The following is a 144,179-nucleotide window of genomic DNA, read 5'->3' as shown; positions in this document are numbered from 1 at the left end:
TTTGTTGTCTTGGATATTGAATGCAATGCATCTTGTCCCATTATATTGGGAAGACCTTTTCTACGAACTGTTGGTGCTATCATTGACATGAAGGAAGGTAATATTAAATATCAATTTCCTCTCAAGAAAGGTATGGAACACTTCCCTAGAAAGAGAATGAAGTTAACTTTTGATTCTATCATTAGAACAAATTATGATGTTGATGCTTCGTCTCTTGATAATACCTTATACACACTTTCTGCGCCTAGCTGAAAGGCGTTAAAGAAAAGCGATTATGGGAGACAACCCATGATTTTACTACTGCACTTTTATTTTATATTTGAGTCTTGGAAGTTGTTACTACTGTAGCAACCTCTCCTTATCTTAGTTTTGTTGCATTGTTGTGCCAAGTAAAGTCTTTGATAGTAAGGTTCATACTAGATTTGGATTACTGCACAGAAACAGATTTCTTTGCTGTCACGAATCTGGTCCTAATTCTCTGTAGGTAACTCAGAAAATTATTCCAATTTACGTGAGTGATCCTCAGATATGTATGCAACTTTCATTCAATTTGAGAATTTTCATTTGAGCAAGTATGGTGCCTCTTAGAAATTCATCTTTACGAACTGTTCTGTTTTGACAGATTCTGCCTTTTATTTCGCATTGCCTGTTTTACTATGCTTGATGGATTTTTCTATTCCATTAACTTTCAGTAGCTTTGTGCAATGTCCAGAAGTGTTAAGAATTATTATGTCACCTCTGAACATGTGAATTTTGATTATGCACTAACCCTCTAATGAGTTGTTTTGAGTTTGGTGTGGAGGAAGTTTTCAAGGATCAAGAGAGGAGGATGATACAATATGATCAAGGAGAGTGAAAGCTCTAAGCTTGGGGATGCCCCGATGGTTCACCCCTGCATATTTCAAGAAGACTCAAGCCTCTAAGCTTGGGGATTCCCAAGGCATCCCCTTCTTCATCGACAACATTATCAGGTTCCTCTAGTGAAACAATATTTTTATTCCATCACATCTTATGCACTTTGCTTGGAGCGTCGGTTTGTTTTTGTTTTGTTTGAATAAAGTGGATCCTAGCATTCATTGTGTGGGAGAGAGACACACTCCGCTGTTGCATATGGACAAATATGTCCTTAGGCTTTACTCATAATATTCATGGCGAAGGTTGAATCTTCTTCGTTAAATTGTTATATGGTTGGAAACGGGAAATGCTACATGTAGTAATTGGAATAATAACTTGAATAATTTGATACTTGGCAATTGTTGTGCTCATGTTTAAGCTCTTGCATCATATACTTTGCACCTATTAATGAAGAAATACATAGAGCTTGCTAAAATTTGGTTTGCATAATTGGTCTCTCTAAGGTCTAGATAATTTCTAGTAAGGGTCGAACAACAAGGAAGACGGTGTAGAGTCTTATAATGTTTACAATATGTCTTTTATGTGAGTTTTGCTGTACCGCTTCATACTTGTGTTTGTTTCAAATAACCTTGCTAGCCTAAACCTTGTATCGAGAGGGAATACTTCTCATGCATCCAAAATCCTTGAGCCAACCACTATGCCATTTGTGTCCACCATACCTACCTACTACATGGTATTTCTCCGCCATTCCAAAGTAAATTGCTTGAGTGCTACCTTTAAATTTCTATCCTCTACTTTTGCAATATATAGCTCATGGGACAAATAGACTAAAAACTATTGTGGTATTGAATATGTACTTATGCACTTTATCTCTTATTAAGTTGCTTGTTGTGCGATAACCATGTTCCTGGGGACGCCATCAACTACTCTTTGTTGAATATCATGTGAGTTGCTATGCATGTCCGTCTTGTCTGAAGTAAGGGCGATTTACCATGAGTTGAATGGTTTGAGCATGCATACTGTTAGAGAAGAACATTGGGCCGCTAACTAAAGCCATGATCCATGGTGGAAGTTTCAGTTTTGGACAAATATCCTCAATCTCATATGAGAAAAATTAATTGTTGCTAAATGCTTAAGCATTAAAGAGGAGTCTATTATCTGTTGTCTATGTTGTCCCGGTATGGATGTCTAAGTTGAGAATAATCAAAAGCGAGAAATCCAATGCGAGCTTTCTCCTTAGACCTTTGTACAGGCGGCATAGAGGTACCCCTTTGTGACACTTGGTTAAAACATATGTATTGCGGTGATAATCCAGGTAATCCGAGCTAATTAGGACAAGGTGCGGGCACTATTAGTATACTATGCATGAGGCTTGCAACTTGTAGGATATAATTCACATGATGCATATGCTTTATTACTACCGTTGAGTCAGTTCACCTATCAATGCTTCCCTCTGCGAAGGGCCTTTCTTTTACTTTTATGTTGAGTCAGTTCACCTATCTATCTCCAGCTCAAGAAGCAAACACTTGTGTGAACTGTGCATTGATTCCTACATACTTGCATATTATACTTGTTATATTACTTTACATTGACAATATCCATGAGATATACATATTATAAGTTGAAAGCAACCGCTGAAACTTAATCTTCCTTTGTGTTGCTTCAATGCCTTTACTTTGAATTTATTGCTTTATGAGTTAACTCTTATGCAAGACTTATTGATGCTTGTCTTGAAAGTACTATTCATGAAAAGTCTTTGCTATATGATTCAATTGTTTACTCATATCATTTTCCATTGTTTTGATCGCTGCATTCATTACATGTGCTTACAATAGTATGATCAAGATTATGATGGCATGTCACTCCAGAAATTATCTTTGTTATCGTTTACCTACTCGGGACGAGCAGGAACTAAGCTTCGGGATGCTGATACGTCTCCAACGTATCGATAATTTCTTATGTTCCATGCTACTTTATTGATGATACCTACATGTTTTATACATACTTTATGTCATATTTATGCATTTTCTGGCACTAACCTATTAACGAGATGCCGAAGAGCCATTTGCTGTTTTCTGCTGTTTTTGGTTTCAGAAATCCTAGTAAGGAAATATTCTCGGAATTGGATGAAATCAACGCCCAGGATCTTATTTTCCCATGAAGCTTCCAGAAGTCCGGGGAGGAAACGAAGTGGGGCGACGAGGCGCCGGCCTGCTGTGTGGGGCCCTCGCGTCGCCCCTGACCTATCTCCTCCGCCTACTTAAGCCTTCGTCGATAATAACTTCAGTACCGAGAGCCACGATACGGAAAACCTTCCAGAGACGCCGCCGCCGCCAATCCCATCTCAGGGGATTCAAGAGATCGCCTCCGGCACCCTGCCGGAGAGGGGAATCATCTCCCGGAGGACTCTTCACCGCCATGGTCGCCTCCGGAGTGATGAGTGAGTAGTTCACCCCTGGACTATGGGTCCATAGCAGTAGCTAGATGGCCGTCTTCTCCTAATTGTGCTTCATTGTTGGATCTTGTGAGCTGCCTAACATGATCAAGATCATCTATCTGTAAGGCTATATGTTGTGTTTGTTGGGATCCGATGAATATGGAATACTATGCTATGTTGATTATCAATCTATTATCTATGTGTTGTTTATGATCTTGCATGCTCTCCGTTACTAGTAGAGGCTCTGGCCAAGTTTTTGCTTTTAACTCCAAGAGGGAGTATTTATGCTCGATAGTGGGTTCATGCCTCCATTAAATGCAGGACGATGTGAGAAAGTTCTAAGGTTGTGGATGTGCTGTTGCCACTAGGGATAAAACATCGATGCTATGTCTAAGGATGTAGTTGTTGATTACATTACGCACCATACTTAATGCAATTGTCTGTTGTTTGCAACTTAATACTGGAAGGGGTTTGGATGATAACCTGAAGGTGGACTTTTTAGGCATAGATGCATGTTGGATAGCGGTCTATGTACTTTGTCGTAATGCTCAATTAAATCTCACAATACTCATCATATCATGTATGTGCATGGTCATGCCCTCTTTATTTGTCAATTGCCCAACTGTAATTTGTTCACCCAACATATTTATTCTTATCTGAGAGACACCTCTAGTGAACTGTGGACCCCGGTCCATTCTTGTAATCGAATACAATCTACTGCAATACTTGTTCTACTGTTTTCTGCAAACAATCATCATCCACACTATACATCTAATCCTTTGTTACAGCAAGCCGGTGAGATTGACAACCTCACTGTCACGTTGGGGCAAAGTAATTTGGTTGTGTTGTGCAGGTTCCACGTTGGCGCCGGAATCCCTGGTGTTGCGCCGCACTACACTTCGCCGCCATCAACCTTCAACGTGCTTCTTGACTCCTACTAGTTCGATAAACCTTGGTTTCTTACTGAGGGAAACTTACTGTTGTACGCATCACACCTTCCACTTGGGGTTCCCAACGGTCGCGTGCTGTACGCGTGTCAACGGCCCCTATTAAAAGGGTTCACGGAGGGGAGTTCGGGTCGCCAACCCTACTCCCCTCCGCCGTTCCTCTCCCTCCGCCGCCGCCAACCCTCCAGCGAGCCCTAGGCAGCGGTCCATCGGCCGACGGTCCGCGATGGCGTCCCTTGGCGGCTCCGCAGGCCGTGGCGCCGGATTAAGTGGCAGCGACTCGCCGTCGTGTCCACCCGTCTTCCGCACCGACGCGGAGCGGCGCAAATGGAACCGGTCGGAGGGCGCGCGCAAGCGCAGCGCCCGCCGGTGGACGAACTGGGGGCTCACGCCCCCAGGGAAGCTCGCCAGGTACGGCAACGCCGGTGAGGGCTCCTCGTCCGGCCAGTCAAGTCGCGCACCGCGGCTCCCCGTCGCGGACAGCAGCGACGACGAGGACCTCGTCCCCGCGCGGTCGCCCACCTTCTCCGCCGGGGACTATGTCCATGGCAGCGACGAGGAGGACGCCATCCTCGCGCAGACCAAGGCCATCAGCGCAGCGGAGGCTCTCGCGCGCTTCCGTCAGGAGGAGGCGGAAGCCGTCCGCCTCATCCGTGAATACGAGGCGGCCCGTCGGGAGGCCCGCGTCCACCGCGTCAAGCTCGAAATAGTCGAGCTTGACACCGACGACGCGTGAAGATCATCGACGGCAGCGTCGGCGCCCTCTGCCGCCGAAACGCTGCGCCACCACCGGCATCGCCGCGCGCGTAGGTCACTATCTTGGCCGCGTTTTGCTTTAGCTTACTAGCGCCCACCGGTGTACCAGTAATTTAGCTCTAATGTAACGAATAATGTATGTTTTGATGCTCAATCGGAGCATCAATTTGATGTCGAACTATGATCATCGTCTAATTTACCCGCGCCCTTTTAAATTCCGCTTTTCAGTTTCATTTTTATGATTTGTAATCTGCGCCACTACTAAAATCTGCGCCACTATCGTAGTTTCTGGAAGACTGAAAACCACTTTTTGGGTTTCGGTTTGCACTTTTTCTTTCGGGCTCTGTTAAGATGCTCTTAGAGTATTGATTTTGATTATTGAGATGTTCCGGCCACGCGCGGCACTGAGCGGAGACGATAAGAAACGAGTGGGCCGGAATTGTTGTACCTGCTTTCTTCTTTGTGCAGAAGAAAACCTGGGCCACTCATCGGCAACAGAATCCAGAAGCTTCCATTCATCGCTTACGCTGTTTTCTCCTCTGCACTACACCGGCCCCGGCCCAGGACACCATTACCCGTGCTCTACTTACACATGGCGAGCCCAATCCCAATGGTTGCCACCCCAATCCAGCTCCAGACCGGCCGCCTCAGATTCAGCTCCCCCTCCACAGCCTCCAGAGGGCGATTCGCGGCGGTGAGAGTGATGGCGTCGGCGGAGACGGTGACGACTGAGAAGCTGGGCGTGAGGGTGGAGCGCAACCCGCCCGAGACACGCCTCTCGGAGCTCGGCGTCCGCCAGTGGCCCAAGTAAGCTCCGATCTTGCCCTCCCTTGGCGTCTTTTTCTTGTCGGAACATCGACCGACGGTGATGCGACGGCGGCTGCCTTGCTGCAGGTGGGGATGCGAGCAGAGCAAGTTCCCGTGGACGTACTCGGCCAAGGAGACGTGCTACCTGCTGCAGGGGAAGGTGAAGGTGTACCCGGAGGGCGAGGAGGGGTTCGTGGAGATCGCGGCGGGGGACCTGGTGGTGTTCCCCAAGGGCATGAGCTGCACCTGGGACGTCGCCGAGGCCGTCGACAAGCACTACAAGTTCGAGTAGTAGTTTCCACCTAATTATGCCGGCCGCTATCCCAGCTGCTGCTACTACTAGTACTAGAATCTAGATGGAGATATTCCGGCAGATCAAATCGCTTCGCTCGTGTACCTTGTAGGCCGATTATGCTCCTGTGAATCTCTCTCTTTATTGGAATAAGACATCGGAATAGTTAGTTGTGTTTGCTGAACCTTCTGTGAGGTGCTCCAGCACTGGAAGCAAAGAGTGAGTATCTCCGTCTTACGTTTGCTGGATCCCTCACACCTGTGTTCATTCGATTATGATACGACACGGCATGTTTGTTGGATCCCTCGCACCTGGGACGATGACAAAAGTTTTTAGAGCATTTTCGGTTGCGTCCCTTAAACAGACCGGATCAAGTGTTTGGGAGGGAGAAGTTTTATTTCCGTGTCGTATTTGGGAACGTTGGCGCTTAAAAAAGGTCTCAAATCAATGAAAATTAAAAATGGACAAAAATAAAGGTTTCATTCAAATTTGATTATATTTTACAAGTTTGAATGAAAACATCTAGATTATCTAACATTAGCCTAATGGTCGTTCAGCGGTGCGTTCGACGGTCCTACTCGGTCGTCGCCTCCCCTGCGTCGCGTGCTGCCTCTACCTACGAAGCATGGTGAGAAGACGCCGGTGCTCGTTCGCCGCGTCATTGCCTACACTCCGCAGCTGCTCCTGCTAGAGGTAGAGTTCTACGCCACGGCGAATCCGCGTTGTTGTCCTCCTTGCGGGCATGGGTGACGTCCTGCAGCTTCTTCTACGACTCGAGGAGCGCCCGCTGCTGCATTGCCGCCTCCTCTAGGTCCGGTCTGTCATCGTCAGACCAATCGAAGTCGGCGTCGTCTTCGTCCTCCTCCTCCACTTGCGTCGTCGCCACCAACGCATCCGCCTCCGCCGCTTCCGCTGCTACCGTCTCCTCCCGCAGCTGCTGCTCCAGCGGATGCCGCCGCTGCCGTTGATGGAGCTCCCGCATCCGCATCCGCTCCTACAGCTCCTCAATGCGCCGCTGCTTGTACAGCTCGTCTGCACGCCGTCGCATGTAATATCCCAGGATTTGGGGTTACAAAAAGAGAGGAAACAGATATGTGCATTGCATTCTTGCATAGAAAATCTGGGTAATTTTCGCGCTTTCAAGTAAAACATGTCACAGCAACTGAATTTTCACTTGACTTGGTGGAACTGAATTAGCTCATCAAGTCAAGTGTTATAAACCTCAATGTGACCTTTGCTAAAACCTTGTGTTGGGTAGAGATGATTTGATCTAATTGGTTAGATCAAATGGAACTAAGACCAACACAACAACACATTAATTAAGGATCAACTACTTGATCTTATAAAAGATCATAATATGGTATTCTTTGCCATAACATATGAACATCTATTCAAAACTAAAATCAAGTAACAATAAAATGGAGGAAACTATCCTTAACTTATCTTTTCCATGTCTTAAACAAATAAATATTCCTACCATGAACCTCATGGTATTTCTTGAACTAAACTTTTGAATTTAACACCAACATAAGCTTATCATTAAACCCTAGATATGGGAGAGGTCTATACCCATCAAAGAGATAAGAAACAAACTCTAAATTATTAACACTTAAAAGTTGAGCAACTACCTTGGGGTATAATTGGATTCACTTTAAAACTTATTACCAAATATGGTAAAACACAAGGACATAAGTGCATAAAAGCCACACATTCTGATTTTAAGCATAACTTATTAAATATGTCGAATATCACAAAACTAAATTCGTTTACATTACGAATTATAGTTCAAACTATTTGAATAAAATAAACTATGAGTATTTTGAAACTCATATGATCATGCCTTGGTGAAATCAAACATCACCATTCAAAATTGGGGTATAATCCTTGTCTTTGATATTTTGATTCCAATCACAATATAAATACAATCACATATGATATAGTGACTCACCCACAAGCATAAAATCATTCACAAGATATTTAGTAACAAAAGCTACTTGGCTCTCCAAAAACAAATCACATGAGAGGATAAAACACATGCCACATAGGATGAAAATATCTACATAGCTTGAATCCTAAGCTATGCCACCTCATGCTTAAAGGATTGATATGCATGAGAGCATGACAACCAAGCACCTTACTCATCAACTTAAAACAAGAGTCACCCACCTATGTGTCATGATACTAGAGCATGCCCATGCCTATAAAAGGAACCCTCTACGTCATCCATTTCATCATCTTGTACCATGATACAAGCAAACCAAAGAGTTGGGCCAATCCATGCTTTAGATAGGACCAAGATGAAGCAGCTAGGAGGTGGAGGCATGATAACCCACAAGTATAGGGGATCGCATCAGTCTTCGCGGGTAGTATAACCCAATTTATTGATTCGACACAAGGGGAGGTAAAGAATACTTATAAGCCTTAACAACTGAGTTGTCAATTCAGCTGCACCTGGAAAAGCACTAGTAACAGGGGTGATGTGAAAGTAGCAGTAATATGAGAGCAGTAGTAACAGTAACACAGCAGCAGTAATAGCAATATGAGAGCAATGACACCAGAAAATAGTTGATACTACTTCCAATGACATATAGAACAAGTATATAATGATGAGAGATGGACCGGGGTTCCCAGCGATCTACACTAGTGGTAACTCTCCAATAAGTGACAAGTGTTGGGTGAACAAATTACAGTTGGGCAATTGACAGGATTGATAAAGCATTAAGATAGAACATCAATTCATTAATCATGTAGGCATGTTTTCCATATATAGTCGTACGTGCTCGCAATGAGAAACTTGCACAACATCTTTTGTCCTACCAGCCGGTGGCAGCCGGGCCTCAAGGGAATCTACTGGATATTAAGGTACTCCTTTTAATAGAGCACCGGAGCAAAGCATTAACACTCGGTGAAAACATGTGTCCCTCACATCACCGCCATCCCCTCCGGTTGTCCCGATTTCTGTCACTTCGGGGCCTTTGGTTCCGGACAGTGACATGTGCATACAACTTGTAGATACAATCTAAGCAATAATTATAAAGCTCAAATCTAAGATCATGCCACTCGGGCCCTAGTGACAAGCATTAAGCATAACAAGATTGCAGCAACAATAACTTCACAAACTTTATAGATAGACTAATCATAATGTATCATCCATCGGATCCCAACAAACACAACACCGATTACATCAGATGAATCTCAATCATGTAAGGCAGCTCATGAGATCATTGTATTGAAGTACATAGGATAGAGAGTACCAACTAGCTACTGCTACAACCCGTAGTCCATGGGGGAACTACTCACGGAGCATGATGGAGGCGGTGGCGTCGATGGAGATGGCTTCCGGGAGCACTTCCCCGTCCTGGCAGGGTGCCGGAACAGAGACTTCTGCCCCCCGAATTGGAGTTTCGCGATGGCGGCGGCGCCCCTGGAGTCTTTCTAGAGTTTCGTCAATTGGTACTGCGTTTTTAGGTCGAAAGGGATTATATAGGCGAAGAGGCGGCGCAGGAGGGTCGACAGGGTGGCCTCCCCATAGGGGGGCGCGGCCAGGGTGTGGCCCACGCGGCCCACCCCTCTGGTGGCCCCCTGGCTCTCCTCCGACTCTTCTTTGGTGTTCTGGATGCTTCCGGGAAAAATAGGATGTTTGGCGTTGATTTCGTCCAATTCCGAGAATATTGCCCGAACAGCCTTTCTGGAACCAAAAACAGCAGAAAACAGGAACTGGCACTATGGCATCTTGTTAATAGGTTAGTTCCGGAAAACGCATGAAATCATCATAAAGTGCAAGCAAAACATGTAAGTATTGTCATAAAACAAGCATGGAACTTCAGAAATTATGGATACGTTGGAGACGTATCAGCATCCCCAAGCTTAGTTCCTGCTCGTCCCGAGCAGGTAAACGATAAAAAGAATAATTTATGTAGTGACATGCTACTTACATAACCTTGATCATACTATTACAAAGCATATGAAATGAATGAAGTGACTCAAGGCAATAATCTATAGTTGCTAACAAATAGATAACATATAGCAAAACTTTTCATGAAGAGTACTTTCAAGACAAGCATCAAAAGTCTTGCACAAGAGTTAACTCATAAAGCAATAGATTCAAAGTAAAGGCATCAAAGCAACACAAAGGAAGATATAAGTTTCAGCTGTTGCTTTCAACTTCCAACATGCATATCTCATGGATAATTGTCAACATAAAGTAATATGATGAATGCAAATAAGCAAGTATGTAAGAATCAATGCACAGTTAACACAAGTGTTTGCTTCTAAGATGGAAGGAAGTAGGTAAACCGACTCAACATAAAAGTAAAAGAATGTCCCTTCGCAGAGGGAAGCAGGGATTGCTATATTTGTGCTAGAGCTTTGGTTTTGAAAACATAGAGAGAGCATAAAAAGTAAAATTTTGAGAGGTGTTTGTTGTTGTCAACGAATGGTAGTGGGCACTCTAACACCCTCGCCAGACAAACCTTCAAAGAGCGGCTCCCATGAATTATTTTTATTTTTGTGTGGCACTCCTTCCAACCTTTCTTTCACAAACCATGGCTAACCGAATCCTCGGGTGCCTGCCAACAATCTCATACCATGAAGGAGTGCCTTTTTATTTTAGTTTTATTATGATGACACTCCTCCCCACCTTTGCTTTCTCAAGCCATGGCTAACCGAATCCTCGGGTGCCGTCCAACAATCACATACCATGGAGGAGTGTCTATTTAGGTTAATTAATTTGGGACTGGGAATCCCATTGCCAGCTCTTTTTGCAAAATTATTGGATAAGCGGATGAAGCCACTAGTCCATTGGTGAAAGTTGCCCAACAAGATTGAAAGATAAACACCACATACTTCCTCATGAGCTATAAAACATTGACACAAATCAGAGGTAATAAATTTTGAATTGTTTAAAGGTAGCACTCAAGCAATTTACTTTGGAATGGCGGGAAATACCACATAGTAGGTAGGTATGGTGGACACAAATGGCATAGGTTTTGGCTCAAGGTTTTGGATGCACGAGAAGCATTTCCTCTCAGTACAAGGCTTTGGGCTAGCAAGGTTATTTGAAGCAAACACAAGTATGAACCGGTACAGCAAAACTTACATAAGAACATATTGCAAGCATTATAATACTCTACATTGTCTTCCTTGTTGCTCAAACACTTTTACCAGAAAATATCTAGACCATAAGAGAGACCAATCATGCAAACCAATTTTAACAAGCTCTTCAGTAGTTCTCCACTAATAGGTTAAAACTACATGAAAAAACTTAATCATGATCTACTTGAGAGCTCAAAACAATTGTCAAGTGTCAAATTATCCAAGACATTATGAGGCATTTTCTGTTTCCAACCAAATAATAATAAGTGCTGTAGCTTCCAACTTTTATCATTGAACATTAAAAGTAAAACGGAGAACAAGTGTTCATATAAAAAAGCGGAGCGTGTCTCTCTCCCAAACAAGGATTGCTAGGATCCGATCTTATTCAAACAAAACAAAAATAAAAGCACACAGACGCTCCAAGTAAAGCACATATGATATGACCGAATAAAAATATAGTTTCAGTAGAAGGAACCTGATAAGTTGATGAAGAAGGGGATGCCTTGGGCATCCCCAAGCTTAGATGCTTGAGTCTTCTTGAAATATGCAGGGATGAACCACGGGGGCATCCCCAAGCTTTGACTTTTCACTCTCCTTGATCATATATCATCCTCCTCTCTTGACCCTTGAAAACTTCCTTCACACCAAACTTCTCATAAACTTCATTAGAGGGGTTAGTACTCAAAAAACTTGAATCCACTTTTAGTACTGTAGTGACACATTGCAAATACTCAATAAAACATTAGCTACAGCTCTCCATGTCTAGAAAACCTCGCTTAAAGTTCACAAGAGACAATGCAAAAAACAGAGACAGAATCTGCCAAAACAGAACAGCCAGTAAAGATGAATTTTTAATAAATAATTCCGTTGCTCAAATCAGAAAACTCAAAACTAATGAAAGTTGCGTACATATCTGAGGAACACGCACGTAAATTGGCATATTTTTATGATTTGCCTACAGAGAAAACAGCCCAGATTTGTGACAGATAGAAATCTGTTTCTGCGCAGAAATCCAAATCTAGTATCAACCTTCGATTAGAGGCTTCACTTGGCACAACAAAACACAAAACTAAGATAAGGAGAGGTTGCTACAGTAGTAACAACTTCCAAGACTCAAATATAAAATAAAAGCACTGTAGCAAAATGAACACATGGGTTATCTCCCAAGAAGTTCTTTCTTTATAGCCATTAAGATGGGCTCAGCAGTTTTAATGATGCACTCGCAAGAAATAAGAGTTGAAGCAAAAGAGAGCATCAAAAAGCAAGTTCAAAACACATTTAAGTCTCACCCACTTCCTATGCATAGGAATCTTGTACACAAATAAATTCATGAAGAACAAAGTGACAAGCATAAGAAGATAAAACAAGAGTAACTTCAAAATTTTCAGCGTATAGAGAGGTGTTTTAGTACCATGCAAATTTCTACAACCATATTTTCCTCTCTCATAATAATTTTCAGTAGCTTCATGAATAAACTCAACAATATAACTATCACATGCAGCATACTTTTCATGATTCACAAACACATAATTTTTATCAGGTTCAAGATTAGTGGGATCAAACCCACTTTTATCAATAATATAGCAAGATGGTTGATCAATCTCAAGAGATATGGGAATCATACATGAAGTAAAGAACTCTCCAATCCCATTTTCATTAGTAGTACAATTAATATTATCAAGTAACATAGGACCATCATCTAGAGCTTTATCATAAACATTTGCCATGCAAAATTCTTTAGTACCATGCATTTCGACATCAGGCACAAACAAAGCATTATCATAAGATTTATAAAAGTAGCATGGATTATCATAAATATCAGTAGCATAATTATTCTCACAAGTTTTACTCATAGGAAATATTTCAAGAGAATCCACAGGAACATAACATTCAACCTCTTTCGGTAAGCATGGAGGACAATCAAATAATGTAAGAGATAAAGAGTTACTCTCATTAGAAGGTTGGCATGGGTAGCTAATCCATTCTTCCTCCTTTTGTTCGTCGCTCTCCTCTTCTTTTTCATCCAATGAGCTTTCAGGTTCATCAATTTCCTCCTCTTTTTCATCCAATGAGCTTTCAGGTTCATCAATTTCTTCTTCCACAGGTTCCTGAAAATTGTGAGTGCATTCTTGTACATTAATGAGTCTCTCTTTATAATCAATGATATAAGGATTACCACTGTAGCATTCTCTGCAAGAATTAAGGATACAAGAGACATAATCTTTAAGGTCCTTACAAGCAACACAAGTTTCATAATTCTTAACCATGAAGGATTCTATCTCGGAGGCTCCCATAAATAAGACAAATTGTTCTACCTCTTCGAACCCATAATGAATATAGCAATTCCGATTATAGTTCTTAATTAAAAATTCCTCACTAAAGCCACATTGAAATTTAAGATGTTTAGTATCCTGTTGAGAGCAACAGTTTATATCATGGCGTTTAAGCAAGAGTTTAGCAATTGTATTCAATTTTTCTATCATAGCACTCATTATTTTACCAGTTCTTGATTCTCTATAATTATTATAACATTCTATAAGCTCCAAGTAGGTTGTTGGTTCTCCCATAACAGCAGTTTTTAATTTTTAGGTTTTTCAAATTTTTATGGATTTTTGGGTATATGAGAAAAATAAAACAAGACAAAAAGAAACTAAGCAAAAGTAAACTAAGCAAAATAAAACTAGACAGAAATAAACTAAGCACAAGTAAACTAGGAAAAAGTAAACTAAGCAAAACAAAATAAAAGAAAAATAAAAACAAGAGAGAGGTAGAGTGTACTCCCCAGGTGAACTTATGAGTAGAGCTATGCCTCCCCGGCAACGGCGCCAGAAAACAGTCTTGATAACCCACAAGTATAGGGGATCGCAGCAGTCTTCGCGGGTAGTATAACCCAATTTATTGATTCGACACAAGGGGAGGTAAAGAATACTTATAAGCCTTAACAACTGAGTTGTCAATTCAGCTGCACCTGGAAAAGCACTAGTAACAGGGGTGATGTGAAAGTAGCAGTAATATGAGAGCAGTAGTAACAGTAACACAGCAGCAGTAATAGCAATATGAGAGCAATGGCACCAGAAAATAGTTGATACTACTTCCAATGACATATAGAACGAGTATATAATGATGAGAGATGGACCGGGGTTCCCAGCGATCTACACTAGTGGTAACTCTCCAATAAGTGACAAGTGTTGGGTGAACAAATTACAGTTGGGCAATTGACAGGATTGATAAAGCATTAAGATAGAACATCAATTCATTAATCATGTAGGCATGTTTTCCATATATAGTCGTACGTGCTCGCAATGAGAAACTTGCACAACATCTTTTGTCCTACCAGCCGGTGGCAGCCGGGCCTCAAGGGAATCTACTGGATATTAAGGTACTCCTTTTAATAGAGCACCGGAGCAAAGCATTAACACTCGGTGAAAACATGTGTCCCTCACATCACCGCCATCCCCTCCGGTTGTCCCGATTTCTGTCACTTCGGGGCCTTTGGTTCCGGATAGTGACATGTGCATACAACTTGTAGATACAATCTAAGCAATAATTATAAAGCTCAAATCTAAGATCATGCCACTCGGGCCCTAGTGACAAGCATTAAGCATAACAAGATTGCAGCAACAATAACTTCACAAACTTTATAGATAGACTAATCATAATGTATCATCCATCGGATCCCAACAAACACAACACCGATTACATCAGATGAATCTCAATCATGTAAGGCAGCTCATGAGATCATTGTATTGAAGTACATAGGATAGAGAGTACCAACTAGCTACTGCTAGAACCCGTAGTCCATGGGGGAACTACTCACGGAGCATGATGGAGGCGGTGGCGTCGATGGAGATGGCTTCCGGGGGCACTTCCCCGTCCCGGCAGGGTGCCGGAACAGAGACTTCTGTCCCCCGAATTGGAGTTTCGCGATGGCGGCGGCGCCCCTGGAGTCTTTCTGGAGTTTCGTCAATTGGTACTGCGTTTTTAGGTCGAAAGGGATTATATAGGCGAAGAGGCGCCGCAGGAGGGTCGACAGGGTGGCCTCCCCATAGGGGGGCGCGGCCAGGGTGTGGCCCGCGCAGCCCACCCCTCTGGTGGCCCCCTGGCTCTCCTCCGACTCTTCTTCGGTGTTCTGGATGCTTCCGGGAAAAATAGGATGTTTGGCGTTGATTTCGTCCAATTCCGAGAATATTGCCCGAACAGCCTTTCTGGAACCAAAAACAGCAGAAAACAGGAACTGGCACTATGACATCTTGTTAATAGGTTAGTTCCAGAAAACGCATGAAATCATCATAAAGTGCAAGAAAAACATGTAAGTATTGTCATAAAACAAGCATGGAACATCAGAAATTATGGATACGTTGGAGACGTATCAAGGCATACCACAAGATGCAGGTTTATCAGAATTTCTGAAGAACAAGCTACACAAGATAGCAAGGTAGAATTCTTAGGCAGACCACATATTGCCGAGGTGTTCCCTTGTCAATTGGCGACGTCTGTGGGAAACAGCGACGATTGGATTTCGTCATCCGGGCGAGATCCGCCGAGTTCGTTATCAAGAGCATCTACGAGATAGAAAAGGAGAAAATCTCAAATCGCATCTGGTCAGTTCACGCGCCTTAGAGCGCTCAATCCCATGATCATCGACAAGGAGCGCGACTTCGGGTCGTCGAGCGTCTACAAGAAGAAGGCCACAAGCGAACTAAATTGTTGCCGATTCAATTACGTCCGAGAAGTCTCGTTCCGTCGGGTTCGTTCACAGCGCTGGGCAACTCCGCGTACTGTATCTGCGCGTCTGCTACCCGGACTGTGTCAAGACCCGATAAATTGACAGTACAGATTGATCAGTATTGGTTTCAGCTTCTTGCTGATCCTAGAAAGGCGCCGACCAGTGCATCAAATCTCCCGAGGAGAAGAGATAGGCTTCGCAGGAAAACTTACAGCTCGATTCTTTGTTCCCTTGACATGCACGTCTCCTATCAAAGGTTAAGATATTAGATGAAAGCCAGGAATCTCACTCAACGTCAAGTCGCTAAAAAGGAGAAGAAGCATGTCCAATTTATCGGGCGAATCACTTTGCCCATGAAATTTACTGACAAAAAAAAATCCAAGGAAGTACGAGAAACAAAGCCAAATTTTTACGGGTCAAAAAATACAAGATTCACCAGCCGCGCATCCCTACACTGGAAGACCCGCGTATTGGTGCTGCTCATCCGATACATGGATCAGGTGCTATATTTTTAATTACGCAAAATTTATTTGACCAAATATTTTTCAGATTGTACTATTATTTGCGCACATTTTTTTGCGCCGTAATATAACTGCAGATTGAAACAAAATTTCGACTACTCTACCTGGTCGACCGCACCCGCCGACTGGATTTCGTTATCTGGGAATCACGACGACTCAATCTCGTTGTCTGGGCGGGATCTTCCACGCCGATTCCGCCGCATCCGATAAAAAAGCTAAGTGCTCTTCTTCCGAGAGTTAGTTATTATTTACTTTCGCCACACCCGAATACTCGGGGGCCTACACAATTGCATTATTACAGCAAACTCACCCAACACTGGGGGTTGTGTCATTACTTCGTTATCACACATATACTCGGTTACTTGGTGAATTTCTTTTTTCGACTCTGGATATTTCTTCTCCGGCTCAGTGAAATTATTTTTCTTCGGCTCAGTGAAAGTATTTTCTTCGACTTAGTGGATTTATCTTCTTCGGCTCAGTGGATTTATTTTCTTCGGATTACTGGATTGATTTTCTTTGGATTATTATTGGTTAACTTATACAATATTACCCGATGCGTTTCCGGGTCAATGGATTCATCTTCTAAGGTTATTACTGGAACTATTTTTCTTTGGATCAATGGATTCATCCTCTATGATATCAGAAGATTCATCATTTCTGGTTACTACTGGAATTATTTTCTTCGGATCAATGGATTCATCATCTATGATATCAGCGGATTCATTTTCTATGATTATATCTGGATTCTTCGGGTCAATGGATTCATCTTCTATGATATTGGCGAATTCATCTTCAATATATGATTCATATTGGATGGTGTAATCTTTAATATGAAGTCATCTCAAGTACTTCATCCCGGATTCATCTTCAGTATTTCATCCTTAATGGCCTTATTTCGGCGACACGGATAATACTCGGGGGCTCGACAACGACTTCGCCCCAAGTAACAAACTGTGACACGGTGTTTAAGCAATAATCATGACATCACCCCAGCAGTGCTCGGGGGCTCGGCTATCTCTCCATAAACAATTTCGCGGCATCCACTTTTGCTATTTGGTGGTTTTTACTTTGGCTAGATTTCTTATCTACACTCGAAGACTTCATCATTCATCGACTTCGTCATGTCCAAAAAGCTAAGTGTTCTTTTATTTTGCACAAAGTTGATTATCGTTTACTTTCGTCGCACTCGACACTTGGGGGCTGCGCGGCATATATTCACTTTACATATCATCGAATCTGAGCATCTGCCACTGACATAGGCATCCCAAATGGGCCTGCCGAAGATAGTACCCGGGGTTTACTGAAGGCCCATTACCCGAAGAATAAGAAGATTCGGGAGCCCAAGATATTATTAAGGAAAGCTAGAGTTGTAGTAGGAAGTGTTATTTGTAATCTTGCGGGATGAGTTAGAAACCTTCCCGGACTCTGTAACTTGTATGACATGAATCCCTCGGCTCCGCCTCCTATATAAGGGGGAGTCGAGGGACGCAGAAATCATCGAATCATTGTTTACAAACCCTAGTTTCATAATCGTTGAGTACTTTTCGGCTGAAACCTTCGAGATCTACTTGCCCTCTACTTCCAACTAAACCCTAGTCTACAATCTGTAGGCATTGACAAGTTAATACCTTGTCAATTGGCGCCGTCTGTGGGAACTAGAGGCGTCAAGGATCTGGTCTCGATGGCACGTTCAAGATCATCGACTTCATCAACTGAAAAATCATCGACTTCATCAATCGCAAGCAACGCAATGGATCGAGGTAAACAGATCGCTACTGGTCCTGTTGATTTTGTTCCTCACCCGCCCTCCCGTTTGGATGCATATGCGTATCTGGAGGAGCCTATGGAGATGACGTTCGGAAGGTTTCACTTTCGCGTCGAGAAAGAGGGATCGTATCGTGTCGAAATTCCGATTTCGTCGGGATCGTCGGCGGTCGATTCCGATTTTTCAAGCTATACATCGTCAACCGAATCAGGAGAGGAAGAAACTTCGTCATCACGCTTCATTAGCATCAGGGCGAGAGAAAAACTCGCCAAGATCTTCAGCGACATGTCGTTTGAGTCATCTGCGGACTCATATATAAGCGATGGCTCAAGCAGTGTCGACAGCTACAACTTCATCGACAAATCTACTACAGTGGGCAAGGTCTTCGCCAATCTTAGCGATGGTGTCACCAAACCCAACATAGATCTGAATACAAAGTATCATCAGATTTATGTCATTGGAGAGCCAAGCCATGACCAAGAAGAAACATCTGAGGCTTTCGACGATTTGGGAAATCCATACGTTGATCCCTCTGATTTGCGACGAGGTCTAGGCAATAAATATATCGGGCCACAGCCGCGAGACAGAGTTCGACTCCCGCAAGCAGCATGGGATAGAGCCGCGAGAGCTATGGATGGCTCAGAACCAATGGCCACCACAGCCATGCCAGAAGAATTACAAGCATATCAGTATAGGCTCGCACGAGCTGCAAGGGAATTGGAAAAACAGACAGCTGAGTTAAACAGAAGAAAGGAGGCAGCCTCTGCATCCAGCAGGAGAAGGGCAGAGCTGAGTCGACAATCTAGAACTTCGGGTGATAGCCACAGGGAGGCTCGGAACAGAGCAAGATCAAGGTTACAACACATACCCGAAGGAGAAAGAGAACACTTAGTTCAAAACCTCGACATGTCTTTTATGTCAATAGACACGAGAGGAAACATCATCCCTAAGACACCAGAGGCTGGGTATATGGTGACACAAGCTTTTATCCTCGCATCTAAACCACCTCCAGGAGATCCAAGGGAAACACTGTACAACATGGCGATAGCAGGAGTTGGAGCCATGGGGACGGCGTTTGTATCAACACCTCCCGAAGGAACAGCAAGGCAAAATAGTCCACGACCTGCGGCAGCAGCAGCAGCAGCAGCTCCCGAAGGACCAAGTGGAGCAAGGGATACGGCAGCACAAGCAAGAGTCGACAGAGCGCGACAAAGCAGAAGGGAACATCGGCAGTCCCCAGAATTAAACGACGAGGATATGTGTGGCTTGCCGTGCTTCACGAGGAGAGTTCAAAAAACTCGAGTCCCTTCGGGATTCAAGTTACCCGATAACTTCAAAAAATTCGACGGCCTTCAAGATCCAGAGGATTGACTAGTTGATTATCTCGAGACGGTGAAGCTCACAGGAGGAACCAGAGCAACAGCTATGCAAAGCATCCAGGTGCATTTGAGCGGAGCCGCACGGTCTTGGATAAAGAAACTTCCTCCAGTATCTATCGACGGCTGGGAAAGCTTCGAGGACATATTCGTCAAGAACTTCAGGTCCACGTGCAAGAAACTTGCGTCGTTAGAAGAGTTGAGAGAATGCCGACAAAAACCAGACGAGCCAATGAGAAAATATATCCAAAGGTGGAACATCATCAAAAACTCGGCAGAAAATATATCTGACGAGAGAGCGATAGATGCGTTTGTCGCAGGAATCAGGCGTGGAGATTTTGTCGAGGACTTGGGGAGGACCAACCCAAAGACAGTATCCGCGTTAATGGAAATAGCAAACAGATGGGCAGATGGAGAAGATGTTGTTCACAACAAACAACACAGGTCGCCAGAGGAAGACCGCGGTCGAAATTATCAGCCAAGGCGACGATTCCCTCGGCAGTACCCGAGCTATGACGCTCCAGGTCAAATCTCGGCAGGCTTCCGAGCAAACACAGGAGGAAACAACAGAGATGATTATCAGAGAAGCAATGAGCAGCGAGGCGACAATAGAGATGACTCTCGAAACAACAGGCAAAATAGCAGGCCTAGGTTCCCAAGGGCTTTCGTGTCTCCTGAAGAGATGATGAACGGGCCATGTCAGATGCACTTTTTCCTCGACAGCAACGGGAAAAGACAGTCAGGACATCTGCAAAAAGATTGTCACAATTTCCAAGCAATGTTAAGGTGGGCAGAGCATGCTAATGCTAGGGCAGCACAGAGAAATCCTCGAGAACCCAGGAGTGAGATTCACTTGCCACCTCCTCCCGCGATTACGGAAGACAATCGACATCAGCTCAGAATAGCGGCAGCACCTCCACCACCACCTTACGTTGATCCTAACTCCAACGGAGCGGTGTCGATGATTCAGAAGGGAAGGCCATCCAATAGGGAAAAGAAAGTAATCTCGCGACAGGTGTTCATGGCAGAAAAAATGCCTCCACCAACAGTCGAGTATCTTAATTGGTCAGGGCAAGATATTGGCTTCACCATAGCAGATCATCCGCAGCAAGTTCCTCGACCAGGGCAGTCAGCACTTATCCTACCAGTAGTCATTGCGGGATTTGATGTCTCTCGAGTGTTCATAGATGGCGGCAGCAGCTTAAACCTTATGTATGCAGATACATTGAGGAAGATGAACATATCCCTAGCAAACTTGAAGCCAACAGACACGAGGTTCCATGGTATTACATCGGAGAAACCAAGTTATCCACTGGGGAAGATTAATCTCGACGTTCAGTTTGGAACCCGAGAGAATTATAGAATCGAGAAGCTGGAGTTTGAAGTTGTGGATTTTCCGTCGCAGTATCACGCTTTGTTGGGACGACCAGCATATGCTAGATTTATGGCGGTACCACATTATACGTACCTGTTGTGGAGGATGCCTGGACCTAAGGGACCAATCACAGTTAAAGGAAGCTTCGCCTTAGCCGATAAGTGCGATAAAGATTTTCATCGGATATCAGAAACTTTCGGGATGCAAGCTGAGTATTTGGCGTCAAGGAGTATGACTGACTACGACGTGCTGCCAGACGTTGGAAGGCCAAATAAAGAATCAACTTTCAATACTGAGAAAAATTCTAAGGAGGTGCAGATTCACCCGACAGACCCGAAAAAGACGACGTCCATCGCAAACGACATGGACCTCGCATAGGAAAGCGCGCTCGTCGAGTTCCACCGTGAGAACTGGAAAATCTTCGCATGGTGTCCAGCTGACATGCCAGGAGTACCCAGGTAACTTGCCGAGCACCACCTAAATTTGGATCCACTAGCAAGACCAATCAAACAACCTTTGCGGCGTTTTTCGGAACCAAACCGCAAGGCTATGCTGTCAGAAATCGATCGACTACAAGAAGCTGGTTTTATCAAGGAGCTGCACACAGAGGCCACATGGGTAGCAAATCCTGTGTTGGTGCCGAAGAAAAACACTAAGGTCCTTCGCATGTGCGTCGACTTTACGTGCCTCAATAAACATTGTCCAAAGGATCACTTTCCCCTCCCGAGGATCGATCAAATTATCGACTCCACGGCTGGATGTGAACGTCTTTTCTTCCTGGACGCATATTCTGGTTATAACCAGATCAGATTAAAAGAAGAAGATGAAGTAAAGACAGCGTTCATCACACCTTATGGCGTGTTTTGCTATAGAACAATGCCCTTTGGTCTGAAAAACGCGGGAGCAACATATCATAGGATGATGCAGAAGTGTTTGGCGACACAGATTGGAAAAAACGTGCAAGTATACATCGACGATGTCGTCATAACGTCAAAAAAGGGGGCAACACTGATCGAGGATCTCAAGGAAACCTTTGACAACCTCGACAAATTCTGCCTCAAGCTGAACCCGACGAAGTGTTCTTTCGGCGTCCCAGCAGGAGAACTCCTGGGGTTTCTAGTTTCAGCAAGAGGGATTGAAGCAAATCTCGACAAAATACAAGCTATCGTAACAATGAGGAAGCCGACGAAGTTGAAAGAAATACAGCAACTAACTGGGCGAGTCGCAGCTTTGAGAAGATTCGTCGCCAGGCTGGGAGAAAAAACGTTAACATTTTACGCTCTGATAAAGCAAGGAGAGAAATTCCAGTGGAACGAAGAGACCGACAGAGCTTTCGAGGATCTGAAGCGCACAATCTCGACACCACCAATCTTGGTGGCACCGAAGGACAAGGAACCTCTCCTGCTGTACATTGCAGCCACGCCCCAAGTGGTCAGCACGGTGCTAGTTGTTGAAAGAGAAGAAGAAGGAAAACTCCATGGAGTGCAAAGGCCGGTATATTTCATCAGTGAAGTTTTATCGCCTTCCAAACAGCGGTACCCGCAGTACCAGAAACTAGCATATGGAGTAATTGCAACGGCAAGGAAGTTGCGCCACTATTTTTCGGCACACCCGATAATAGTAGTCAATGAAGCACCTCTCTCAAATATACTGAACAATCCAGAAGCTACAGGGCGTGTCTCCCTTTGGGGAATAGAACTTTCCCCTCGGGACATCACGTATGAAAAAAGAAAGGCAATCAAGTCGCAAGTTCTGCCAGATTTCATTGCAGAGTGGATGGAGTTACAAAACACGGGACCCCCAGATTTGTCGAGAACTTGGACCATGAACTTTGATGGGTCCAAGAGAGTAGAAGGAGCTGGCGCAGAAGTGGTACTTATATCACCTGAAGGCGACAAGTTAAAATACGTCCTCCGGATGACGTTCCCTAACGCATCCAACAATGAAGCATAATATGAAGCCCTCATACACGGGATGAAGATGGCGAAAGCTTGCGGTGCAACTCGATTAAAAATCTTTGGCGATTCACAATTGGTGGCTCAGCAAGTTATGAACCAATGTGATGCAGTCAATGATAGCATGATGGCATACAAGGAGGTGTACAATGAGCTTGAGAAGCTGTTTGATGGGTGCGAGGTAAATCACATCAGTAGATTGAGCAATGATGAAGCCGACGTTCTCGCAAACATCGGGTCGCAGTGCCTCCCAATCCCGCCAGGAGTATTTTGGGAAGAAATAGCGGAGAGATCCACGAAGCCGAAAAAGGTGCAGAAAAAAGCAAAGGAAGAAAAAACTTCGGCTCCCCTCAAAGAAACCACGGAGGACGAAGAGGACCAGGAGCTTGTGATGATGGTAGAAGTTCCTTGGATGCAAGCGTATATATCATATATCCTCAGAAAAGAAATACCCGACCATCCAGTTGAGGCAAGGCGAGTTATTCGACGATCCAAAGCTTAAGTATTTCAGGCGTCTTGCAAAGGTGTGTCACACCTGAAGAAGGAAGAATAATTCTGAAGGATGTACACGAAGGAATATGTGGCCACCACGCAAGTAGTCGAGCCATTGCAGCCAAGGTTTTTCGGGCAGGATTTTATTGGTTGACAGCAATCGAAGATGCCAAGGAAATAGTACGAACCTGCGATGCGTGCCAAAGATTTGCCGCAAAACCTCACTCTCCAGCGGCGGAATTAACACCAATACCATTGTCATGGCCCTTTGCCCAATGGGGACTTGATATGGTGGGCAAATTGCACAAAGCTTCGCTAGGAGGATATGAGTACCTGTTGGTCGCTGTCGACAAATTCACCAAGTGGGTAGAAGCGAAGCCAATAAATTCACCAGATGCAGCGTCGGCAATAAAGTTTGTGAAAGGCCTCGTTTTTCGGTTTGGAGTGCCTCATAGCATTGTTACAGACAACGGTTCAAACTTTACGTCCAAGGAATTCAAGGAGTACTGCGCAGAAGTAGGCATTAAATTGCACTTTGCGTCAGTTGGGCACCCGCAAACCAATGGCCAAGTCGAGAAAGCCAATGGAATCATCTGCAACGGCCTCAAAAAGCGCCTGCTAGGACCGCTTGAAAAAGCTCGGCATACCTGGCCAGAGGAATTGCCAAGTGTTTTGTGGAGCATCCGAACAACACCAAATACGGCGACACAAGAAACTCCGTTTTTTCTCGTCCACGGAGCAGAAGCAGTGTTACCAATTGAAATAGAGCTTGATTCCCCAAGAGTAACAGAGTATGACGAAGAAACATCACGAAAAGCTCGGGAGGATGATGGACGCACTCGATGAAGCTCGAGATGAAGTACTTTCACGAGTCACCAAATACCAGTAGGACCTCAAAAACTACCACAGTCGACGGCTAAGGCCCAGATATTTCCAGGTCGGGGATTTGGTCTTGCGGTTAAATCAAAAAAGTACTGAAAAGCTCGAATCACCATGGATAGGCCCTTACGTCGTCACGGAAGTCATCGACGGAGGAGCATACAGGATCAAGGACAAGAAGACAGGGGCTCCCGAGAAAAACCCCTGGAACGTGGCGCAGCTCAGGCGGTTCTACTCTTAAAGTCGAAATATAGTCCTCCTCTGTAAAAATACAATGTACTGAAACACCCACGAGTTTTCAGACGCACTCTTTTCCTTTTCGGGGCACCGAGTGGGGCCGAAAAGGTTTTTAATGAGGCGGGCTCGCGGTGCTGCAATATAATAAAGATAGTGGAGATATACTTCTTATTCTTCGACACGCTCGGGGGCTCAACGCCCCCAAGTCTCAAAATACGTACAATATAGACAAACTAGACTTACCGAAATATTTCGCTTTGGTACACCAATACCTCGCCAAATATAAACATCGGAAGCTAACAATTATAAATATAGTGTACTCGTCAAAATCTTATTGCTTTGGTCCAAGAACCTCGCAATAAAAAATATATAGAACTTCGACACCACGACACTCGGGGGCTTCTAACCCATCAATGAAAAAACAAAGATATCTTATTACGACAGGAGGGAAAATCTTCGAGATAGCAAAACAGTATAAATTCCAGCCAAAGGCTCGGGGGCTCGGTGATCAAAAATAGAAAAAATACAGAGTTGACAGCTTTACAATATAGGTTGTGTTTACAAATACACAAAGATGTATCAATGATGGAAATACAGCAAGAAGAGGAAAAAATCTTCAAGGGAAACCTAGCACATGGTCTATGGTTATTCGCTCAGTAGAAGGACGAGTACTATGCTCAGCATAGCTTCCCTTCACGAAGAACTCAGAATCCATCCGAAGAAGTTCATCCATCATATCTTCGGCAACAGGAGTCACCAAATCATCAATCTTGCCCATATTTCTCTTTTTCTTTGCCATCTTCGCCAGGCAAGTAGGAACAATTTGATCTATGGGCAATTTTGGATGGCAAATTTTTATCATTATCATGGCAAATCTTGCGCCAGCAGAAAGTTGAGCCCGCACAAAGCCATGGATTCGAGGAGCATCTCGAAATTTTTCCATTAAAGCTGGAAGGGTCTCTGGCATCTTGTTCCGAGGGAACATGGTGCCATAAACTAAGAATAAAGTCTTCGTACAGAAGTCAAGGAAGTCACGGACTTGAGCCGCGCGATCTTGAAATCTGACGATTTGGCGGGTGCGCTCAGGAGTAACCCAAAAGTTAGATCCATGTTGCGCAGCCAGTCTCAGCAAAACAGCGGTTCGAGCTTCAACACGTTGGTCTTTGGCAGCAGTATCCAGAAACGAGCCTGGCACAGTAAACAAAATATCAAGGAACGAATAGCAAAGAACAACATCCAACTCGGTTATGAGCAGGAAACATACCTGTCATGTCCAAACTGGCATCAGTCATTAGCTGAAGCATATAATTCTCGCGAGAAGAAGTTTCAGCAGCCTCAGCAACAGCAGCATCCTTCGCAGCGATGGCTTCTTTTGCCTGTTGAAGAGCAATTTTCTCTCTCTCGGACGCTTGTCGAGATTGTTCCATCATCGCAAGAGTTTGTTTCTTCATGGATTGAAGTTGTTGTCGAAGTTCTTGCAAATCTTCCGACAAATGTTTGCTTGAAGAACCTTCGAGGGGGTTATCATCGACTAGCATTTTCTTCGAGAAGGAAGAAGCAGGTGAAGCATCGGCAGAGCAAGGATTGGTCGAATAGTTATCAAATATTAACTGGAAAAGAGAAGTCCCAAGATCAATGATAGTGCCAGGAGGAATTTCATTGATTTCTAGAAAAATTACATGGACATTACAAAAGAAGTTCTCCAAAAGGACTACCAGGATAATTGTCGCCAAAGCTAAAGTGGCGACAAGGGCAAAAGAAACAGAGAAAGCAGAGAAAAGAAAAAAAGAGGCATGCAACTAGACCTCCGGCCTTGATGAGCTAGGAGTTGCAGATGGCTTGATCCCGAGATAGGCCAGGATTTTCTTCGTGTTGGGCTTGGCTGCCTTGATCAACGACTGCCATTTTGTTTGTTCTATTTGCTCGGTGTCGCCAACCTTCATCCAGTCAACAGTTTGCTGACTGTCAGTGACCAAGGCGACAGTGCTCTCGACAGCAATCTTCATATTCTCCTGGCGCATCTTCAGTCCAAGATCCTCCGGTGGATTGAAGTCCTTGGCAAGGGCAAGGAAAGTCTTGGGCTCCTCTTTCTTCGGGAAGAAGTAGGGGAACAGCTTCGACAATCCTGCGTCAGCATTCACCACGCCTTCACGAACTTCTTGGCCATGAAATTCCAGATAAGAGAGCGCGTCAAGGAGAGGATCATTGGCGGGATTCTCAAGATCAAACTCTTGGTTTGTTTGACCTGCCACACAAAATATATGTTGGTCGACAGCAAAAAAAAAAAGCAAGTCCTGAGATAAATATAAGGGATCGACAAAGTTACCGAGGAAGCGCCGATTTTGCGTGTTCAAGCGCTTGAGGATTCCCTTTTCACGAGTAGCCTGCGCGGCCTTATGCTCGTTTAAAGCAGTTTCGGCATCCTCAAGTCTCTTTTGCAGATTTTCGACACCAACAGCTTTTGCCTTGGCTTCATCAGCCTCTGCTTTGGCTTGGCTAGCGTCAAGTTCAGCCTTCTTGCGAGCCGTTTCACTTTGCTCCAGTTTCTGAGCAAGAGTGTCGACAAGCCTGTTGGCCTCTGCAAGTTTTTCTGCCAAAATAGAAAAGAATCGTCAAAATAGTGACAAAAATAGGAGCAAGAAATTATAACCAAGGAGCAGCAAAAAAGTTATCACCTTCAGTCCTGCTGGCATACTCGCGGTACCCAATGAATTGGGATCCGATGCGAACAAGCTCTTTGATCATGGGCTGTCAAAGAAGAACAGAGAAAGAAAACATCGGTACGAGAAAAATATGAAGGCATAAAGAAGCAAATAGAGGAAATATAGATACTGGCAAGAAAGTTAAAAACTTACATCATCTAAGAGCGGATTAGAAGAGCTACCCAACTGAGGGGCAGGCTCCATGATCGTTTCCACCCTTGTCCTTTTTGGTGAAGGAGCAAGAGGGCTTGAAGGAGGAGTGGTGGTGACGACGTTTTGTTGAGGAGGCGAGGATTCTTCTCCCTCAACTGGCGTCTCCGAAACAATTAAAGTATGTGACGTGCTCGTTCGAGGAGCCACGTCACGAGTTGGTACTTCTTCTTCATCATCACTGTGATTAAAGATCGACAGCATAAAAAGCGAGATAAGACAAAAAAAATTCGAGTACAGAAATTAGGGGAAATGAAAGTGACTTACGAGCTGATGAGGGATTCAAGATAGGGATCATAAGTTGCCTTCTGACGTGAAGGATCAACTTCTTCGGCTTTGGAGGTGCCGGAATCTTCGACATCATTCCTCTTCCTTTTGTTCCTTGGAGAAACAACAGGAGGAGGAGATTGCGCTGATGCAGTACCTTCGGAAGCACCATCTTTCTCAGAAGATCCCGCAGATTTTAGAGAATCCACGGGTTCATTCACAAAAGAGGGGGCCTCTTGGTTGTCATCAGTGACAATGGCCCTTTCTTCGACTTCTCCACCTTCAGGAAGAGGAGGAAGCGAGACAAGGTCTGGATGGTTCTGTACAAAATAAAAATAAAACAGGGGAGGATGTCAGAAAAGGAGTTATAACAAAGATAGCAAAGCAATAACAAGACAATCGACAAAGATTACCTTGGGAAGTGGATTGGCGGCGCTGAATGGTTTTACATGACAAGAAGAAGGGACAGGATCTTTTTTGCTGAGAGACGAGATTTTTCGGACAAGTTTTTCTAAGTCCTTGACCTCCAAATCCACCGACAGCCGATCTGCGTCCTTGTCGCCAGCACATTTCCAGAGAGGATATTTGCGAGCCTGAAGCGGCTGCACCCTAGTCCTAAGAAAATAAGCCGTGATTTGGATACCCGACAGCTCTTTGCCGCGAGTATTTTGCAACTCGTGGATCCGAGCCATCAAGGTTTGTGTCGACGCCTTTTCTTCTTCGGTAGCCTCTGCGTCCCAGGAGCGGCGGCGAAGGATTCTTTCGGCGCCATCAAAAGGAGGGATGTTGTCTTCAGCACATCCGTGGTTCTCCTCCTGAATATACAGCCACTTCTTGCGCCATCCTTGAACTGAGTCAGGGAGTTTGACGTCGAAGTAGTCGACAGTGGGCCGAACAGAAATTACAACGCCGCCTATATTATAGGCGACATTGGGCGAGCCATTACGGCGGCAGAAGAAAATGCGCTTCCATAGCGCCCAGTTAGGCTGGACGCCAAGGAAGGCCTCGCAAAGGGTGATGAAAATGGAGATATGGAGGATTGAATTTGGCGTGAGGTGGTGGAGTTGCAGACCATAGATAAAGAGCAGTCCGCGGAGAAAAGGATGAATGGGGGCGGAAAGACCGCGGATAAGGTGGTCGACAAAACTTACCCGGTACCCCATTGGAGGGGTTGGGTAGCTCTCCTCACTGGGGAAGCACAGCGCTTTGGGCTTCTTGCTGATCCCCAGTTTCTTCAGCATGTTGATGTCCTGAGTGGAAATCTTCGATCTTTCCCACTCCGCCGCCCCCAGATCCACGGCAGCCATGGAGGATTCCGGCGTACTGTGCCTTGTCAACCGCCGCGGTGGCATCAACAATGAAGCAGGGTTTGCAGCTTGGAGGCGAGGAGCTTAGGAAGCTGTGGGTCGCAGGAGGAGAATTCGCAGATGAGAGCAGGAGAACGGCGCGAGCGGAAGTGCTCGAGGAGGAAGAAGGAGTGTTTATATAGAGGTGCGGTGAAGCGGCGGACCGTTGTGATGGGGTACGTAGCATAGAAAACAAAAATTTTCCTACCGCAAAACGAATAAATCCAAGATCTAATCTATGGAACACCCAAGATCTAATCTACAAGATCGAAGCAACGAGATGGAGATGAGACTAACCCTCAAAGATTCCAAAGCCTACGAGATTAATCTCGTTGTTGGTGTAGACGATCGTCCCCGGTGCTGCAATCCGGCAGCACTTCCGTACTCGGTCGCGCGTACGGTGTCGATGAAGCTCCTTCCTCTCCCGTTCCAGCGGGCAGCGGAGGTGTGGTAGATCTCCTCCAAATTCCAGCAGCACGACGGCGTGGTGGTGGTAGTGGAGGAAGAAAAGCTGCAGGGCTTCGCCTAAGCCGGAGCAGCGTATGGTGGAGGGAGAGGCGGCCAGAGGAGGAGGCAATGGATGGGGGGTGTGGCCGGCCACCCTCTCCCCTCTTTATATAGGGGGACAGCCGGCCAAGGTGGCCCCCTTTCCCATCTAGGGTTAGGGGGGCGGCGGCCAAGAGGGGGGAGAGGGCTTTCCCCTCCCCCAAGTTGATCCCCCCCTAGGAAACCCTAGGGGGTTGGCCGGCCTGGGCCTTGGGGCCATGTGCCCCTGGCCCATTAGGCCAGGGAGCATCCCCTCGGCCCATGCTAGGCCTCCTAGGTCGTGGGCCCCATGGAGGACCCCTCCGGAACCTTCTAGAACCTTCCAGTCAACCACCGGAAAAATCCCGAACATTTCCGAAACCCAGAAATCAACTTCCCTTATAAGAATCTTATTCTCCGGACTATTCCGGACCTCCTCGTGACATCCTGGATCACATCCGAGACTCCGAACAAACTTCGTCTCCATACCATATTCAAATCTACTTATGCGACATCGAACCTTAAGCGCGTCACCCTACGGTTCGCGAACTATGCAGACATGGTCGAGACTCCTCTCCGAGCAATAACCAATAGCGGGATCTGGAGATCCATAATGGCTCCCACATATTCAACGATGACTTAGTGATCGATTGAACCATTTACATACGATGTCAATTCCCTTTGTCTCGCGATATTTTACTTGTCCGAGGTTTGATCATCGGTATCTCCATACCTTGTTCAACCTCGTTACCGACAAGTACTCTTTACTCGTACCGTGGTATGTGATCTCTTATGAACTATTCATATGCTTGCAAGCTAATCAGATGACATTCCACCGAGAGGGCCCAGAGTATATCTATCCGTCATTAGGATGGACAAATCCCACTGTTGATCCATATGCCTCAACTCACACTTTCCAAATACTTAATCCCATCTTTATAACCACCCATTTACGCAATGGTGTTTGATGTAATCAAAGTACCCTTCCGGTGTAAGTGATTTACATGATCTCATGGTCAAAGGACTAAGACAACTATGTATCGAAAGCTTATAGCAAATTGAACTTAATGACTTGATCTTATGCTATGCTCATATGGGTGTGTGTCCATTATATCATTCAACTAATGACATAACCTTGTTATTAATAACATCCAATGTTCATGATCACGAAACCATGATCATCCATTAATCAACAAGCTAGTTATACAAGAGGCTTACTAGGGACTCCTTGTTGTTTACATAACACACATGTATCAATGTTTCGGTTAATACAATTATAGCATGGTATGCAAACATTTATCATAAACACAAAGATATTATAATAACCACTTTATTATTGCCTCTTGGGCATATCTCCAACAGTCTCCCACTTGCACTAGAGTCAATAATCTAGATTACATTGTAAGGTACCTAACACCCATAGCATTCTGGTGTTGGTCATGCTTTGCCCTAGGGAGAGCTTTAGTCAACGGATCTGCAACATTCAGATCCGTGTGTACTTTGCAAATCTCTACTTCACCATCTTCGATGTACTCGCGAATCGAATGAAAACGCAGCTTGATATGCTTCAGCTTCTTGTGTGACCTTGGTTCCTTTGCATTGGCGATGGCACCCGTGTTGTCACAATAAATGACTAACGGGTCCAATGCACTAGGAACCACACCAAGCTCAACAATGAACCTCTTCATCCATACCGCTTCCGATGAAGCCTCTGAAGCCGCTATATATTCAGATTCTCGTTGAAGATTTCGCCACCGTGCAATCGCTTTGGAACTGCTCCAGCTTATCGCCGCACCATTCAATATAAACACGTACCTGCATCGAGACTTAGAGTCATCAGGGATCGGTGTTCCAACTTGCATCGGTGTAACTAGTTACAACGAGCTCTTGGTCACCGCCATAACAAAGAAACATATCCTTAGTCCTTTTCAAGTACTTCAGGATATTCTTGACCGCTGTCCAGTGTTCCATTCCTGGATCACTTTGATATCTGCTGGTCAAACTAACAGCATGTGCGATATCCGGTCTAGTACACAGCATGGCATACATGAGAGAGCCTACTGCCGAAGCATAGGGGATCTTGCTCATCCTCTCTCTTTCTTCTGCTGTAGCTGGACCTTGAGTCTTACTCAAGACCTTACCTGGCAACATAGGCAAGAACCCTTTCTTGCTTTCATCCATTCTAAACTTCTTTAGAATCTTGTCCAAGTATGTACTCTATGAAAGGCCTATTAGGCGTCTTGATCTATCTCTATAAATCTTGATGCCTAAAATGTATGCTGCTTCACCAAGGTCTTTCATTGAAAAACATTTATTCAAATAACCCTTAACACTGCTTAATAGTTCTATATCATTCCCAATCAATAATATGTCATCTACATATAATATCAGGAACGCTACAGAGCTCCCACTCACTTTCTTGTAAATACAGGCCTCACCATGAGTCCGTATAAAACCGAAGTCTTTGATCACTCTATCAAAGCGTAAATTCCAACTCCTGGATGCTTGCTTCAGTCCATAAATGGAACGCTGAAGTTTGCATACCTTGTCAGCATTTTCAGGATCGACAAAACCTTTGGGTTGTACCATATACAACTCTTCCTCAATATCACCATTAAGGAACGCCGTTTTGACATCCATCTGCCAGATTTCATAATCGAAAAATGCAGCTATTGCTAACAAAATCCTCACAGACTTTAGCTTCGCTACAGGTGAGAAAGTCTCATCGTAGTCAACTCCTTGAATTTGTCGGAAACCTTTTGCGACAAGTCGAGCTTTATAGACAGTAATATTACCATCAGCATCTGTTTTTCTCTTAAAGATCCATTTATTCTCGACAGCCTTGCGGCTATAAGGTAAGTCTACCAAAGTCCATACTTTGTTATCATACATGGATCCCATTTTGGATTTCATGGCTTCTTGCCATTTGTTGGAATCTGGGCTCATCATTGCTTCTTCATACGTCGCAGGGTCCTCATCATTGTTGTCCACAATCATGACATTCAGACAGGGATCATACCAATCAGGAGTGGTACGTTCCCTCGTCGATCTGCGAGGTTCAGTAGCTTCCTCGTTCGAAGTTTCATGATCATCATCATTCGCTTCCTCTCCTATCGGTGCAGACTGTGCAGGAATTTCTTCCGGCACTGCGCTACTCTGATCTATGAGAGAAGGTTCATTAACCTCGTCGAGTTCTAGTTTCCTTCCAGTCACTTCTTTAGTGAGAAACTCCTTCTCAAGAAAGGATCCGTTCTTGGCAACAAAGATTTTGCCTTCAGATCTGTGATAGAAAGTGTACCCAATTGTTTCTTTAGGGTATCCTATGAAGACGCATTTCTCCGCTTTGGGTTCTAGCTTGTCAGGCTGTAACTTCTTTACATAAGCTTCGCAACCCCAAACTTTAAGGAACGACAGCTTAGGTTTCTTTCCAAACCATAGTTCATACGGTGTCGTTTCAACGGATTTAGATGGTGCCCTATTTAAAGTGAATGCGGCTGTCTCTAATGCATAACCCCAAAACGATAATGGCAAATCGGTAAGAGACATCATAGACCGAACCATATCTAACAGAGTTCGATTACGACATTCGGACACACCATTACGCTGTGGTGTTCCCGGCGGTGTCAACTGTGAAAGTATTCCGCATTTCTTTAAATGCATGCCAAACTCATAACTCAGATATTCGCCTCCGCGATCAGAACGCAGAAACTTAATCTTCTTGTTACGTTGATTTTCTACTTCACTTTGGAATTCCTTGAACTTCTCAAAAGTCTCGGACTTATGTTTCATAAAGTAAATATATCCATATCTACTCAGATCATCCGTGAAGGTTAGAACATAACGATAACCACCGCGCGATGCTACACTCATTGGTCCGCACACATCGGTATGTATGATTTCCAATAAGTCCGTAGCTCGCTCCATTGTACTTAAAAATGGAGTCTTAGTCATTTTTCCCATTAGACATGCTTCGCATCTGTCAAGTGACTCAAAGTCAAGTGACTCAAGAAGTCCATCGGAATGGAGTTTCTTCATGCGCTTCACTCCAATATGACCAAGACGACAGTGCCACATATAAGTAGAATTACCATTCATTTTCATTCGCTTAGCATTAATGTTATGAACATGTGTATCACTACTATCGAGATTTAACAAGAATAAACCATTCATCTCAGGTGCATGGCCATAAAAGACATTACTCATATAAATCGAACAACCATTATTCTCAGACTTAAACGAATAACCGTCTTGCATCAAACAAGATCCAGATATAATGTTCATGCTCAACGCAGGTACCAAATAACAATTATTAAGGTTTAAAACTAATCCCGAAGGTAGATGTAGAGGGAGCGTGCCGACAGCGATCACATCGACTTTGGATCCATTTCCAACGCGCATCGTCACCTCGTCTCTTGCCAGGCTTCGTCTATTCCGCAGTTCCTGTTTCGAGTTACAAATGTGAGCAACCGAACCAGTATCAAATACCCAGGCACTACTACGAGAACCAGTAAGATAGACATCAATAACATGTATATCAAATATACCTTTCTTTTGACGTGGCCGCTCTTCGGATCGGCCAAGTATTTGGGGCAATTGCGCTTCGGTGCCCCTTCCCCTGGCAGTAATAGCACACAGTCTCAGGTTTAGGACCAGCCTTAGGCTTCTCAGGATGCGGTGCAACTTTCTTGCCGCCCTTCTTGAAGTTACCCTTGTTAGGCTTGCCTTGCTTTTTGAAACTGGTGGTCTTGTTGACCATCAACACTTGGTTCTCCTTCTTAATCTCTACTTCAGCAGATTTCAGCATGGAAAAGATTTCAGGTAAATCTTTATTCATGTTCTGCATGTTGTAGTTCATCACGAAGTTCTTGTAACTTGGTGGCAGTGATTGAAGGACACGATGAATACCCAACTGGTTAGGGATCATCATCCCCAAGTCATTGAGCTTCTTCGCATGCCCGGACATGACGAGCATGTGCTCACTAACGGAGCTGCCTTCTTCCATCATGCAGGTAAAGAACTGCTTCGAGGCCTCATAGCTCTCCACGGCCGCATGAGTCTCAAAGATAAGTTTGAGCTCACGCATCATCTCACAGGGGTCGTGGTGCTCAAAACGCTTTTGGAGCTCTGCCTCTAAGCTGCACAAGATGGCACACTGAACTTCGGAGTACCGAGTTGCCCGAGTCTCATAAACATTCTTTATGTCCTCGGACACTGCAGGAGGTGGTGGGGGACCTAGCGGTGCTTCGAGCACAAATTGCAGGTTTCCACCAGTGAGGAAAATCCTCACATGACGGAACCAGTCAGTGAAGTTGGTGCCATTGCCCTTAAGCTTTTCTTTCTCTAGGAACTGGTTAAAATTGATGGAGGGGGGCGCCATGGTCTACAACATATTTGCAAAGAGTTTAGACTAAGTTTATGATAAATTGAGTTCAATTTTAATTCTGAAATTAACTAGGTGAACTCCCACTTAAAACAACATCCCTCGCATTGTCTTAGTGATTACACGAACCAAATCCACTACACCAAGTCCGATCTTCACGAGAAAAGATGTAGCTTCAAAGGCGAACACTCAAAGTGTTCATCATATCATTCATATGACTCATGCTCTACCTTTCGGTATCCCGTGTTCCGAGACCATGTCTGTACATGCTAGGCTCGTCAAGGCAACCTTGGTATCCGCGTGTGCAAATCTGGCTTGCACCCGTTGTATGCACATGTAGAGTCTATCACACCCGATCATCACGAGATGCTTCGAAACGACAAGTCTTAGCAACGGTGCATACTAAGGATGAACACTTTATTATCTTGATATTTAGTGAGAGGGATCATCTTATAATGCTACCGTCGCGATCTAAGCAAAATAAGATGCATAAAAGGATTAACATCACATGCAATTCATAATATGTGATATGATATGGCCTTTCTTCTTTGTGCTTTTGATCTCCATCTCCAAAGCACGGACATGATCTCCATCATCACCAGCATGGCGTGAAGGTCAGTGGCGCCGCTTCATGGTTGTCCATCACTTATAGCTACTATAACAACTACTTGAAATAAAGCTATTACATGATGAATAGACACGCAGGTCTTTAACAAAATTAAAGACAACCATTAGGCTCCTGCCGGTTGCCATAATACAATAATGAACATCTCATACATCAAATATAATCATCATCACATCATGGCCATATCACATCACCAAACCCTGCAAAAACAAGTTAGACGCCTCTAATTTGGTTTGCATATTTTACGTGGTTTAGGGTTTTCGAGTAGATCCAATCTACCTACGAACATGAACCACAACGGTGATACTAGTGTTGACAATAGAAGTGTAAATTACAATCTTTACTATGGTGGGAGAGACAGACACCCGCAAAGCCACTTATGCAATACAAGTTGCATGTCAAGCGTGGAGCAAGTCTCATGAGACGCGGTCATGTAAAGTTAGCCCGGGCCGCTTCATCCCACCATCCCGCAAGAAGCAAAGTACACAAACTAAAGCAACAAGAGCATCACCGCCCACAAAACCATTGTGTTCTACTCGTGCAACAGATCTATGCATAGACATGGCTCTGATACCACTGATGGGGTACGTAGCATAGAAAACAAAAATTTTCCTACCGCAAAACGAATAAATCCAAGATCTAATCTATGGAACACCCAAGATCTAATCTACAAGATCGAAGCAACGAGATGGAGATGAGACTAACCCTCGAAGATTCCAAAGCCTACGAGATTAATCTCGTTGTTGGTGTAGACGATCGTCCCCGGTGCTGCAATCCGGCAGCACTTCCGTACTCGGTCGCGCGTACGGTGTCGATGAAGCTCCTTCCTCTCCCGTTCCAGCGGGCAGCGGAGGTGTGGTAGATCTCCTCCAAATTCCAGCAGCACGACGGCGTGGTGGTGGTAGTGGAGGAAGAAAAGCTGCAGGGCTTCGCCTAAGCCGGAGCAACGTATGGTGGAGGGAGAGGCGGCCAGAGGAGGAGGCAATGGATGGGGGGTGTGGCCGGCCACCCCCTCCCCTCTTTATATAGGGGGACAGCCGGCCAAGGTGGCCCCCTTTCCCATCTAGGGTTAGGGGGCGGCGGCCAAGAGGGGGGAGAGGGCTTTCCCCTCCCCCAAGTTGATCCCCCCCTAGGAAACCCTAGGGGGTTGGCCGGCCTGGGCCTTGGGGCCATGTGCCCCTGGCCCATTAGGCCAGGGAGCATCCCCTCGGCCCATGCTAGGCCTCCTAGGTCGTGGGCCCCATGGAGGTCCCCTCCGGAACCTTCTAGAACCTTCCAGTCAACCACCGGAAAAATCCCGAACATTTCCGAAACCCAGAAATCAACTTCCCTTATATGAATCTTATTCTCTGGACTATTCCGGACCTCCTCGTGACATCCTGGATCACATCCGAGACTCCGAACAAACTTCGTCTCCATACCATATTCAAATCTACTTATGCGACATCGAACCTTAAGCGCGTCACCCTACGGTTCGCGAACTATGCAGACATGGTCGAGACTCCTCTCCGAGCAATAACCAATAGCGGGATCTGGAGATCCATAATGGCTCCCACATATTCAACGATGACTTAGTGATCGATTGAACCATTTACATACGATGTCAATTCCCTTTGTCTCGCGATATTTTACTTGTCCGAGGTTTGATCATCGGTATCTCCATACCTTGTTCAACCTCGTTACCGACAAGTACTCTTTACTCGTACCGTGGTATGTGATCTCTTATGAACTATTCATATGCTTGCAAGCTAATCAGATGACATTCCACCGAGAGGGCCCAGAGTATATCTATCCGTCATCAGGATGGACAAATCCCACTGTTGATCCATATGCCTCAACTCACACTTTCCAAATACTTAATCCCATCTTTATAACCACCCATTTACGCAATGGCATTTGATGTAATCAAAGTACCCTTCCGGTGTAAGTGATTTACATGATCTCATGGTCGAAGGACTAAGACAACTATGTATCGAAAGCTTATAGCAAATTGAACTTAATGACTTGATCTTATGCTATGCTCATATGGGTGTGTGTCCATTATATCATTCAACTAATGACATAACCTTGTTATTAATAACATCCAATGTTCATGATCACGAAACCATGATCATCCATTAATCAACAAGCTAGTTATACAAGAGGCTTACTAGGGACTCCTTGTTGTTTACATAACACACATGTATCAATGTTTCGGTTAATACAATTATAGCATGGTATGCAAACATTTATCATAAACACAAAGATATTATAATAACCACTTTATTATTGCCTCTTGGGCATATCTCCAACACGTTGGATGAGGAAAGTATGCGGCAGATGATAGCCACGTGGAAACAAGGGTAAAAAAGTATTTTCACATTGGAGAAGTTACGGTGCGTGCGCCAGAAAAAGCGGAGGACGTGTGTCCCCCACTCGTACGACGTGTCAAGATAGTGGATCAATTGGGCCCGCAAGGCAGCGGGAGAAGACTTGTCGCAAATTTTTGACTGGCAATCGTGGCTATCGTCAGCAATAACGTCACCTTGGCAGAAGAAAAAATTCGACTCAACAGCTCCATAAAAGATGACATGGAAAAATAGTGCTGAGCCTTTGATCAAATACAAGTTTTTGATCAAATGCTCGGGGGCTACTTTGGAAAAAAGAAAAAGATCCAGAAAGACAAAATAGAAATGGCGTGAGCCTATGATCAAATACAAATATTTGCTCATAGCCTCGGGGGCTACTCCCATCGGGTGCGCTGTTCGCGCACCCGAGGAATTATAAAACTTTGGGAGATAAAAAGAAAATATAGCGGCATAAGGCGTGGAGCCTACAACCAAGTACAAGTCCTTGGCTGTAGCCTCGGGGGCTACTCCCATCGGGAACGCTGTTCGCGTACCCGGTGAAATCATAAAAAAAAAGAGAGAAAAAAGAAAGATAGCAGAGCAAAAAGAGTATATTTCGAGTTATAAATAACTCTGCATATACTCCCATCGGGAGATCGATATAAGTCATCTTTGACTCGATTAAATGTGCCATTTCAACAGCCGAAAAAGCACTCGACAATATATTCTCAGAACGCCAAAGTTGCGATCAATTTCTGAATGCCGCAAATTTGCGAAGGTAAGACCCCAGATCCGTTCTGCTGGGCGTGGCATCGCCAAAGACTGCGCTCTGCTACTTTTATCCGTATCAACAGATACGAAGAAAAATCCTAACGGACGCGTTAGGTACTCGATAAATTTTACTGGGACTCGACAGAATGGTAAGACCTTAAGCGGCACCTGTCGAAGTTTGCACCAGTATCCCGAGATCATGTCCAGGGACGTGATCTTGAAGTAGGTTTTTGCGGATTGCCACTAGAGCAGTTAACTAGTACCTGATCCGTCAGATGAAATAGCCCCAACTACCATTATCCCTGTACAATATAGAAGTTTATGAGAAGAAATATAGAAAAGTTGAAGTTGTCAAATAAAAATAAACAGTGGAGATTTTCCTTAACTCTGCGATTCAAGAAAAATCTCGGGGGCTACTGACATAGGCATCCCAAATGGGCCTGCCGAAGATAGTACCTGGGGTTTACTGAAGGCCCATTACCCGAAGAATAAGAAGATTCGGGAGCCCAAGATATTATTAAGGAAAGCTAGAGTTGTAGTAGGAAGTGTTATTTGTAATCTTGCGGGATGAGTTAGAAACCTTCCCGGACTCTGTAACTTGTATGACACGAATCCCTCGGCTCCGCCTCCTATATAAGGGGGAGTCGAGGGACGCAGAAATCATCGAATCATTGTTTACAAACCCTAGTTTCATAATCGTCGAGTACTTTTCGGCTGAAACCTTCGAGATCTACTTGCCCTCTACTTCCAACTAAACCCTAGTCTACAATCTGTAGGCATTGACAAGTTAATACCTTGTCAGACACCCCATGCGAAAAAGAGAGTCAAGAGAAAGATAGAAAAACTTTGTTTATTTGTGCAGGAGAAAGCAAAATTCAAAGTATATAAGAGAGAACCCGACGAAATTATCTACAGGGAGAACTCGACGAAATTGTCTTCAAGAAAGAACAGGACCCGAAGAATTATTTTCAAGGAGGTCCCGAAGAATTATCCTCAGGGAGGACCCGAAAAATTATCCTCAAGGAGGACCCGAAGAATTATCTTCAAGGAGGACTCGAAGAATTATCTTCAAAGAGGACCCGAAGAATTGTCCTCAGGGAGGACCCGAAGAATTGTCCTCAGGGAGGACCCGGAGAATTGTCCTCAAAGAGGACCCGAAGAAATTTTCCTGAAGGAGGAACTCGACGAAATTTTCATCAAGGAGGAACCAAAAAAAAAAAGAGGTGGACAAATCTTCGGGTCCATTGACTCGTTATATTGTTCCAAGCAAGAGCATCGGTGATGTAAACGACAATATAGAATAACCAATATATTCGGCTGTCTCATCAAGCCCGAGAGAAAAATAGAAGAACCCGCAAAATGGGTCATTGCATCAGCCGAACAAGGCACTTGACAAAATATTCTCAGAGCGCTAAAGTCACGAATAATCTCTGAATGCCGCAAAACTCTGCTAAGGTAAGACCCCGGGATCCGTCCTGTGTGGCGTGGCATCGCCAAAGACTGCGCTCTGCTACTTTTTTCCACATCAACAGATGTGAAGAAATATCCCGGCGGACGCGCTGTGGACCCGATAACATTACTGGAATTCGGATCACGGTAAGTCCTTAAGCAGCACGTGACGAATTACGCCAGGTCCCGAGATCATGTCCAGGGACGTGATCTTGAAGTAGGTTCTTGCGGGATTGCCACAAGAGCAGTTAACTGTTACCTGATCCGTCAGATGAACCAGCCCCATTTACCATTATCCCTGAACAACATAAATAGCAACGGCCTGGAGTCGATAAAAAGAGGGGTTGCGCCCAGAAATATGGTTAAGTTCTTTATCGAGTAGTACAACTTGAGTCTATGCCCAGGTGCAAGCACCTGCCCATAGGCTCGGGGGCTACTCTTATCGAGAGTGTTGTTCACCCTCCCGATAAGATACGAGAAAGAGGAAAAATTGTGGTGTCAATTAAAAGCAAGTTGAGCCTACACCCAAGTGCAAACACTTGGCTGTAGCGTCGGGGGCTACTCCATCGGGAGCGCTGGCCGCGCACCCGATAGAAAAATAACTTCGACATCATCTATGACAATCAAGATTTGTAGACTCAACTCGATTCTACGACTCGGGTGGAGCCTACTCCCATCGGGAGCACATGGATTTCATCAAGTCCTCTAGAAATATAGTTAAGTTCTTCATCGAGTAGTACAACTTGAGTCTATGCCTAAGTGCAAGCACTTACCCATAGACTCGAGGGCTACTCCCATCGGGAGCTGTCGCGCACCCGATAGAAAAATAACTTCGAGAATCATCGACATCATTTATGCTACATATGATCTACGACATGGACCTCGCCTTCGGAGGTGATTATGCTTGGAGTCTCTACGCAAGTCTTCGACTTCCCTAGACACTCGGGGGCTACTGACATGGGTATACCCTTCGGGTACCCATTATTAGTATACCTGGCTCGGCCCAATATGGAGAAGGCTCAACAAGGCAACCCGAAGAAGTAATCGACTAGGACTCTTGTAAAACCCTAGGCTGGTTGCATATATAAAACCAGCTAGGGCACCCGATATAGACAATAGATAGACAACATATCTCCGCCTACGGCGACACCCTGTAAACACATCTATGATCATATACTTGATTGCTAGCAGCACGTAGGGATCCTCCACCGAGGGGACCCGAAGCTGGGTACGTCGTGTGCCTAATCTCGCTCCCGGAATCTCCATCGTCGCTCTCTCCCAAAACCCTAGTCTACAATACGTAGGCATTGCCGAGGTGTTCCCTTGTCACCAAGCCCTTGTGGAGTGAGAGGTAATTAGTATAACCCTAGCCAAATACTTTTAGTGATACTTTGGGAAGTCCATACCATGCATGATCATCACCATTGGGTAATGATCATAAACCCTAAGAACTTTAAGGAAGGAGCTATTAAGAATAAGTTGATCATGATAATGCCATGGTCATGCTTTGGAGAAATAGGAGAATAAGCTATAAGTTAAACTAGTATGTTAGGCATATATTATCCACCACATGAAATCATAGGGATATCAGTAGCAACCCTAAAACATTTCTAATATCATGAGTAGAGGAGTAATGGCATTGTACTAAACCCTTGTCTAGCCAACTACTTGTGACAACCCTAGTAGTATTTAGATACAAGCACCCTATCAATAGTGAGGGGGGACTAAACCTAGCCAATGTAATATGGTGTCATCTCATCTCTATAACCTAGAACTATATCTCAACCCTAGTTCGTGCATCACTTGGGTGATCACAACTAAAACCTAAGCCACAATTAAGTTCCAACTCATGTTTCAATAGGTAAATATGAATAAAACCCTAGAATTGCATCTAATTAAATCATATGTTGAATTATGGAACATAAGAAACACCTAGTACTAAATCCTATAATTAAAACCATGTGTGGTTATCAACCACTTATCCTCATAAACCAAAACCAAACCATGATGAGAATAATGTCCACTCTAGGTATTTCCAAGCTAGAGTTAATATAATAAGAGAGTGGATTTGGTGATCAGGGGGTACGTGAGCACCCCCTAGACACCATTAGATTTGCTTTTAGATTCGCTCTCCGCGAGTAGACGCTCACAACGATCAAACGGCCGTGAAATCTACTTTTCTCCCTGCGTGCCTCTGAGCTGCATGTGCATTCGCTGTGCGGCCATGGCAGACAACGCTCGAAAAATGCCAACGAGAACCAATCAATCAGCGCTCGCAGAGGGGCGGGGTTGAAATCGATTCTGGGCGGCCTCTTGCCCTCCTCTGGCTAATTCGCGCTCATGGAGAACTCAATCCCGTCCCCGCGAAATCTCTGCCCCACGCGTGGACGGAGGCGGATGGGACGGCCGTGACGGTGGGCGGCATGCGCTGCAGGAGCGCATCCCGGAGGAGCGTGGCGGCGTGGAGGAGGGGAGGGTGCCCCGCAGGCGCAGGTGGCGAGGGGAGCCCCGGCGTCGGTGCGGCGCGCCGCCTCGAGGAGCTCGTCCACCGCGGCCACGGCGGTGGGCGGCAGGCCCTGCAGGAGCGCATCCCGCAGGAGCGCGGCGGCGTGGAGGAGGGGAGGGTGCCCCGGAGGCGCAGGTGGCGAGGGGAGTCCCCGGCGTCGGCGCGGCGCGCCGCCTCGAGGAGCTCTTCCGTCGCGGCCGCAAGCTCTAGAGCTCCTTCTCCGGACGAAGACGAACAACGGCGCGTGGTGGAGGGAGCTCCTTCTCTGTTCTGCTTACTGTTTCCCCAAATCAGATGCAGGAGGAGGCCAAAATCAGATGTGTGAGCAGGCCAAATCAGAGGAAGCCAAAATCAGATGCGTCGGGAAAATCCGTCGAGGTGCCGCAGCAAGTCGTCCTCGTGCTCGAGCAACGCCGCCCCCATGGCCCCGCCGCCTCAGGACCTGGCCTCGTTGGTGGTGGTTGCGTGACGCCGGAATCACGCCCGGTGCAGGTATAAGCTTCTACGGTGGACTAACGCGCTGAAATTTTGCTAACTCTATAGCTATCAGGACATTCTGAAGAGGTGACTCGAGCCCTGCTGCTGCTCTTTTGTTTGTTCATTCACCTGCTTCTACAAATGTATAACCTTGCCGTTGATTTATTGGCTTCTTTATGTATAACCTTGTCGGGTGAGACAAGGTTGGAGGCGCGGCCGGACACGACTCACTGCCCTGTTTCTCCAGCGCCGGCGAGGAAGAATTCCACATCGGCGCAACACGGCTTCATCGATCGATTCATCGCAAGAAGCACCAGCATCGGCAGGGATGAGAATAGTATGAATCTTCACATTTATGTGACTCAGGGATAAGAATAGCATGAATCTGTGTATAATCTTGTGCTATGTATTTCTGAATCAAAAAAAACGTGCCACGGGAGGCTCCAGTGTCCCCTCAAGTGTCTTCATTTCGTTTTGGAGAGTGTTAACGGAATATTGGATGCTGTTAGACACGTGTCGAGTAGTCAGGGGATGCTCACGTACCCCCTGATCACCGGGCTTCATACCAATATAATAATAGTAGTAAACTTGAAATAAATTGAACCTAAGTCCCAATTCCTTATCAATTAAATGAGCACATAAAATATTAGGCAAGTGAACATATTCTCAAGTAAGAAATCAAATAATAAGGTCAACTATAAATGGATTCCTCACAAAAGGAATATAATAATGAATTATTAAACAATTAAATAAACTTTGGTAAAATAATCCTAGAGCCCAAAAGAGTGAGAGTTGGAGTTATCAATAAAAGAACACCTATTAACAAAAGACTTAGTCATCATTATAATACAAGTATGTAAACAATATGATTAACATGTTATCATGTTCTGACAAACAAACCATGTTGTCTTTGAAAAGAAATCAGAAAGTTAATTAAGAAAAACATATTTGAGAAAATAAAGAATTAAAAATCATCTCCATAAAGATATATAACCATTTGGAATATTAAGTTGTTATTTTAATAAATAAAAGAAGCAACTATCTCTGAGATATATTAATAAAAAACAATATTCTAGAAACCATAGTAAGGGGGGCATGTATTCAAATACCTGTAAAATAGAAAAGAATTCAAATCTGAATTAAAACCATAATTCAAAACAGAAAAAGGAAAACAGAAAAGGAGAAAAGAAAAGGGCTTACCTGCCGCAGCAACCCAACTGAGGAAGCCCAGAAGCAGCTCAGGACCAGCCCAACAACCGGAGCCCAGCACAGCCCAGCGTACCGCTTCGTTGGGATAAGATCGAAGACGAGGTCTTCGTCTTCGTCTTCTCCATCGCCGCGCACACGGGAGGCCGCCAGCGCGATGGAGAGGGACACGTCCCGACCGCCATTGCTGACCACGAGCTCGATGACGACTATCGGAGACCGCGCACGTGGCCTTGACAGCCTCACCAACCACCTGGACCAGCCATGAATTCACTCGCGGGTTTGTGGGGAGTGGCGCTATGGTGGAGGTTGCGAGATGGCTAGATGCGCGCGCCCCTCTTTATATACGCTGGAGGCAGGCGAGGGGCGCGACACGCGTGGTATTGCCATTACTCGTTGGCTGTTGCGGGCGGCGGCCGCTCGATAGGCGTGGCATCGCCATTAACATGGCGCAGACTGCCGAAACGACGCCTCAACGCCAGTATGCACGCCTGAGAAGACGCATCGAGCCATTGTCGCTGCCAGGTGGGCGCGACGAAACGTTCGCCGGACGCTGGCGAACACTTGACGCGACCGCGTAGCATCCGTGGAGACGCATCTGAGACGCATATTTGGGCGACGTTTGCGTCTCCGCAGGCAGCCCGATCGCTATGCGTCAGGCCGCAGACGGGCCATGGTGACTCTGTGGGAAGCAGGATGCAACTTCTGCCAGTGGACCGTGGAGGTCTTGTACGACGGGGAAGGGAAGATCTACCTCCAGACCGGCTGGAAGAAGTTCGCCCGCAACCACGACGTCAAGGTCGACTGCTTGTTTAACTTCTTCTACGAACACGTTTTCGAGATGGTCGTCAATGTGCATGAAAAAAGAGTCTTTTCGTATCCACTACCACAGCTGCTCATGCAACGACAATGACTACAACAACAACGAAGAAGATTAGGGCCGACCTCTAGTATAGCTTTTTGGTATGCCCTATATTGGTGCCTTCCAAGGTTTCTGAATGTTCTTTCGTCATCCGTTTCAATGTCTTTTTTTTTCATGACGAAGCATCTCCAAACTTTTGAACAAAATGTTAATTTTAAGTAGAAAATTATTTGGAGGCCGGGTTCGGGAAACGTGGCTGGGACACCTCCAAGCGCGACACCAAGGTGCGGCGTCCCTTAAACCACCGCCATCTATCTTAGGTCGAAGCAGAGTAAAATAACTTACCAAAATATAGTTGACTCGGCGTTTTAACCAGACAATGTTTGGGAACGCGACTAGAGATGCTCTTGACCTATTGGGTTAGCCTAACCGGAAAGTTAATTTACGGGATTCTCCATCCCGATGCCGTATTGTTTTTGAAAAAAATCAAAATCTATATTAAAAAGGGGTCGACTAAGAATTAGCTTCGTTCTCAATTAATAATGTCATTAAATTTCAGTTGCAATTTATGTTGTAATTAGTGACTAGCATGAATCACAAAATAAATTAAATGGTGTAAAATTTGAAGAGGTACTAGAAAATCCCTAAAAAAAATCCCTCGTTGCGTTGTTACTGTTTCCTTTTCTCAACGAGTCTAAACTCTACTTATCTCAACGAGTATAAACAAGATACAGTACATTCTGTCACAAGCCAATAAAATACTCTAAAGGGTATTGATGAAGGGAATAGGACACAAGCAAGTGGGAAGAGGCAGTGCCGTAGTGGGAAGAGGCAAGTGGGAAGCGACAGCCCACGAATTGCGACCAACTCCCTTTTGGTTTGCTACATCAGTACATGTACATCACCCATTTATCTGACCATCACCTACACTACGTTGTTTGCCATTGGTACCTCGATCCATGGGGCCTTCCCGCTTTCGCCGCCGCTCCACCACCACAAGAGTACTGCTGTCGTGCATCTCCGTCTGCTTAGCCTTCCATGCCGTCCGCGCCCAGTCCAGCACCTTCAGCAGCACTGTCGACGGCAAGGAGTTTACCAGCTTCTCCTTCCCCACGTTCAGCAGGTCCCTGATGCAGCTCCCCGGCAATCTGACCTTCTCCGGCAACTCCAGCGTCACCCAGAACACGCTGCAGATAACCCCGGACAGCAACACCGCCAGCGGCCCAGACAACTTCCTCGTAAACCAGACCGGCAGCGTGTTCTTGGCGTCCCCGTTCGTCCTGTGGGCCTCCAATTCCAGCTCCGCCGCCGACGGAAGGTACGTCGCCTCCTTCTCCACCGTGTTCAGGATCAACCTCTACCGCGCCAACGCGACGAACAAGGGTGAAGGGCTGGCGTTCGTCATCGCGTCAAGCAACGCCGCCGGCCCGCCCCCGGGAAGCCACGGCGGCTACCTCGGCCTCACCAACGCGTCCACGGACGGCAACTCCACCAACGGGTTTGCGGCGGTGGAGCTGGACACGGTGAAGCAGCCATACGACCCCGACGACAACCACGTCGGACTCGACGTGAATGGCGTCCGGTCAACCGACGCCGCTTCCCTCACCCCCTTCGGCATCCAGCTCGCGCCCGTTGACACCACCGTCAACGACGGCTTCTACATGGTGTGGGTCGACTACAACGGCACCTCAAGGCACGTGTGGGTGTACGTGGCCAAGAACGGGAGCAAGCCCGACACCGCCGTGCTCAACGCGCCGCTGGACCTCTCGACCGTCCTCCTCGGCAAGAAGGCCTACTTCGGCTTCTCGGCTTCCACCGGCGTCAAGTACCAGTTCAACTGCGTGCTCATGTGGAACATGACGGTCGAGAGGCTCCACGACGGCAGCACCGCCAGCAAGTCGATATCCGGCTGGAACTGGAAGCTCGGGGCAGCCGTGGGGGCGCCTTGCGCCGTCGCACTTGCTGTCGGGCTGCTCGTCGTCGGCATGTACATCGTGAGGAGGAACAAGCTGGTTGGCGGCGACCGCTGTACAGCCATTGACCTGAGGAGCATCCCCGGGGTGCCCAAGGAATTCGACTTCAAGGAGCTGAAGAAAGGGACCAACAACTTCGACGAGAAGATGAAGCTGGGTCAGGGGGGCTACGGCGTGGTGTACCGCGGCACCGTGCTCGGGGAGCATGGCCGGAGCATGGAGGTGGCCGTGAAGCAGTTCTCCGGGGCGGACACCAAGGGGCGGGAGGACTTCCTCGCCGAGCTGAGCATCATCAACCGTCTCCGCCACCGAAATCTTGTCAAGCTCATCGGTAAGAACTGCTTCTTTCCTCGCATCTCATGAGATCTGTCCATTTCACCATGTTCATTTCTTCGTTGGAAAAGTTGCCGCTGATCACGTGCGTAGATATCAGCCACGGTTTGACTTCGTCACGACTAATTCTTTCGGTAGGGTCCAGGCCTCCGTAGGCTGTAGCATTTTGTCCTTCTTCATGCACGTGGGCAATTGGGCACTCGCCCCGGCCTGCCCAAATTTTGTTTTTTCTTCTTCGTCTCCAAACTTTAAGGTTGCCCAACGGTGAAAATCTTAAATGATACATCTTCAGCAGTGGATTTATACGGGTTAGATAACACCGTATTTAAGTTGGTCTCTCGTAAGACTCGAACTTGGCTAAGTTGGCTGCGCACTCACAAACCTTGCTACTGAGTTAGCACTTAGTTCTCTTCCTCTCCAAACTTTAACTCGAAACTCTTTCATAGTTTAATTTATCTATTTAGTTTCAATGGCGGGGGATGGAGAGAACATCCAAACACGCCTCACGACATAAGGACAAAATGATGGGAAATCTACAAAGATGAAACAGATGGAAAGTCCATTCCACGGCGTGAGCAGTTTTTGACTAAAGAGAGAGAGATGGACAGTGAGACTTCTTTCAGCATCTGGTCCATAAGATAGGACAAGAGACAATGAAAAGAAGATTTCTATTGGCACCGTGTGTCGCCGTCAGTTCACTTATTGCGATATCAAAATCTCAAATGTAATCCAACGCTGGTTAGCGCGTGTGTAGCTACATACCTAATCACTAAATACTCTCTCATGCCTTATTTAAATTTAACTGTAAAACTGCCATGTCTCTCTCTGTGTTTTGAGTTGATCGATCTGTTAAGGATGAAGCTCGAAGAAATCCCTAGTGTTGCAAGAAAGATTTTTTTTTTCCAAGCGACCACCCCTCAGGGGATCGATTTTCATTACCATGAGATAACAAAAAACTGTTGCAAGAAAGAATATTCTAGACAATGGTAAAATTTGTTACCTACATATTAAATTTATTATTTGGCTGGGTGTGTTTCTAAACAAAGCACTGCATAGGTCATACTACGTACGAAATATGTGAGGTGCATCGATTGCCTACTTCCTATAGTGAATGGTGATTAAAAAAAATAGTGTTACTTGCTTCCACCGTTAAGTACGATTTCACTATATAATATGTTGTTATTATCGGTGTAAATAGGAAATAATTATATTTTTTTAAAATGGGGGATATGACCCAACAAGGCCTCTGTATCAAAATGATACATACGTCATTTATTTCATTATTAAAAGTTTAGTCTCGACCCATACATAGTTCTCAATCCAGAACTAACAGCTCATGCTCGCTTTGCGTCCATACTGAGATTGAGAAGTACAAATTTATGTGAGCACTGCAACATATGTGATGATTTCCATATGATACATGTCCCACACTGCGATCAAGTTGTGCGTGTACCGATGGCTAGAGCATCTCACAATGCAGAGAAAGGATAGGGCATGTAAGTATATATCAATTTGGTATTTCTATTTTGAACATACAAATAATCCATCTAGAAATAATTATTTATTTCTTGACTCTATAATGAATCTTTAGTGGCAGAGTGAAGGGGATTAGTACATCTAGCCAACATCACTGGCACAAACCAAAACTCGTTCGAGCTAGCAGATCCCGTATCCTTTACGGGGTGGGGATACGAGGTCTACTAGTTCGGACGAGTTGCCAACCCCTCAAAACAGGGTTTTAGACAATAATTTCACAACAATTTCAGATCAAACATAGCACATTCAAAATATGTGATGCATAATTTATAGTTTTTAACATCACAACGCGATCATAGCTAAAGTTCAAGCCACGGAAGTTCACAAATGTGATCAACCATCAACGAGTCCATCGCCAGCGGCGCCACCACTAGCCGGAGACTCACCTTGAGGAGTCGACGAACCAAGAGCACTTGCAGCATGAGCTTCACGCGCAACCTTCTTCCTCGCCATGATGTCCGCCTTGGTCTCCTTCCACCACGCCAGCTGATCCTCGTCCATGTCGTCAGTGCGCATCATCATGATTTCCCTCTTCTCGGCCAAGAGCTCCTTCATGGCCTTGGCTTCTTTGAGTGCGATCATCCTCAAGTCCATCTTGGCCTTCACCTTGGCATCTTCCCGCCTTGCTTCCACCTTGGCAAGCTTCACCTCCTTCTTCTTCTCGGTGATGAGGAGCTTGGTCTCCATTGTCTTCATCGTCAATGCCTCCTTGGACTTCATAAGTTGATCCAACTTCTCCCGGAAGCTAGATGCTTCACCTTCTACCTTCACCCTCTCCTTGGCTTTCTTGTTGCCCTTTGGCTTGCCGGCATTTCTCGCACTCATGTCTTCGAATTCATCATCCATGGTGAGCAGTGCTTCCTTCTTGCACTTTGGTTCGTTGTCCCTCAACTTCCACTTAGGAAGATGTTGAAGAATGGAAAAGCAATGTTGGAACTAAAATTCCTTGTTCTTGGAGCCGGCCATGTCTTTGTACCTCTGTTGAGCATACTTGGGCTGCACAACAACAATATTAATGTGATGCTTGCACATTATCAACACATACTATGGATAGCAACAAACTCGGAAAACTTACATAGTCCTCCGGCACGCATCCACTAGGGGGGTTGTCGGCCACTTGGTCAATGGCAGCACTCCAACGAGAACAAGCTGGTTTCATGACGTTCCATCGGGCTTCAAGGGAGCGGTAGGATATATCGTCCATACTCTTGGTGCGAGGTTTTAGCTGGTGGTAGAGATCATCGATGCGCTGCCAATAGCGCTTGCCGCCTTGGTCCACTCCGGTGCACGCATCCATCCCCACCTTACTCCAAGCACGAACCAAGATCGCGTCTTCGATCTCGCTGTAGTTCGCCGTGCGTGGTTTCGGCGTCGCGGAAGAACCGGCGGCAGCCGGCTCAACCTCAACCACCTCCTCGTCATCGACGACTTCGTCACCCTCATCCTCCTCCTCCTCCTCATCATCAATCCCTTCGACATAGTTCTCCCCATCGAACGCATCGATGCCGGCTTGCAAGTCCACCGAGGAATTGTTGACCATGTCCATGTACGATGTTGTGGACTCAACATCGAACAGCTTGTCTACGTCCATGGAGGGTGGCGGCGGTGCGGGCGTCGCCGCGGACAAAATGAGGGGAGGAGGTGTCGCGGCCTTGGATGACGGTGGAGGCGCGAGGCCAATGCGGCTGACTGCCTTAGTCTTTACCTTTGACTGCGGGGCACCCCTCGGCCCGGCCGCCTTCGTCTTCATCCTGCCCCCTTCTTGGCATCTGGCGGAGCTGCGTCCGCCGTATGGGCTTCGAAGAATTGCTCCGGGATACTCTTCCTCTTCGACGGGATGGTGGCGGAGATCATGGCTGACACATCGCCGGCGTTTGGCAGACCTCCGACGGGGACATCAACCACCGCGGCCGAAGGTGGTGCACCGCCGGCGGTCGGCGGGCCTTGCGGAGGATCCATGGCAGCGAGATCCTGCCGCGCCATTGCTGGGAAGGGCGGGGCGGAGGAGATCGGGTGGCGGCGGCGGTTGGGTTTCGCTGAAACCCTTCGCGCGCAGTGGAGGGGAGGATACTGGTTTGGCCCTCTATTCCCGCTCCCACCCTGCACAAGTAGGGGACGAAGAGCGCCCCGTAATCAAAACTGGGAGGGCCTGCTAGATGGCCGGGTAGAGCCCAACCCCGTATTTTGGTGGTTATTATACGAGTTTGGCCCTTTTAAGGAATCTCTTAGATGTGGAATGTTTGTCATCTCTGGCTCGCTAATTGGATTCCGAGCTTTTCTGGTACTAATGTTGCTTGGAATCGCCGAGGTCATTGCTTCCGCGGGTTAGTATCTGAAATACAAATCGAGAAAGAAAGGGGATTTAATTCCATATGAGAAAGTGAGCACGGATAGAGTATTGCAAAGATTTTCGGTTCGTTGGAAGGCAAGAAGAGAGAGCTCACGGAGAGAGATGGACAGTGAGACTTCTTTCAGCATCTGGTCCATAAGATAGGACAAGAGACAATGAAAAGAAGATTTCTATTGGCACGATGTGTCGCTGTCAGTTCACTCATTGCGATAGCAGAATCTTAAAGGTAATCCAACGCTGGTTGGCGCGTGCGTAGGTACATACCTAATCACTAAATCCTCTCGCATGCCTTATTTAAATTTAACTGTAAAACTGCCATGTCTCTCTCTGTATTTTGACTTGATCGATCGATCTGTTAAGGATGAAGCTCGAAGAAATCCCTAGTGTTGGAAGAAAGAATATTCTAGGCAATGGTAAAATTTGTTACCTACATAGTATTAAATTTATTATTTGGCTGTGTGTGTTTCTAAACAAAGCACTACATAGGTCATACTACGTACGAAACATGTGAGGTGCATCGATTGCCTACTTCCTATAGTGAATGGTGATATAAAAAAACTATAGTGTTACGCGCTTCCACCGTTAAGTACGATTTCACTATATAATATATTGTTATTATCGGTGTAAATAGGAAATCATTATAGTATTTTTTTTCAAAATGGGGGATATGACCCATACCTGGCCATGGGCAGCCCGGCCCGAGGCCCGGCCCAAAGCCTGGCTTGAAAAACTCGGGCCTAGGCCTAGAAATGTTGGCCTGACACCCAGGCCAGGCCTGGGTAGCCCGAAAATGCCATTTTACACTACAGCCCAGCCCACGGCCCGACGGGCTTGGTGGGTAATTAGTCGGGCCGGGTCGGGCTTGGGCCTGAATTTCAACCGTCGGGCTTTCCTCGGCCCGGCCCGAGGCCTGGCCCGGCCCGAGACATGGCCAGGTATGATATGACCCAACCCTCTGTATCAAAACGATATATACGCCATTTATTTCATTATTAAAAGTTTAGTCTCGACCCATACATAGTTCTCAATCTAACAGCTCATGCTCCGTTTGTGTCCATACTGACATTAAGAAGTACAAATTTCTGTGAGCACTGCAACATATGCCATGATTTCCATATGATACATGTCCCACGCCGATCAAGTTGTGCGTGTACCGATGGCTAGAGCATCTCACAATGCAGAGAATAGATATGACATGTATCGGATGTGAATTGTCGTAAGCATATATAGCAATTTGGTATTTCTATTCTGAACGTACAAATAATCCATCTAGAAATAATTATTTATTTCTTGACTCTATAATGAATCTTTAATGGTAGAGTGAAGGGGATTAGTACATCTAGCCAACATCACTGGCACAAACCAAAACAGAAGTATTAAAAAATAGAGGCAGCAGAGGATTGTACCAAGCCGATATTATTTCATATTTAACACAGAAAGCAAATGGTCACAGTTTGGTTACCAGCATGTTTTCTGTTCTGCACCCACAAGTAACCAGAATTAAAACGTCATGCTCCCTTCGCTTACATATAGAGATTAAAAAGTATTTATAATTGAAACATACCAATCCATCTAGAAATAATTATTTGCTTCTTGACTCTCGAGAATATCTGAAATGGGAGAGTTGAAATGGATTAGTTCATCTAGCCAACATCACTGATACAAACCGAATTAGAAACATTCTAAATTATTCAAAAGTGAAAAACAAAAGTAAAATGATAGGCATCATAGGATTGTCCCAAGAGGATCCAGAACACTTAGGGGCTGTTTGGTTTTTGTCCAGGCCTGCCACGCCAAATCAGGGGCATGCCAATATTTTGGCGAAGCAATCGCTCGCCCCTGTTTCGCCAGCGCGTGGGCGTAAAAACGTGAGCAGCGGCCAAAATTTTGGTATGGCTTGGTTAGCTGGGCTTCAATCCAAACGGTGGCCTACAATGCCGGTCAACGCCAATCTTTTGGTGTGGCTGCCACCGGCACCAATCCAAACAGCCCCTTAGATTGTGACAATAAATTATCCTAATATTATACACGAAAATGCTTTTTTTGCGAATAGGACACTGGCATTAAAAGAAACACCGAACAGTACAAAGCAGTTCAAGAAAAACAAAAATTACAACGAGATCCTTGAGAAGCCCTTCATCTTCAACCTCCAGACCGTGCCGACGGCGCGCCGCCGCTGCCGCTCCTCCCTGAGCTAGCCTGACGTTGTTGATTGTGGATGGGAAGTCGCCGAACGGGTCGAAAAGACCACATCCGTCCCGGAGACGAAGAAGTAGGATGAACTGCCGATGAAGCTCCTTGACGATCCGAAGATCCCCACAGCCAGACGAAATCCTCGAAGACCACACCATACCCACAAGCTTCTCGACGTAGCCGTCGAGATGGGGTTGAAGCCGGGGAAATATTATTACACGAAAATGCTTCACATACGATAAAATGGTTACGATTTCTGTACGAACAGACTCAGGAGGGGAATTCCCGTGATCCGTCCCACCTGCTGACAGATGCTGATATGAGTCTGATCGTACTAAACTGTCGTAGAATTTGATCATACGTATAGCACTGCTCTATTATACATGATTGACTCGTAGTATGTGAGCCATCCATCACTTTGACAACGCATTTGCTTGGTTTAGGATAAAATATTGCTAGTTGCAGATCCATTGGCAGCGGCTGCTCCTCTCCAACTTAATTAATTTCGTTTCCCTAGTTTTAGCTAGTTGAGAAATAAATTAGTGTTCAGCTAAGTTTACATCATCTGGTTGCATCATGATTTGTGTATACGAGTTGCAAGTTAAGTTATAATTGAGTTTTTTTTGTTGCAAATAGGATTGTAATTTTTTCAGTTGCAAGTGAAGATGCAACTGAAAAAACTACGAACCGTTCAATTTTGTTCGTAAGTCGTGCTAGCCATGAGCTACAACGTGGATTGCAATCGAAATTTGATGACGTCATCTCGCTGTGAACTAAGATACTGGTAGTTGCGAGTCAGTTGAGAACTAATCACGCCGCCGCCTAACCCTAGCCGCATCCAGTGCATCCTCCTCCATAGATTGGTTCCCCCTCCTCCGGTCGGCTTCGCCGGCGTCAGGAGGAGTGGGGAACCCAATCTATGCGTGGAGTTTCGAATAAAAGTATTGTTTTCATTAGATTATGTTAGGATTTTGGTAGTCGCCTTCTTGTTGGTTTCCCCTCAATGGAGATGGCATCGTCTGCAATAAGTGATCTTCGGCCTTTCGTTCGGCGACGAGATCTTCTTCCCGGCGTCAATTGTGGTGTTGAACAATCACAATTTTCTAGGTATGGGTCTTCGGATCTTGCTTCGCCAGATCGATTTTGGATCTTTTGTCGTTGTTGCCGCGAAGAGGATTATCCTCACAGTTTTTGTCCCGGCTGCTACGTCCTCGACAATGGTGATTCGTACTCTCGACTCTCCATCGACGACGACAAAGCTAGTTGGTTATTATTCCCTGATATACTGGTGTTGGTACTCTTGCCGATGTTGTATGACTGCTTTAATGGTTTCGTGCGTGCACACAGCCTTGGCATTGCGGCTCAAAAAGTTATGGGAGAACTTTCATCGGTACAGGTCTATGGTTCGTTATCTATCTTTGGCTGCCTTCAGAAGAGTACACGATTGTGTTCTGAAAGAAGAAAGAAATTGAAGACCTCGAAGATTTGTTACTATCTTTTAGACTTTATTTTGTAATCGTTGGAGTCAGTTGTATCTCTACCATGTACTATTTGTTGCTATGAATATATGTGGTATTGATTGTCAAAAAAAAAAAATCACGTCGCACATCCACACTCGAACTGTTTTTTCTGTGCGATAAAAACGTAAGTGTCCTATGTGCTCTTAATTTGCAGGCTGGTGCCATCAAAATGGTGTGTTGCTGCTGGTGTACGACTTGATGCCCAATGGCAGCTTGGACAAGCATCTCTTCGGCCGGTCGGATGCTCCAACCCTCACCTGGGAGCAGCGCTACAACGTCGCCGCCGGCGTTGCGTCCGCTCTGAACTACGTCCACCACGACTACGACCAGATGGTGATCCACCGGGACATCAAGCCGTCGAACATCATGCTGGACGCCGCCTTCAACGCCAGGCTCGGCGACTTCGGCCTCGCCCGCGCCCTGGAGTCCGACAAGACCTCCTACACTGACAAGGTCGGCCTAGGGGGGACGCTGGGCTACATCGCGCCGGAGTGCTTCCACACTGGCAGGGCAACCAGGGAGTCGGACGTGTTCGGCTTCGGCGCTGTCGTTCTGGAGATCGTCTGCGGCCGCCGCAACTCCTACCACCACCCGGCCGGCTGCAGCCAGCTGCTGGACGAGGCGTGGGAGCTCCATGGCGCGGGCAGCGTCCTCAAGGCCGTCGACCCTAGGCTCGCTGGCGAGTTCGACGAGGCCGACGCCGAGCGGCTTCTGCTGCTAGGCCTCGCATGCAGCCACCCCAACCCTTGGGAGCGGCCCAATGCGCAGGTCATCCTGCAGATCTTGACGCGCGCTGCCCCGCCGCCGGACGTGCCGCCATCCAGGCCAGCGTTTATGTGGCCCGTGCGGCCGTTTGGTCTCGTCAACGAGGACGGGGAGATGTCCACGTCGGGCAGCTCGGCCACCTGCAGCACGGTCATAACCGCGTCGCTGTTAAGATAACGAGGGTCATTCTAGTTTGTTTTTCTTTTTTCAAACTTCCAATTTTTTGATTTTAAAGTCTTAGAAAATTTTGAAAAAAAATAGACGTAGAGAATGTTGTAATCTATCAGTATGTAAATTTTCATATTGAAATACATGATATTTTGTCCTCCGTAAAAATAAACAAATCTCACAAACATGACGAAATCTAGATTGTAGTGTACTCTTCATTTCTGTTCACCAATGATGAAATCGAGATTTGTTATTTTTAACGAGCCCAAAAAACAATATGTTACACACTTGTAGATTACAATATTACCTATATCACAATATTTTTCGCATTTTTAACATGTTTAAAACGAAATTTCCGTAGATTCAAACATTGGCCTACATGTAGCCCGGCTAAAAAAAAATCCATTGTCGGATCATTTGGAATATATATGATGCCTGGGTTTGATCGGATTCTCAAAAAGTCATTTTGAACGGGTCATGTACCTTTCCGCCGTTGACGTTGTTACTAATTTAACGTTGAGCTTTTTGGCTTTTTATTATCTATTAAAAAGTTATTTCTAACGGAGTCATGTCCTAGTAGTAGGGGTGTAAATGGATAGGATAATTTTCGCACTAAAATCTGTCCCGGATAAATTTAAAGGTATCCATATCCGTTTTTAAAGATTCAGGGGATAATAATATCCGATTCTGAAGTGATGCTCCATATACGGTATAGGATATGGTATAATAGCATGCGGATACAAATTATCCGAAATTTCATTAGGATAATCTAAAAGTTTTAAACGGATGATTCGATTTTCGAGTTAAAAGCCAAGACCAATCTCACAAGGTTAGTAAATATTGAGTTACCAAATAAATTTGACGAGCATGTTTAGCTTTATATTTGCATCAATGCTTGAGTTTTCGCGCATTGCATCTATTTTTTCTTAAGTACACAAGACGAAGACTGAAAGTTAAAACTCTCTCAAGATTTGCAAGAACTATAACTATCTACCGATGAAAGCATATATTTAACTATTTTTGTTTTCGTTCCGAGTCTGTCCCATTTTTAATTCGAATTCGCAGTCTGGTATATCCACATTTGAATCTGAAACCAGCGAAAATCCGCTCCGATCCGAATCCGAGAAAAAATATATATTATAAGCAAAATCCGATCCGATCGGTTTACACCCCTAGCTAGGACACATGCTGTAATTAATCAGGAGCTGTCACCTTAACATGTATTCTGAATTTTTCACTTATATATAACGTATATTTTATGTATATTGTTCATAAAAATACTAATAAATTGTAGTAAGTTAATTTTTTCATTGGGTTTCCACAAAAAAATTAACAATTACTTAGAAATTATTAGAACCAATGGCATTTTTACCATGAAATGTATTTCAGAGATATTTTATAGCAGTAGTGCATTAGCATGCAGTACTGTGATTTGATTACGAACTGGGACTAACAAGTGATATTTGCAATTGCACATTTAATTGGCTCAAATTTTATAAGATCATAGTACCGTTACTGCTGCATGATTTGGCTCCGACCAAATCACCAAAGAGAAAAAAGGTGTACGGCATATCCAAGTATTTATTTGAGAACTGTGCAACAACCAACTTGTCTGTACGAATTTGCGAATTGCAATCCAGCAGAAAAACAAGTTCGGGCTGCTCACCTGGGGCCGTTAGATCGACCTCTCGCCGGAAGGAGGCGGCGGGGCAGTGGGCAGAGACGGCGGACCGCAACATGCTCTCCAGCGGCTAGGGCAGGTGGGCGGCGGCTGGGCAGGCGGGCAGAGGCGCAGGGAAGTCCCCAAAAAGCAGCGGCCCCGGCGAGGCCCGTACTTTGGCGCGATCAGTGCATCCTGCATCGCCGTTGGCCGAGATCCCCATCGTGCGGGGTGAGAAGTTACAGTAATACCCCTAGGCCCTGGTTTTATGAATTGCTAATTAATTGCGTGAGATCAACGGCTGAAATAAATCGAAGCGGTAATACTGGGTAGTACTAGGAAGTACTTGCCAACCATCGTAAAAGGGCTCTAATTAATTTTGTTTCCCTAGTTTTAGCTAGTTGAGAAATAAATTAGTATTCAGCTAAGTTTTACACCGCCTGGTTGCATCATGATTTGTGCATGGGAGTTGCAAGTTAAGTTATAATTGAGTTTTTTTTTGTTGCTAATAGGATTGTAATTTTTTTCAATTGCAAGTGAAGATGCAACTAAAAAAACTACTAACCGTTCAATTTTTTATTTGTAAGTCATGCTAGTTATGAGCTACAACGTGGATTGCAATCGAAATTTGATGTCATCTGGCTGTGAACTAAGATACTGGTAATTGCGAGTCAGTTGAGAACTAATCACGTCGCACATCCACATTCGAGCTGTTTTTTCTGTGCGATAAAAACGTAAGTGTCCTATGTGCTCTCTTAATTTGCAGGCTGGTGCCATCAAAATGGTGTGTTGCTGCTGGTGTACGACTTGATGCCCAATGGCAGCTTGGACAAGCATCTCTTCGGCCGGTCGGATGCTCCGACCCTCAACTGGGAGCAGCGCTACAACGTCGCCGCCGGCGTTGCGTCCGCTCTGAACTACGTCCACCACGACTACGACCAGATGGTGATCCACCGGGACATCAAGCCGTCGAACATCATGCTGGACGCCGCCTTCAACGCCAGGCTCGGCGACTTCGGCCTCGCCCGCGCCCTGGAGTCCGACAAGACCTCCTACACTGACAAGGTCGGCCTAGGGGGGACGCTGGGCTACATCGCGCCGGAGTGCTTCCACACCTGCAGGGCGACCAGGGAGTCGGACGTGTTCGGCTTCGGCGCTGTCGTTCTGGAGATCGTCTGCGGCCGCCGCAACTCCTACCACCACCCGGCCGGCTGCAGCCAGCTGCTGGACGAGGCGTGGGAGCTCCATGGCGCGGGCAGCGTCCTCAAGGCCGTCGACCCTAGGCTCGCTGGCGAGTTCGACGAGGCCGACGCCGAGCGGCTTCTGCTGCTAGGCCTCGCATGCAGCCACCCCAACCCTTGGGAGCGGCCAAATGCGCAGGCCATCCTGCAGATCTTGACGCGCGCTGCCCCGCCGCCGGACGTGCCGCCATCCAGGCCGGCGTTTATGTGGCCCGTGCGGCCGTTTGGTCTCGTCAACGAGGACGGGGAGATGTCCACGTCGGGCAGCTCGGCCACCTGCAGCACGGTCATAACCGCGTCGCTGTTAAGATAACGAGGATCATTCCTGTTTTGTTTTTCTTTTTCAAACTTCCAATTTTTTTATTTTAAAGTTTTAGAAAATTTTGAAAAAATATAGACGTAGAGAATGTTGTAATCTATCAGTATGTAAATTTTCATATTGAAATACATTATATTTTATCCTCCGTAAAAATAACAAAATCTCACAAACATGACGAAATACATAGAGCTTGCTAAAATTTGGTTTGCATGATTGGTCTCTCTAAGTTGAACAACAAGGAAGACGGTGTAGAGTCTTATAATGCTTGCAATATGTCTTTTATGTGAGTTTTGCTGTACCGGTTCATACTTGTGTTTGTTTCAATTAACCTTGCTAGCGTAAACCTTGTATTGAGAGGGATTACTTCTGGTGCATCCAAAATCCTTGAGCTAAAAACTATGCCACTTGTGTCCACCATACCTACCTACTACATGGTATTTCTCCGCCATTGCAAAGTTAATTGCTTGAGTGCTACATTTAAAATTCTATTCTTTGTCTTTCAATATATAGCTCATGGGACAAATAGCCTAAAAACTATTGTGGTATTGAATATGTACTTATGTATCTTATTTATTATTAAGTTGCTTGTTGAGCGATAACCATGTTTCTGGGGACGCCATCAACACTTTGTTGAATATCATGCGAGTTGCTATGCATGTTCGTCTTGTCTGAATTAAGGGAGATTTATCATGAGTTGAATGGTTTGAGCATGCATATTGTTAGAGAAGAACATTGGGCCGCTAACTAAAGCCATGATCCATGGTGGAAGTTTCAGTTTTGGACAACAATCCTCAATCTCTGAATATTATTTATTGTTGAACGCTTATGCATTAAAGAGGAGTCCATTATCTGTTGTCTATGTTGTCCTGGTATGGATGTCTAAGTTGAGAATAATCAAAAGCGAGAAATCCAATGCGAGCTTTCTCCTTAGACCTTTGTACAGGTGGCATAGAGGTACCCCTTTGTGATACTTGGTTAAAACATATGTATTGCGATTATAATCCATGTAAATCCAAGCTAATTAGGACAAGGTGCGGGCACTATTGGTAATCAATGCATGAGGCTTGCAACTTGTAGGATATATTATACATAACACATATGCTTTATTACTACCGTTGACAAAATTGTTTCTTGTTTTCAAAATAAAAGCTCAAGCACAAATATAGCAATCAATGCTTCCCTCTGCGAAGGGTCATTCTTCTACTTTTATGTTGAGTCAGTTTACCTATTTCCTTCTGTCTTAGAAGCAAACACTTGTGTTAACTGTGCATTGATTCCTACATACTTGCATATTGCACTTGTTATATTACTCTGCATTGACAACTATCCATGAGATATACATGTTACAAGTTAAAAGCAACCGCTGAAACTTAATCTTCCTTTGTGTTGCTTCAATGCCTTTACTTTGAATTTATTGCTTTATGAGTTAACTCTTATGCAAGACTTATTGATGCTTGTCTCGAAAGTACTATTCATGAAAAGTCTTTGCTATATGGTTCAATTGTTTACTCATTGTATTTACCATTGCTTCGAATCGCTGCATTCATCTCATGTGCTTACAATAGTATTGATCAAGATTATGATGGCATGTCACTTCAGAAATTATCTTTGTTATCGTTTACCTACTCGGGACGAGTAGGAACTAAGCTTGGGGATGTTGATACGTCTCCAACGTATCGATCATTTCTTATGTTCCATGCTTGTTTTATGATGATACACACATGTTTTATATATACTTTATGTCATTTTTATGCATTTCCCGGAACTAACCTATTAACGAGATGCCGAAGAGCCAGTTGCTGTTTTCTGCTGTTTTTGGTTTCAGAAATCCTAGTAAGGAAATATTCTCGGAATTGGACGAAATCAACGCCCAGGATCTTATTTTTCCACGAAGCTTCCAGAAGTCCGAAAGGGAAACGAAGTGGGGCGACGAGGCGGCCACACAACAGGGCGGCGCGGCCAGGCCTAGGGCCGCGCGGCCCTAGCGTGTGGGCCCCTCGTGGCGCCCCCGGACCTACCCTTCCGCCTACATAAGCCTTCGTCGAGAATAACTCCAGTACCGAGAGCCACGATACGGAAAACCTTCCAGAGACGTCGCCGCCGCCAATCCCATCTCGGGGGATTCAGGAGATCGCCTCCGGCACCCTGCCGGAGAGGGGAATCATCTCCCGGAGGACTCTTCACCGCCATGGTCGCCTCCGGAGTGATGTGTGAGTAGTTCACCCCTTGACTATGGGTCCATAGCAGTAGCTAGATGGTCGTCTTCTCCTAATTGTGCTATCATTGAAGGATCTTGTGAGCTGCCTAACATGATCAAGATCATCTATTTGTAATGCTACATGTTGCGTTTGTTAGGATCCGATGAATAATGAATGCTATGTTATGTTGATTATCAATCTATTATCTGTGTGTTGTTTATGATCTTGCATGCTCTCCGTTATTAGTAGAGGCTCTGGCCAAGTCGTTACTTGTAACTCCAAGAGGGAGTATTTATACTCGATAGTGGGTTAATGCCTCCATTAAATGCAGGACAAAGGATGTGAGAAAGTTCTAAGGTTGTGGATGTGCTGTTGCCACTAGGGATAAAACATCAATGCTATGTCTAAGGATGTATTTGTTGATTACATTACGCACCATATTTAATGCAATTGTCTGTTGTTTACAACTTAATACTGGAGGGGGTTCGGATGATAACCTGAAGGTGGACTTTTTAGGCATAGATGCATGCTGGATAGCGGTCTATGTACTTTGTCGTAATGCCCAATTAAATCTCACACTACTCATCATAACATGTATGTGCATGGTCATGCCCTCTTTATTTATCAATTGCCCAACTGTAATTTGTTCACCCAACATGCTATTTCTTATGGGAGAGACACCACTAGTGAACTGTGGACCCCAGTCCATTCTTTACATCGAATACAATCTACTGCAATTCTCGCTCTACTGTTCTTTGCAAACATCATTATCCACAATATACATCTAATCCTTTGTTACAGCAAGCCGGTGAGATTGACAACCTCACTGTTACGTTAGGGCAAAGTACTTTGGTTGTGTTGTGCAGGTTCCACGTTGGCGCCGGAATCCCTGGTGTTGCGCCGCACTACACTCCGCCACCATCAACCTTCACGTGCTTCTTTACTCCTACTGGTTCGATAAACCTTGGTTTCTTACTGAGGGAAACTTACTGCTGTACGCATCACACCTTCCACTTGGGGTTCCCAACGGTCGCGTGCTGTACGCGTGTCAAGCTAAATTTCTAGCGCCGTTGCCGGGGAACTAAAGAAAAGTTACATCACAAAGATTTTTAACTCCCACGTCAACTGCACGCCAGCACCCCTCTTTATATACACTGGAGGCAGGCGAGGGGCGCGGCACGCGTGGTATTGCCATTACTCGTTGGCTGTTGCGGGCGGCGGCCGCTCGGCAGGTGTGGCATCGCCATTAACGTGGCGCAGACTGCCGAAACGACGCCTCAACGCCAGTATGCGCGCCTGAGAAGACGCATCGAGCCAGGATCGCTGCCAGGCATAGTTTTAAATAGCCGGCTATAGCCCCGCTATAGCCCGGCTATAGCCTTTCGAGCAAGGTGCGGCTAAAGGCATCCGCGTGCTAAAAGGCGGTTATAGCCTTTTTCGCGGGTCGCGGCTATATTTCTATAGCCCGCTATTTAAAACTATGCTGCCAGGCGGGCGCGACGAAACGTTCGCCAGACGCTGGCGGACACTCGACGCGACCGCATAGCATCCGTGGAGACGCATATGAGACGCATATTTGAGCGACGTTTGCGTCTCCGCAGGCAGCCCGATCGCTATGCGTCAGGCCGCAGACGGGCCATGGTGACTCTGTAGGAAGCAGGATGCAACTTCTGCCAGTGGACCGTGGACGTCTTATACGACGGGGAAGGGAAGATGTACCTCCAGACCGGCTGGAAGAAGTTCGCCCGCAACCACGACGTCAAGGTCGACTGCTTGTTTAACTTCTTCTACGAACACGTTTTCGAGATGGTCGTCAATGTGCATGGAAAAAGAGTCTTGTCGTATCCACTACCACAGCTGCTCATGCAACGACAATGACTACAACAACAACGAAGAAGATTAGGGCCGGCCTCTAGTATAGCTTTTAGTATGCCCTATATTGGTGCCTTCCAAGGTTTCTGAATGTTCTTCGTCATCCGTTTCAATCTCTTTTTTTCACGACGAAGCATCTCCAAAATTTTGAACAAAATGTTAATTTTAAGTAGAAAATTATTTGGAGGCCGGGTTCGGGAAACGTGGCTGGGACACCTCCAAGCGCGACACCAAGGTGCGGCGTCCCTTAAACCACCGCCATCTATCTTAGGTCGAAGCAGAGTAAAATAACTTACCAAAATATAGTTGATCCGGCGTTTTAACCTGATAATGTTTGGGAACGCGACTGGAGATGCTCTTGGCCTATTGGGTTAGTCTAACCGGAAAGTTAATTTACGGGATTCTCCATCCCAATGCTGTATTGTTTTTGAAAAAAATCAAAATCTATATTAAAAAGTATAATTAAAAAGGGGTCGACTAAGAATTAGCTTCGTTCTCAATTAATAATGTCATCAAATTTCAGTTGCAATTTATGTTGTAATTAGTGACTAGCATGAATCACAAAATAAATTAAATGGTGTAAAATTTGAACTAGGTACTAGAAAATCCCTTAAAAAAATCCCTCGTTTCGTTGTTACTGTTTCCTTTTCTCAACGAGTCTAAACTCTACTTATCTCAACGAGTAAACAAGATACAGTACATTCTGTCACAAGCCAATAAAATACTCTAAAGGGTAGTATTGATGAAGGGAATAGGACACAAGCAAGTGGGAAGAGGCAGTGCCGTAGTGGGAAGAGGCAACTGGGAAGCGACAGCCACGAATTGCGACCAACTCCCTTTTGGTTTGCTACATCAGTACATGTACATCACCCATTTATCTGACCATCACATACGCTGCGTTGTTTGCCATTGGTACGTCGATCCATGGGACCTTCCCGCTTTCGCCGCCGCTCCACCACCACAAGAGTCCTGCTGTGGTGCTTCTCCGTCTGCTTAGCCTTCCATGCCGTCCGCGCCCAGTCCAGCACCTTCAGCAGCACTGTCGACGGCAAGGAGTTTACCAGCTTCTCCTTCCCCACGTTCAGCAGGTCCCTGATGCAGCTCCCCGGCAATCTGACCTTCTCCGGCAACTCCAGCGTCACCCAGAACACGCTGCAGATAACCCCGGACAGCAACACCGCCAGCGGCCCCGACAACTTCCTCGTAAACCAGACCGGCAGCGTGTTCTTGGCGTCCCCGTTCGTCCTGTGGGCCTCCAATTCCAGCTCCGCCGCCGACGGAAGGTACGTCGCCTCCTTCTCCACCGTGTTCAGGATCAACCTCTACCGCGCCAACGCGACGAACAAGGGTGAAGGGCTGGCGTTCGTCATCGCGTCAAGCAACGCCGCCGGCCCGCCCCCGGGAAGCCACGGCGGCTACCTCGGCCTCACCAACGCGTCCACCGACGGCAACTCCACCAACGGGTTTGCGGCGGTGGAGCTGGACACGGTGAAGCAGCCATACGACCCCGACGACAACCACGTCGGCCTCGACGTGAATGGCGTCCGGTCAACCGACGCCGCTTCCCTCACCCCCTTCGGCATCCAGCTCGCGCCCGTTGACACCACCGTCAACGACGGCTTCTACATGGTGTGGGTCGACTACAACGGCACGTCAAGGCACGTGTGGGTGTACGTGGCCAAGAACGGGAGCAAGCCCGACACCGCCGTGCTCAACGCGACGCTGGACCTCTCGACCGTCCTCCTCGGCAAGAAGGCCTACTTCGGCTTCTCGGCTTCCACCGGCGTCAAGTACCAGTTCAACTGCGTGCTCATGTGGAACATGACGGTCGAGAGGCTCCACGACGGCAGCACCGCCAGCAAGTCGATATCCGGCTGGAACTGGAAGCTCGGGGCAGCCGTGGGGGCGCCTTGCGCCGTCGCATTTGCTGTCGGGCTGCTCGTCGTCGGCATGTACATCGCGAGGAGGAAGAAGATGGTTGGCGGCGACCGCTGTACTGCCATTGACCTGAGGAGCATCCCCGGGGTGCCCAAGGAATTCGACTTCAAGGAGCTGAAGAAAGGGACCAACAACTTCGACGAGAAGATGAAGCTGGGTCAGGGGGGCTACGGCGTGGTGTACCGCGGCACCGTGCTCGGGGAGCATGGCCGGAGCATGGATGTGGCCGTGAAGCAGTTCTCCGGAGCGGACACCAAGGGGCGGGAGGACTTCCTGGCCGAGCTGAGCATCATCAACCGTCTCCGCCACCGAAATCTTGTCAAGCTCATCGGTAAGGAAGGAACTGCTTCTTTCCTCGCATCTATGAGATCTGTCCATTTCACCATGTTCATTTCTTCGTTGGAAAAGTTGCCGCTGATCACGTGCGTAGATATCAGCCACGGTTTGACTTCGTCACGACTAATTCTTTCGGTAGGGTCCAGGCCGAGTAATGCTACAGCTACGGGGTGATTTTTACAAAATCAATGCTACGGACTGATGTGGAAAGCAACCAGCAGTTTCAGCTCCTAGAATCACGGGAGAGGCAGCGATTTGCACCAACCAATTCAATCCACGTCCGTCCGTAAGGTGTTTCCGTATGAATATTTCTGTAGGTCTGGGATTACCGGTCCAGGCCTCCGTAGGCTGTAGCATTTTGTCCTTCTCCATGCACGTGGGCAATTGGGCACTCGCCCCTGCCCAAATTTTGTTTTTTTTCTTCCTCTCCAAACTTTAACATTGCCCAACGGTGAATATCTCGTTCCTTAGCTATACATTGTTACATAAATGATACCTCACTAGTGGAAAACGGACCTTTTGCACCGGTTGGTAAGGACTATATGCACCGGATGCCCAACCGGTGCAACCCCCCCCCCCCCCCCCCCCCCCGTAAAAAAAATCGAATTATTTTCTACTCCCTCTTTTTTTTCTTTTTTCGGAATTTCTAATATTTTAGTTATTTTACAAGTTTAGTCTCTAACTACCCTTATCTCTATTCCAATTACTTACTCGTGCTCAAACTTTCCGCTCGGTCACCCATCCTCCCAATACTCTAGCACTAGCACGCTTAACTTCCAAGTTCATTTCCATCCCGCATCCAAGTGCTTCGCGCGCATGTATGTGATACTAGTATCATATCAATCCTATTAACATGTCGATCGATGTCATATTTCTTTATTGTTCAAATTTCAAATAATTATTTTGATAAACCAAAGTAATGTTGTAATAATAATCTTGAATAAATAAATAAACATTAACTTATAATTGTATTATTTTTAATTTTTTTTAATTTTTTAATTTTTTTGCCAAACCTAAAACCTAAAAATTTGAAAATCTTATAATTTGCTAAAATTAATAGCAATCTTTACGCAGGATGCAATTATTAATTTTAATTTTAAAAAATAAAAATAATATAAAATCCTAAATTTCTGGAAAAAAACTAAAATCTTCCTGCTTTCATATTTTCATTTGGAATTTTCAGTATCTAAAAATCAGATAGCCGGGTAATCCATGGTGAATTCGGATGTAACTTTTTCCCACGATGATTTTGATATATTATACCTTTTTTTCGATGTCGTATGCAAAAGTTAATGCGGTTTTACCATTTTTCAAACATTTTCCCCTAATAGTAGGTTGCATAACATACATGAATCTCAAAAGATTTTATTTTTTGAATATTCTATCATTTTATTTTCTATTTTACAGTGTTAAAAAAGGCGATCCAGGGGGGCTGTGGAGGTGCGTGGGGAGCAGAAAAACATTTTGCACCGGTTCGTAACACGAACCGGTTACGAACCGGTGCAAAAGAGTTTGTGGCTGACGCCAACCCTTTTGCACCGGTTCGTGTTACGAACCGGTGCAAAAGGTTTCGCATGAACCGGTGCTAATGCCCCCTGGACGTGCAAACCGCACGAACCGGTGCTAATGACCCCTTTAGCACCAGTTCGTGTTAAATCCGGTGCAAAAGCTTTTTGGAGCAAAAAACCAAAGCCCTTGTTTCTACTAGTGCCTCTTCAGCAACGGATTTATACGCGTTAGGTAACATTGTATTTAATTCGGTCTCTCGTAAGACTCGAACTCAGCTAGGTTGACTGTGCCCTCACAAATCTTGCTACTGAGCTAGCACTCAGTTCTCTTCCTCTCCAAACTTTAACTCAAATCTCTTTCATAGCTTAATTTATCTCTTTACTTTCAATGGTGGAGGATAGAACATTGAAACAGGCCTCACGACATAAGGACAAAATGATGGGAAATCTACAAAGATGAAACGGATGGAAAATCCATTCCACGGCGTGAGCAGTTTTTGACCGGTGACTTTGGAAGAAGAGAGAGCTCACGGAGAGAGATGGACAGTGAGACTTCTTTCTTTTTCGAACATAAAATATTTTATTCAACTTAAGTGCATTTTACAGAGATAAGCGTGAAAGGATCCACGCTAGATACAGAAAGGATGTCCCTGCCAGGACATTGACCTGCTTCGGAGCATAAGCATCGAATAGCCAAAGAAGTATTCTGAATTCTAAGAGCTAAACGAGCCTGATGGTCTGCTTTGAAATTTTTACACCTATTAATATGAGCTATTTTTTTGCAGCAAAATGATGGAGAAGCCTGGATTGCTGCAAGATGTGGCCTGTTCTCCCAGTGTCCTGGAGCTTTGAATACAGTTGGAGATGCTGCCGCCGATGCTAACACTGAATTGTCAGTGTAATAGTAAGGATCCTGAATCTGTAGAAGATCTGCTAGCCTTGTTGCTAGAAGCAGCCCATATGTCTCTGCTTGTAGAGGCGAGGAAGCTGGCGGAGAGAGCGCTGCTACATGTAGTTGCCGGAGGTGTTGATTGTCATGCATGTGTATGATGACGCCAAGTCCAGCTCGGGTCTTGTCTTGCCCTGTTTGTCTTTTCCAGCCCGCGTCACAATAGATGACATTCCCTGTGAAATAATCATCATGCTGAGCTTGAGGAATTGGGGGAAGCGTTTGGATTGGCTCTTGTATGTTCTTGTTTCCTTGCTGATGTGAGGAGTTGTTGTCTTCTAGATTCATTCCCTTGATTATAGCATTTGATGTTGCATATATCTGAGAAGGTCTGCTTGCTTTCCTGCAAAATAGAGTATCGTTTCGTGCTTTCCAAAGGCACCACAAGAATGTGTAAAGTGTACTAACATTTATTTCTGGATGTTGAGAAGTGAGTAAAGTTTGAATCATATCAGTGACTGATGGATGATGCTGAGCAACAAATTCAGTTTTAATGAACCAAGGATAACAGTACCATGCTGCCTTAGAAAAAGGGCACAAGAATAGCATATGCATTTCATCTTCTAGATTACCACATCTAGAGCAGTTTTCATTGATGTGCTTAGAGTATCTGCTCACCCTCTTACCAGTAAGAAACGCTTTCCTTAGTAGCCTCCATGCAAATGTTTTGACTCTTGGTGCCATCTGTTTGTCCCGCCAAACCTGTTTAAGAAGAGATATGACTTGTGGTGGCACAACCTTGGGTCTTTGCCTCCGTGGGAGCTTAAGATTATTGAAGCAGTGCTTATAAGCACTTTTGGGGGAGAATTGACCTGTCTGAGTTATTTTCCAAATCAAAGTATCATCTCCATTGACATTAATGATGGGTGTTTGAAGAATAGAATTTGCAGTTTCAGTACTAAAAAGAGTGTTAATCAAGTTTGTGTTCCAAGTTTTATGTCCAGAAACCCAAAGGTCTTTAACTTGTGCGGGATAGACAAAAGGTTGCTGCTGCAATATGAGATTATCATAAATGGCTTCCCAACCATCAAACCAAGGAGAGCTCCATATAGAACTATTCCCATCCACAATTTGATATAAAGATGCCGAAATTAAAAGGGGTTTTACCTTAATAATTGCAGACCAGAAGGCTGATTTAGGTATATTTGGTTTCGCTCTCCAAATGGATGTATCATGATGGTACTTAGCCTTGAGGATCTGAGCTAGCTGGCTGTGTGGTTCCTTAGCCAATCTCCACGCTGTTGAGAGGATAAGTCCTTGATTAATTGCCTGCAAATTTCTAATACCAAGACCACCAATTTTTTTTCCAATACAAACATCAGCCCATGCTCGTAGACAAAGGCTTCTAGTTGTTTGATCATCTTGAACACCTGTCCACCAAAAGTTTCTGATAATCGCTGTCAATTTAGCTAGAAATTTTTTTGAGAAAAGAAGATTGGACATGTAGTAGACAGGAATGGAGGAGAACACAGATTTTATGAGTGTTAATAGTGAGACTTCTTTCAGCATCTGGTCCATAAGATAGGACAAGAGACAATGAAAAGATGATTTGTATTGGCACCGTGTGTCGCCGTTAGTTCACTCATTGCGATAGCAGAATCAAGGGTAATCCAATGCTGGTTGGCGCGTGCGTAGCTACATACCTAATCACTAAATCCTCTCTCATGCCTTATTTAAATTTAACTGTAAAACTGCCATGTCTTCTCTTTGTGTTTTGACTTGATCCATCTGTTAAGGATGAAGCTCGAAGAAATCCCTAGTGTTGCAAGAAAGAATATTCTAGGCAATGGTAAAATTTGTTACCTACATATTAAATTTATTATTTGGCTGTGTGTGTTTCTTTTTTTTAACAGGGTGTGTGTTTCTAAACAAAGCACTACATAGGTCATACTACGTACGAAACATGTGAGGTGCATCGATTGCCTACTTCCTATAGTGAATGGTGATAAAAAAAACTATCGCTACAGGAAAACAGGCGCTGCCGTAGATAATCTTTGCCGTACGCACTGAAAAAAAAGCACATGAAAAAACAAAGGCACGGCAAAAATAGGCATGACCGCACAACAAAGAAAACTTGCACGGCAAAGAATTAAGGTAGCGCAGCAATTAAGGCAGCACGGCAAAGACGTCTTTACCTAGTGTTTTTAACAAACGCACGGCAAAGCAAACCTTCGCCTAGTGTTTTTAACAAATGCATGGCAAAGCATGTATTTGCCTAGTGTAAGCGCACGGTAAAGATGTAAAAACTGGATTTCTTCAAAGCTCAAAACGCTTGGCGTGGTATAGTTATCAACAAATGAACACTTAGCCTAGTGGCAAGGTTGCACACTTTCCCTACTCTGCGTCCTAGGTTCGAATCCCAGATTGGCTAGTTTGAGTCCTTTTTTAGATAAAACATGTTTGGCACACGACAAAGCATCGATCTTTGCCGTGCGGCGTCGCACGGCAAAGCCTTTGTCGTGCATATAGGGCTTTGCCGTGCAAATAGTTGCACGACAAAGTCTTGTTTTCCCATAGTGTATAGTGTTACGTGCTTCCACCGTTAAGTACGATTTCACTATATAATATATTGTTATTATCGGTGTAAGTAGTAAATCATTATAGTTTGTTTTTTTCTTTCAAAATGGGGGATATGACCCAACCCTCTATCAAAATGATACATACGCCATTTGTTTCATTATTAAACGTTTAGTCTCGACCCATACATAGTTCTCAATCCAGAACTAACAGCTCATGCTCGCTTTGTGTCCATACTGAGATTGAGAAGTACATATTTATGTGAGCACTGCAACATATGCGATGATTTCCATATTATACATGTTGCGATCAAGTTGTGCGTGTACCGATGGCTAGAGCATCTCACAACGCAGAGAAAGGATATGACATGTATTGGATGTGAATTGTCGTAAGCATATTTGGTATTTCTATTCTGAACATACAGATAATCCATTTAGAAATAATTATTTATTTCTTGACTCTATAATGAATCTTTAATGGCAGAGTGAAGGGGATTAGTACATCTAGCCAACATCACTGGCACAAACCAAAACAGAAGTATTAAAAAATAGAGGCAGCAGAGGATTGTCCCAAGCCGATATTATTTCATAATTAACACAGAAAGCAAATGGTCACAGTTTGGTTACCAGCATGTTTTCTGTTCTGCATCCACAATTAACCACAATTAAACGTCATGCTCCCTTCGCTTACATATAGAGATTAAAAAGTATTTATAATTGAAACATACCAATCCATCTAGAAATAATTATTTGCTTCTTGACTCTCGAGAATATCTGAAATGGGGGAGTTGAAATGGATTAGTTCATCTAGCAAACATCACTGATACAAACCGAAACAGAAACATTGGAAATTATTCAAAAGTGAAAAACAGAAGTAAAATGATAGGCATCATAGGATTGTCCCAAGAGGATCCAGAACACTTAGATTGTGACAATAAATTATCCTAATATTATACATGATTGACTCGTAGTATGTGAGCCATCCATCACTTTGACAACGCATTTGCTTGGTTTAGGATAAAATATTGCTAGTTGCAGTTCCGTTGGCCGCTTAGCGGCTGCTCCTCTCCAACTTAATTAATTTCGTTTCCCTAGTTTTAGCTAGTTGAGAAATAAATTAGTGTTCAGCTAAGTTCTACATCATCTGGTTGCATCATATGATTTGTGCATACGAGCTGCAAGTTAAGTTATAATTGAGTTTTTCTTTGTTGCAAATAGGATTGTAATTTTTTCAGTTGCAAGTGAAGATGCGACTAAAAAAAACTACGAACCGTTTGATTTTGTTCGTAAGTCGTGCTAGTCATGAACTACAACGTGGATTGCAATCGAAATTTGATGACATCATCTCGCTGTGAACTAAGATACTGGTAGTTGCGAGTCAGTTGAGAACTAATCACGTCGCACATCCACACTCGGACTGTTTTTTCTGTGCGATAAAATCGTAAGTGTCCCATGTGCTCTTAATTTGCAGGCTAGTGCCATCAAAATGGTGTGTTGCTGCTGGTGTACGACTTGATGCCCAATGGCAGCTTGGACAAGCATCTCTTCGGCCGCTCGGATGCTCCGACCCTCAACTGGGAGCAGCGGTACAACGTCGCCGCGGGCGTTGCGTCCGCTCTGAACTACGTCCACCACGACTACGACCAGATGGTGATCCACCGGGACATCAAGCCGTCGAACATCATGCTGGACGCCGCCTTCAACGCCAGGCTCGGCGACTTCGGCCTCGCCCGCGCCCTGGAGTCCGACAAGACCTCCTACACTGACAAGGTCGGCCTAGGGGGGACGCTGGGCTACATCGCGCCGGAGTGCTTCCACACCGGCAGGGCGACCAGGGAGTCGGACGTGTTCGGCTTCGGCGCTGTCGTTCTGGAGATCGTCTGCGGCCGCCGCAACTCCTACCACCACCCGGCCGGCTGCAGCCAGCTGCTGGACGAGGCGTGGGAGCTCCATGGCGCGGGCAGCGTCCTCAAGGCCGTCGACCCTAGGCTCGCTGGCGAGTTCGACGAGGCCGACGCCGAGCGGCTTCTGCTGCTAGGCCTCGCATGCAGCCACCCCAACCCTTGGGAGCGGCCAAATGCGCAGGCCATCCTGCAGATCTTGACGCGCGCTGCCCCGCCGCCGGACGTGCCGCCATCCAGGCCGGCGTTTATGTGGCCCGTGCGGTCGTTTGGTCTCGTCAACTAGGATGGGGAGATGTCCACGTCGGGCAGCTCGGCCACCTGCAGCACGGTCATAACCGCGTCACTGTTAAGATAACGAGGATCATTCCGGTTTTCTTTTTCTTTTTTCAAACTACCATTTTTTGATTTTAAAGTTTCAGAAAATTTTGAAAAAATATATAGACGTAGTGTTGTAATCTATCAGTATGTAAATTTTCATATTGGAATACATTATATTTTGTCCTCCGTAAAAATAACAAAATCTCACCAACATGACGAAATCTAGATTGTAGTGTACTCTTCATTTCTGTTCACAAATCGAGATTTATTATTTTTAATGAGCCCAAAAAACAATATGTTACACACTTGTAGATTACAATATTGCCTATATCACAATATTTTTTTGCATTTTTAGCATGTTTAAAATGAAATTTCCGTAGATTCAAACATTGGCCTACATGTAGCCCGGCTAAGAAAAATCCATTCTAGGATCATTTGGAATATATATGATGCCAGGGTTTGATCGGATTCTCAAAAAGTCATTTCGAACGGGTCATGTACCTTTCCGCTGTTGACGTTGTTATTAATTTAATGTTGAGCTTTTTGGCCTTATATTATCTATAAGAAAGTTATTTCTAACGGAGTCATGTCCTAGTAGTAGGGGTGTAAATGGAAAGTTATTTCGCACTGAAATCTGCCCCGAATAAATTTAAAGGTATTCATATTCTTTTTTAAAGATTCAGGCCTTCAGGGGATAAGAATATCCGATTCTGAAGTGATGCTCCATATACGGTATAGGATATGGTATAATAGCATGCGGATACAGATTATCTAAAATTTCATTAGGATAATCTAAAAGTTTTAAACCGGATAATTCGATTTTCGAGTTAAAAGCCAAGACCAATCTCACAAGGTTAGTAAATATTGAGTTACCAAATTTATTTGGCGAGCATGTTTAGCTTTATATTTGCATCAATGCTTGAGTTTTCGCGTATTGCATCTATTTTTTCTTAAGTACTCAAGACTAAGACTGAAAGTTAAAACTCTCTCAAGATTTGCAAGAACTATAACTATCTACATATATCCCACTATTTTGTTTTCGTTCCGAGTCTGTCCCATTTTCAATTCGAATCCGCAGTCCGGTATATCCACATTTGAATCTGAAATCAGCCAAAATCCGCTCCGATCCGAATCCAAGAAAAATATATATTATAAGCAAAATCTGATCTGATCCGATCGGTTTATACCCTTACCTAGAACACATGTTGTAATTAATCAGGAGCTGTCACCTTAACATGTATTCTGAATTTTTCACTCATATATAATGTATATTTTATGTATACTGTTCATAAAAATAATAATAAATTGTAGTAAGTTAATTTTTTCATTGGGTTTCCACACAAAAATTTGACAATTACTTAGAAATTATTAGAAACAATGACGTTTTTACCATGAAATTATTGTTCTGATTTTTTAAAGATCAATTTAAAAATGGAAACAAAACAAATTACATTATACAAAACATTGCAAGTAGAGTTCTAGGATGATTTCAGTTATGTTTCATTCGATTACCATTTAAGCACGGCTCGTCAATTATTTGTACAGGCTTCCATACGGTTTCATCTACGTTTGAACAAATATGTAAAAAGGCATGTTGAAAACATGATGCAACTCTTTACAGGTGAGCAACTTGTATGAAATATATGTGTTATCACATTAAACCATAACGAAATATGTGTGAAAAACTATATTATAAACAATCATATGTCATATTGATCTGAAATAATTCAATTATGATAGATTAGTTTCATTTAAAATTCATTACAATTTCATAAATAGAATTTTAAACTTAAAAACACAAGTACAAGATCGATCTTGTTTTGAAAATTTAATAATGAGAAACTTAAATATCAAAGAGGATCAAAAAATTGGACTTACAGTTCAAAAGATAAGAACCATACGAGCTTATACAAGTTTAGAAACAAAAGTATAAAAGATGGCTAGGTTGACTGTCATACCGCACTTTTTAGTGCAAGCATATCCGAAAAACTTCCTCCACTGCACGTTTTAAAAACCAGATATGCCCCTCCACCGGAAAACTTCCTCCATTGCAATCCCACTCCCGCATTGATCAACTGAAACGACGATGTTATCCTCCGCCACTTGCCACCGCGAGTTCTCCGTCTTGCAGGGCACTACCAGCCGACATGGAGATCGGACCCTGCCTATGCCGACTCCACACGTCCTCCTTTTGATAGCTACAACAAGCATTCCCCCCTGAGATGGTGGCTATCACAATCTGTCGTCCTCAAGGCCGCGCATGCGGTTGTTGCGATAGTCATACCTACGGAGCTCATGTTGGTGGATCACATAATGATTTTACATTTTCGGTGGTAGCGCATATACTTGTGCTTGAGGTAGCTAGATCCAATGGTCGTTGGCAGAACTAAGCTCACGTGCCACGACGCAGTGGTACCTGATATCATGACTAACACGGACATGTGCCAACCATCGGTATGCGGGATGTTCCTACGGATTGGGCCTCAGGTGGGCGTGAGAATGAACAAATGGAGATGGGGGAGAAAGATCTACCATGGTTGCAATCTCTTTTACACCAAACCGGATTGGTGGGGCCATGCGGTTAAAGAGAGTGTCAAACACCTAAGAGCTGAAGTTTTGGTTTTTGTCACCTCTGGCACTCTAGTCCATCCATTTTCATAAAATAATGCATATAGTTTTAGTTAAAAGTCAATGTCTTGTAATTTTGACAAACAATATAGATAAAAATAAGAACATCTATAACATCAAATCAACATCAACAAATCCAGCAAAGAATGTATTTGTATAGTATATTTATTAAATATTGTATATGTTTGTATTTTTACCTAAAAATTTAGTCAAACTTACAAAATGTGTGGCCTTAAACACGTGCGATAGAACATATAAACCACACAGGGGAAGGCAGCTAAAAATTCCGTGCGATAGAACATATAAACAACACTGGGGAAGGCAGCTAAAAATTCCGTCGCCGGGACTTGAACCCGGGTCTCTCGGGTGAGAGCCGAGTATCCTAACCACCTAGACTACGACGGATTGTCGATATTGTAATCATCGAAGTCTATCAAACCACGAGCTTAAGCCATACTTCGGGAGCGGGGGCACTAACCAGATCAGAGCGCTGCTTGATGCAGATATGCTTAGCAAGACCCCTAAACCGACCACAACATGTCTGCACCACTCCTTGGTCCATAGCATATCTTTTTTTGATTGTCCATAGCATATCTGACTTTCCCCGTGCCAGAACATGATCCACTGTTTCAAATTCAGAAAAAATGTATCCTGAGAAACTGAGCCACCCTATGCTTGTCTTGATTGAACAAAGTTGGATCAGTCTATTTTACCTCACAACTAAGAGAATATCCTATGCACCATATGCAGCTACGCAACTGACCAATGCGTACTGAAGATTCACTCCCACTGTTCAAAATATCGGAATCATCATCAGTTCAGTCAGTGAAACATCAAACGGTTCAAGGTTACCATCACAAAGTACTCCATCAGCTGACCATGCATCCAGTTTCCTCAGGTTTAGCTACCAAGCATTTGCTTCCACAAAGAACTGGAGTAGTAGAAAACAAATCTAAATTTGCTAAGAAGCATTACTAACAGCATCCTGCAACCTTAACAGTTAAATACCTCGGTTCCGAAATATAAGAAGAAATGAACAGCATGTGCCGTAAATCCCCGTGTAGATTTTTGAGAACACTGCATGTTACCCGAAAGGCCTCTTCAAAAATGTGAACGTTCTCAGCACGCAAGAGAATTCTCGGGAAGAATAAAGAGTGATTCGTAGCTTCTTATTTCCACAGGAAACTCTTCTTACATATACACGCGAAAGTGAATCGAGTTCATCACATCTTCTCTACACACACACACTGTAGGGAGAAGCGAAGCTGACAAGCGCTCTGGCATTAACACTGGCACACGCCTAGCATTTCGTAATTCAGAAATTCAGAGCTCGACTTTCTTGGCCTGGCGCTCCTCGCCCGCAGCTTTGCCGGCGTCGCCGATGCTCGTCTTGGCGGCGGCGCCGTCGTCGCCCCCTGCGATGCCGACCACGCGCGGGCCCTTGATCTGGTCGGGCGCCAGCTTCCGGAAGCGCACGGTGAGGACGCCGGCGTCGAGGCTGGCGGCGACGGTGTCGAGGTCGGCATTATCGGGGAGGCGCATCTGGCGCCAGAACCTGCCGTAGGAGCGCTCCTCCCGGTGCCAGTGGTCGCCCTTGCGCTCCTCCACCTCCCGCCGCCGCTCGCCGCTGATCCGCAGCACCCGGTTCTCCTCGATCTCCACCTTGATGTCCTCCTTCCGCATCCCCGGCACGTCCACCACGATCTCGTGGGCGTCGGAGGTCTCGCGCCAGTCCACGCGGGCCATGGAGAGCATGGCCACGTCGTCGCGGTCGAAGCCGAAGGGGACGTGCTCCAGGATCCGGAACGGGTCGGCCAGGAGGCCCATCTCCTGCAGCGGCGACGTCATGGCATCGTCCCGCCCGCCGCCGCTGTTCCCAAACCACGGGAGGATCGCGCCGTGGGCAGGCACCACGGCCACGGCCAGAGCCACGGCAATGCAGCAGAGCGCCATGAAGTATCGCGTCGACATTGTCACACTGAAGACTGAACTCGAGTATGCTACTGCTGGGTTAATAGTTTGTGTGCGCACACTCTGTTTTGGCGTGTATTCTTTGATCTCGCGGGTCTCTGTCGTCTTGTTGATTTGTTGAATGTTTGTGATGAGGACGGGATGGCGAGGGCGTGTCTAATTTATAGGGTGGGTGAGAGAGAGTTGGGAGCGGTGGAAAGAGGAGAGGTGGCGAGCAAGCGAGAAGGTTCGTTCGACGAGTTCTGTCCGGAGGTTTCGAGCGTCTTCAGAGGTTGACGATGGCGGGAGAGAATTCCCGAAGGTGCAGAGAGCCTGGGCCTATGGATAGGCACATCCTACAGCGAAACTGAGGCCGGGCCGGTGGAACGAGTAAGGTAGGCTTAGAATGGGCCGCGTTGGTCTACGAACTGGCACCTAATGATGACCTGATTGCGAATTCTCAAAACAAAAAAAACAAAAAAAAACTGGGACTAGACCATGGAACCGTTTTTTCCCGTCCACTCTCACGAGGCGGCGGCGGCGATCCAATTTCCCAATCTCCGGCCAGGGCGTTGGGACTGGTTTTCTCTCCCTCTGCTTGCTACTCTGGCGGCGGCATGAGGAAGGGGGAACCTCGTTCCTCCGTTCTGGCCTAGTAGTTAGGGTTAGTTTTTGTCTCCTATGGTGCGTCGTTGGGATGGTGGGAGCGGCGCCCGGGCAAATAAATCTGCCACAACTTCACTCCCACACCGGCGGCGACCTTCACGGTGGCGTCTTGGAGTTGTTGGCAACGTGTGCTTGTCGATCTTTCAGGTCGGCAGCTTGATCTTCTCGCCGTTCTTCAGATCTGGCGAGATCTGTTTCTCGACATCTCACTGGCGTTTGTCGTTGTCCACGACGACGCTAGGGGCCGGGGCGAGGTGGTTCTTCCGGAGCGAAGATGATGGTCTGGAGGTGGTGGTTATGTCGTTCTTCTCCGACTTCGTCGATGGGAGGCGGCGTATCGTCCAAGGCAGCACGGGGACGTCCCCCGGTCGACGTGCCACAGCGACATGTGCCTCGCTGCTTGCAGCAGGCCTGTTCATCGACTCACAAAGCCTCGTTGGCGATGGTGCTTTTTTGGATCTTGTAAAGGTGGAGGCTCGGCTTCTCTTCTTGCGTTCGTCTCGGCGACGTTGGAATTGGACGGCGGCCGCTGGCTACAGTGGTTGCAGGAAACCCTAGGGATCGTTTTGTATAGTTTCCACATGTTGCTTCATGTAACTTGGTGTTTGATTAATGAAATATGTGGTTGCTCTCAAAAAAAAACCTCCGACTACGAACGGTTTCAGCTTTCATGTAGCCAGTCAAACTGAAAGCACAAATTTCTAATCCTCAAGAAAGCTCTGCCAATTATCTTCAGAAATTTGTTTTTTTACCGCTAACTACTTTCACGATAGTACGAAGACAACATGTTTGGTAGCCCGTGCCACCCGACTATCTCCCCTCACATATGGTGACCTCATACATATCCAACTGAGATTTTGTAGCTCTTTTGGTAGCCTGTATTAGTTGAGAGACGTTGAGTTCAGATATTGTTTGGTGGGTTGAAATTTTACACAGAGGTCCTTAAACAGAAAAATAAAAAGCAATCGGATCCTTGGTTCATCAAGCCCACCGTATTGGGGAGGCTACCGTGGAGGCGGCGCATCCTGGGGGTGGTCGATGGATGGCTCTCGTGTAGGTCGATGGTTGTGCGTCCATGGCGGATATCTTTCGTGAAGGTCGATGCTCCATGACAGATAGCTTCCATGGAGATCGATGCTTGCGTCCATGGCGTGGAGGTGGAGGTGGATGGCTACGCGTCCATGGCCCAGAAGGAGACAATGCTCGGTAACAGCGCTGGTGTGGTGTCCGTCCTTCTTTGGACTTGTAAATATAACTTTATTTTTCTATTAATGCATCGAAACGTAAGGCTTTTGTGTTTTCGTGAAGAAAAAAAACACCGTTGGGTGGTCGTGGCCTAGCTGCACGTGAAAGGTCTTTTTCATCCTATGTGGGAAGTGCCCAGAAGGCTAATCCAAAGTACCAAACACCCAAATCTCAAGTTTTTTAAGAAAAAATGAAGGCAAAGCCCTGACCTCTGCATCAATCGATGCATGCAACTTTTCATTACTTTATTTAAGTTGCAGAGTTACATAAACGGAAGAATCATCGGTCACTGAGGGTTGATACATGAATCAGCCATCGAAAAAAAGAAAATAATATAAAATGGCTCAGCATTCACATTGGATCCTATAATCAAAACACCAGCTGCACTGGTTGTATACATCCCATGCAACCCTCTCGAGTCGGTTGCACCCAATATCCAAATCTTGTCGCCGCTCCATTGGCAGTAGGATGGACCACAAAACGTATCCAATGAATAGCCATAAGGATTATCTGCATAGATGAATTTCACTTTGTATTATTAAAAAATATAATCATTCCTTGTATTCACATCGCTCACAGTAAAGCGCAGCAACTAACTCTGGTATGCACGTTATCATAATTGGGGACTCCACCCAGCCAATTACCAAACTGATTTGTGATATTTGCAAGGGGGACAAATATTGAAAGCCATGTAAATAATCCGCCAAACTATCTTAGCGAAAGGGCATGCGATGAAAAGGTGTTGTATTGTTTCATCTTTATCACAAAAGCAACATCCACTGTTACCTTGCCAATTACGTTTAGCTAAGTTATCCTTTCGTAAGAAAAACTTTCCGGTGCAAGAACCATATAAAAATATGAACTTTAAATGGCACCTTTATCTTCCAAATGTATTTACGAAGAAAACTCACATGATCGTTCATATAGTCTAAATACATAGACTTAACCGAGAAAACACCAGACGTTGTCAACTGCTAAACAAACAAGTCTGGTGAAGTCAACAAATGAACATCCATTAGACGAGTGCAAAGATGAGCCCACCTGTCACCCCTAGACCCCGAAAGAGCCTCCCGGAAACCTATGCTTATAGGCATTTGGGACAAAACATTGGCAATTAAAACTTGTTTTCTCCACAATGCTATATAGTGAAGGGTATTGATGTGATAGAGGCGAGTCTCGTAACCAAGTATCCTCCCAAAACCGTACATCCTCACCATTACCAATTTATTAAAAGAACCCCGTTTTTCTGAGTTCAACCCAGCTACCAAACACACACTGAGTGTCTCACCTGCCACGTCGCATTCAACATTCATACGTCCTGAGATGGCTGACTTAAGCAGCTGCTAGATCTCTTGAGGTTAGTCTAGCTTGTGTGAGTTTGTTCTTCACTTCTTCTGTGATTTTTAATAGTTTCGAGGGAACACCAAGATGCAAAAGGTATATCTAGAATATCTTCTGTGCAACATGTTTATTTTCTTTGATCTAACGCACTCCAGTTAGTTTATTGTTATATTTAGATCATTTACTAAAATAAAAGGTATAATTCTATAACATAAAGAATGATGAGAGCCTATGGAAGGACGAGATGTTGCCTATAGGTGGGTGAATAGGCGATATAAAACTCTTGCGGATTTGGCTTGTAAGAATGCGGAATTAAACTAATGTTTATTTTACAAGCACAAACCCTAAATATGCTAGGTTCAACTAAGTGCAATAACAACAACTAGAGCTAAGCAAGATAGGCAAAATATATATATGAACAACAAGTGATAGAAATATATAATAAATACTTCAACCTCGATGGCTATCAAAAAGGAGAGTAAACTTAGGTATAGAAATAATCGAGACACGTGGAGATTAAGATGTATTCACGTGTTCCCTTCCTTTGCAAGAAGGTACGTCACGTTTGGAGAGGTGGGGTTCCCACGAAGAATTTTCCACCGCCACGAAGGCTCACCTTTTTCTCCAAGCTAATTCCACGAAGCATAATGGCCATTTTCTTATGGCTAGCTTTTCCCCCACTCCGGAGATGGCAAGCTCCACAACCACTTCACAAGCTCCACGAAGGAGAAGCCCACCCCCCTTCACAATCTTCCACGAAGAGGTCACTGAGTCACCAACCAAGCCAACTAGGAGGTCACCCTCCTAGAGTAACAAGCTCACGATATCTCACTCGAACGAATCGTGGTGGAGAGCTCATCACTATGCAATGACGCAAAGCAAGAACACCAAAGGTGTTCAAATCCCTCACACTCAAATCCCACCAAAGCAGCAAATGCTAAGATGAAATTAGAGACAAAGAACAATGGAGGAAATCAACAAATGACTCCAAGATCTAGATCTCAAGAGTTCCCCTCACTTAAAGGAGAAATGGATTGGAGGAGGTTGTAAATCTAGATCTCCTCTTCCAACAATAATATGCAAGAAGCATGGGAGGAATGGGAGGGGAAGCAAGCTCAAGAAGGTCAACAATGGTGGTCAAAAACTTGCCTAAGAACCTTAAGAATAATGGGGAAGAAGGCCCCTTTTTATAGCCCATCAAAATATGATCTTTTGGGGAAAAAATCGAGCCACTGGGCACTGGATCCGGCCCTGCCGAGCTAGCTGCCGACCTACCCGGTAGCAGCACTCGGCATGCTGAGCCAGATGTCGAAAATGCGATAAATTTTGCATCCGGACTTCGATTTCGATGATATTGGGCTCGTTGGAATCACGACAACAAGCTTTACAACATTATGCATAGAAAAATCATAGTCCAACCACTGAGTAAGAAAAAAATATAAAAAGTTTAGCCTATCTATAAACATCAAACAGGTAAAACCTCCAAACATGAAAATGCGATAGAAGATGCATACGAATTCCGTTTTAGATGAACTTGAACTTATTGTAAAGGTACCAACAAGCACAAGAACCTAAAATAAAGAAACACCAAGAAGTAACAAGAATATAGGGCTGCAAAGAATGCAAAAGATTGAGCTCACTAAGACGATGTTATCAAGTTACTCAACCGAAAGCCCCTCTTGATAGTGCGGCTATCTATCCTATAACCCGATCTCCCAACAACCACCTTGAGACCGGTAAAAGGAAACCTATCAAGGGTATATCTTTGCCTTGCGCATCCCGCTTGATCTTGATGACAACGCTTCAAGCTCCACTCAAGCCGGGATGGCTCACTTGATCGGTGTTGCTTCATGAAGACTCACGATTGCTCCCCCATACACCATGATGGGATAGATTCATTGAGGCACATCTTCACATGTACATTATCACCAAATGGACCGCAAGCTTCAAGCATGATATCTTCGATATGCTCATCTTGAACTTTCCCTTCTCAACCTTGATGACATCCAAAACTTGATGACATCCTCTCATGGGCTATACGGGATCATACTCTTGATGCATCCCCATGGCAAGATACCTAACCCATATAGACAACAGAAATGCACATATATAGTGGGTTAGCTCATGAAGCATAATTGAAAAGGCTTACCGCCCACAAGATCACATGATCCAAAGTGGTACAATCTTTATGCTTCATGTATTGACCAACTCGAATTCAATCTTCATTCTTAGTCTTGGTCAACCTTGTATCTCTTCATGCTCTAACACACTATCTTGATCCGTATAAAGAGCTCTTCATTTGTTTGTGTGCTCTAAATCTTAGTGACCCATAGCTCAACTTATGAAACTATTGTGACACCGATTTAGAGCCATATCTTGAATTCTTCACTTGGAATCAAGCACTCAAGATTTTGATCATTCATTGCTTAACACATAAGCTAGAGCATGGCTAATATTGAGTTTTACATAAGAACTCCATCTTCATTCCTTCTCCTTGATCATATCACATATATGTATTAAAATTGATGATCTTGATGTCAATACTCAAGGTGTATCTTTTATCTTCATGGCATCCATACTTGAATCGAACACATGGACTACAAGTATTACTGAAATATTTCTTCATATAAACTCAATGAAAACATTAGTCCATAGAGGTTGCCATTAATTACCAAAACCACACATAGGGACAATGTACACTTATAGCCTACTTCAAGAAATATTACTAATGAATGTATCTCTCGCAAAAATCTACTCCTTCGTGAAGGAGATATGCCCTAGAGGCAGTAATAAAGTGGTTATTATATATCTTTATGTTTATGATAAATGTTTATATACCATGCTATAATTGTATTAACCGAAATATTAGTACATGTGTGATATGTAAACAACAAAGAGTCCCTAGTATGCCTCTTAACTAGCTTGTTGATTAATGGATGATTAGTTTCATAATCATGAACATTGGATGTTATTAATAACAAGGTTATATCATTGTATGAATGATGTAATGTACACACCCAATTAAGCGTAGCATAAGATCACGTCATTAAGTTATTTGCTATAAGCTTTCGATACATAGTTACCTAGTCCTTATGACCATGAGATCATGTAAATCACTTATACCGGAAAGGTACTTTGATTACATCAAACGCCACTGCGTAAATGGGTGGTTATAAAGGTGGGATTAAGTATCCGGAAAGTATGAGCTGAGGCATATGGATCAACAGTGGGATTTGTCCATCCCGATGACGGATAGATATACTCTGGGCCCTCTCGGTGGAATGTCGTCTAATGTCTTGCAAGCATATGAATGAGTTCATAAGAGACCACATACCACGGTACGAGTAAATTGTACTTGTCAGGAGACGAGGTTGACCAAGGTATGGAGTGATACCGATGATCAAACCTTGGACAAGTAAAATATCGCGTGACAAAGGGAATTGGTATCGTATGTGAATGGTTCATTCGATCACTAAAGTCATCGTTGAATATGTGGGAGCATTATGGATCTCCAGATCCCGCTATTGGTTATTGGTCGGAGTGAGTACTCAACCATGTCCGCATAGTTCGCGAACCGTAGGGTGACACACTTAAAGTTGGATGTTGAAATGGTAGAACTTGAATATGGAATGGAGTTCGAATATTTGTTTGGAGTCCCGGATGAGATCCCGGACATCACGAGGAGTTCCGGAATGGTCCGGAGAATAAGATTCATATATAGGAAGTCATTTTATAAGATTTAAAATGATCCGGAAGGTTCTATGGAAGGTTCTAGAAGGTTCTACAAAAGTCCGGAAGAAACCACTATGGAAGGTGGAGTCCCAAAGGGACTCCACCTCCATGGCCGGCCAACCCTAGAGGGGGAGGAGTCCCAAGTGGACTCCCCCAAAGGGGGCCGGCCACCCCCCACATGGAAGGGGGGAATCCCACCCCAAGTGGGATTCCCACCTTGGGTAGGTTACCCTATCACATGGAAGGTTTTGGGTTCGGGTCTTATTCGGAGACTTGTAGTCCAACACTTGGGGCTTCCACCTATATAATGAGGGCCAAGGGGAGGGGGCCGGCCACCCCAACAAGCACAAGGTGGCCGCACCACCTCAAGTGGCCGGCGCCCCCCTCTCCCCAAACCCTAGCCGCCCCACTCCTCCACTTCCCGCACGCTTAGCGAAGCTCCGCCGGGTTTCTCCACCACCACCGATACCACGCCGTCGTGCTGTCGGATTCAAGAGGAGATACTACTTCTGCTGCCCGCTGGAACGGGGAGGTGGACGTCGTCTTCATCAACAACCGAACGTGTGACCGAGTACGGAGGTGCTGCCCGTTCGTGGCGCCGTGATCAAGATCTTCTACGCGCTTTTGCAAGCGGCAAGTGAACGTCTACCGCAGCAACAAGAGCCTCATCTTGTAGGCTTTGGAATCTCTTCAAGGGTGAGACTCGATAATCCCCTCGTTGCTACCGTCTTCTATATTGCATCTTGGCTTGGATTGCGTGTTCGCGGTAGGAAATTTTTTGTTTTCTATCCAACGAATCCCTACAGTGGTATCAGAGCCGTGTCTATGCATAGATGGTTGCACGAGTAGAACACAATGGTTTTGTGGGCGTTGATGCTCTTTTTATCTTTAGTTTGAATACTTTGTATCTTTGTGGCATAGTGGGATGAAGCGGCTCGGACTAACTTTACATGACCGCGTTCATGAGACTTGTTCCTCGTTCGACATGCAACTTGTATTGCATAAGAGGCTTTGCGGGTGTCTGTCTCTCCTACTATAGTGAAGATTCAATTTACTCTTCTATTGACAACATTAGTATCAACGTTGTGGTTCATGTTCGTAGGTAGATTAGATCTCTCTCGAAAACCCTAAACCACGTAAAATATGCAAACCAAATTAGAGACGTCTAACTTGTTTTTGCAGGGTTTGGTGATGTGATATGGCCATAATATGATGATGAATATGTATGAGATGATCATTATTGTATTGTGGCAATCGGCAGGAGCCTTATGGTTGTCTTTAAATTTCATGTTGAGTAGTATTTCAAAGTAGTTGTAATAGTTGCTACATGGAGGACAATCATGAAGACGGCGCCATTGACCTTGACGCCACGCTGACGATGATGGAGATCATGCCCGAAGATGATGGAGATCATGTCCGTGCTTTGGAGATGAAGATCAAAGGCGCAAAGACAAAAGGGCCATATCATATCACATATGAACTGCATGTGATGTTAATCCTTTTATGCATCTTATTTTGCTTAGATCGCGACGGTAGCATTATAAGATGATCCCTCACTAAAATCTCAAGATAATAAAGTGTTCATCCTTAGTAGCACCGTTGCCAAGACTTGTCGTTTCGAAGCATCTCGTGATGATCGGGTGTGATAGAATCAACAAGTGCATACAACGGGTGCAAGATAGTTTTGCACATGCGGATACTAAGGTGGCCTTGACGAGCCTAGCATGTACAGACATGGTCTCGGAACACGTGATACCGAAAGGTAGAGCATGAATCATATGGTTGATATGATGAACACTTTGAATGTTCGCCATTGAAATCACACCTTGTCTCGTGATGATCGGACTTAGGTGCGGTGGATTTGGTTCGTGTGATCACTAAGACAATGCGAGGGATATTGTTTTGAGTGGGAGTTCACCTAGATTTTTAATTATATTGAATTAAATTTTGAACTCAATTTGTCATAAACTTAGTCTAAAATTTTGCAAATATATGTTGTAGAGATGGCGTCCCCAATCAATTTTAACCAGTTCCTAGAGAAAGAAAAGCTTAAGAGCAACGGTAGCAACTTCACCGACTGGTTCCGTCATGTGAGGATCTTCCTCTCTGGCGGAAATCTGCAATTTGTGCTTGATGCACCGCTAGGTGACCCTCCCGTAAACTGAAACCGATGAAGTAAAAGCTGTTTACGAGACTCGGAAAACTCGGTACTCTCAAGTTCAGTGTGCCCTCCTGTGCAGTCTGGAAGCCGATCTTCAAAAACGTTTTGAGCACCACGATCCTCGTGAGTTGGTCAATGAGCTGAAAGCTATATTTGAGACTCATGCGGCCGTGGAATGCTATGAAGCATCGAAACACTTCTTCAGCTGCATGATGGAAGAAGGCAGCTCCGTTAGTGAGCACATGCTCGCAATGACCGGGCATGCGAAGAAACTCAGTGACTTGGGAATAGTGATTCCTAACAGACTGGGGATTAATCGTGTCCTTCAATCACTGCCACCAAGTTACAAGAACTTTGTGATGAACTACCATATGCAGAACATGAACAAGGAGTTACCTGAACTCTTTGGCATGCTAAAAGCTGCTGAGATTGAGATCAAGAAAGAGCACCAAGTGTTGATGGTCAACAAGACCACCAGTTTCAAGAAACAGGGCAAGTCTAAGGGAAAATTCAAGAAGGGTGGCAAAAAAGCTGCCACGCCTCTGTGAAACCTAAGAACGGCCCTAAGCCCGATGCCGAGTGCTATTATCGCAAGGAGAAGGGACACTGGAAGCGTAATTGCTCCAAGTATCTGGCTGATCTGAAGAGCGGCCTTGTCAAGAAAAAGAAAGAAGGTATATCTGATACACATGTTATAGATGCTTATCTCACTGGTTCTCGTTCTAGTACCTGGGTATTTGATACTGGTTCGGTTGCTCATATTTGTAACTCGAAACAGGAACTAAAGAATAAACGAAGACTACTGAAAGATGAAGTGACGATGCGCGTTGGAAACGGATCCAAAGTCGATGTGATCGCTGTCGGCACACTTCCTCTACATCTACCTTCGGGATTAGTTTTAAGCCTAAATAATTGTTATTTTGTACCCGCGTTGAGCATGAACATTATATCTGGATCTTGTTTAATGCAAGACGGTTATTCATTCAAGTCTGAGAATAATGGTTGTTCTATTTTTATGAATAATATCTTTTATGGTCGAGCACCTGAAAAGAATGGCTTATTTCTGTTAGATCTCGATAGTAGTGATACGCATATACATAACATTGATGCTAAGCGAATTAAATTGAATGATAATTCTACTTATATGTGGCACTGTCGTCTTGGTCATATTGGAGTGAAACACATGAAGAAACTCCATACTGATGGATTACTTGAATCACTTGACTTTGAGTCACTTGATAGATGCGAAGCATGTCTAATGGGAAAAATGACTAAGACTCCATTTTCTAGTATGATGGAGCGAGCTACTGACCTATTGGAAATCATACATACCGATGTATGCGGACCAATGAGTGTAGCATCGCGCGGTGGTTATCGTTATGTTCTAACCTTCACAGATGATCTGAGTAGATATGGGTATATCTATTTCATGAAACATAAATCCGAAACTTTCGAGAAGTTCAAAGAATTCCAAAGTGAAGTAGAAAATCAACGTAACAAGAAGATTAAATTTCTACGATCTGATCGTGGAGGTGAATATTTGAGTTATGAGTTTGGCATGCATTTAAAGAAATGCGGAATACTTTCACAATTGACACCGCCGGGAACACCACAACGAAACGGTGTGTCCGAACGTCGTAATCGAACTCTCTTAGATATGGTTCGTTCTATGATGTCTCTTACTGATTTGCCATTATCTTTTTGGAGTTATGCATTAGAGACAGCCGCATTCACTTTAAATAGAGCACCATCAAAATCCGTAGAAACGACACCGTATGAATTATGGTTTAATAAGAAACCTAAGCTATCGTTCCTTAAAGTTTGTGGTTGCGAAGCCTATGTAAAGAAGTTACAGCCGGACAAGCTAGAACCCAAAGCGGAGAAATGCGTCTTCATAGGATACCCTAAGGAAACTATAGGGTATACTTTCTATCACAGATCCGAAGGCAAAATCTTTGTTGCCAAGAACGGAACCTTTCTTGAGAAAGAATTTCTCACTAAAGAAGTGACTGGAAGAAAAGTAGAACTCGATGAGATTGATGAATCTATACTCGTTGATCAGAGTAGCGCAAGATCGGAAGTTGTACCTGTACCGCCTACACCGGCAACAGAGGAAGCTAATGATAATGATCATGAAACTTCGAACGAGGAAACTACCGAACCTCGCAGATCGACAAGGGAACGTGCCACTCCTGATTGGTATGATCCTTGTCTAAATGTCATGATTGTGGACAACAATGATGAGGACCCTACGACGTATGAAGAAGCGATGATGAGCCCAGATTCCAACAAATGTCAAGAAGCCATGAAATCCGAAATGGGATCCATGTATGATAACAAAGTGTGGACTTTGGTAGACTTACCTGATAGCCGAAAGGTTGTCGAGAATAAATGGATCTTCAAGAGAAAAACAGATGCTGATGGTAATATTACTGTCTATAAAGCTCGACTTGTCGCAAAGGGTTTCCGACAAATTCAAGGAGTTGACTACGATGAGACTTTCTCACCTGTAGCGAAGCTAAAATCTGTGAGGATTTTGTTAGCAATAGCTGCATTTTTCGATTATGAGATTTGGCAGATGGATGTCAAAACGGCGTTCCTTAATGGAGACATTGAGGAAGAGTTGTATATGGTACAACCCAAAGGTTTTGTCGATCCTAAAAATGCTGACAAAGTATGAAAACTTCAGCGTTCAATCTATGGACTGAAGCAAGCATCAAGAAGTTGGAACCGACGCTTTGATAAGGTGATCAAAGACTTCGGGTTTATACAGTGTCATGGAGAGGCCTGTATTTACAAGAAAGTGAGTGGGAGCTCTGTAGCATTCCTGATATTATATGTAGATGACATATTATTGATTGGGAATGATATAGAACTATTAAGCAGTGTAAAAGGTTATTTGAATAATAGTTTTTCAATGAAAGACCTTGGTGAAGCATCGTATATATTAGGCATCAAGATTTATAGAGATAGATCAAGACGCTTAATAGGGCTATCACAGAGTATATACCTGGACAAGATTCTAAAGAAGTTTAGAATGGACGAAAGTAAGAAAGGGTTCTTACCTATGTTACCAGGCAAGGTCTTGAGTAAGACTCAAGGACCGGCTACGGCAGAAGAAAGAGAAAGGATGAGTAATATCCCTTATGCCTCGGCAGTAGGATCTATCATGTATGCCATGCTATGTACTAGACCGGATATAGCACATGTTGTTAGTTTGACTAGCAGATATCAAAGTGATCCAGGAATGGAACACTGGACAGCGGTCAAGAATATCCTAAAGTACTTGAAAAGAACTAAGGATATGTTTCTTTGTTATGGAGGTGACCAAGAGCTCGTTGTAAGCGGTTACACCGATGCAAGTTGGAACACTGATCCTGATGACTCTAAGTCACAGTCTGGGTACGTGTTTATATTGAATGGTGCTGCAGTAAGCTGGGCAAGCTCGAAGCAGTGCACGGTGGCGAAGTCTTCAACAGAATCAGAGTACATAGCGGCTTCAGAGGCTTCATCAGAAGCGGTATGGATAAAGAGGTTCATTGTAGAGCTCGGTGTGGTTCCTAGTGCATTGGACCCATTAGTCATCTACTGTGACAACATGGGTGCCATCGCCAATGCACAAGAACCAAGGTCACACAAGAGGCTGAAGCATATCAAGCTGCGTTATCACTCGATTCGCGAGTACATCGAAGATGGAGAAGTAAAGATTTGCAAAGTACACACTGATTTGAATGTAGCAGATCCGTTGACTAAAGCTCTCCCTAGGGCAAAGCATGACCAACACCAGAATGCCATGGGTGTTAGGTATATTACAATGTAATCTAGATTATTGACTCTAGTGCAAGTGGGAGACTGAAGGAGATATGCCCTAGAGGCAATAATAAAGTGGTTATTATATATCTTTATGTTTATGATAAATGTATATATACCATGCTATAATTGTATTAACCGAAACATTAGTACATGTGTGATATGTAAACAACAAAGAGTCCCTAGTATGCCTCTTAACTAGCTTGTTGATTAATGGATGATTAGTTTCATAATCATGAACATTGGATGTTATTAATAACAAGGTTATATCATTGTATGAATGATGTAATGGACACACCCAATTAAGCGTAGCATAAGATCACGTCATTAAGTTATTTGCTATAAGCTTTCGATACATAGTTACCTAGTCCTTATGACCATGAGATCATGTAAATCACTTATACCGGAAAGGTACTTTGATTACATCAAACGCCACTGCGTAAATGGGTGGTTATAAAGGTGGGATTAAGTATCCGGAAAGTATGAGTTGAGGCATATGGATCAACAGTGGGATTTGTCCATCCCGATGACGGATAGATATACTCTGGGCCCTCTCAGTGGAATGTCATCTAATGTCTTGCAAGCATATGAATGAGTTCATAAGAGACCACATATCACGGTACGAGTAAAGAGTACTTGTCAGGAGACGAGGTTGAACAAGGTATGGAGTGATACCGATGATCAAACCTCGGATAAGTAAAATATCGCGTGACAAAGGGAATTGGTATCGTATGTGAATGGTTCATTCGATCACTAAAGTCATCGTTGAATATGTGGGAGCCATTATGGATCTCCAGATCCCGCTATTGGTTATTGGTCGGAGTGAGTACTCAACCATGTCCGCATAGTTCGCGAACCGTAGGGTGACACACTTAAAGTTGGATGTTGAAATGGTAGAACTTGAATATGGAATGGAGTTCGAATATTTGTTCGGAGTCCCGGATGAGATCCCGGACATCACGAGGAGTTCCGGAATGGTCCGGAGAATAAGATTCATATATAGGAAGTCATTTTATAAGATTTAAAATGATTCGGAAGGTTCTATGGAAGGTTCTAGAAGGTTCTAGAAAAGTCCGGAAGAAACCACTATGGAAGGCGGAGTCCCAAAGGGACTCCACCTCCATGGCCGGCCAACCCTAGAGGGGGAGAAGTCCCAAGTGGACTCCCCCAAAGGGGGCCGGCCACCCCCCCACATGGAAGGGGGGAATCCCACCCCAAGTGGGATTCCCACCTTGGGTAGGTTTCCCTATCACATGGAAGGTTTTGGGTTCGGGTCTTATTCGGAGACTTGTAGTCCAACACTTGGGGCTTCCACCTATATAATGAGGGCCAAGGGGAGGGGGCCGGCCACCCCAACAAGCACAAGGTGGCCGCACCACCTCAAGTGGCCGGCGCCCCCCTCTCCCCAAACCCTAGCCGCCCCACTCCTCCACTTCCCGCACGCTTAGCGAAGCTCCGCCGGGTTTCTCCACCACCATCGACACCACGCCGTCGTGCTGTCGGATTCAAGAGGAGCTACTACTTCCGCTGCCCGCTGGAACGGGGAGGTGGACGTCGTCTTCATCAACAACCGAACGTGTGACCGAGTACGGAGGTGCTGCCCGTTCGTGGTGCCGTGATCAAGATCTTCTACGCGCTTTTGCAAGCGGCAAGTGAACGTCTACCGCAGCAACAAGAGCCTCATCTTGTAGGCTTTGGAATCTCTTCAAGGGTGAGACTCGATAATCCCCTCGTTGCTACCGTCTTCTAGATTGCATCTTGGCTTGGATTGCGTGTTCGCGGTAGGAAATTTTTTGTTTTCTATGCAACGAATCCCTACACTTCGATCCATAACAAGTGTCGGGAGATTTTCTACTAATCAAGTATAAAATTTATACTAAGTCTCCCACACTTATTTTTAATTGGAAGAAGTAGTAGAGGTATTTCTTTGAATAAAATATATAGCTAAATAATATGATTGTGGTAATTCATGCAATAGACGTCATACACATGGTAGCTCACATAGTGGATTATCTTCTTTAGAACTAAATCAGCAATTATTTGCAAGGAAATGTAGAGAATCATTACATCTCATCTATGCGAAGTTACATTAATTGGATAAATCTTAGAAAAATGTGTTTGAAATCGTGGCAGATTGATCTCACTACCAAGATGTATTAGGTTGCATTCATTGGCTAATTATGACAAAAGGAACTTACCATATCACAGTTTCAGAGTAGTGTATTCGGTAACTGGAACGAACTCATTAGCGAAACATTTTAGAGGAATATAGGTTTGTGCCACATTTGTATCAGTTTCTAGCACAGTAATCAGCTAAATGTAGGACCGTAATCCTCCCATTTCCCCATTAGAAGCTAATCCTCTCATTTTGATCTTTAGCATTATGCGTAGTTCGTGTTAATTAGTGCATGCAAAGTACTAGTAGCATCATCATGCTCACATATACATATATCTGAGCCTAAAGGAAAGAGAGCAAAGCAGCTCGACGTGAGTGTCAGAACCACTACACCGTCGTCCATCCTAATCTGCACCTCACCAGCACGTACAGAAACCACAAATTAACTTAATTAGCGGCTAAACCTCCACCATAAACCTCCCATGCACGGTTCGCGCTGGTCCATGTATTATCTAAATCTAATCCAACTGGCACTCATTAGTGGAACATCACCCATGGCCATCCGTCTCCTTCCACTAGTTACTTTTTCTCTTAATTTCTTTCGCTGTGTTCTTCGGCATAGTGCAGATAGTTTAAGCTAACAAATTCACGAGATCAGGTTTAAAATGGCTCCAAATTGCACTACAATAGTTTGTGGTGTGAGACCTTGATCAAAAGTTTGCAGATCCTTCGTTATGCAGAAACAAATAATTAAAATATCTTCTGGTGATGAACAATAATTAAAATAACCTGTCTTTTGTGCCCTTTTATGGGGTCTGCTTTGCTTAAGAAGGAAAATGCTGACCAAGTGGATTTAGCAGTGTTGGTAACTCATAGTATGTTTAATCATGCCAACTGTTGGTTTTTTATAGACTTATAGTACCTTTAATCCCATCCAACCTTTTGTTTTTATAGACTCATAGTATGTTCACTTGTTTCTATGGCCCATAGTATGCAATTCAACCTTGGTTTGGTAGAGGCACGGGTGATTAAGCTTCCATTTTCTAGAACAAGTATGTTTAATTGTGCCAGTTATTGGTTTGACCTATGTATGTAGAGCTCTTTTACGGTGATTGGCACGGAACTTTGGTTCCGTCTAATCGTATTATGGTTCCGTCTAATCTAATTTTTCGTGACCGTTGATTAAATCTGTGATAACTTTCCTGTAACTTCTATAATACTATGATAATTCTGAACGGACATTTTAGACTCCAACTCATCGAATCAGTATCAAACCAAAATCAAAAGCTGATAGAAAAGGAAAAGGGGGCCAAATCAGAACAGAAACGAGTCGTGTTCTTCCCACGAGCGACAGCCGCCGCCGCCGACGCCGCCGCCGCCCCGCAGCCTCCGCCGCCACCCCTTGCCCCGACGCGTGGACTGACGGCCTCGGCCTCTCGGTCGCACCCCGCTCTCCTCCGTCGCATCCGCGAGGCGCCACCGCGAGCCGCCGCCCCTCCCCCCGTCGCGGGACTCACAGCCCGGCCTCTTTGTTTAATTGGAGATTTCATTAATTGATTTACAATTTCTTTGGTGTATCCAGATGCGGATAATTGATCGCAATTGCGAAATTCCTCATGAAGGACCTTTCTGTGATCTGATGTGGAGTGACCCGGAAGAGATACGGACATGGGGTGTTAGTCCCCGTGGAGCAGGTTGGCTTTTTGGCTCACGGGTGACAACAGAGGTATATTGATGTTTTTTATTCTGGATTGTCTCTATGATGTTTTCATCCACTGACTGCCTGTTGTCCTAATGCAGTTCAACCATGTTAACAATCTTGAGTTAGTTTGCCGGGCTCATCAACTAGTCCAGGAAGGCCTAAAATACATGTTCGAAGACAAGGGTCTTGTAACTGCGAGCTCTCAGTTTTCATATCTCAGACTTGTTCTTGAACTTGTAACAAGTTCCGGGTGCTCATTTTAATTTATTTTCCGGGTGTGGTCTGCACCTAATTATTGTTACAGATGTGGCAACGTTGCTTCTATACTGAGCTTCGGCGAAAATATGGTAGGTCATTCGGTATTTCTATGTCTTATGGACTTCATCTTGTCTAGTTCAGTTACTATCTTCAACCTCCAATAATCTGCTATAGATATTTCATTTGCCTTCAAAACCTCAAAGAAATTGTTCCGCTTATGCTTTGAATACTTTGATAGGTGTTAGTGGAAACTTTTACGGCTAATATCAATTCAATTGTTTTGTATATGAACTTAGGAGATCCTAATAGCTTAGCCAGGTAGAAAAAGCTTGGCAACTTAGTTTTCTACCTATTTTGGTCCTGGTTAATACAGTAGTACATAGTAGTGTTGTAGTGCATACCATAATTTCAGTTATCTCCTGAAAAACAGGGATTGGTTATGTCATTTTTTGTATTTCATAATTTCATTCTGCTGTGTTTTTACTCCATTCGCAGGAAAGAGAGGTCAAGTTCTTCACGGAGACCGACGAGAACAACCAAATGCGAGGGCCTAGGACCTCAGTCCCATATTTTCTTTGACCTCTTTTGTACATTGTGTTTTGTGGTTTCTATTTTTCGGGGGCTAAAGATCAATCCAATAGGTGTGTTCATTGTTGTAGCTTCAGCTCATAGTGCAGTGTGATTATCTGATGCAGTTGATGTTACTGGTTAATTTAACCCGTTGTAAGATACTCCCTCCGGTCTCTTTTAATTGACTCGGATTTAGTACAACTTTGTACTAAATTCGAGTCAATTAAAAAGGACCGGAGGGAGTAGATTATTGCGTGTGTAGCTGCCATTGCCACATGTTCTTTTTTCCCTTCATCACCTATCTGCCCCAAAGTTAAGTTCAATCTGCTGGAAGCCTGGAACGTGTCAACACATGGAGGAAGAGGAAGGGGAACCGAAAGAATACTAGAAGCTGTCAACTAGCATTGCCTTGTGCAGATCAAAGTCTCCAAGGCAGGGCCATTGTATGATTGTATCTTTCTCATCATTCAACTCAGGAACCTTAATTTAAACCATTTTAAAGCTAACTCTGTTGATGTAGTTAAATTTTGCGATGAATGTCGAACATTCTGAGTTCTTTGATGCTGTTCTGTACTTCTGTTTCTGTGGGATGAAGCATAAGACTCATTCAGTAAATGATTGAAGGGTTTCTTTTTGTTCATACTGAATTTGATTGTGCGGCAGGGCTTGGCAATTCATATTCACTGGAATGTACTCAAAACTGAACTGAAAGCTCTCTTACTGAGACGAGTTTCTCTAGTTCACGCTTTTGCAAAATCTTCTGGCAGACTAGAAGCACGACAAACTGCTAATTTTTCTGAAGCTGCTACATTTCCAAATGTAACCTAGATATCTTCTCCTAATTTCGTTGTCCATGTAATGCACGCTGTCAGCAACGTAAAAAAAATCGCCGCAGCGACACTGTCGTCTGAGTGTACAAGAAATGCTTCCTGCTGTAGCGAGTTCCTCTAGACTTTGCCGGACAGAAAGGCTTGGAATCGGCATGCCTCGCTTTGTCACCACGTACCGGCGCACCAACAAAGAGATATTTAACCTGGCCACCATTGTTCCAAGCAAGAGAGTTTCATAGAAAGCTAGGCAAGTAGCAATGGAGAAAGCAAAAATAATGGAGCAGCACTATGGAGGCAACGATTCAGGGTCGGTTGGAGACGGCATGAGCATCTTCGGCCAGAGCATCGACGTGAGGCGGCGAAGCAAGCTCAGGAGACGAGCTACACACAAGGTAAACTTATTATCAAAAACTTATCTTGCCAAGCTCAGGAGGCTGTATTGACATCCAATGTGGCACATGCAAAATATTTCATATGACGCTGTGGATGCGGCAAGAGTCAGCTTGGACTACCCTCTTTCGGGCGCCATGAGCGGGCGAGGAGGACGGCGGCGGGCGCCTGCTGCAGCTCCGAGGCGCGCGCCCTCGTGCTGAGTCCCCTCCGCTCCGTCGCCCTACCCTCCGACGCGGCCCCCTCCCCTCTATCGCCGAGCTCACCGGAAGGTCCATGGCCTCTCCTTCGTCGCTGGGCAGAGCTCTGACGCGTCCCTCTCCCCTCCGTCGCTGGACAGAGCGCCCTCTCCCCTCCGTCGCTGGACAGAGCGCCCCCTCCCCTCCGTCGCTGGGCAGAGCTCCGACGTGGCCCCCTCCCCTCCGTCGCTGGGCAGAACTCGCCGGATATGTGGCTCTCCTCCGTCGCTCGTATCCAGAGAGTGAGAGATGAGAGAGAGCGAGAGATGGGACTTGGGAGACGGAGCGGATGACAGAGTGAGAGATAAATCGGTGAGTTCTAATTTTTTTTGTGAGAATAGTACGAGCTTCATGATATGTGCATATATCATCAATTTGTGTTGCTTTAAGATTTGTGTATTATCATCGGATGATTTGGCCGCTTAAAAGGACGGTTGTTTTTTATAATATTCGCAAAATATATATCAGGTTCCGGTCCCACCGAATTTGGTTCCGGTCCCGCAATTTTGGTTCCGTGAGTTTGGTTCCGTCTAATTATCACCGTTAGATGGGGGCAGATGGACGGTTATTAAAAATGCCAATCACCCTAAAACTTGTAATGTATATATACCATTTAGCTTTCTTGTAAATTTTGGAATAACCCTACCCCCCCCCCCCCCCCCCCCCACACACACACACCACACACACACAAAGAAAATAAAAAATAAAAAAGCACAATCCACTTCAAGCACTTTACAAATGAACATTAAGTATACATGATGCAATTAAATATGTCGCACCATGTCAATCCTTCCACTTCACTATGCGTGCGGATGTTAGGCTAATAGGCCACATGTCTATCCGTAGTCCACTCACCTTAACACTAGACTAGACAACCATTCAAAACAGAGCAGAACAAGGGGCGGTGACAGAGAAATGACTTACTGCTTATTATTTTCTAATCCAAGTCTTTTTTAGCATACATAAGTCGAAGTTCTAGCGACCTTCTAGTTTTATAGCCGTGTCAACGTAAAAGCTAAACCAAGCAAAAGGATTTACCCTATTTGGCATATTTTATGGTCCCAAATCGCCATCAAGTTTGACAGCCTTCTTGATTTTGTGTGGCCAGAGAACTCGGCAGCTATGAGCTGTGAAAGCGACACACACGTATGCACTAGCTAGGCAAAAGAAAGTCAGGTTCGGCAGTCACTTTAAAAAAGTTGGGTTTGCCTGTATTTTTCTGGCTGACATCTAGAGACTGCTATGTTCAGATTAAATTTTCCATGCAACATAAATAATCAAGGAAAATTCTATTTTAAATCAAGATCATATCATATTTGGTTCAGAAATTATGACATCATATTTATTAAACACAGAACTTTACCGTTAAAAAAACCAACACTTTCTAAACCATTCAAGATAAACCTGTTGGAAGTTGTTTCTTTGCATTACTGGTGTTTTAGCAAGGTAAGAACATTCGTAGATGTACTAAATGCTTTAAGATAATAATAATACTTAAAAATATGACTATATATATCTCATGCGGGAAAGCACAAGATATGGCACAATTGCCCCGTTCCCTTGCTGAGCCTGATGGCTACAAGATTGACTTTGGAGATTAAATCCTAAGACCGACCTATGGTTAGACTCGACATCATTTATGCGCGTGATACAAATACTTCAAGAAGGCTTTGCTTACGATTGTGTATTTACAGGAGTTGTGTATTTGAGTAGGGTTTGTGTTAGGTTGGTGGGCTATCATGAGACAAACGACCTCAGATTCAACTTTCCTAGCTTTGCCTAACACTTGTAAATAATAAATAATATATGATTGTGTGCATCAACGATGGAGAGGGTATGCAGGGGCCGGAGATACCTCCTTCTTTTCAAAAAATTCCCACGCAACTCTCTTAAACATGCAATTAATTACAAGGTTAATTTTTGCAAGGTCCCGCTTAGTCTAGATGATTTGATCCGATTGTATGGATGAAACCAAACTCATACTCTCTCCCACCAAAATATGAGATGTGTAACTTTTGTTTTAAGTAACATATAAGATACAACATATACGCTTTGAAAGAGATGGATCTAATAATGCTTGACCTACTAGCACATTTATCTCCCAAATGTTGGATGTCCGCTCTCTTCAAACTTTTAACCGAAAGAGGTAGCCCGAGATATTGAAGCGGGAAAGATTTCCTCTTGGCGGGAAAGATTACCAGTTGGAACGGGAAGTATGTCACCATGGCCAGCCACACCGAATTGGTGAAGTCGGTCCTTGCCTCCCAAGCTATCTACTACTTGACGCCCCTCTCCATTCCGGCGAGCACCTTGAATTTCATTAATAAGATTGATCGAGCTTTCATTTGGTCGGCCAAAGAACACACAATGGGTGCTAAGTGTAAGGTGAATTGGAACTTGGTTTGTCGCCCCAAGATGGTTGATGGCCTTGGGTGGCCATGGCTTGAGTTGAAGGACCCAACCAAATCCTTGCACATTGGATGATATGGAAATTTTCTATGCCGCCACCACCATCACAGCGGGCAATGACAAGAAGACACCATTTTGATATGCACTTTGGTTTGGGGGTAAAAAACCAATTGAGGCGGCGCCTCTAACTTTCTCCTCCTCCAAGAGGACGAATTGGAAAGTGCCTCAAGCTTTACATGGTAATGCGTGGGTGGATAAAGTGGATTTGGAGCAAGACTTCACTATGGAACACTTATCCCAATTTGTGGAGCTATGATGATTCATCGATAATTTCCAACTTAATGAAAATGTGAAGGAGGACATTGTTTGGAGGCTCACTTTGAATGGCCAATACACAGCAAAATCCGCTTATGAAGTTCAGTTCTTTGGATCTACTCTATCTAGCCTAAACAAGTTGGTTTGGAAGGCATGGAGAAGGTAAAATATTTTGCTTGCCTTGCAAACCAAAATAGGATTTGGACGGCCGGCCATTTGGCTAAGTGGGTGTGGCTAAATTGTGGCTTATGTCCATCATGCAAGCAATGCACGGAGTCTGTTAACCGCATTTTTGTTCATTGTTGCTTCAGCATTCGTCTTTGGAAAAAGGTCAAAGATTGGCTGGGCATCCATGAGCCTCACACTCACCTTTGGTCGGATCTCGCTTTCCCCGAGTGGTGGAACATGATGTCCACCAATGGCTTCCCTCGCTATGCTCATCTCTTGGGAAATTTGGAAAGAGCGAAACGGTATGGTGTTCAACAACAAGCATGCGCCCCTCGCAAATCATCTTCGATAAGCTTAGAAAAGAAGCTAGACCTTGGGTTTGAATGGGCGCAAAAAGGGGTAACTTGATGCCGGGAGAGTATACTTGTAATAATTCGCAAACCTTTATTTTCTTGTAAACTCTCTCCTTAATTAATAGATGAGGCAAAACTTTTACCCATGTTTCCAAAAAAATGTTTGACCTAATATTATAGATACCAGTACGTTTCTCTATAAATTTGGTCCAACTTAAACAGTTCGACATAAGATACAAGTTATACAAGTGTAGCCTTTAAAAGCTTGGTCTACACATAGCTCGTTTTGTTGGAAAATTTTAAAACTTGATTTTGAAGTTTCAAAAAAAATCTTTAAAAAACCATGGATGTAGTCAATCATGTGTAGTACAATCGTGTAAAATCATAATGCAAAATACTTTGTATTCTAGGATACACAGAAATCATAAAACTGTGAATCTGGGTATAGTGAACAATACAAATATTCTCAAAATCGCCAAATCTTGTCATATTTATGTCACCAAGAATACAAAGTATTTTTGCGTTGAGATTCCGCACGCTTGTAGTACACATCATTGACTGCATCGAGATTTTCTCCAGATTTTTTTTGAAACCTTAAGATACCGTTTTCAAAATTTTCAGAGAAAAAGCAGGCTAGATGTAGCCCGAGCTCTAAAACGAAATTCTGCAAGTTAGAGGCCTTAAATTTTGAAAGTATAGAGCAGCTTTTCTGTAGTAGTGCAAACAGAATAAGATAGTGGCCCCAAACATGAAAATGGATTATATGAACCGCGGATTGCACGCTGGTCGTTCACTTAATTTGCATCTCAAAATTGGAGTCAAATGTTTGTCAAACAGTGCCAAAAGCTCATACGGAAAAATGGTCATGCAGTTACCATGAACAGCACGGGGATCTGAATCTGATGAGATATGATTCTCGATTCTGTTGGCTGCAACACGAGCTAGCCCAGTCAGCAGGATCTTTGACCTGCAGAAGCGATTGAACTAGTCCTTAAAGCTCAGATGACTAGACTGCATGATGCGATAAAAGCCAGTAGCAACTTTGCTACATGCATGATTGCTACACCACTCATGCATGAAGGGCACGGGAAATGCAGTGGCAGTACTTTTAACCTTGGGGAGAAAAAAAATGTACTATCTGGTGTTGCACGCAGGAACAAACTAAAACCGCATGAAGAGGGGAAAAGGTGTAACAGATTGGGCGGCAGATTAGTTTCTTTAGGTACAGTGGTATGTAGCTAGTGCTCGCACCATGCTGTTAGGCGTTAGCTCCGTACCATGAATGTCATGGGCAGCAGCAATTTTGCAAGTGGTTTGTTTAAGCATTTAAAAGGTGATATATGAGGTGAGGTGGTGTGACGAGAACTGAACCTGAACCTGATCACGCCCAGTTGGGCAAGCCCCCAACAGCCACCTACCTCGACCGACTGAGTGCTAGTGCCGTTCGTGCGGTGCCCAATTGCCCCTTGTGCAGCCAAAAGCTAGTGAAATATGGACAGGGCCACATGTTGATCATATATATCTGTTGCCTGCATTGGACTGCTCACACTTGTAAATTGGAGAGAGATTCAGAGAAGAGACCAAGAGAGAGGCAGGAGGACAAATGGAGAGGGAGATTGTTGCAGAGTATGAGATTAACGAGATAGATGACACACTGCATGGCTCTGTTGGGAGCAGGCTCACCCTGTTCGCTAGGGAGCTCAAGTGGAGAAGCAGCAGCTGGCATGGCAGCAGCGCCCTGAAGCTCCCAACGAATTGCTATGGCGGCAGCTTTGTCATAGACCCTAATGGAAGGTAAGATCGAGCTCTTTGTGTGTGTTTGTGTGCGGTCAATTAAGCTAGCTACCCAATGAATCCAAAAAATTGCATGAGATAATGAGCCAAATTAGATGGATATACCTTGCAATGCCAAGGAACGAGAGAATGATCAGTGTGCTCTGCTCTTGCTGCAGATGGTACAGGATGTGGTCGAACATGATGTTCCTGTGGTCCATCTACTCCGTCTTCTACACCCCCTTCGCCTTCTGCTTCTTCCGGGGCCTCCCCGAGCATCTGCTGGACCTCGAGTGCGCGCAGCTCATCTTCCTCGCCGACGTTGCCGTCCACTTCTTCCTCGCATACCGGGATCCTCACACCCACAGGGTGGTCTACGACAAGCAAAGGATCGCCCTACGGTGAGAGCTGATCAGTTCTCACAGTGAACCCAAGACATCATGACACGAGTAGCGACAATATAGTGTTTCTGAATTTCTGGTGTCTTCTTGCCTTTTCAGTTACATCAAAGGCAGCTTCGCTCTAGATATGCTCGGATGCTTCCCCTGGGACGCCATCTACAAGGTACGTCACAATCTCAAGAACCAGTACAACATTCTGCATCAGAAAGAAGGACATTCTTGCTCATACAGTCACACTGAGTAACTGACACACCATTGTTGTTTTTTGGGTGATCAGTTTACAGGAAGGATGGAGATAGTGAGGTACCTGGTGTGGCTCCGGCTGTATAGAGCAAGGAAGATCCAGGGCTTCTTCAAGAAGATGGAGAAGGACATCCGCATCAGCTACCTCTTCACGCGGATCGTGAAGCTGGTCACCGTCGAGCTCTACTGCACCCACACCGCCGCCTGTATCTTCTATTACCTCGCCACCACGCTGCCGCCGGCACACGAAGGGGGCACTTGGATCGGGAGCCTCACCATGGGTGACCGCAGCTACATCAACTTCAGACATGTCGACCTGCTCACCCGCTACATCACCTCTCTCTACCTCGCCATCGTCACCATGGCAACAGTCGGTACGCGGCCTCGGTCTCACCACCAGATGACCATAACGTCAAGGTTGCAGTTCCTCATATCACACGAAAAATTTATGTGCAGGTTACGGCGATATACATGCGGTGAACACGAGGGAGATGGTGTTCATCGTGGTGTACGTCTCCTTCGACATGCTGCTCGGCGCGTACCTCATCGGGAACATGACCGCGCTCATCGTCAAGGGCTCCAGGACTGAGCGCTTCCGGGACAAGATGACGGAGCTCACAAGGTACATGAACAGGAACAAGCTGGGTAGCGACATCAGATCCCAGGTGAAGGCGCACCTGGTGCTGCAGTACGAGAGCAGCTACAAGAGAGACAGGATCGTCGACGACAACATACCGGTCGCAATCCGTTCAAAGGTACAGTCCAGGTTAATTTTCTCTCGGAGCAAATAATACAAATAAATTTTGTTATGGAGCAATTTTAATTAGATTGAGCATTTTGCTTTGCACATCTCCCAGACACTGTACATGGACATAGTTTCAAAGGTGCACCTGTTCAAAGGGTGCTCAGAGGACTTCCTGAACCAGATTGTAAGAACTTCATGCAAGTTTTTCTCTCCATGCGCTTTCTTTAAGTATAATATCTATGCAATGTCTAAATTGGTAATTAATTTCAGGTGGTAAAATTGCATGAAGAATTCTTCCTCCCTGGGGAAGTTATTTTGGAGCAAGGCACCGTGGTGGATCAGATATACATCGTGGCACATGGATGCCTGGTACTACTCCTCGCCGAGTTTAACAATTTTATAACCCTCCGTGATTTATGCACACGATCTGTTTGTGAAAGAAACCTACATAGATCAAGAGAAAACAGAGCTGAGCTGTATGACTGACTTTTCACCTGCCAACTGTCATGTTCCGTGTACTCTGACAGGAAGAGATCGGCATCGGAGAAGGTGAGTCGGAAATGATCATCTCAGAACTGCTTCCCTACGACATAGTCGGCGATGTCGCGGTGATCTGCAACACTCCACAGCCATACACAATTAGAGTCTGTGAACTCTGCCGCCTCTTGAGAATTGACAAGCAGTCCCTGACTAGCATCTTGCAAATGTACTTCAAGGATAGCCGTCAGATAATGAGCAACCTACTCAAGGTAGGTCCTCATTTACTACAAGTAGAATCATAGTATATTCTAGTGCTTTGACACAAAATGTAGCTAAGCATTTTTTATGCAGGGAAAAAGAACTGAGTCAAAAGGGAACCAATTGGAATCCAATATCACATACCTGATAGCAAAGCAAGAGGCAGACCAGGTCATTGGAGTCAACAATGCTGCCTACCATGGAGACTTGTTTCGGTTAAAAGGCTTGATCAGAGCAGGAGCAGATCCGAGTAAACCGGATTACGACGGGAGGACTGCATTGGTACGTGAACGCTTGCAGATTAATCATCAGCCAAACTATTGCAAGTATCAACAAATTATCTACTAAAACTTAGTGGTGAAAACTATCTATCAAGATTCTACTCAAATTCACCATGAACCTTTTTCTAATTATGAAAATATGGAAGATAACTAGATTAGAACTTGATGGCAAAAGTGAAGTTGGAGAAAGAGCTGGCCTGCTATGCTAAGTAAACTGTGTAATCAGATGACCGACTCTTCAACCTGTTCCTTTATCTTTGCCTTGCAGCATGTTGCTGCATCAAGAGGATATGAAGATATCATCAGGGTCCTGATCCAACGAGGAGCAAACGTCAACAGCATAGGTAAGAAACCGAACACATAGAGTTCAAATTAAAACAGTGAAAACGCCATCTAACGCATCTGAAATTCTGAAAATGCAGATAAGTTTGGAAATTCGCCGATGCTGACAGCGGTGAAATGCGGGCACGACAGGATCATCTCGCTCCTGGTCGCGCACGGCGCAGCCCTGAATCTGGAGGACGCAGGAGGCTACCTGTGCAGGGTGGTCGCCGAAGGCAAGATCGACCTACTGCGGAGGCTGCTCAGATTCGGGGTAGACCCCAACTGCAGGAACTACGACCGGAGAACGCCGCTCCACGTCGCCGCCGGAGACGGCCTGCCACTCGTCGCCAGCATGCTGGTGGAGCTCGGGGCCGACGTCATGGCCAGGGATAGGTGGGGGAACACGCCACTCGATGAAGCGCGCAGGTGCAGCAGCAAGCCGCTGGTGAGGACCCTGGAGCAGGCTAGAGCTGCTGTTGCAGCCGATCAGTAGTGATTAGATTCATCAGTCCATTGGCTGTAATTCATGTAGGGGTAGGCTAGGAACTATTGGCAATGTATTCTTTCTTGGGGCAATGATATCACAATTAAGAGAATTAGCTAAATAACCATCACCAAGATATGCGTCCAGTACGAGTAACAATGATAGGCAAAACAAAAGGATGAATTCCATCTAACTAACCGATCATTTCATTCCTCCAGAGGAGGCTTTCCACGCTCAACATCCATCAACACTATACTATGTCCACTCAGGCAATGTGTCATGATTTTGTTTTGAAACTGTGTCAAAGTCAAACAGGAGCACGAGATTTGGATGCATTCCACAAATTCACCTCATGTTCCCATCACCAGCTGGCATCCTAAGATGTCACGAAGCTAATGCAACAGGGGAGCAAACAGCAGAGTCGCGAAAACGAGAGATTCCCCCAGTTCAAGCATCACCGCTCACTACTATCACAACTTCCTAACCACATCAGCAAGAAGCTTTCATCTTGTTTTGTTTACTCTTGTAGCTGCAACCAGGACACATGTAGCGCTCGATTTACTCTGCCTTCTCAAGAGTCATCCCCACACACTTGCCGTGGAGCTTTCATCTTGTTTTGTTTACTCTTGTAGCTGCAACCAGGGCACATGTAGCGCTCGATTTCATCTGCCTTCTCAGGAGTCATCCCCACACACCTGCCATGGAACCACCTCTCACAATGGTCGCAACCAATCCAGAAGTGCCCGTCATCAGCGTTGTAGGTCTCTTGACAAGCGGCGCACTCCGTCATAGCTTGATCATCACTGCCTCCACTAGCATTGGCGCCGTCCTCTTCCTCCGGCGTCTGCAAGACCCATTTCATCGGATTGCTGTTAGAATTGCTCTGTCTTGGTGGCTATAATAGGATGCGGAATGAGATATATTTACATGGACAAAAAAGAAGGCATGATGTGGTCTGCTTATGTTTACCTGGGAGCTAGACTTTTTTTTGCTGCTGGCTTTCAGGGTTTCATAGACAGTGGGAAGGGTATTGATCAACCTGAAGAGCAGTTCCCTGCAATTACAATTCAAGTGCCACTTAAACTCCATTACCAAACTCCAGATAGCAATCAGTACGTCGTGCCAAAACTAAACACTGTGCTCTGGATGCACCTATCTAGGCTGGTGTAGAAATGACATGCATAACAAAGCAAATTCTAGGTTCTATGTGAAATAAGGAGTAAATGGCACTGGGGGTCACACAACTTGTCCCGCATGTGCACTTAAGTCACGGAAGTTGCGAAATGTGCAAATGAGTCACATAACTTTACTTCAGTGTGCATCCCAGGTCACAAACCGGTATGTTGCTTGGTTTTGCAAAAATACCGCTGGAAAATTTACAGAAACACCCTTACTAAATCTATTCCCTGGATCTGCTGTCTGGTTTCAAAAAAATACCGCCTAAAAATTTGTAGAAACACCCTTACTATATATATTGCTGATGAAGTCAATCCAGAGTGACCAGCCTGTACAGGCGGGTCCCACATGTCAGGCGTGTACGAAATAACTAAAATGGAAATGGGCAGGATGGGTATTCGACCTTGAGACCTACTAGGTAGATGCGGGCGCTTAGAACCAACGAACCACCTGATCGCTTGGGTACATTGGGTGGATTATAACTTATTATACTAGTTATTACTCTGGAGAATTAGCATTTTTTAAAATTTGAAATTAAAAAATACAATTTTTATTTCGAAAATACATATACAATGTTATTATGTACGTGATAAGTTGCGGTAATTTTTTTTTATGATTTGGGCTGTTGAAAATAATAATTCATAAAGTATATATATGAGTATTTTTGTTAGAAATTTGTATTTTTTATTTCCAAAAACACAACGTATTTTCAAAAGAAAATTTTGCCGCCCAATCTTTGACATATTTATATAGCTAAGTATTTTTTAGCATATTATTTTGATACTGAAAGGTGGATGTTTCAAAAATTTCAGCAAGCTAAAAAAATGTCGTTCTCAATGTATATGTATTTCCGATATTTTTTTCTACAGCCCAAATCATAACGATTTTTTTTACCGCATCTTGGCACGTACATAATAACAATGTATATGTATTTCCGAATTAAAATTTGTATTTTAAATTTTTATAAATAAACTAATTCTGCACAGGAATATATATTATAATAAGGCGTAATCCACATGTTTTACTGAAGTGAATGAGTGGTGTCCTGGTTCCGTGCGCAAGCCTGGACCAACAGGTCTCAAGTTCAAATCCCCATATTGCACCTATTTTGATTTTATTTCTTTCCTACGCGCACCCACACGGACAGGCTGGTCACTCTGGGTTGACTTCTTCAGGATATAGAGATAGTAAGGGTTGTTTCTGCAAATTTTCTGAGCGGTATTTTAGCAAAACCAGACAGCTGACCGGTTTGTGACCTAGCGTGCACACGGAAGTAAAGTTATGTGACTCATTTACACATTTTGCAACTTCCGTGACTTAAGTGCACATGCGGGACAAGTTGTGTGACTCCCAGTGCTATTTACTCTGAAATAAGAGAGTAAAAGGTAGGAAAAACATTGAAAAACTAGAAGACTTTTTAACGGATTGAATTATGACAAATGCCAGTAAAAGGTCCTAAGACTGACAGATCTAAAACCATGGCATTGGAGTACAATGAAATGAAATGTACATAACACGGTGCTGAACATCCTTGTGCATAGTAAGTTGTAGCAAAGCAAAGCATGAACTGTATCACACAACTACATAAATATAGCATAATAAGCAGTAGAAAGGAAGCGTACCTGTCGTCTCTGTCAAATGCAACACGACCGGCATGGTAAAATGCCATGGACATCAACCATGCATCGCTATGGATAGCTATCATAGATAGCCAAACTTTCTTGGGGGTTCCATCGCGAGCAAAGTTTATCCCACATACTGGCTCAGGAAGTTCAACAGGAACATCCTCGAGTGGCAGTTTCACTTCCCAGGTTCCATTAGGTTGTCCAAAGAGGCACAAGGCATTCTCGTCTGGAAAAAAATAACGGTCCTATTAAAACAGAAATTGTGCCTAGAAGATGACAACCTGGTTTAAGTTGCCCTAAACATGACATAACACATAATTTGCCTTGCAATGTCATTAATTAATTAATAAACACCCAGAAGCAGATAATAGCTGATGCGGACACGGAGTACAGCAACACTGCACATTTTTTTAACCCAAAGAAGCTGACAGCGGCAATTGGGAGTTTGGACATCCAAATTCTTCAGCTCAAGCATTTGGCCACTCAAAGCTACACAGACTGGTCCAATTTACCCACATTGTTAGCAGCATTCACGGCAGTTTCTCCGTCCATTGTCTCCAATTGACAGCTGAATATCAGCAGAAGTGGTGGCTACATGTTTTGCTAGCACAATCAGATAAGGCATGAAGAGTTTGCTTTGCAGTTTGCACCCTGTATCACCCAAACTGGCAATTCTCACATGATTTAACTGCAGACTTTTAAAACTGAACCATTACTCATTACTAGCAAATTCATTTCCCATCCGAGGCAAACAGAATGGTTCATCGGCAGTTCACCGATCACGCGCCGAATCTGCTAGCCTTACTAAATCGGTACCCGCAGCAACTAAATCGAGCACCACGAGAGCAATCAAATAACGTCGGGGAAGCGGCAGCAAACATGGATAAAAACACGGCTCCGCGCAGTCCGCACCCAAATTACTATCTCCCTCGAAATCAACATCGGAAGCGACTGAGAAAACTCACCAGGGTCGCACTTCTCGTAGAACTCGTCCACGTCTGCGAACCACGAAACCGGCAAACAAACACAACCATCGATCAGCGCGCGAGAGAAAAAACCGCACCAAATCCACTCGAACGAACGAGAGAGAGAGAGACCTTCGGTGAGGGCCTGCACGATGCCGGCGCGGCGGCCGCGGTACAGGCGGAAGACGTCCTCCGGGGAGTGCACGTTCGGGTGGATGGCGGCCGAGACCGAGAGGACGCTGTCGCCCATAGCCGCCGCCCAGTCCGCGACCGCGCCGGAGAGAGGAAGGGACTGGCGCGCGCCGGTCCGGTGGCGAGTTTAGGGTTTTGGTGGCGGTGGTGGAAGAGGAGGGGATTCGACCGGAAATCTGGAGCAATCGGGAGTAGTAGAGGGGAAGCCGCGGGGGTGATTAATATTGGTGCTTTGCTGCGGAAGCTGCGATTTTGAGGTTTTGAAGGAAGCTTGGCGAAGTGGGGCCGGGTGGAGTTCTTGAGGCCCGCCTGGCACTGAACCGGAATTGTGAGAACCGTCTATTTTACAAATCTTTTTATTTGCGAAAATTCCACCAACCTATTAATAATCATACAAAACCCAAAAGTAATAAAAAAACAGATAGGTCCATTAAATGACCTAGAGCTTATCGTATTAGAGCTTTTGTAGTGGATAAATGGCAAATGGACGCACCAAAAAAGCAACCATCGCCAAAGATGAGGCCCGTAGATTAGAAGAGACACACCTACAACCACAAAAACGAACACGAAAACCGATTAGATTCCAAAAGATCTGTTGGACGTATAACTTCATGGGCTCTCTGTCGATGCTAGACACACCACTAGAACGAGAATAGGGGAGGACCTTATTCTGACTTCAAGATGTAACCGTCGCCTCAACATCTCAAAGAAGACACTAAAAATAACTTAAACAAGGAACGTTAACCCTCCTGTCGGCGAGAGGTCATGGTTTGTTACGCTACAAAAGTCCCAATGCCACACAAAAATGGAGCAGACCAGTAGCAATACCGATGAGGAGATGAAACCCTAGATAGGTTTTAGAATTGGCCTCACGGTCTCTCCTCTCGTACTAGTTTAGGACTCACTTTCCTCCTTTTTCTTTTCTTTTTTATAAATCTAGCCATTCAGTGAAATTAATGTATCTTGTAACCTTATGGGAACTAATTTGACACGAAATTCCGTGCCAAAGATATTGAAGATGAAATGGTGCATGTATGCGCCAAGCATCTCTTGCGCTAGTAGGTGTGGCACCGAAGGTAGGTCAGCATGAAATGAGTAACGCCGACCCTGAAGCCATTCTACACTAAAAATACTCGTCCACCATGGATGCCTACACAAGAGAGTGGTGAGATTTGACGAAGATTTATATCTTGCAAAGAAGAAAGAAAGCGGCTATGGCCGGCTTGTGATGTGGCAACTAGTAGTGGTGCTACAACGAGTGGTGGTGGAGGTGGTGCTACAACGAGTGTTGGCGGTGTTGATGACCCTACAACGCGGGTGGTGCTTGATCTTGCATCAATACGTACCGCGATGATCATTTTGGTTTGTCGAGTACTACGGTGATATATTAATTGAACGATTGCGTACATTGGATCTTGTCAACACATTGCAAAACTTGTATCGCGGTTCACAGTTCATCTTCCGTGAGGCTGCATGGCCTCATCCTAATGGCAGCTTGGAGAATAGTCGATCGGCCAAACAACTTCCTTCACGCTGTGCTTAAATCCAAATATTTTACAGACTCAGCTACTTGGCACCCTAACCCAAATGCTCCCAAGTCAGCCTTTTGGGCATCCATACAAAAAATTCTTCCTATTCTCAAAGCCTATTACTTCTACCAACTCACACTAGGCCCAATATCAATCTGGAGCACTCCTTGGTGCCAAAATTGGACTCGCATTTACAACTCTCTCATCATCCAACAAGAAGGCTTTATTTATCCAGCCCACATGAAGAATCTTTGGCTTCCAAACCAAAAACAATGAAATCATCAACTTATTGACACACTCTTCAGCAGCCAATGGCTTCAGTTATAAAAGGTATAGACACCATTCATTCTCAAGATAATGATATCCTCTGTTGGAAGCTAACTCCCTCGAGTAAGTACAATACAAAGAGTGCATATAGGGTCTGTCTTCAAAATTTGCAGCGTAATGGGGAACCAAAACCGAGACAAATACATCCTCATACGGTTCAACTAGTGAACCAAATCTGGAAGAACAATCCCAATAAACTTCAATTCCAATAACACCATCAGTTCTCAAAACCGAAGCTGCAACAATGATCTTAGCGATAAGAGTGGCCAGTTTCAGAAATCTCACTCTTACAAGAGTAGTGGTGGCTTCTTCCCCTACCAATCAACATGTACCTTGGGAAATTAGACCACATGTCTCTAAATTTAGAAAAATTACTAAAGCAATTCCTCATGCTGATTTACCATGTAAAGATAGACATAAACGGGATTGCTCATGACTGTGTAAATCAGGCAATTAGACAGGCTTTGTCTACGCCTATCTTTAGCCGCTCCAATTCCTCTCATATGAATAGTCCCTGTCCAACTGCTACTATATTCCAAACTCTCTGTTCACAAGGATATGTAATTCATGTTCTACATTGCCTATAAGATGAATGAAAATTTTGCGCCTCCGACACCTCATTTTGTTAAAAAGAGGCTTGTTGCAGATTAGACCTCGCAAAAAGTCCGCGTGACACATTTTTAAACATGTTTGGTGTGTCATCTATCTAGCCCCGAAAACTACTCGCTAAACACCGACAGCGTGTTTGGCCACACTAGGGAAGGGGAATGGGTGAAGAGGGATTAACTCGTCAATGCCTACGGATTGTAGACTTAGAATTTCATAAGAAGTAGAGGGCAAGTAGATCTCGAAGGTTTTAGCTGGCAATGGCGCTCGACTAAAGATTACAGTGGTTCTGTTGACAATAGATTCTATCCTTTGCTTTTCCCTCGGCTCCCTGATGGCGTGTATTTCACACGTTCGTTGGGCAACCCCAAGAGGAAGGTATGATGCGCACAGCAGCAAGTTTTCCCTCAGAAAGAAACCAAGGTTTATCGAACCAGGAGGAGCCAAGAAGCACGTTGAAGGTTGATGGCGGCGGGATGTAGTGCGGCGCAACACCAGGGATTCCGGCGCCAACGTGGAACCTGCACAACACAACCAAAGTACTTTGCCCCAACGAAACAGTGAGGTTGTCAATCTCACCGGCTTGCTGTAACAAAGGATTAACCGTATTGTGTGGAAGATGATTGTTTGCAGAAAACAGTAGAACAAGTATTGCAGTAGATTGTATTTCAGTAAAGAGAATTGGACCGGGGTCCACAGTTCACTAGAGGTGTCTCTCCCATAAGACGAACAGCATGTTGGGTGAACAAATTACAGTTGGGCAATTGACAAATAAAGAGAGCATGACAATGCACATACATATCATGATGAGTATAGTGAGATTTAATTGGGCATTACGACAAAGTACATAGACCGCCATCCAACTGCATCTATGCCTAAAAAGTCCACCTTCAGGTTATCATCCGAACCCCCTCCAGTATTAAGTTGCAAAGCAACAGACAATTGCATTAAGTATGGTGCGTAATGTAATCAACAACTCCATCCTTAGACATAGCATCAATGTTTTATCCCTAGTGGCAACAAGACAACACAACCTTAGAACTTTCTCACATCATCACAGTGTTAATGCAGCATGAACCCACTATCGAGCATAAGTACTCCCTCTTGGAGTTACAAGCATCTACTTGGCCAGAGCATCTACTAGTAACGGAAAGCATGCAAGATCATAAACAACACATAAGCATAACTTTGATAATCAACATAACAAGTATTCTCTATTCATCGGATCCCAACAAACGCAACATATAGAATTACGAGATAGATGATCTTGATCATGATAGGCAGCTCACAAGATCCGACAATGATAGCACAATGGGGAGAAGACAACCATCTAGCTACTGCTATGGACCCATAGTCCAGGGGTAGACTACTCACACATCACACCGGAGGCGACCATGGCGGCGTAGAGTCCTCCGGGGAGATGATTCCCCTCTCCGGCAGGTGCCGGAGGCGATCTCTGGATCCCGAGATGGGATCGGCGGCGGCGGCGTCTCTGGAAGGTTTTCCGTATCGTGGTTCTCGGTGCGGGGGTTTCGTCACGGAGGCTATTTGTAGGCGGAAGGGCAGGTCAAGAGGCGGCACGGGGCCCCACACCACAGGGCCGCGCGGCCAAGGGGGCCGCGCCGCCTAGGGTGTGGCCCCTCCGTGGCCCCTCTTCGTCTCTCCTTCGGACTTCTGGAAGCTTCGTGGAAAAATAGGCCCCCGGGCTTTGATTTCGTCCAATTCCGAGAATATTTCCTTACTAGGATTTCTGAAACCAAAAACAGCAGAAAACAAAGAATCGGCACTTCGGCATCTTGTTAATAGGTTAGTTCCAGAAAATGCACGAATATGACATAAAGTGTGCATAAAACATGTAGATAACATCAATAATGTGGCATGGAACATAAGAAATTATCGATACGTCGGAGACGTATCAGCATCCCCAAGCTTAGTTACGCTCGTCCCGAAGGTGTAAAACGATAACACAGATAATTTCTGGAGTGACATGCCATCATAATCTTGATCATACTATTTGTAAAGCATATGTAGTGAATGCAGCGATCAAAACAATGTATATGACATGAGTAAACAAGTGAATCATATAGCAAAGACTTTTCATGAATAGCACTTCAAGACAAGCATCAATAAGTCTTGCATAAGAGTTAACTCATAAAGCAATAATTCAAAGTAGAGATATTGAAGCAACACAAAAGAAGATTAAGTTTCAGCGGTTGCTTTCAGCTTGTAACATGTATATCCCATGGATATTGTCAACATAGAGTAATATAATAAGTGCAATAGGCAAATATGTAGGAATCAATGCACGGTTCACACAAATGTTTGCTTCTTGAGGTGGAGAGAAATAGGTGAACTGACTCAACATTGAAAGTAAAAGAATGGTCCTCCATAGAGGAAAAAGCATCGATTGCTATATTTGTGCTAGAGCTTTGATTTTGAAAACATGAAACAATTTTGTCAACGGTAGTAATAAAGCATATGCATCATGTAAATTATATCTTATAAGTAGCAAGCCTCATGCATAGTGTACTAATAGTGCCCGCACCTTGTCCTAATTAGCTTGGACTACCTGGATTATCACCGCAATACATATGCTTTAACCAAGTATCACAAAGGGGTACCTCTATGCCGCCTGTACAAAGGTCTAAGGAGAAAGCTCGCATTGGATTTCTCGCTATTGATTATTCTCAACTTAGACATCCATACCGGGACAACATAGACAACAGATAATGGACTCCTCTTTTAATGCTTTAAGCATTCAACAACAATTAATTCTTTTCTCATTAGAGATTTGAGGATTGTTGTCCAAAACTGAAACTTCCACCATGGAACATGGCTTCGGTTAGCGGCCCGATGTTCTTCTCTCACAATATGCATGCTCAAACCATTCAACTCAGTGTAGATCGCCCTTACTTCAGACAAGACGAACATGCATAGCAACTCACATGAAATTCAACAATGAACAGTTGATGGCGTCCCCAGTAAACATGGTTATCGCACAACAAGCAACTTAATAAGAGATAAAGTGCATAATTACATATTCAATACCACAATAGGTTTTAAGCTATTTGTCCCATGAGCTATATATTGCAAAGGTGAATGATGGAGTTTTAAAGGTAGCACTCAAGCAATTTACTTTGGAATGGCTGGAAAATACCATGTAGTAGGTAGGTATGGTGGACACAAATGGCATAGTGGTTGGCTCAAGTATTTTGGATGCATGAGAAGTATTCCCTCTCGATACAAGGTTTAGGCTAGCAAGGCTTATTTGAAACAAACACAAGGATGAACCGGTGCAGCAAAACTCACATAAAAGACATATTGAAAACATTATAAGACTCTACACCGTCTTCCTTGTTGTTCAAACTCAATACTAGAAATTATCTAGACCTTAGAGAAACCAAATATGCAAACCAAATTTTAGCATGCTCTATGTATTTCTTCATTAATGGGTGCAAAGCATATGATGCAAGAGCTTAAACATGAGCACAACAATTGCCAAGTATCACATTACCCAAGACATTTATAGCAATTACTACATGTATCATTTTCCAATTCCAACCATATAACAATTTAACGAAGGAGAAACTTCGCCATGAATACTATGAGTAGAAACCAAGGACATACTTGTCCATATGCTACAGCGGAGCGTGTCTCTCTCCCATAAAGTGAATGCTAGGATCCATTTTATTCAAACAAAACAAAAAACAAAAACAAACTGACGCTCCAAGAAAAAGCACATAAGATGTGATGGAATAAAAATATAGTTTCAGGGGAGGAACCTGATAATGTTGTCGATGAAGAAGGGGATGCCTTGGGCATCCCCAAGCTTAGACGCTTGAGTCTTCTTGATATATGCAGGGGTGAACCACCGGGTGCATCCCCAAGCTTAGAGCTTTCACTCTCCTTGATCATGTTGCATCATACTCCTCTCTTGATCCTTGAAAACTTCCTCCACACCAAACTCGAAACAACTCATTAGAGGGTTAGTGCACATTATAAATTGACATATTCAGAGGTGACACAATCATTCTTAAAACTTCTGGACATTGCATAATGCTACTGGACATTAGTGGATCAAAGAAATTCATCCAACATAGTGAAAGAGGCAATGCGAAATAAAAGGCAGAATCTGTCAAAACAGAACAGTTCGTATTGACGAATTTTAAAATGGCACCATACTTGCTCAAATGAAAATGCTCAAATTGAATGAAAGTTGCATACATATCTGAGGATCATGCACGTAAATTGGCTTAATTTTCTGAGCTACCTACAGGGAGGTGGACCCAGATTCGTGACAGCAAAGAAATCTGGAACTGTGCAGTAATCCAAATCTAGTACTTACTTTTCTATCAACGGCTTAACTTGGCACAACAAAACACAAAACTAAGATAAGGAGAGGTTGCTACAGTAGTAAACAACTTCCAAGACATAAAATAAAAACAAAGTACTGTAGGTAAAAACATGGGTTGTCTCCCATAAGCGCTTTTCTTTAACGCCTTTCAGCTAGGCGCAGAAAGTGTGTATCAAGTATTATCGAGAGATGAAGTGTCAACATCATAATTTGTTCTCATAATAGAGTCAAAAGGTACCTTCATTCTCTTTCTAGGGAAGTGTTCCATACCTTTCTTGAGAGGAAATTGATATTTTATATTACCTTCCTTCATATCAATGGTAGCACCAACAGTTCGAAGAAAAGGTCTTCCCAATATAATGGGACAAGATGCATTGTATTCAATATCCAAGACAACAAAATCAACGGGAACAAGATTATTGTTAACGGTAATGCGAACATTATCAACTTTACCCAAAGGTTTCTTTGTAGAATGATCAGCAAGATTAACATCCAAATAACAATTTTTCAGCGGTGGCAAGTCAAGCATATTATAAATTTTCTTAGGCATAACAAATACTAGCACCAAGATCACATAAAGCATTACAATCAAAATCTTTAACCTTCATCTTAATGAGGGGCTCCCAACCATCCTCTAACTTTTTAGGAATAGAGGCTTCACGCTCTAGTTTCTCTTCTCTAGCTTTTATGAGAGCATTTGTAATATGATGCGTGAAAGCCAAATTTATAGCACTAGCATTAGGACTTTTAGCAAGTTTTTGCAAGAACTTTATAACTTCAGAGATGTGGCAATCATCAAAATTCAAACCATTATAATCTAAAGCAATGGGATCATCATCCCCAATGTTGGAAAAAATTTCAGCAGCTTTATCACAGTGCGATTTCATAGCTTTAGCAATTTCAGTGCAGTTTTCGCGCTTTGCATTAGAAGTGGAAACATTGCTAACACCAATTCTTTTATTAGTATGAATAGAAGGTGCAGCAACATGTGTAGCATTAGCATTACTAGTGGTGGTAATAGTCCAAACTTTAGCTATATTCTTCTCTTTAGCTAGTTTTTCATTTTCTTCTCTATCCCACCTAGCACGCAGCTCAGCCATTAATCTTATATTCTCATTAATTCTAACTTGAATGGCATTTGCTGTAGTAACAATCTTATTATGATGATTTTCATTAGGCAAAACTTTCGATTTCAAAAGATCAACATCAGCAGCAAGACTATCGACTTTAGAAGCAAGTATATCAATTTTCCCAAGCTTTTCTTCAACAGATTTGTTAAAAGCAGTTTGTGTACTAATAAATTCTTTAAGCATGGCTTCAAGTCCAGGGGGTGAACTCCTATTATTGTTGTAAGAATTTCCATAAGAATTACCATAGCCGTTGCCATTATTATAAGGATATGGCCTATAGTTGTTACTAGAATTGTTCCGGTAAGCATTGTTGTTGAAATTATTATTTTTAATGAAATTTACATCAACATGTTCTTCTTGTGCAACCAATGAAGCTAATGGAACATTATTAGGATCAATATTAGTCCTATCATTCACAAGCATAGACATAATAGCATCAATCTTATCACTCAAGGAAGAGGTTTCTTCGACAGAATTTACCTTCTTACCTTGTGGAGCTCTTTCCGTGTGCCATTCAGAGTAGTTGATCATCATATTATCAAGAAGCTTTGTTGCTTCACCAAGAGTGATGGACATAAAGGTACCTCCAGCAGCTGAGTCCAATAAATTCCGTGAAGAAAAATTTAGTCCTGCATAGAAGGTTTGGATGATCATCCAAGTAGTCAGTCCATGGGTTGGGCAATTTTTAACCAGAGATTTCATTCTTTCCCAAGCTTGAGCAACATGTTCAGTATCTAATTGTTTAAAATTCATTATGCTATTCCTCAAAGATATAATTTTAGCAGGGGGATAATATCTACCAATAAAAGCATCCTTGCATTTAGTCCATAAATCAATACTATTCTTAGGCAGAGATAGCAACCAATCTTTAGCTCTTCCTCTTAATGAGAAAGGGAACAATTTTAGTTTAATAATATCACCATCTACATCTTTATATTTTTGCATTTCACATAGTTCAACAAAATTATTAAGATGGGCAGCAGCATCATCAGAACTAATTCCAGAAAATTGATCTTTCATGACAAGATTCAGTAAAGCAGGTTTAATTTCAAAGAATTCTGCTGTAGTAGCAGGTGGAGCAATAGGTGTGCATAAGAAATCATTATTATTTGTGGTTGTAAAGTCACACAACTTAGTGTTTTCAGCGTTGGCCATTTTAGCAACAGTAAATAAAACAAACTAGATAAAGTAAATGCAAGTAAACTAATTTTTGTGTGTTTTCGATATAGCAAACAAGATAACAAGTAAAGTAAAACTAGCAACTAATTTTTTTGTATTTTGATTTAGTGCAGCAAACAAAGTAGTAAATAAAACTAAGCAAGACAAAAACAAAGTAAAGAGATTGAGAAGTGGAGACTCCCCTTGCAGCGTGTCTTGATCTCCCCGGCAACGGCGCCAGAAAATATGCTTGATGGCGTGTATTTCACACGTTCGTTGGGCAACCCCAAGAGGAAGGTATGATGCGCACAGCAGCAAGTTTTCCCTCAGAAAGAAACCAAGGTTTATCGAACCAGGAGGAGCCAAGAAGCACGTTGAAGGTTGATGGTGGCGGGATGTAGTGCGGCGCAACACCAGGGATTCCGGCGCCAACGTGGAACCTGCACAACACAACCAAAGTACTTTGCCCCAACGAAACAGTGAGGTTGTCAATCTCACCGGCTTGCTGTAACAAAGGATTAACCGTATTGTGTGGAAGATGATTGTTTGCAGAAAACAGTAGAACAAGTATTGCAGTAGATTGTATTTCAAGAAAGAGAATTGGACCGGGTCCACAGTTCACTAGAGGTGTCTCTCCCATAAGACGAACAGCATGTTGGGTGAACAAATTACAGTTGGGCAATTGACAAATAAAGAGAGCATGACAATGCACATACATATCATGATGAGTATAGTGAGATTTAATTGGGCATTACGACAAAGTAGATAGACCGCCATCCAACTGCATCTATGCCTAAAAAGTCCACCTTCAGGTTATCATCCGAACCCCCTCCAGTATTAAGTTGCAAAGCAACAGACAATTGCATTAAGTATGGTGCGTAATGTAATCAACAACTACATCCTTAGACATAGCATCAATGTTTTATCCCTAGTGGCAACAGCACAACACAACCTTAGAACTTTCTGTCATCGTCCTGTGTTAATGCAGGCATGAACCCACTACTCGAGCATAAGTACTCCCTCTTGGAGTTACAAGCATCTACTTGGCCAGAGCATCTACTAGTAACGGAAAGCATGCAAGATCATAAACAACACATAAGCATAACTTTGATAATCAACATAACAAGTATTCTCTATTCATCGGATCCCAACAAACGCAACATATAGAATTACAGATAGATGATCTTGATCATGATAGGCAGCTCACAAGATCCGACAATGATAGCACAATGGGGAGAAGACAACCATCTAGCTACTGCTATGGACCCATAGTCCAGGGGTAGACTACTCACACATCACACCGGAGGCGACCATGGCGGCGTAGAGTCCTCCGGGATATGATTCCCCTCTCCGGCAGGGTGCCGGAGGCGATCTCCTGGATCCCCCGAGATGGGATCGGCGGCGGCGGCGTCTCTGGAAGGTTTTCCGTATCGTGGTTCTCGGTACTGGGGGTTTCGTCACGGAGGCTATTTGTAGGCGGAAGGGCAGGTCAAGAGGCGGCACGGGGGCCCCACACCACAGGGCCGCGCGGCCAAGGGGGGGGGGCGCGCCGCCCTAGGGTGTGGCCCCTCCGTGGCCCCTCTTCGTCTCTCCTTCGGACTTCTGGAAGCTTCGTGGAAAAATAGGCCCCTGGGCTTTGATTTCGTCCAATTCCGAGAATATTTCCTTACTAGGATTTCTGAAACCAAAAACAGCAGAAACAAAGAATCGGCACTTCGGCATCTTGTTAATAGGTTAGTTCCAGAAAATGCACGAATATGACATAAAGTGTGCATAAAACATGTAGATAACATCAATAATGTGGCATGGAACATAAGAAATTATCGATACGTCGGAGACGTATCACTCCCCTTTATATAGGAGGCGGAGCCGAGGCTTTTCGTGTCGTATAAGTTACAAATTGTGAGAGGCGTATTGGGCCTTTCCTATATTGCTATCATACTCCTATTACAACTCTACTTTCCTCCAAAGCTTCGGGTCGTGGGCTTTACGTCTTCTCTAGATAACCTGGGTGCTTTATTCGGCATGCCTATTTGGCATACCTATGTCAGTAGCCCCCGAGATTTTATTCGAATCGCAGAGTCGAGTAAAATCTCCATCGTAAAACTAAGTCGCATGTTTATAAAACTTCTGAAGCATAATGAATATTTTGCTCAATGTCTATTTTGTACAGGGATGATGGTGAATAGGGTTGGTTCATCTGACAGATCAGGTACCATTTAACTGCTCTTGTGGAAAACCCGCATAAACCTACTTCAAGCTCAAGTCCCTGGACTCGAACTCGGGATACTAGCGTAATTCGACATTCGCCGCTTAAGGACTTATCGTGAACCGAATCCCAGCTGTGTTTTATTGAGTACCTAACGCGTCCGTTTAGGATTTTTCTTCGCATCTGCTGATACGGATAAAGTGGACACTAGTAGGAAAAGGCTCATCAGTGGCGCAGCAAAAATCAATTCTGTGGCGCACGGGCGGTGCGCCACAGAAACTTCGCCACAAAAATAGGGTTTCTGTGGCGCACCTGACCATGCGCCACAGAATTAAGTTGTTCTGTGGCGCATATGGACGTGCTGCGCCACAGAAAAAGGTGCACCACTAAATTCTATTTTGGTGCGCCACAGAACAATGTACAGGTATACTCGATTTTGTGCTCCCTGGTGTATTATACAGGTTTTATACAGGTTTTGTACACAGTATACAGGTATAATATAGACAGATAGACAGATATAATATTGACACATATAACATAGCAATATTATACATCATCATCACAGTACTTATAGCCCGATCGAGTTACATATATAGTGGCAAGTGTCAAATATTTTGCATACAACTCTTAATTCATACAAATTTCACAATTTTGAGATACAAAGTAGTCTTCATCCGGTTCCTCCTTTGCTCCCTCCTCTCTACCCACCAGGCTCGCTTGCATCGGGGTCTTCATCCAGTTCCTACTATGATCAAAATGGAATAAAGTGAGACCAACAAGTCCGATGCACAAGAGAAATGGAATAAATGCCTCATACATTGTTGGTCAACACAAATATTAACATTCAGGGATGGTGTAAGTGAGACCAAGTCCGATGCACAAGAGATTGATATTTGTGCTATCTTACCAGGCTCACTTACGGCACCCCCAAGTGTACGGTGACCAAACATTTTAATCATCGGCATTTTGAAAATACCAAAGCAAATGGAATGACAAAATGGAATAAGTGCCTCATACATTGTTGGTCAACACAAATATTAACATTCAGGGATGGCGTAAGTGAGACCAAGTCCGATGCACAAGAGATTGATATTTGTGCTATCTTACCAGGCTCACTTACGCCACCCCCAAGTGTACGGCGACCAAACATTTTAATCATCGGCATTTTGAAAATACCAAAGCAAATGGAATGACAAAATGGAATAAGTGCCTCATACATTGTTGGTCAACACAAATATTAACATTCAGGGATGGCGTAAGTGAGACCAAGTCCGATGCACAAGAGATTGATATTTGTGCTATCTTACCATGCTCACTTACGCCACCCCCAAGTGTACGGTGACCAAACATATTAATCATCGGCATTTTGAAAATACCAAAGCAAATGGAATGACAAAATGGAATAAGTGCCTCATACATTGTTGGTCAACACAAATACTATGGTCAGAAACCATAGTTGCAGTATACACCACAGTATACTTTGTAAAAGGGCCCCCTTTGCCCGGCCGCCGTTCCGTGAACGGGTACTTGACGACACAACAGCGCCGATCTGCCTCTCCGGCTGTGGCCACAAGGGAGGCGGCTGGGACTGCCGTGGTTCTGCGCCGGAGAGGCAGGTCGGCGTTGTTGTCTCGTCAAGGACTCGTTCACGGAACGGCAGCCGGGGAAAGGGGGCCCGTCTACAAAGTATATTGCGGCGTATAGGTGACCAAACATTCTAATCATCGGCACTAAAATGGAAGAAAGAGCCAATGCAATTAAGAAGTAGCTAGTATGAACTAAATGGAATGCCTCATACTTTGTTGGTCGAAACAAATATTAACATCCAGGGATGGAGTAAGTGAGGCCAGGTAGGATGCACAAGATATTGATATTTGTGCCATCACACCAAGCCTCACTTGCTCCACCCCCCGAGTGTACGAGTGATCGACCAACCATCTAATCATCGGCAAGTACAAAAACACCAACAAACCAGCAACCATGGTGACATAAGTCAAGATGCTCAAACACACATAGCATGCATGGAGCAGATGCTCCAACGGGATTATTCATCACTTGGTATATAGACCAAGTGATGCTAGCAAAAGAGAGGCCAATCAAGAACCAGTAAATCCAGTAAGTGATAGATATGCCTAAACAAGCAACAACACATAGCATATTGATGTCTACGGGTGCTTCTATTCTTGTAGACAGTGTTGGGCCTCCAAGAGCAGAGGTTTGTAGAACAGCAGCAAGTTTCCCTTAAGTGGATTACCCAAGGTTTATCGAACTCAGGGAGGAAGAGGTCAAAGATATCCCTCTCATGCCACCCTGCAACCACAAAGCAAGAAGTCTCTTGTGTCCCCAACACACCTAATAGGTGCACTAGTTCGGCGAAGAGATAGTGAAATACAGGTGGTATGAATAAGTATGAGCAGTAGTAACGGCGCCAGAAAAGTGCTTTGCTGCCCAGGACGGGCGTGTGGTTGATGGTGGTACTATTGTGTACAGTACAGATGCAGTAGAACAGTAAACAAGCAGCGATAGCAGTATTTGGGAACAAGGCCTAGGGATCATACTTTCACTAGTGGACACTCTCAACAATGATCACATAACAGAATGAATAAATAGATGCTAGACTCTACACTCTCTTGTTGGATGATGAACACCACTAACTGTGTAGGATTACACGAACCCTCAATGCCGGACTTAACAAGCTCCACAATATTCGATGTTCATATTTAAATAACCTTAGAGTGCACGACAGATCAACACAACCAAACCAAGTACTAACATAGCATGCACACTGTCACCTTCACGCTACGAAAGGAGTAATAGATCACATCAATATTATCATAGCAATAGTTAACTTCATAATCTACAAGAGGTCACAATCATAACCTACGCCAAGTACTAACACGATGCACACACTGTCACCATTACACCGTGCAGGAGGAATAGACTACTTTAATAACATCACTAGAGTAGCACACAGATAAATTGTGATACAAAACACATTGCAATCATAAAGAGATATAAATAAGCACTTCACTATGCCATTCATAACAGTGAATAAGTATTCTGTGAAATATAGCCTAAGAGATCCACACGGTGCACACACTGTCACCTTTACACATGTGGGACAAGGATTCTCCGGAGATCACATAAGTAAAATTCACTTGACTAGCATAACGACATCTAGATTACAAGCATCATCATATGAATCTCAATCATGTAAGGCAACTCATGAGATTATTGTATTGAAGTACATAGGAGAGAGATTAACCACATAGCTACCGGTACAACCCTTAGCCTTGATGGAGAACTACTCCCTCCTCATGGGAGACAGCAGCGTTGATGAAGATGGCGATGGAGATGGCAGCGGTGTCGATGGAGAAGCCTTCCGGGGGCACTTCCCCGTCCCGGCGGCGTGCCGGAACAGAGAGTCCTTGTAACATCCCAAGTTTCAACAAAATGAACAAGAGAGAATTGAAGAATCCAAAATTTGGGGCCAACAAAAACTTTTTCTCATCATATAGGTTTATGCATATAGATCACCTTATTAATTATTTTGAGTGTGCAATTGCCATGATGTTTGCTTATGAGTTCTCTCTCACTCTAAAACCCTAGCAAGGATCACTTGATCTTCCCAAAGTCAAATAAAAGAAATAGAAAAGAAATATGAAAAGTCAACCTTACACACACATAAGGCCTATGCCATTTTTGCAAATACTTAATCTAGGCCAATTTGGTTTGCACCATTACTTGTAATTGGTTACTAAACACTTTTTAACACCTTTGGAATCAAGCCAACTCATTTCAAACCAAAATCAAACTCAAATTCCAAGTCACATGCAATATGGTCACTTGTGCCATTTTTTACCCTGATGGCCACTTGGAGCCCCTGGTTTTCTTCTTTCCACTTCTAAACTTTGTCAAACCTTTTCACCTCATCCAAGACAACATCAAGCACTACAACTTTGCCCAAAACCATCACCCCAAATTCATCACCAATTTCAAATGGGAAGCAAGCAAAGTTGGAACTTTCTCACATAAACAAGATCATATGCAAAATGTGATTTTGCATCCCAACTCCATTTTGACCACCACCACCACCAAAATGCTCCCTCTAATATATGTTTTCAACCCACCAAAAAGAATTTCAAATTTCAAAAATATATTTCTTTCGGGCATTTCCACAAACACTTGGCAGGCAGGGTATCAATTTGAGCCCATACCTCATTCTTTACCATGGACTTGGTCCAACCTTGCCTCTCTGCACCCTGGAGTCTCCCTCTCACCTCACCACATCTTTTCACCACTTGCCACCACCTCTGTTGCTCGACATTGACCAAGGATGGCCATGCCGTGGCATGGCAATGCCACCCTCATGCCATCCTCACCTCTGGTCAATTCCAACGTGCCACACCGTGTCAAATCTCTCCCTCTCACTCCCCGATGCTGCCCAGCCATCGCCCGACGAAGCCAGGCACCGAGACGTCAAGACACGCGCGCCCGGTGGCGCCCAGAACACGTCCATGCCGCGCCAGAGCGCGCCCGGCGCCGACCCCGGACGCCCAGAGCGTGACGACGCCCCGCGCCCCTGCGTCACCTCCGCCCTCACGCTCACCGCCAGTAGACGCACCACGGCGCCCTGCATCGCCTGGACACGCGCACGAGGCCGCGGGAACGCCGTGGACGACGACCGCGTCCACGACCATCCGCCACTGTACCCCACGGACGCGTGACGCACTCCACTGTGCTTGACCACCGAACGCTGTTCGGAGCTCGCAGTGACGTTCCCCGAGTGCCGCCTAGACACGACGACGCCCTCGCCCACGCCGTTGATCGCCTGCAGCCCTGCCTCGCCACCGTCACCATGACCCTCCGCCCTGGCTCGGAGCCGCTATAAAAGGAGGACTCCTCCGTCCAAACTGAGCACGCCAATCGCCTCCACTCATCCTCAGAACTCCCCCTGCCACCTCAATTTCATAAATACGCCGCCGGAGACCGCCAATCGCAAGATCGACGCCGCCGCCCGTACACGGAGGCCGCCGGAGCAGGAGGCCGCCATTGGAGACGCCGCTGCTTCCATCTGCTTCACCGTCGTCGACAACGTTGCTGTGCACCTCGCCCTCGACCGCCGGAGCTCCGACGAGCTCGCCGACCCCCTGCCGCCGTCGCGGTGAGTTCCCCCTCTCGCCGGAGACGAAGGCCATCCTCGACCGTGCGATCTCCCTCTAATCCTACGGTCCACCTCCCCCGTACCGTTTCGGTGTTTTAAAACACACTGACGTGTGGTCCCCACACTGTCGGGGCGACCCGCTGCTGGACGCGATCTTGGGCCGGCCCAAGTTCTTTTCCCGCGCAAGCCCACCTTTTTGATTTCAAATTTGGAAATTAGATAAAATATACAATCTGATGCAAACTTTGAAATTCAATTGTGACAAATCTACTGGGCCAAATTTTGCAAACTTTATATTTTTGGAAACCTTATGAAATTGTCTACACCTTGCCACTGGATAGAACCCTAGATCTTTTGTAGAATTAAAGTAACAAAATAAACAAGGCAGGGACTTTTCTGCCTTATAATAATTCTTAAAAATCAACCATAAATGCTTTTCAGTTAATTCCACCTCCAATAATTCACTTTTCACTTATACTAATTGTTTCTACAAAAATATGCCATGCTTTCTTTGGATGATCATGGTTTAGTTGAATTAAATGCCTTATGGCTATTTTCTAGTCAAAGATATTATCCAAAACTATTAAGAAATCTTATGTGGGAGTTTTCCCTCATTTAAATCTTGTCACCATCAACTCCAAATGAAGTGGAGACTCTGGTTATTTAGGTCCCATAGGAATTGTTGGTGATATTAAATCTTTGTTATGCTAGACTTAAATGGTATGAGGTGCTCACCTCATTTAAATCTTTTTCTCCAAATGCTAAGTGTGAAGAGGTTGACTTGGGTCAACCTAGGTCACATATTATGCATAAGAGAAATTAAATCTTAATAAGATAATGAGAGGAAATTATTTCTCTAAAAATTTCAAAGTAACATTTAAGTTTAGTATGAGAGGAAATTATTTTTCTTAAATAATAAGAAAAACACATCCACCAACTTATTAGCCAAATGTGATGCTAGTTTAGGTGTGTGAACCATGTTTGTGCATAAGTTTAGTAGATTAGTTTGGTGTGATGATTGTGTACCCCGTATTCGTATTTTAGACGCTAGTACCGAGGAGTACCAGGAGGAGGAGGAGGTCTACTTCCAGGAAGAAGAAGACCACTTTGACCAGTTTCCCAACCAAGGCAAGATAATACTCTTGCAAAGTGCAAAGCTCACCATGAGCAAGGCATTACCCCATTTACTTTATGCATATGATCCTATTTCCCAGTTTTACTTTACAAGCTTTATTTACTTTTGTTTTATCAAAGTACTTCTTGATTTATGAATTACTAGATTGGTATGGAGTTAGTACAAGAGTATCAAACTGAGCCTAGAAGCAAAGCAAATACTTAGCACCCCTCACACATAGTGGCTAGTGCTAAATTTAAGATGACTACTCTAGATGGGAACATGTGTCGATGAAATGATGATGGTTGAAAACCTTGGAATGATTAGTCATTTCCATTGAAAGATTTTGAAGGTGAATATGACACCGAAGTTGACTTGGTGACTTTGGCTAAAAACTGATGATTGATTGGATGCGATACCATTCCAATTTTTGAGTACCCCCACAATACCTGATTATGGGTAGGGCTTAGCTGGAAATTTATGTGTCTTAGTATGGGTTCCCTCTGAACACACATCATAGGGGTTATGCTTGAGGCTGCCTCCGTTGTTGAGAAATGATGTGAATTGAAGGTGAATTGTACGGCCAAGCCCTGTGCAGTTCCCGGGTTAACAGTTGGTTTTCACCGGGAGGCCAAGCTCATGGGGAGAGGTGCCTATACTAGGGTGTGTAAGTGAAAGGTTAACGGTTGATGATCCGCGTACTGAGTTACGATTATTCAGGGTTTTACCTCTGACGGATGTAATCAAATGTTGTGGCACAAGTGTGCGACCTCTGCAGAGTGTAGAACTATTCGAATAGCCGCGTCCGCGGATATGGACAATTGGAAAGGCCATTCTGTTTCCGTCATCAGAATTTATATCGTTGTGACTGGTGTTTTTGAACTTGAACTTGAACGGTGACTTTGACTTTGTATCACAACAGAGTTGTGGGAATGACACTAATGTTCCCACTTGAGTTAGTTAGCACTTGGGGAGTTGTTTACAAAAGTGTTTATGAAATAAAATTGGCTTTATGCAAACAAACTTAGAGCTTAGAACAATTATGTCAAGGCTAGTACTTACTTTAGTGTTAGTTTGCGAGTACTTAAAGTACTCACGGCTTTGTCCCTGGCTATTCAAATGGCCAGAATATGAAGCCGAGCAGCAGTACGAGGATGACGATCAGCAGGACGTCTACCACAACTAGGAGCTTCTAACGTCAAGCGTTGGCCTGTGGACTAGAGAGTCCTTGTATCTTACGCTTCCGCTATGAACTTGTGTTTGTTCGTTGATCATTAGATCAACTATTTGTGTAATATGGATCATGTGATTCCAAGTTGTAAGACATTATGGTTTGTAATGAATGATGACTGTGATACTTAACTATTATGCCTCGCAACAACAATTTCCTGGGATTGCGATGTATGACATAATAGGCATCCGGACTTTAAAAATCCGGGTGTTGACAGTCCTGTCCCCCAGATCCTGGCTTCGCGATGGCGGCGGCTCTGGAAGGTTTCTCGTACCGTGGCTTTCCGTATCGAAGATTTAGGTCAGGGACCTTTTTATAGGCGAAGAGGCGGAGTCGGAGGGGGTACGGAGCCGCCACACAATAGGGCGGCGCGGCCAAGGCCTGGGCCACGCCAGCCACATGTGTGGGCCCCCTGTGGCCCTCCTCTGGTCCCTCTCGGGTGTTCTGGAAGCTTCGTGCAATTCTAAGATGCTGGGCGTTGATTTCGTCCAATTCCGAGAATATTTCCTTACTAGGATTTCTGAAACCAAAAACAGCAGAAAACAGCAACTGGCCCTTCGGCATCTCGTCAATAGGTTAGTTCCGGAAAACGCATAAATATGACATAAAGTATGCATAAAACATGTAGATATCATCAATAATGTGGCATGGAACATAAGAAATTATCGATACGTCGGAGACGTATCAGCATCCCCAAGCTTAGTTCCTACTCGTCCTCGAGTAGGTAAACGATAACAAAGATAATTTCTGAAGTGACATGCCATCATAATTTTGATCATACTATTGTAAGCACATGTAATGAATGCAGCGATCAAAGCAATGGTAAATGCAATGAGTAAACAACTGAATCATATAGCAAAGACTTTTCATGAATAGTACTTTCAAGACAAGCATCAATAAGTCTTGCATAAGAGTTAACTCATAAAGCAATAATTTCAAAGTAAAGGCATTGAAGCAACACAAAGGAAGATTAAGTTTCAGCGGTTACTTTCAACTTGTAACATGTATATCTCATGGATATTGTAAACATAAAGTAATATAACAAGTGCAATATGCAAGTATGTAGGAATCAATGCACAGTTCACACAAGTGTTTGCTTCTTGAGATGGAGAGAAATAGGTGAACTGACTCAACATAAAAGTAAAAGAATGTCCCTTCGCAGAGGGAAGCATTGATTGCTATATTTGTGCTAGAGCTTTGATTTTGAAAACAAGAAACAATTTTGTCAACGGTAGTAATAAAGCATATGCATCATGTAAATTATATCCTACAAGTTGCAAGCCTCATGCATAGTATACTAATAGTGCCCGCACCTTGTCCCAATTAGCTCGGATTACCTGGATTATCACCGCAATACATATGTTTTAACCAAGTGTCACAAAGGGGTACCTCTATGCCGCCTGTACAAAGGTCTAAGGAGAAAGCTCGCATTGGATTTCTCGCTTTTGATTATTCTCAATTTAGACATCCATACCGGGACAACATAGACAACAGATAATGGACTCCTCTTTAATGCATAAGAATTTAGCAACAATTAATATTCTCATAAGAGATTGAGGATATTTGTCCAAAACTGAAACTTCCACCATGGATCATGGCTTTAGTTAGCAGCCCAATGTTCTTCTCTAACAGTATGCATGCTCAAACCATTCAACTCATGGTAAATCGCCCTTACTTCAGACAAGACAGGCATGCATAGCAACTCACATGATATTCAACAAAGAGTAGTTGATGGCGTCCCCAGGAACATGGTTATCGCACAACAAGCAACTTATAAGAAATAAAATGCATAAGTATATATTCAATACCACAATAGTTTTTAGGCTATTTGTCCCATGAGCTATATATTGCAAAGGTAAAGGATAGAAATTTAAAGGTAGCACTCAAGCAATTTACTTTGGAATGGCGGAGAAATACCATGTAGTAGGTAGGTATGGTGGACACAAATGGCATGGTGTTTGGCTCAAGGATTTGGATGCACGAGAAGTATTCCCTCTCGATACAAGGTTTAGGCTAGCAAGGTTATTTGAAACAACACAAGGATGAAGCGGTGCAGCAAAACTCACATAAAAGACATATTGTAAATATTATAAGACTCTACACCGTCTTCCTTGTTGTTCAAACTCTTAGTAGAAATTATCTAGACCTTAGAGAGACCAATTATGCAAACCAAATTTTAGCAAGCTCTATGTATTTCTTCATTAATAGGTGCAAAGTATATGATGCAAGAGCTTAAACATGAGCACAACAATTGCCAAATATCACATTGTTCAAGACATCATACCAATTACTACATGTAGCATTTCCCGTTTCCAACCATATAACAATTAACGAAGCAATTTCAACCTTCGCCATGAACATTAAAAGCTAAGAACACATGTGTTCATATGAACCAGCGGAGCGTTTCTCTCTCCCACACAAGCATGCTAGGATCCAACTTTATTCAAACAAAACAAAAACAAAAACAAACAGACGCTCCAAGTAAAGCACATAAGATGTGATGGAATAAAAATATAGTTTCAAGAGAAGGAACCTGATAATTTGTCGATGAAGAAGGGGATGCCTTGGGCATCCCCAAGCTTAGATGCTTGAGTCTTCTTGAAATATGCAGGGGTGAACCACCGGGGCATCCCCAAGCTTAGAGCTTTCACTCTTCTTGATCATATTGTATCATCCTCCTCTCTTGACCCTTGAAAACTTCCTCCACACCAAACTCGAAACAAACTCATTAGAGGGTTAGTGCATAATCAAAAATTCACATGTTCAGAGGTGACACAATCATTCTTAACACTTCTGGACATTGCACAAAGCTTCTGAAAGTTAATGGAATCGAAAAATCCATCAAGCATAGCAAATCAGGCAATGCGAAATAAAAGGCAGAATCTGTCAAAATAGAATAGTTCGTAAAGATGAATTTTATTGAGGCACCAGACTTGCTCAAATGAAAATGCTCAAATTGAAAGAAAGTTGCGTACATATCTGAGGATCACTCACGTAAATTGGCATAATTTTCTGAGTTACCTACAGAGAATTAGGCACAGATTCGTGACAGCAAGAAATCTGTTTCTGCGCAGTAATCCAAATCTAGTATGAACCTTACTATCAAAGACTTTACTTGGCACAACAATGCAATAAAACTAAGATAAGGAGAGGTTGCTACAGTAGTAACAACTTCCAAGACTCAAATATAAACAAAATTACTGTAGTAAAAAAACACACATGGGTTATCTCCCAAGAAGTGCTTTCTTTATAGCCATTAAGATGGGCTCAGTGATTTTAATGATGCACTCGCAAGAAATAGGTGTTGAAGCAAAAGAGAGCATCAAGAGGCAAATTCAAAACACATTTAAGTCTAACATGCTTCCTATGAAAAGGAATCTTGTAAATAAACAAGTTCAAGAAGCATACTGCAGCAAGCATAGAAAGATAAAACAAGTGCAGCTTCAAGATTTTGAGCATATAAAGATGTGTTTTAGTAACATGAAAATTTCTACAGCCACATGTTCCTCTCTCATCATAATGTCCAGTAGCATCATGAGAAAATTCAACAATATAACTATCACATAAATCATTCTTATCATGAGTCTCATGCAAAAAATTATTACTCTCCACATAAGCATAGTCATTCTTATTAATTGTAGTGGGAGCAAATTCAACAAAGTAGCTATCATTATTATTCTCATCATCAAATATAGGAGGCATATTATAATCATAATCAAATTTATCCTCCATAACAGGCGGCACCAAAAGACTAATATCATTATAATCATCATAAATAGGAGGTAAAGTGTCATCAAAGTAAATTTTCTCCTCAATGTTTGGGGGACTAAAAAGATCATGCTCATCAAAACCAGCTTCCCCAAGCTTAGAATTTTCCATAGCATTAGCAACAATAGTGTTCAAAGCATTCATATTAATAACATTCCCATTAGCATGCATATAAAGTTCCATGAGTTTTTTAATTCTCTCTTCAAACACATCATGTCCTAATTCAAGATAAAGTTCATAAAGACCTCTCATATTTTTGTTGTTTTCCATTATGCCTAACTAGTGTAAACAAGAAACAAAAAGATGCAATTGCAGGATCTAAAGGAAATAGCTTCGAGTACTTACAACGGCAAAAATAGCTTAGTAGCCGAGATCAGGAGTGTGAGTACCTTTTACCTTTCCTCCCCGGCAACGGCGCCAGAAAAGTGCTTGATGTCTACGGGTGCTACTATTCTTGTAGACAGTGTTGGGCGTCCAAGAGCAGAGGTTTGTAGAACAGCAGCAAGTTTCCCTTAAGTGGATCACCCAAGGTTTATCGAACTCAGGGAGGAAGAGGTCAAAGATATCCCTCTCATGCAACCCTGCAACCACAAAGCAAGAAGTCTCTTGTGTCCCCAACACACCTAATAGGTGCACTAGTTCGGCGAAGAGATAGTGAAATACAGGTGGTATGAATAAGTATGAGCAGTAGTAACGGCGCCAGAAAAGTGCTTTGCTGCCCAGGACTGGCGTGTGGTTGATGATGGTAATATTGTGGACAGTACAGATGCAGTAGAACAGTAAACAAGCAGCGATAGCAGTATTTGGGAACAAGGCCTAGGGATCATACTTTCACTAGTGGACACTCTCAACATTGATCACATAACAGAATGAATAAATAGATGCTAGACTCTACACTCTCTTGTTGGATGATGAACACCACTAACTGTGTAGGATTACACGAACCCTCAATGCCGGAGTTAACAAGCTCCACAATATTCGATGTTCATATTTAAATAACCTTAGAGTGCACGACAGATCAACACAACCAAACCAAGTACTAACATAGCATGCACACTGTCACCTTCACGCTACGAAAGGAGGAATAGATCACATCAATACTATCATAGCAATAGTTAACTTCATAATCTACAAGAGATCACAATCATAACCTACGCCAAGTACTAACACGATGCACACACTGTCACCATTACACCGTGCAGGAGGAATAGACTACTTTAATAACATCACTAGAGTAACACACAGATAAATTGTGATACAAAACACATTGCAATCATAAAGAGATATAAATAAGCACTTCACTATGCCATTCATAACAGTGAATAAGTATTCTGTGAAATATAGCCTAAGAGATCCACACGGTGCACACACTGTCACCTTTACACACGTGGGACAAGGATTCTCCGGAGATCACATAAGTAAAATTCACTTGACTAGCATAACGACATCTAGATTACAAGCATCATCATATGAATCTCAATCATGTAAGGCAGCTCATGAGATTATTGTATTGAAGTACATAGGAGAGAGATTAACCACATAGCTACCGGTACAACCCTTAGCCTTGATGGAGAACTACTCCCTCCTCATGGGAGACAGCAGCGTTGATGAAGATGGCGATGGAGATGGCAGCGGTGTCGATGGAGAAGCCTTCCGGGGGTTTTTCCCCGTCCCGGCGGCGTGCCGGAACAGAGAGTCCTGTCCCCCAGATCCTGGCTTCGCGATGGCGGCGGCTCTGGAAGGTTTCTCGTACCGTGGCTTTCCGTATCGAAGATTTAGGTCAGGGACCTTTTTATAGGCGAAGAGGCGGAGTCGGAGGGGGTACGGAGCCGCCACACAATAGGGCGGCGCGGCCAAGGCCTGGGCCGCGCCAGCCACATGTGTGGGCTCCCTGTGGCCCTCCTCTGGTCCCTCTCGGGTGTTCTGGAAGCTTCGTGCAATTCTAAGATGCTGGGCGTTGATTTCGTCCAATTCCGAGAATATTTCCTTACTAGGATTTCTGAAACCAAAAACAGTAGAAAACAGCAACTGGCCCTTCGGCATCTCGTCAATAGGTTAGTTTCGGAAAACGCATAAATATGACATAAAGTATGCATAAAACATGTAGATATCATCAATAATGTGGCATGGAACATAAGAAATTATCGATACGTCGGAGACGTATCACATATCCCAGCTAACCAGATGAGACAAGTCTTGGTAGCCAACTTAATCACCTAGCACCACCTAGCCTTTTAAAACCATCAGAACCAGTCCATTTTCTTCAAAGGATACCACAGTGGCATTCATTTACATGATCCTCTACTGTGGATATCTCTATTTTCATCAAAGCCAACAAGAAATAAGGGATTACCATAAGGGATTACTCATCACTTGGTAGTAATTAACCAAGTGATGCTGGCTAGAGTCCTTAAAAGAAATCCATCATAAGCATGGTCAAATACACATATATAGCATGGGGCAGATGCTCCAAAGGGATTATATATTCATCACTTGGTAATTTGGAGAGCAAACAAGCAGTAGCCATATCACTCAATCCAATAATATAGTAATTTGGAGAGCAAACAAGCAGTAGCCGCACGGGAGAGGAAGAGGGAGGGTAGGGGAGGCGCTAGAGATGGATCTCACCGACGATGCTGTTGGAGGAGGGGCCGGGTAGAGGAAGAGGGAGGGGCTGGGTAGGGGTGGAGGAGGAGGTTGACGATGATGGGAGGGGTGGAGGAGGAGGAAGACACGGCGGATCCTCCTCCTTGACGCACCGCCAGCCCCTCCTCCTCCATGCGGCGGCCCCTCCTCCTCCACGCCGCAGCGACTTGTGCTGCTGGTGGCGGGGATGGGTGGAGCGTGGCGGCATGCGGCCCTCGCGGAGGAAGGAGGCGGCGGCGACGACGACGGCCACGCTCACCATGGAAGGCGGCGGCGCGCGAGGGAGAGGAAGAGGGGTGGAGGAGGAAGAAGTACGGGCGGCGACGCGCGAGGGAGAGGAAGAGGGGTGGAGGAGGAAGAAGTACAGGCGGGGGGAGGGGGTACGATTGGATATAGAAGGCGCTATTTCTGTGGCGCACCAGCACGAGTGCGCCATAGAATCAACTACTTCTGTGGCGCACCAGAGACAGTGCGCCACAGAAAAACTTATTTCTGTGGCGCAGCAGGCCACGTGCGCCACAGAAATACCTACACTAATAGTTGGTGGTGGCAGGATGTGGGCCCCACGTACTTTCTGTGGCGCACGGCTCAGTAGTACGCCACAAAAATAGCTTATTTTTGTGGCGTATTCTATCTCGTGCGCCACATAAAATCTTTCTGTGGCGCAGTTCTGCTGGTGCGTGATACGTCTCCGACGTATCGATAATTTCTTATGTTCCATGCCACATTATTGATGTTATCTACATGTTTTATGCACACTTTATGTCATATTCGTGCATTTTCTGGAACTAACCTATTAACAAGATGCCGAAGTGCGCTTCTGTTTTCTCTGCTGTTTTTGGTTTCAGAAATCCTAGTAACGAAATATTCTCGGAATCGGACGAAATCAACGCCCAAGTTCCTATTTTACCCGGAAGCATCCAGAACACACGAGAACCGCCAGAGAAGGGAGGCAGGGCCACCACACCACACCCCGGCGCGGCCTAGGGGGGGGGCGCGCCGCCCTAGGGTGTGGGCCCCCCTTCGACCTTCCTGCGCCGCCTCTTCGCCTATAAGAAGCCCCTGGATCAGAAAACCCTACAACGATTGACGAAACCCACGAAAACCTTCCAGAGCCGCCGCCATCGCGAAGCCAAGATCTGGGGGACAGGATCTCTGTTCCGGCACCCTGCCGGAGCGGGGAAGTGCCCCCGGAAGGCTTCTCCATCGACACCGCTGCCATCTCCACCGCCATCTTCATCACCGCTGCTGCTCCCATGAGGAGGGAGTAGTTCTCCATCGAGGCTCGGGGCTGTACCGGTAGCTATGTGGTTAATCTCTCTACTATGTACTTCAATACAATGATCTCATGAGCTGCTTTACATGATTGAGATTCATCTGAGTTTTGTATCACAATTCATCTATGTGCTACTCTAGTGATGTGTTATTAAAGTAGTTCTATTCCTCCTGCACGTGTGTAATGGTGACAGTGTGTGCACCGTGTTAGTACTTGGTTTATGCTATGATCATGATCTCTTGTAGATTGCGAAGTTAACTATTGCTATGATAATATTGATGTGATCTATTCCTCCTACATATGCATGAAGGTGACAGTGTGCATGCTATGCTAGTACTTGGCTTAGTAGCGTTGATCTATCTTACACTAAAGGTTACTTAAACATGAGCATTATTGTGGAGCTTGTTAACTCCGGCATTGAGGGTTCGTGTAATCCTACGCAATGTGTTCATCATCCAACAAAAGTGTAGAGTATGCATTTATCTCTGCTACTGTTATGTGATCAATGTTGAGAGTGTCCACTAGTGAAAGTGTAATCCCTAGGCCTTGTTCCTAAATACTGCTGCGTTACTACTGCTTGTTTACTGTTTTACTGTGTTACTACTGCTGCAATACCACCACCATCAACTACACGCCCGCAAGCTATTTTCTGGCACCGTTGCTACTGCTACTATATATTCATACCACCTGTATTTCACTATCTCTTCGCCGAACTAGTGCACCTATTAGGTGTGTTGGGGACACAAGAGACTTCTTGCTTTGTGGTTGCAGGGTTGCATGAGAGGGATATCTTTGACCTCTTCCTCCCTGAGTTCGATAAACCTTGGGTGATCCACTTAAGGGAAAACTTGCTGCTGTTCTACAAACCTCTGCTCTTGGAGGCCCAACACTGTCTACAGGAAAGGAGGGGAAACGTAGACATCAAGCACTTTTCTGGCGCCGTTGCCGGGGACCAGAAAGCTACACAACAAGGATTTCCTCCCTCGTCAACCACGCGCCAGTCCTGGACAGCATCAAGCACTTTTCTGGCGCCGTTGCCGGGGAGGAAAGGTAAAAGGCTCTCATACTACGGTCCCAGGTAAAGTATTTTTCTGTTGCCGTCGTGTGTGTGCTCGAAGCTATTTCCTTTAGATCCTGCAATTGCATCTTTTTGTTTCTTGTTTATACTAGTTTGGCATAATGGACAACAATGAGCTTCTTATTCTATTTCCTGATTTAAAACATGGATGGTTTGATCCGAAAATTAAAAAACCCATGGAACATGTTAGCATGAATACTTTGAACACCGTTGTTGCTAATGATATGGAAAATTCTAAGCTTGGGGAAGCTGGCTTTGATGAGCATGATATTTTTAGTCCCCCAAGCATTGAGGAGAAAATTTTCTTTGATGATACTTTGCCTCCTATTTATGATGATTATAATGATAGTGGTCTTTTGTTGCCACCTACTATGGAGGATAAATTTGATTATGATTACAATATGCCTCCTATATTTGATAATGAGAATAATAATGATAGCTACTTTGTTGAATTTGCTCCCGCTATTACTAATAAAATTGACTATGCTTATGTTGGGAGTAGTAATTATTTTATGCATGAGACTCATGATAAGAATGCTTTATGTGATGGTTATATTGTTGAGTTTGCTCATGTTGCTACTGAAAGTTATTATGAGAGAGGAAAATATGGTTGTAGAAATTTTCATGTTACTAAAACACCTCTCTATGTGCTGAAATTTTTGAAGCTACACTTGTTTTATCTTCCTATGCTTGTTACTTTGCTCTTCATGAACTTGTTTATTTACAAGATTCCTATGCATAGGAAGCATGTTAGACTTAAATGTGTTTTGTATTTGCCTCTGGATGCTCTCTTTTGCTTCAAATACTATTTCTTGCGAGTGCATCATTAAAACTGCTGAGCCCATCTTAATGGCTATAAAGAAAAGAACTTCTTGGGAGATAACCCATGTGTTATTTTACTACAGTACTTTGTTTTTATTTTGTGTCTTGGAAGTTGTTTACTACTGTAGCAACCTCTCCTTATCTTAGTTTTGTGTTTTGTTGTGCCAAGTAAAGTCTTTGATAGTAAAGTAAGTACTAGATTTGGATTACTGCGCAGTTCCAGATTTCTTTGCTGTCACGAATCTGGGTCCACCTCCCTGTAGGTAGCTCAGAAAATTAAGCCAATTTACGTGCATGATCCTCAGATATGTACGCAACTTTCATTCAATTTGAGAATTTTCATTTGAGCAAGTCTGGTGCCATTTTAAAATTCGTCAATACGAACTGTTCTGTTTTGACAGATTCTGCCTTTTATTTCGCATTGCCTCTTTTGCTATGTTGGATGAATTTCTTTGATCCACTAATGTCCAGTAGCATTATGCAATGTCCAGAAGTGTTAAGAATGATTGTGTCACCTCTGAATATGTTAATTTTTATTATGCACTAACCCTCTAATGAGTTGTTTCGAGTTTGGTGTGGAGGAAGTTTTCAAGGATCAAGAGAGGAGGATGATATACTATGATCAAGAAGAGTGAAAGCTCTAAGCTTGGGGATGCCCCGGTGGTTCATCCCTGCATATTTCAAGAAGACTCAAGCGTCTAAGCTTGGGGATGCCCAAGGCATCCCCTTCTTCATCGACAAAATTATCAGGTTCCTTCTCTTGAAACTATATTTTTATTCAGTCACATCTTATGTGCTTTTCTTGGAGCGTCGGTTTGTTTTTGTTTTTGTTTTGTTTGAATAAAATGGATCCTAGCATTCACCTTATGGGAGAGAGACACGCTCCGCTGTAGCATATGGACAAGTATGTCCTTGGTTTCTACTCATAGTATTCATGGCGAAGTTTCTCCTTCGTTAAACTGTTATATGGTTGGAATTGGAAAATGATACATGTAGTAATTGCTATTAATGTCTTGGGTAATGTGATACTTGGCAATTGTTGTGCTCATGTTTAAGCTCTTGCATCATATACTTTGCACCCATTAATGAAGAAATACATAGAGCATGCTAAAATTTGGTTTGCATATTTGGTCTCTCTAAAGTCTAGATAATTTCTAGTATTGAGTTTGAACAACAAGGAAGACGGTGTAGAGTCTTATAATGTTTTCAATATGTCTTTTATGTGAGTTTTGCTGCACCGGTTCATCCTTGTGTTTGTTTCAAATAACCTTGCTAGCCTAAACCTTGTATCGAGAGGGAATACTTCTCATGCATCCAAAATACTTGAGCCAACCACTATGCCATTTGTGTCCACCATACCTACCTATACTACATGGTATTTTCCGCCATTCCAAAGTAAATTGCTTGAGTGCTACCTTTAAACGATTCAAAATTTATCACCTCTGATTTGTGTCAATGTTTTATAGCTCATGAGGAAGTATGTGGTGTTTATCTTTCACTCTTGTTGGGCAACTTTCACCAATGGACTAGTGGCTTCATCCGCTTATCCAATAATTTTGCAAAAAGAGCTGGCAATGGGATTCCCAGTCCCAAATTAATTAACAAAAATAGACACTCCTCCATGGTATGTGATTGTTGGACGGCACCCGAAGGATTCGGTTAGCCATGGCTTGTGTAAGCAAAGGTTGGGAGGAGTGTCATCATAATAAAACTAAAATAAAAAGGCACTCCTTCATGGTATGAGATTGTTGGCAGGCACCCGAGGATTCGGTTAGCCATGGTTTGTGAAAGAAAGGTTGGAAGGAGTGCCACCCAAAAATAAAATAAAATGGGAGCCGCTCTTTGAAGGTTTGTCTGGCAAGGGGGTTAGAGTGCCCACTACCATTCGTTGACAACAACATACACCTCTCGAAACTTTATTTTTATGCTCTCTTTATGTTTTCAAAACCAAAGCTCTAGCACAAATATAGCAATCGATGCTTTTCCTCTTTGAAGGACCATTCTTTTACTTTTTATGTTGAGTCAGTTCACCTATTTCTCTCCATCTCAAGAAGCAAACATTTGTGTGAACTGTGCATTGATTCTTACATACTTGCTTATTGCATTTGTTATATTGCTTTGCATTGACAACTATCCATGAGATATACATGTTACAAGTTGAAAGCAACCGCTGAAACTTAATCTTCCATTGTGTTGCTTCAATATCTTTACTATGAATTATTGCTTTATGAGTTAACTCTTATGCAAGACTTATTGATGCTTGTCTTGAAGTGCTATTCATGAAAAGTCTTTGCTTTATGATTCACTTGTTTACTCATGTCATACACATTGTTTTGATCGCTGCATTCACTACATATGCTTTACAAATAGTATGATCAAGGTTATGATGGCATGTCACTCCAGAAATTATCTGTGTTATCGTTTTACCTGCTCGGGACGAGCAGAACTAAGCTTGGGGATGCTGATACGTCTCCGACGTATCGATAATTTCTTATGTTCCATGCCACATTATTGATGTTATCTACATGTTTTATGCACACTTTATGTCATATTCGTGCATTTTCTGGAACTAACCTATTAACAAGATGCCGAAGTGCCAGTTCCTGTTTTCTGCTGTTTTTGGTTTCAGAAATCCTAGTAACGAAATATTCTCGGAATCGGACGAAATCAACGCCCAAGTTCCTATTTTACCCGGAAGCATCCAGAACACACGAGAACCGCCAGAGAAGGGAGGCAGGGCCACCACACCACACCCCGGCGCGGCCTAGGGGGGGGGCGCGCCCCCCTAGGGTGTGGGCCCCCCTTCGACCTTCCTGCGCCGCCTCTTCGCCTATAAGAAGCCCCTGGATCAGAAAACCCTACAACGATTGACGAAACCCACGAAAACCTTCCAGAGCCGCCGCCATCGCGAAGCCAAGATCTGGGGGACAGGATCTCTGTTCCGGCACCCTGCCGGAGCGGGGAAGTGCCCCCGGAAGGCTTCTCCATCGACACCGCTGCCATCTCCACCGCCATCTTCATCACCGCTGCTGCTCCCATGAGGAGGGAGTAGTTCTCCATCGAGGCTCGGGGCTGTACCGGTAGCTATGTGGTTAATCTCTCTACTATGTACTTCAATACAATGATCTCATGAGCTGCTTTACATGATTGAGATTCATCTGAGTTTTGTATCACAATTCATCTATGTGCTACTCTAGTGATGTGTTATTAAAGTAGTTCTATTCCTCCTGCACGTGTGTAATGGTGACAGTGTGTGCACCGTGTTAGTACTTGGTTTATGCTATGATCATGATCTCTTGTAGATTGCGAAGTTAACTATTGCTATGATAATATTGATGTGATCTATTCCTCCTACATATGCATGAAGGTGACAGTGTGCATGCTATGCTAGTACTTGGTTTAGTAGCGTTGATCTATCTTACACTAAAGGTTACTTAAACATGAGCATTATTGTGGAGCTTGTTAACTCCGGCATTGAGGGTTCGTGTAATCCTACGCAATGTGTTCATCATCCAACAAAAGTGTAGAGTATGCATTTATCTGTTCTGTTATGTGATCAATGTTGAGAGTGTCCACTAGTGAAAGTGTAATCCCTAGGCCTTGTTCCTAAATACCGCGTTACTACTGCTTGTTTCTTGTTTTTTGTGTTACTACTGCTGCAATACCACCACCATCAACTACACGCCCGCAAGCTATTTTCTGGCACCGTTGCTACTGCTACTATATATTCATACCACCTGTATTTCACTATCTCTTCGCCGAACTAGTGCACCTATTAGGTGTGTTGGGGACACAAGAGACTTCTTGCTTTGTGGTTGCAGGGTTGCATGAGAGGGATATCTTTGACCTCTTCCTCCCTGAGTTCGATAAACCTTGGGTGATCCACTTAAGGGAAAACTTGCTGCTGTTCTACAAACCTCTGCTCTTGGAGGCCCAACACTGTCTACAGGAAAGGAGGGGGAACGTAGACATCAGTGCGCCACAGAACTAAGCTCCACCTATAAGCATTTCCCTACTAGTGGGAAGAGCGCATTCGGGTGCGATGCCACGCCACACAGGATAGATCCTGGGGTCTTACCTTTGTAATCTCTTTCAAGTTACGGTATTCAGAGTTTTTACTACGGCAGACGCGCTCTGAGAATATTTTGTCGAGTGCCTTTGTCGGCTGCTGGAATTCTTTATTTATTCGAGTTGACTCGTGGAATAATATCTTGACCTCCCGATGGAAGTACATGACGAGTTATATGTAACTCGAAGATGTACGAAAGAAGTTCGATTTGTTACTTTCTCTTCTTTTTCTTCTTCATATTTCATCGGGTGCGCGACCAGCGCTCCCGATGGGAGTAGCTCCCGAGGCTACAACCGAGTGTTTCCACTTGGTTGTAGGTTCAACTTCTGTTATTTTGATCAACTCTGTATTTTTTCTTCACTACATCGTCTTATCAGAAGTATGCATAATACTTCTGATAAGAGTAGCCCCCCAGCACATGAACATGTGCTTGCATCTGGGCATAGGCTCCCGAAGTTTCTTTTTAACCATACATTTCTTCAGATCTCGAAGTTTTCTTTACACTATATATTGCTCCTTCACTCAAAACTTTTTTGACACTGACGTCGTTGCTGATGATAGCCATGTGTGGCCACCTTGGAAAGACACGACTCCTGGCACACCCCTGTCCCGTGGGTCCAAAGTTCTGCACTTCCTCCACGTCGTGCAAGTGGGACGCGCACGTCCTCCGGAATTCCCGGCACGCACGCGGTAACTTCTCCTTGGTAAAATTAAAGTGAAAAGACTATTCTACAACTTGGACACGCGTAGGGTTCAGAATCCTTCCCTTTTCATCCGACGGCTGAGCATGTCGTCTTCCTCCTATAAGTTGAACCATTGTCGTCACTTTTCCCCCTTCGCCGCGCCGCACACCTTCTCTCTCTCTCTATCCTTTTTCCTCCTCAAGCACCTCGCGCGCGCACCCTCTGCTTCCTCTCTCTTTCTCCACCGTGCTTCCGCCATGACTCTGCGCACCAAAAAGTGCAAGAACCGTGCCCCTGGCACGGAGGAGCGTTCGGAGAAGAACAAGATCTCCGGATGAGAGATATCAAAAATCTTCGCGCAGGACAACCGCCTGATGAAGAAGATGGGCCTGTTCAACAAGAACACCATGAAGATGCCAGGGGATGAGAGCTCTCCCCATCCTCCTTTCGGTTTCCGGGTAATATTCGTCGATTTCCTCATCCGCGGCCTCTCCGTTCATGTTCATGAATTTCTTCGTGGCCTTCTATTTATCTACGGGATCCAGCTGCACCAGCTGATCCCAAACTCTCTCCTCCACATCTCCAGTTTCATCACTCTTCGTGAGTGTTTCCTAGGCATCCAACCTCACTGGGGCCTATGGAAACGTATCTTTTACCTTCGTCGCAACAACTCGAAGAATACCATCTACAATGTAGGTGGTGTTTGCATCTGTGTTCGGCCAGAGGTCGGGTATTTTGACGTGAAGTTCACCGACTCCGTCCAAGGCTGGCGCAAGAAGTGGCATGTCAAGGACGAATCTTCGGCTACCCAACAATACGGCCTTTCTCCCTTTGATGCTTCCGAAGAAATCCAGAGGCGCAAATCTTGGGACGCATAAGCTTCAGCCGAAGAAAAGGCAGCTAATGATGCGCTGACCGCTCGCATCCAAGAACTACAAAACACCAACGGGGCGGAATTGTCGGGTGTGCAAATCATTGCACACTTTCTACGCATTCGAGTTCAGCCTCTCCAAGCTCGCAAAAATCCCCTCTGGATGTATTCGGGTGATGAAGATGCTGCCAGAGTCTCCGTCGATCTTCCCTTGAAAGATTTGGAGAAACTTGTGCGCCGCTTTACCTCTCTGAGCATGAATCATGAAGTCCCTTCTTCCTGCCGCATGGAGCCATTCAGTGGTGACCACGCCCTTCCCGAAGTAAGTACTTTCCTTCGAGTTGTATTCCTGTCTTTTTGACTACAATTGTTTTTCTTTCGTGTGTTGATAATTTTATCTTTCCTTCCCGTACTTTTTTTGCCTGTAGAACCACCAATCTCTTTCCTCTCTTCCACCACTACCTGAAGGTGTGGGAAGTAGATGAGCGTGGAAGTTAGGTGCGGGATTATTCAGGGTAAATAGATATTTAGTCTCATTCCCTTGTTTGATTGGTGGTATTCGGGGTGCAACTTTTGGAACATGTTCCTTCTCTTGTTTGGTTTGTGAAACGTAAACATAGCCTTTGGAGGCACAAATCAGAGCTATCTTCAGATCGGAATAGATTGGTGAAGGAAACGGGTAAAAAAATAGAAATTTAACATCAGATCTAGATAGTTAGATGGATGCAAAAGAATAAGATTCCCTATGAGAGGGTATGATTTGCATGCGATTTTCCTAAACACTGAAACTGCAATAGGAAGAACAAGCGCACCTGACTATTCGCTCATGGGCCCGCTCCTGTCCAGATCGGGAGGCGATTAGCACTAGCAAATTCACAGGAGAAGGGGAGACACAAACTTATTTAACGAGGAATTCCTGCGATTTTCGTGGTTCTTTTTTTTTCTGCTGCCTTTGATCGTGGGACTTGTTCAACTATTTTGATTTTTTCTATCAATTTCCTATCTCGATTGAATTACCATGTCCCCTCCGAGGAAGAGAAATGCTGGAGTAGGCCTCTCTTATTCCCATTCTCTGCGTAACTCCGTGTCCCCTTGCTGACTTTATATATAAAGCTGAGCCGCGTGGCCTTATGTTTAAAAACTCCATGTCCCCCATCCGTACAAGGGACTTTTAGCCCTCCTAACCTCAAAATTCCCGTTTCCTACCGCTACTTTACTCAAAATATTTTATGATTTGTCACACTTTTTTTTAAGGAAAATGCTTGCTTTCGGTCGACCGATCGGCGTCCGCGGATCGGTCCCTCCCGCTCGCGCTGGCCTCGCGTGCTTTTGTCTGCCTCGCGCGGTGTAGTCGCTAACTTTTTCTTCTGCGTATAGCTACTTGCATGCAACTCAAGCTCTAGCTTCCTGCTCTCGCATGCAGAGCACACATGCTCACACGTATTGGACCACAGCTGCTGCAGCTCTTTTTGTCCACTTCTGCAGGGTGCTACTATACGTGTGTAGTACTAGTACTACTAGCATAGGGGTTAAAAAATGATGTGACCTCA

At 44.3% G+C, this 144,179-nt stretch overlaps 6 protein-coding genes, 2 long non-coding RNA genes, 1 other non-coding gene and 1 pseudogene across 11 annotated transcripts; 6 read left to right on the top strand and 4 right to left on the bottom strand.

Moving 5' to 3' along the window:
• The first annotated feature begins 5,466 nt into the window (after positions 1 to 5,466).
• Positions 5,467 to 6,278, top strand: LOC127334996 (uncharacterized). The gene is made up of 2 exons (XM_051361570.2): positions 5,467 to 5,802; positions 5,890 to 6,278. Exons 1-2 carry the CDS (start codon positions 5,588 to 5,590, stop codon positions 6,092 to 6,094), a joined length of 420 nt encoding a protein of 139 aa, XP_051217530.1. The 5' UTR covers positions 5,467 to 5,587; the 3' UTR covers positions 6,095 to 6,278.
• Positions 6,279 to 45,953: 39,675 nt separating this feature from the next.
• On the top strand, positions 45,954 to 56,050 carry LOC127334995 (probable L-type lectin-domain containing receptor kinase S.5). The gene is made up of 2 exons (XM_051361569.2): positions 45,954 to 47,471; positions 55,227 to 56,050. The coding sequence occupies exons 1-2, from the start codon at positions 46,127 to 46,129 to the stop codon at positions 56,012 to 56,014; spliced, it is 2,133 nt and encodes a 710-aa protein (XP_051217529.2). The 5' UTR covers positions 45,954 to 46,126; the 3' UTR covers positions 56,015 to 56,050.
• A 2,425-nt stretch (positions 56,051 to 58,475) lies between these two features.
• Positions 58,476 to 59,219, top strand: LOC139835737 (probable L-type lectin-domain containing receptor kinase S.5). Its single transcript, XM_071825601.1, has one exon. It carries the CDS (start codon positions 58,476 to 58,478, stop codon positions 59,217 to 59,219), a length of 744 nt encoding a protein of 247 aa, XP_071681702.1.
• A 4,983-nt stretch (positions 59,220 to 64,202) lies between these two features.
• Positions 64,203 to 72,837, top strand: LOC127329172 (probable L-type lectin-domain containing receptor kinase S.5; annotated as a pseudogene).
• A 2,887-nt stretch (positions 72,838 to 75,724) lies between these two features.
• On the bottom strand, positions 75,725 to 75,797 carry TRNAE-CUC (transfer RNA glutamic acid (anticodon CUC)). The gene has a single exon. It is a non-coding gene; the product is annotated as a tRNA-Glu (tRNA).
• A 746-nt stretch (positions 75,798 to 76,543) lies between these two features.
• On the bottom strand, positions 76,544 to 77,480 carry LOC127334994 (23.2 kDa heat shock protein-like). The gene has a single exon (XM_051361567.2). The coding sequence runs from the start codon at positions 77,361 to 77,363 to the stop codon at positions 76,716 to 76,718; it is 648 nt and encodes a 215-aa protein (XP_051217527.1). The 5' UTR covers positions 77,364 to 77,480; the 3' UTR covers positions 76,544 to 76,715.
• A 16,087-nt stretch (positions 77,481 to 93,567) lies between these two features.
• On the top strand, positions 93,568 to 95,131 carry LOC127334993 (uncharacterized). The gene is made up of 3 exons (XR_007872560.2): positions 93,568 to 94,139; positions 94,214 to 94,462; positions 94,869 to 95,131. It is a non-coding gene; the product is annotated as an uncharacterized lncRNA (long non-coding RNA).
• A 5,307-nt stretch (positions 95,132 to 100,438) lies between these two features.
• On the bottom strand, positions 100,439 to 103,804 carry LOC127334992 (uncharacterized). Of its 2 annotated transcripts, XR_011752413.1 has the most exons (6): positions 103,692 to 103,804; positions 103,297 to 103,422; positions 102,607 to 102,764; positions 102,129 to 102,491; positions 101,547 to 102,017; positions 100,442 to 100,614 (listed from the first exon to the last, which is right to left on the bottom strand). It is a non-coding gene; the product is annotated as an uncharacterized lncRNA (long non-coding RNA). The 2 variants fall into 2 exon arrangements; XR_007872559.2 differs by having other exon boundaries at positions 100,439 to 100,614; positions 102,607 to 103,422.
• LOC127334990 (potassium channel KOR2) lies at positions 101,035 to 104,748 on the top strand. 2 transcript variants are annotated; one of them, XM_051361565.2, is made up of 11 exons: positions 101,035 to 101,441; positions 101,600 to 101,821; positions 101,921 to 101,984; positions 102,099 to 102,438; positions 102,521 to 102,819; positions 102,898 to 102,993; positions 103,080 to 103,178; positions 103,337 to 103,558; positions 103,641 to 103,829; positions 104,097 to 104,172; positions 104,251 to 104,748. In XM_051361565.2, exons 1-11 carry the CDS (start codon positions 101,251 to 101,253, stop codon positions 104,643 to 104,645), a joined length of 2,193 nt encoding a protein of 730 aa, XP_051217525.1. In that variant the 5' UTR covers positions 101,035 to 101,250; the 3' UTR covers positions 104,646 to 104,748. The 2 variants fall into 2 exon arrangements, with proteins under 2 accessions (XP_051217525.1, XP_051217524.1); XM_051361564.2 differs by having other exon boundaries at positions 101,036 to 101,441; positions 102,922 to 102,993.
• A 153-nt stretch (positions 104,749 to 104,901) lies between these two features.
• LOC127334991 (PHD finger protein ALFIN-LIKE 4-like) lies at positions 104,902 to 108,841 on the bottom strand. Its single transcript, XM_051361566.1, has 5 exons — positions 108,535 to 108,841; positions 108,403 to 108,435; positions 107,435 to 107,663; positions 105,606 to 105,690; positions 104,902 to 105,480 (listed from the first exon to the last, which is right to left on the bottom strand). Exons 1-5 carry the CDS (start codon positions 108,650 to 108,652, stop codon positions 105,208 to 105,210), a joined length of 738 nt encoding a protein of 245 aa, XP_051217526.1. The 5' UTR covers positions 108,653 to 108,841; the 3' UTR covers positions 104,902 to 105,207.
• Positions 108,842 to 144,179: the final 35,338 nt, after the last annotated feature.

The sequence above is a fragment of the Lolium perenne genome, chromosome 2 (assembly GCF_019359855.2).
Source record: "Lolium perenne isolate Kyuss_39 chromosome 2, Kyuss_2.0, whole genome shotgun sequence".
Lineage (NCBI taxonomy): Eukaryota > Viridiplantae > Streptophyta > Magnoliopsida > Poales > Poaceae > Lolium > Lolium perenne.
Note: the sequence above shows the minus strand (reverse complement) of the source record. Positions and strands in the feature narration are given on the sequence as shown.

Excerpts from the sequence above, each read along its gene's own strand:
- LOC127334996 (XM_051361570.2), top strand. The coding sequence starts at position 5,588 with ATGGCGAGCCCAATCCCAATGGTTGCCACCCCAATCCAGCTCCAGACC. Across the intron at positions 5,803-5,889 it reads GGCGTCCGCCAGTGGCCCAA|GTGGGGATGCGAGCAGAGCA; the intron begins GTAAGCTCCGAT and ends GCCTTGCTGCAG.
- LOC127334995 (XM_051361569.2), top strand. The coding sequence starts at position 46,127 with ATGGGGCCTTCCCGCTTTCGCCGCCGCTCCACCACCACAAGAGTACTG. Across the intron at positions 47,472-55,226 it reads AAATCTTGTCAAGCTCATCG|GCTGGTGCCATCAAAATGGT; the intron begins GTAAGAACTGCT and ends CTTAATTTGCAG.
- LOC139835737 (XM_071825601.1), top strand. The coding sequence starts at position 58,476 with ATGCCCAATGGCAGCTTGGACAAGCATCTCTTCGGCCGGTCGGATGCT.
- LOC127334994 (XM_051361567.2), bottom strand. The coding sequence starts at position 77,363 with ATGTCGACGCGATACTTCATGGCGCTCTGCTGCATTGCCGTGGCTCTG.
- LOC127334990 (XM_051361565.2), top strand. The coding sequence starts at position 101,251 with ATGGAGAGGGAGATTGTTGCAGAGTATGAGATTAACGAGATAGATGAC. Across the intron at positions 101,442-101,599 it reads GTCATAGACCCTAATGGAAG|ATGGTACAGGATGTGGTCGA; the intron begins GTAAGATCGAGC and ends CTCTTGCTGCAG. Across the intron at positions 102,994-103,079 it reads AGGACTTCCTGAACCAGATT|GTGGTAAAATTGCATGAAGA; the intron begins GTAAGAACTTCA and ends AATTAATTTCAG.
- LOC127334991 (XM_051361566.1), bottom strand. The coding sequence starts at position 108,652 with ATGGGCGACAGCGTCCTCTCGGTCTCGGCCGCCATCCACCCGAACGTG. Across the intron at positions 105,691-107,434 it reads GCATTTGACAGAGACGACAG|GGAACTGCTCTTCAGGTTGA; the intron begins GTACGCTTCCTT and ends TTGTAATTGCAG. Across the intron at positions 105,481-105,605 it reads AAAAAAAGTCTAGCTCCCAG|ACGCCGGAGGAAGAGGACGG; the intron begins GTAAACATAAGC and ends TGGGTCTTGCAG.